The sequence below is a fragment of the Engystomops pustulosus genome, chromosome 1, assembly GCF_040894005.1.
Source record: "Engystomops pustulosus chromosome 1, aEngPut4.maternal, whole genome shotgun sequence".
NCBI lineage: Eukaryota > Metazoa > Chordata > Amphibia > Anura > Leptodactylidae > Engystomops > Engystomops pustulosus.
The window spans coordinates 231352604-231474499 of NC_092411.1; the positions used below are offsets into that span (position 1 = coordinate 231352604).

General features: G+C 42.2%; 1 protein-coding gene and 1 long non-coding RNA gene across 4 annotated transcripts; one reads left to right on the forward strand and one right to left on the reverse strand.

The window, feature by feature from the left end:
- Positions 1 to 35587: 35587 nt before the first annotated feature.
- Positions 35588 to 91719, reverse strand: GLRB (glycine receptor beta). Of its 2 annotated transcripts, none has more exons than XM_072120706.1 (10): positions 91428 to 91718; positions 76979 to 77129; positions 73112 to 73218; positions 64193 to 64260; positions 46876 to 47105; positions 44830 to 44912; positions 43806 to 43946; positions 40083 to 40235; positions 37732 to 38024; positions 35588 to 36479 (listed from the first exon to the last, which is right to left on the reverse strand). In XM_072120706.1, exons 2-10 carry the CDS (start codon positions 77098 to 77100, stop codon positions 36183 to 36185), a joined length of 1494 nt encoding a protein of 497 aa, XP_071976807.1. In that variant the 5' UTR covers positions 77101 to 77129; positions 91428 to 91718; the 3' UTR covers positions 35588 to 36182. The 2 variants fall into 2 exon arrangements, with proteins under 2 accessions (XP_071976807.1, XP_071976815.1); XM_072120714.1 differs by lacking the exon at positions 35588 to 36479 and adding an exon at positions 39344 to 39467 and having other exon boundaries at positions 37884 to 38024; positions 91428 to 91719.
- Positions 91720 to 94704: 2985 nt separating this feature from the next.
- LOC140075180 (uncharacterized) lies at positions 94705 to 121329 on the forward strand. 2 transcript variants are annotated; one of them, XR_011849362.1, is made up of 3 exons: positions 94705 to 94918; positions 120595 to 120683; positions 121244 to 121329. It is a non-coding gene; the product is annotated as an uncharacterized lncRNA (long non-coding RNA). The 2 variants fall into 2 exon arrangements; XR_011849363.1 differs by lacking the exon at positions 94705 to 94918 and adding an exon at positions 96964 to 97064.
- The last annotated feature ends 567 nt before the right edge of the window (positions 121330 to 121896 follow it).

The following is a 121896-nucleotide window of genomic DNA, read 5'->3' on the forward strand; positions in this document are numbered from 1 at the left end:
AATATCTTCATACGTACAGTGATGTACAAGCTGATGTGTATGAGACTTATGAATGTAATTTCTAATGCCGGCTCCAATGGCAAAATGGTTATCTAGTCTAGTGATGTACTGATTACTGCATAAAAAGCTTAATGAATAAAGTAAATTCCTTGTAGAGAACAAGCAAAGTCATGGATTTACATCTATGATATAAACTATAATGACTATTATTGTATGTAATGCAGTTAATTGTTGAATGAGACACAGGCTGGTCTGAAGGATGATTAAACTGGAGTTAAATGTCTGGGGATATTCACATTTTTCAATAGCATTTTCTTCTTTTTTGTCAGCCAACACAAGATATAATGGTTATCAGCACCCATTAACACATTAAAATTAAGATTCTGCATCTGGCAGCACATAGTAATGATATTTCTCAGTTTGGTATAAATGCATTATTTTCCTATCTAATCTTCCAGCTTGGTAATAAGGAAATAAAAATTGTTATCTGGTTAATACATAGACCTAGTATTTCAGGATTATAAGTACTGAGCTATTAATTTAAAGTCAGATATCTGCAACATTACTCCACCAGGGCCTGACTGCAGTTTGGGAGTAGCTGGATTCCCGAGGCCCGGAGCGGCTGGCTGTAATGCGGCCTAGCTCCAGAATTATCATGGTGGTAGCTTGGTCCACAAGAACAAGCCCGTCCACACCCATCAGGGCCAAAGGGGAGATGCACAAAGAGGGGGAGGCTGCAGTTTAGAGAAGGGATCCTTCTGGGGCACTTCCTCTCTGTGTGTGATAATGAATCTTCGGGCAGATAGTGAAGGGAAGGCCTGTGGAGTTAGCTAACTTTAGTGATCACCAGTCCACCAAGAAATAACAGATCTATATTATGTCAAGGGTATCCCTAAAACAGGGCCGTGACAATGGGTAGACAAGGGAAGGCTGCTGCCTAGGGCACCACCCTGCTATCCAAATAGAGAGGGCACAATTCTGACCAGGGCAGAAGAGGACAGAAGAGACTGCACTGTGTGGCTATACAGGGGCCGTCTCCGTCCTTGCTGCAGGCTTTAGTAATGTCCTGCACTCACTACAGTAGATGGCAGAGCAGTGTGTGAAGCCGGACACTGATCCGCAGCCAATCTGTAATACACAGAGAGACAGAGTAAAAGTACTGTGAGTGTAGAATCGGTGGCGGCCTGTATTCTGTGAGTGGGTGAGGTCTCACTGGAACAGGTCTTTCCTCTTTATTGATTTAATTCACTGGTTGCGCACTGATCACAACTTTATGTTCATGCAATGCGCTGGTCATACCACCACACATTTTTTATGTGCACTATCTATACTGATGACTTGAATAGGCATTGATTCCAACACTTTTTTCCCTGGCCCTGCCCTAAAGTTTAATCTCCCATTGGAGATAATGTTTAATATTTTTTTTTTAGAAAATATTGCACATGGAATTTAAAACTCGCTGTCGGAGAAACATGTTCTAACACCATGAGAGAAACCATCTGTTTGGGAAATATTTATATGCTTGATATCTGGGATTTATTCCCATTATCAATGCCTCTCTATCTTCCTTTGATATTCCCATATTTTCCAGTCTTCTATTTCTGCAAAACAGTGCCTTCATAAGCTCAGTCTTCTGAGGGCAACAATTTTTTTTTCTTTTATGTCAACGATTAACTTAACCGGTTAAGGACCGGGCCCTTTCCTGTTTTTTCATGTCCTTTTTTCACTCCCCACCTTCAAAAATCAACAAATTGCACTTCATAGTGATGGTATTAAATATTCCATGCCATGTACTCGGAAGCGGGAAAAAAATTCCAAATGCAGTGAAAATGGTGAAAAAACGCATTTGTGTGGGTTTGGATATTACGTCTTTCAATGAGCACCCCAAATGACATGTCTACGTTATTCTTTGGGTCGGTACGATTAAGGGGATACCAAATTTGTATAGGTTTTATAATGTTTTCATACATTTACAAAAATTAAAACCTCCTGTACAAAAATTATTTTTTTGATTTTGCCAACTTCTGGCGCAAATAACTTTTTTATACTTTGGTGTACGGAGCTGTGGGTGGTGTCATTTTTTGCAACATTTGATAATATTTTCAATGATATTATATTTAGGACTGTACGACCTTTTGATCACTTTTTATAGATTTTTTTAAAATATTTTTCAAAATGGCAAAAAAGTGCCATTTTCAACTTTGGGCGCTATTTTCCGTTACTGGGTTAAACGCATTGAAAAACCGTTATCATATTTTGATAGATCGGGCATTTTCGGACGCGTCAATACCTAATGTGTTTATGATTTTTATATTTATGTCAGTTCTAGGGAAAGGGGGGTGATTTGAAATTTTAGGTTTTTTTATTATAATTTTTTTTAAACTTTTTTTATTTTTATTTTTACTAGTTTTCAGACTCCCAAGGGTGCTTTAACCCTAGGTTGTCTGATCGATCCTATCATATACTGCCATACTACAGTATGACAGTTTTTGGGGATTTTCCTCCTCATTCATTACAATGTGCTCATTACGAGGCTACCATGGAGACGGATCGCCACTCCCTGATGACGTCACGGGGAGAGGCGAACCCAGGTAAGCTTTATCGGCAGCCATCGCTGTAATAACACCGATCGCGGGTGTTACCGGTAAGCCTTTGCTGCAATATGCCCGTGAATACACGACGGAGCCCATGGAGCCCTCTCCATGCAGTGCGACCCGCTGGCGGGCGGTCGTGAACTGGTTAAAGGGAACCTGTCACCAGGTTTTACCCCACTAAACTACTTTCCCCCTCAGGTAGGGTATGACATTTCCTTTCAAACTTCCCTCTTTTATGTAAAACTTGCTTCTTTACCTATAAAATAAATCTCATATTTCAGATCCCATGAAGCTCCTGATTCTGTGAGCTACAGAAATTGACATACAGGCAGTTAAAGAATAGGTAGGATGTGTATCTTTATCTGCGGTGCGCACTTCTAATGTCTTTAGCTTTTGGTATCTCTGGTTCTGTAGCACACAAAGCCATAAACCAATGATGATCCTTATCTTTAACATGACACAAAAAGCCTGTTTCTAGGTATTATAGAACAAAGTTTCAGGCTTTTGAAGTGACACTACCCCTGAAATTCAAGTCATATTTGCCTGACATATTTTGCATATGTAAATGGGTGAGATTACAAATAAAAGAGAGAATTTCACATATTTCACATTTCATACCCTTACTGAGATCTTCAAATGCCCGTAATGAATTGAAACATCCAAAATGTGGCTGATGAAGAATATGTTTTGCAAAATGTATCTCCAAAACTAAAGAAGCTAAGCTACAACTAGCCATACACCACATAATTCTAATCTTAAAGAAAATCTACCGTACCATCAAAATGAAGCATAAAAACAGGGTCACTTACTCTTAGATACCACTGTGACTGTGGTAATTTTCATATTTGTTATCCTTGGCCTCCTTGCTTCTAAAAATCTACTTTAAATGTATGCTAATAAGCCAGAAATGCCATGGGCATGTTACCAGGGCCCCCCCATGCAGCAGATTCACAGGATGAAGGTGCACTTCCCCCTCCCACTGTGTGCTCACTGCTGCCGAGATTACAGGAAGTGCAGGGGGAGCCTGAGACTGAGATGTGCTGGTGCAGTGTAACAACAGCTTGTGCAACCAGAGCACTGTAACTTGCCCATAACCCTTCCGACTCATTAGCATAATTTTAAAAGTTGATCTTGGAAGGAAGGAGACTAATAAGCAGACAATCTGGCCAATTCCGTACCTTAAACACGTTTAAAAATACAATTCTGGTGGTCACAACGTTCAAAAGAATCATAGAGTAGTACCAGGATGTGAACAAAATAAAGCTTAACATTCATAAAAAAAAAAAAACATTCAAAAATTGAGATACGCTAGTCTTGTCCCCATAGTTACCAGCAGAAGTGCTGTCTCTCCCTCCCGCCCACCTGATGACATGGATATTAAACCACCCACAAGGTAATAGTATAATAGGGGAAGGGTTTAGTAGGCAGCCTCAGTGATTGTATCCCTGTCACCCTTATGTCATTAACACCTCCCACTTGATGATGTAGGCACACTCTAGCCTATCATCATACTGATACAGAGATAGTGAGTGGACTATATCGGCTTTATCAGGCGCACGCATGCAGGAACACGGCACCGTCGCCAAGTGACCTGTTAGCACTTTGCTGACAGATGAGCCACTGCTCGCTTGTAACAGGGATTTAACCCATTACGGCCATGAATTAAGGTTTCTCTATGTGACTACCTGTAAACTGTTGGCATTACTATTTCAGATTTTTCCCTGATGATTCCCTGATGCATAAAACACATAGGGAAATAAAGCAACAGATACTCTGTAGCATTAGGGATTACTAGACATCAGCAGGGAGAGTATTGGAGCCGCCCTTTTTAGGGCGAGAGTTCCCTCACGGGGTGAGGGCACCGGCTGTGATTAGGGAAGGATATGTACCTATAAACGGATCCAGGGCCTACGCCAGCTCTGGGCATTCCTGGGCAAGTGTCGGGCCCAAAGCTTCTGGGGTGCCCACAAAATGCTATACATTAGGAGGGGATGTTTAGGATGATAAAGTAGGGAACAGGAAACTGTTTTATTTTCTGAATTTTTAATGCCGCCACGTGAGTCACTACAAAGGGGCCTATTGAGGCTCTGTTGACCACGGACCTACTGAAACCTTAAGCCGACCGTGATTGGATCCTCGTGCCTCCAGCCACCAGACATTCAACTGAAGATTGGTGAGACCCATCCTATTTTTATTATTATCTGTCCGGAGTGATGAATAACCGGTTGGTAAGGGTAATGTGGTAGTTTTCCTTGTCTGAGGTATAAGAGATATCAAAGGGTTATCCTACAAAAAGAAACTCTTCCAGCTTATCCACAGGGTAGTGGACACATGGACCCTGACCACTGGGATACACAGCAGTTACAAGAAAACAAAAGCATTTTCCATGTGATGCACAACCTCATGACTGACCTCTGCTCCATTCACTTTTATAATACTGCTGGATATCACCTTTTTTCAGCAGTCCTATGGAATTTAGTGGATGGTCTTGTACTTACAAGCAGTGTCGAGGGACGTCAGATCTTGTGATCTCCATTAATCTGTTGGACAGGGTATCAGTGTAATTTATGGGAAGATAACCTGAGAGTGTAAAATGACTAGTACTGAAAGAGAAGAAAAGTAACTTTTGTATTACTTCCAAAATATCAAGAGGGAGAAAGAAGTCAGGAACACCACAACTTTCTGATTTTGTCCTGACTTTTATGTATTGTGTTCACACCATTATTGTGTGGTTAACTTTTCTATCCTATTTTCTCATATCATTAAAAATAATATTTTGTTTATTTTCAGTTTCTTTAATCATTTTTTATGTTACAAAACTTTCCAGACACCACACGGTTGTGTGAATGGCCTCTTTTTGAAGGTTTTGCTTTCCTCAATTTAGAAAATGATGAAGAGAGGGAAAACAGTTCTGAGCGTACAGTACATCTGAAGCGCTGCCCTCCTGCATTCATACATGGTTGTACTTTGTACTCAGTGAGAGGCACTTCACTACAAAAAAATAGATACAGTATGTCCTGGATATGATTCTATTCACACAATTTTCAAAGCTTTATTTTGTCAATAGGATTAAGGTGTGATGGATGCTTTGTAGTCTTTGTAAAGCAGCTTTCACTGGGCTCTGACATCAGCTGTTATTTCCTATGTGTTTCCTATGTGACCATTGTTAAGTACATTTTCTAATAGATAGATTTGTTAAATGTGTTTCAAAAATGATTTGTGGTTGAGTGAATAGAGTATAGATGTCCCCACTAACCTCCAATGTACTTTATGTGTACAGATACACCAGACCATTCCGCTCTTTTCAAACTTCATCTTTAACTGCAATTGTGTTTATTGTCTACTGGGCTGAATGATTATATTCGGAAAACCCTGCCAGTTGTACGGCACTTGTAGATTGTACTTTATATGTTGTATTTTCTTTTAACCCATTGTCGGTGGGCAGCAAGGGGGGTTTGGTGAGGGCTCACAGGCTGAGCCCTCTTCATACAACCTTGTGGCATAGTAGCAAACACCTATTGCAAGTATAAGTATATGTACATTTGACTACTGTGAGAGCTTCAACCTTTCCCTAGTCTCCCTATGCTGCTCTATGCACATATACACAACTTCCTGTTTCTCTCTCCTTCAGTCGTACTAATGGCAGTGTTTTTTCTCATAGCCTGTCTCAATGACATACACAGGAAGAAGGGGGGGGGGGTTATTTCTTGAATTTTCAACAACCATTTTGAGTTCCAACCGACTATTAACCCATGACGATTAAGGGTTACTATGATGAGCTCTTCTTCAGATTCCCAATACAGTGCTTGCATGAATATTATAATGTCTGCAAAATTCTCATGGCAATGTTAATAATGTTTAATAAACCCTCTTCCAGACACTGTATGTTAACAAAGAGTGTCCACATACACATGAAAAGCCATAGAAAAGATGACTTGAGACCTATGAAACTCCAATCTAGTTTCTCCAATGAGTGTGTTTTAAGGTGGAGTTGGATGGCAAGAATGAGAGGTATTCTACATAAATAATGTTACCCAATCAGAATGTGAGATTATTTATTGCATTATTAGAAATCTTATATGCTACTAGAAATCTTACATCTGTGTAGCCTACAATAATGTGCTTAAAATAACTTAGTGTTGCAAGATTGTTATTCTTGCTATTGCATAAATAGAACCTTTTAATAAAGTGCTCCACTGTGATGATGGGCTACTGGAAGCAGGCTCTGTGACTAATGGCTACTGTAGGGGTCTCCATGTTGTTTGACACCCAGTCCCCCTTCCCACAATAAGAAGAGACTGAAGCATTCAAGCCCTGTCTTTTCCTCAGAGCCAGTGCACAGCACCAAAAAGTGAGTATAGGCTAAAGGGGAAGGCACTTGTCCACTAGGGGCAGTCATTGTGACTATTGGCTACTGGGGCAGGCATTGTGACTATTGTGAATCGTGAAGGGGGTAGCTTCATGCCATCGATAGAGGGAGTAAGCCCTGTAAGTGCCTAAGGGAGCATCAAGACTACAAGCATCTCCACCTGGAATATCTGTACCAAGTCCCTCTCCCATTGTAGAGAAGCTGCTAGGAAGCAACATGTCCTATATTGCTAGCACAAATCTGGATGCATGCCTCTCTTTCTACAGGAAATGTCTCTAAATATACCTGCATTATAGTCCATCAGCATATTTTTACATGATATTTGACAAAAAAAGCATATACCATGAGAACATACCAGTGTTACAATCCCTTTCTATCTCAATGTGATTCTCTTCCCCACACAACATAGTCCCCTGGTAAACTGTGCTTCTCTTTTGGTGGAGCTATGTGCCGGTTGTGGATAAGTCATCATTAGCTGCATTAGAGGTAACCTCCACATAAACGTGACCAGTGATATGCCATTTGTGTGGAGATAATTGTGGTCAGTAGCCAAAATTGGTTTAACCATGACCTGCCCTGAGATGGCATACAGTTAAATGACAAAATAGTTGAACCTGCAGTGCTGATTACTAGAGGACCTCCAGTGGAGTGAGTAGGTAATTAACATTCTTCAGATATATCCCCTTCAAGGGAACTTGTCATTAGGATTTGGCCCCATAAGCTGTTATTATCCTGTAATACATAACAATGTTAGAATCATAATGATGTCCTTCTTTATTCTGGGAGATCCAGCATTGCTCAGGAAAAAAATTCTACATAATGACCTATAAAGAATCACTGGATGGAGAAGATTCATGATCTCCTGACCTCTCAATTAATATCTAATAGAACTAAGTTTATCATCATAAGGTACCTTCAGAAGCTTCTACCCATACTTGTGAGGATGTACATGGACTATGGGACATCAATTAAGCCAGAAGCGGACTTCTCAACCTAAGGCTACGTTCACACACATGTGGGCCTGCCGTACCATAGCACGGTGGGCACCTGTCGGTGCTCAGGAGAGGTGGAGGTGGTGAGGGCTCCTCTCCATAGAGTTATATGGTGCACGGCACCGCAATATGGGAAAAGATAGGACATGTCCTATTGTTTCCCAGGTACGGAACGGTACTGTGGCGCATTTGTGCGCCGTGCGCCCATTGCCGACCTGTGGGGGACATATATACGGCGCCCGTATATACATCTCCCAAGGGACGTTTAAATGTAGCCTTATACCTTTCTCCCCCCATGACTCTTTACAGGTCTTCTGTATGTGTTCAAAGATCTATTTGTGCATTATGCCGAATCACCTAGAATATAGAACATCATTGTGATCCTGTTACTGTCTTTTATACAGGTTGTGGTGTGTGGTTTGGACCTAAATCCTCATGACAGGTTCCCTTTTAACTTAAGTAAACCTTCTAGCACAGTAAGATGGTCTTCATTAAAGAAACCTGGTAGGGAAAAGAGGGGCTAAGGTGCCCAAGACAGGTTCCTTCCATGCCGCCATTCTTCTATTTTTTCACTGTGCAGGCAACAACAAAATGGCTGCCACTCATTTGTGTTCAGTAAAAAAATATTTCCTCCCTGTGCACATAGATGAAAACAGGAGCGGGGCTGTGACATCACAAGAGCTTTGAATAGACAGCCCACTTGTACAGAAATCCTGTTACAGGTGACTTGCCTGCCCTGGTTCTTTCAGTTGAGCTTCCTCTGTTGGCAACATTTAAACATTATGATATAGACTTTTAATGTTTCCTTTAATGGTAAAATAAAAATGATATACACAAATAATTATAAAATTGCATAGTTTCATAGTGGATAAAGTAGGAAAAAGGCATCAGTCCATCAAGTCCATCCTGTTAATCCTATTAAGGATACGGTACAAAAAAAAACCTTACTAGGCGGATGTCAATTGGCCAAAATTATGGAAGAATTAATGTTAAATGTTAATATTAGTATGTAAATGAAAGTGTTCTTAGAAACTGTGGGGCACATATATTCATAGGTTTGCTCTAGTAATGTGTCTAGTAATTCCAGGGTTTTTTCTTTTGTGTCTGTTACGATAGATAATGTCCGCACCACAAAGACCTAATTTTTTTGACACTCATGCCCAACACTTTTCTTGCATGAATGTGGTTTCTCATTTCTGTCACTCCTTTGTTCTTCTGATGATGCACCAAATACATTATGGCCATGAGCTAAAATTTAAAATCTTAGTCCAAAAAAGCACCAAAGTCAAGCCCAAAAAAGACATAGGGGGTCATTTACTAAGGGATTTTACTAAGGGATTTTGGCGCACGCGATCGGATTGTGGTCGTAAAAAAAACCCGCCGGATTTGGAAAAGCCGGAAAAAAGTGTCGCTTCACACGCTTACCTGCACCCAGTGGAGGACGGTAAACTTCAGTGCAATCCGACAAACTTCAGCGCAGCAGCGACACCTAGTGGACATCGGGGGAACTGCCTTAGTGAATCCCGGCCGGACCCGAATCCTCCGCAGAGAACGTGCCACTGGATCGCGAATGGACCGGTTAAGTAAATCTGCCCCATTGTGCCAAATGCTGTATTAATACCGTAAATACTTGAACACGGGCCAAGTTTTTCAGTATAATTCATGTGCTGAAAAAGCCCCACTTCGTTTATACGTGAATATATTTACTTTGTGGCAGTGCAGGCAGAGGTACTTCTATGCGCACTGCCCACAAACATAGACGTGCATCTGCCAGACTGACAGAAAGATGCCGGGAAGCAAGAGGATGCTGCTACAAGTGAGGAGAATAGTGGGGACCGTTGGAGGGTAAGTAGTAGGTTTATTATTTTTAAGTGGCCTCTGGTACTGGACATTTTACCACCAAAGGGGGTCTCTGCTGTACACTTTACTCCTAAAGAGGGTCTCTGCTGGACATTTTGCTCCTAAAAGGGGGCTCTGCTGGATATTTTACCATTAAAGGGGGATCTGCTGGATATTTTATTCACTGAGGGGGATCTGCTGGATATTTTATTAAATTGCAGTGGCTGCATTTTCCACACTGGGCTTATACTCGAGTTAAGTTTTCTTAGTTTTTGTGGTAAAAGTAGAGCTCTCGGCTTATACTTGGGCTGGCTTATACTCAAGTATGCAAGGTAAATTCCCCTCTCTATTTCTCTAACTATGTATTGTTTTAATTGGTGTAATTGTCAAAATGTCAGACCTTCCACCCACTGTCTAAGAATTATCATGGAGACAATTTCATAAATTTCATAAGATTCCTCAAGCAACTCATATGTGACATTGGTAAGGAAATTACATGATTCCACTTTGCATTGAAGTTCACTTCTGAGAAATGTCTGTCATCTTCCAATGACCCATTTTTGCAGAATGTGAAGGAAAATCAAGATGTTTTTTGAATAAATAAAACTTCTAATGCTTCAACTTATGAGACAAAAACTGGCAGGGATGCAGAAGTCACCTGTGACTTCTCAGGTATTCTTCAAAAACGAAAGTAATGCGTAGGGCATACCATCCATATCATCCATATTGATACATTCCTGCTGCAACTACGGTAATAATTTCCCTCCATGTGCAGAGTGCAACATGTCACATGTCAATGTGTGATTGATATGGTTTGAAAGCTAAAAATAGTTTGCCTTTTTATCTGTGTACATGTTATATTGTGGTTTTATATTCAGAATGTCAGAAAAAAATCGTTATTTCACTGCTCTAGAACTGCAAATAAGAAAAACAGATCATCATCAGCCCTAGAATACAATGGTTTTGTATTCTTCCATATATAATATATATATTTAACACTTAATATTCACAGAAGTATAAAATCAGCTTCCTTGCTTATGAATAACATATCTTCTCCATTAATATGCATTTGCTAGTAGCTTGTTGGAAGAAGCCTGTGTTCTGCATATCTCTGGAGAAGTGAGTAAACCAATACTTCAAATGACACTTAAAAGCCTTCTTGAATACAAATGCAGTGCATGAAAGAATAAAGAGAGTAAAGAAGAAAAGTGGCAAAAAATGCATAAAAAAACTGTTTTGCACATAAATCCATGTGCAAACTGCTTGCACACATATTTATGATTGTTTGCACTTGTATTTATGAAGCATTTGCACCAGTTGTGCTGTACTGTGTCCACCGCCACACAAAACTGTGCACCCAAAGGGGCATTCCGGTGCGGATTCGCAAAGTTCCGACATAATTGTGGTGCATGCCCATGAAACCCATAAAAACTTGTGCACTACGTTTAAGCGCTATTGGCACATGCAGATTGCGCCAGATTATTAAAGATGGTGCTCTGGTCTTTAATAATCTGGCAAACTCTGGACATTAGTGCACTACATAATTGATAAATCTGGGCCATTATAGTAGTGCACGACAGCAACTGTAGCCATAGCACTGATGCCATGGAATTTGACAAAAAGTGGTGCAGGTAATGAGCAGGGGTATAACTTGAGGAGGTGCAGAGGGTACGGTCGCAACTGGGCCCAAGAGGTTTAGGGGGCCCATAAGGTGTCAATTTCCCATATGAGAAGAATAATACTATATACCATAAATTATAGTCAGGGGCCTTGCACAGACTTTGCACTGGGGCCCATCAGCTTCAAGTTATACCACTGGTAATGAACATTAGGGCTTTCTGTTAAAAATTACATTTAACATCTGTTTATTATACCAGAGTGTGCATTCCTCCATACACCGTGTTGTTGGTGGGAAAAGTAGTTCAAGCGGAGTCATACGCATAGGAGCCACCACTATGATCTTCATATGGGACACAGATTGCCTTTAAGAGGCAGCCAATTTAAAGAGGGTTTAGCTAAGAGAAGGGAGTTAGAATTACATTCTCACTTCAGCTTTGCTGCTATCTGCCAGTCTGCCACAAGTCATTAAAACTTCTATAGCCTCTCTTTATTATTATTTGCAGATAAAATAGAATACCTCTTTTGTATATTTATTATTGTCACAACCCAAGTGCTGGATTCACTACATGGAGACGGAGCCATAAGAATTTTTCTTCTTCTTGCTTTTACACAGATGCATGACTAGAAATGATTTTGACCCATAGGAAACTTTTGGCTTTGCTGCCAAAGGTTGTGGTGTGCAAATGTACCACCACCATGACAAAAGGTAACTCCTTTATTAAAATTTATTTAGTGTCCTAACTCCACACCTAGTTTGCCCATAAAGTATAGTGTATCCATAAATGAACCCCACACAGTGTAGTGTCTACATTCCTTAGGCCACCTCTTATAATGCCCCCTTTCTGTTTCCCCTCTGCTTAAAATGTTCCTCTAAGGCTACATTCACACTACAGTATGGGGGACGTATATACATCCCCCATACTGTAGTGTGAATGTAGCCTTACTGTAGATCCCTAACTTATGTCCCTCTTTCTGAAGGCTCTCCCCGTTATTTTACTGCAGCAGTGATCCCCTCTTCTTCTCTGCCGATACTGTGCTTGGCTCTGAAGGCAGCAGGTCTGATGATGTCATCACATCGAGCCAGGGCCCAATTCCTGCTCCACCATTGTAGTCTCCTCTGTCTGGAGGATGAGGATAGAGTTGGCAGCTGCTGAGCCACTACAATTGCTATGGTGGGCGTTTCCGCCAGTGTCTTACATATTTGTGACTATAGGCTGGGATTAGGAGTTGAATAAAGTGTTAAATGGTCTAAGCTGGTAAAAAAATAAAGAGACACACAAGCAAATAAAGTGCAATAAACGTGAGCCTAGCTCTGGCTATTATTGGCCAATATCTGCTCTGGCTGTAAGTGATGAACTAGTTAAATCGTGATATGATTGTTGTGTTTTCACGTATCGCTGTGATATTCTTTCTGTGGTGGATATCTGTATATAATGTGCATTGTATTTACAGAGATATGAACAAGAGGAATACTAAATGCCCATCCGAATAATTGATGTTCCCCTAGAGCCCCATGTAGTGTTAGGTTACCAAGGCAACTTCTCAATGCCACATAGATCATTAAAAATACAAAACAAATCACAAAGCAAACAGCAACTATTGCTTCTAAGTAAAGTGTAGGCATATTGGCAGATTACAGAGAAGAAAGTACAATCCTAGTCTTTAGGGTCATGGAGGTCTTACTTGGAACATACATCGCTTTACTGAAAGATTGGAATAGGTAAACATATGAAGGGAATTCAATCCAAGTCATACTATAACGTTACTAGCTGAGGAATAGCTCTGATTTATGTGTATAACGGAGCTGCAGGAACTCCATCTACTGTCATATGACCTTGGACGATAATATGTGTTCCTTTAGAACCAGAGTAAATCATGTCACCGCTTTCTTAATAACACAAAAATTTTCCTCACAGATTCTGTGTATGCTCTGTCAAATACAGATCATGGTACAGTATGGGCTCAATCTGCTGGTATTGTATTATAGACATACCACATGGAACCTTCATATAGTTATGTGTGAGAAGCTTATAGAGGCATCAGATTTCTTAGCATTTCTGAAAAAAATAATATACAGGGGTGTAATTCCAGTGGTAGCAAGCATAGCGGTTGCTATGGGGCCCACAGTGTCAAGGAAGCCCCAACATCTGACACCCTAAAGAATGGCGAATGTGCACCATTATATACATATTATGCTACAAATATGTATATAAAAGTGAAATCTTCTACACTACACAGCTGAGTTGGGAACTTAGATAATAAATGTCAGGGGAGGGGACGACAGGACTAGGGATCTCTCATCTCTAGCTTCCTGCCGTTTACTTCCCCCATTTGGTTACTGGGACAAATATGTGCCCTCAACCCCCCTGGGATAAGAAGACCGCCTAGCAAAGAGGGAAGGGGGGCCCGCTAAGCTATAGGCGGCGATTGCAGCGCAACAATAACAGCCTGCAGCAGCCCTACTTCCTGACCATCTATAGACGAAGGCTATCTATCAGCCGAAACGCGCCTAAGGGTTGCTGCTATCTTGGGCAACGATCATACATACATGTGTAAGCTTCACATATCATCCTCTGTATACTCTTTTTAGGAAATATACACTCCTTATGCTTCCCAACAGTATTATTTCACATCTGTATATGGCCACTGATGCTTATATCTGTTTACATTCATTGTTAAATGTCTTGATCTGTTGCCTGAGATGCAACTCTTGCTTGTGTCTCCTTTGGAGTGGGATCATTTTTAACCAGTGTGTTATTTTTGATTTAATAAAATTTGCATTCTTTGTTATGTTCTTCTGTAATTATTGTTGTTTTTTCATCCCTCTCTATTGAGGGTTGAACAATAGGTTTTACTTATTTATGCTTTCCAACAAACCTCATGGTATAACATTGTTGCTTTTCCCTAACTGTGCGTGTTCATTTTTGGTTAATATGGCATTTGAACCCTTAGAGGTCAAAATAGACCCTGTAGGTCGGTATGTAAACTTAATAATGTGACATACACATTAGTTAACATTTATGCACCAAATTGTCAACAATATAAGTTCTTTAACCCCTTAACGCTCTGCGTCGTAGCTCTACGGCGCAGAGGTACAGGGAGTGTATGAAGAGGGCTCACGGGCTGAGTCCTCTTCATACAAGGGTGGGGGTTCAAGTTAAACCAATCAAAAAAGATCAATAAAACAAATAATTTTACAAATGTTCAATAAATGTTATTAGTACATCACATAAAGAATCATTATTACAAAAATCGATAAGTAGCAAGATACAATGGAAACCCAATGTTAAAAACGATGTATTACCAACATGTTAGAAAAAGTATCAAAAGCAGACACAAAATAAACAGTATGGAAAAATGTAAAGGAAACTGGTTTGCTGCGACTAAGCACAAATGTAAATATGTAAAAGGAAAATCCAGGAAAACAACCAGAGTCTGATTACCATACCGTGGAGAGAGGAATACACCGTGTGGCCTCCCTCCCACGCGACTTGGATGTGCAAGCGCCAAGTGACTTCCTAAAGCTTCCTATTAAGTCAAATTCACTTAAAGGAAACCTACAACTTTAAAATGACCCTTCTGACCCACAAATACCTTAAGCTAGCTCAGGATGAGCTGATGCCGAACCATATTTTCAATTAAACCAGAAACCGCTGTATTTGTAGAAAAATGATTTTCTTGTGGTAGTAAAATCTGTCTTCGGCGCTTCTGTAAGCGTCATGCGGCGCGCACCCCGGACCCTGCTCCGCGGTCACGCTCTCGTCAGCGCCGCTCCCGTCACTAATTTTGCACTGCCCGAGAGCCGGTGACGTCACCGAGCTCTCGGGCACACTAGCGCATGCGCACCACCTCCTCCCGGCGCGTCGCGGCCGGATCCCATTGCGCATGCGTGAAGTCCCGAAGCCTCGCGATACTAGAAACTAAAATAATCTGCCTAAAATATTAATTAGTTTATCATCCAAACAGCTCCCTCTTGGGTTATATTAAATACAGCCCCCTCATTACATACATATCCCCTCACCTTCAATATATAGAGTTATAAGAAAGTTATATTCACCTCAGTCCTCACTCAGTCCCAGACAGGGCTCCCACTCTCTTGTCTTCATATGGCTCTTCTGTGCAGAGACGTTTCCTGCAGTGCACAGAGCAGCGCTTCGTAGTGACAGTACCAAGGCGCTGCCTTTCTGGTCCAGGTATCCCCGGTGCTGGTTTTAGCAGAGGTGCAACTGGAAGCTGCTGAGCTCCAATATTATACCTTTACCATTCTCGACTAATATTGACTAAAATGTATTATTTATTATAGCATGCATATGTGGGAGAAACACCTTTTGGATCAACTAAGGTTCCCGGGTCAGATGTAACTGCACCCTGTTCACCACTTCAAGTTATGTCCCTTGCCTGTAGAAAGAAATCCACAAGAACCATTGAAGAGCATCCTTGGGCATTCATCAATGACAAGCAACATATCACAGTTTCCTTTACTGAATCTTTTATTTTAAAAAAGTGATAAATATCACAGTTTAAGATGGAAAAAAACACGGCTCAATTATTGTAAAGCAGCAATTCTCCTCTTTACTGTCAGCAAAATGCCAAACCAGCTAGTAGCTGAACAGCTGAGGAAGGAGACACAGTGCGGTCGCCAAGGAAACTGTGCCTGACAACTTCAGACGCTTCAAGTATAGTTGTCAAACAGCCTGTTCCTAGAAACTAATCTTTGTGAAATCATTTAGGATTATTGCATCAGAGATAATTACCACTGAGATGGAAGAAGAATGGGCAGAGGTGGGCAGGAGGTTTGCCTGGACCTAACTGTCCTTGGTCCATTAAATCCAACCTTTAATAATTAAACAAATATTTTTTCCCCATAACCTGTGATATTTTTTCTCTCCAGAAAGGCATCCAGGCCTCTCGTGACCATGTACAAAGAATCCGCCATAACAGCCTCCTGCAGTACAGAATCCCAGTTTATGGCGTTGGTAGAACCTCCTCTCCTCTAGGCGTAGAGGATGCCCCCTTGTCCTGGTCACAGGCCTAGGTATAAAAAGTTCTTTGGAGAGATCCTTGTACTGTCCGTTCAGGTATCTGTACATTGTAATGAGGTCTCCCCTCAGTCGTCTTTTTTCTAAACTGAATAATCCCAAATTTTGTAATATGCCATTGCATACTAGTCCCCCCATTCCCCTAATAATCTTGGCCGCTGTTCTCTGCACCCTGTCCTTTTTATACACTGGTGCCCAAAACTGTACACAAAAATTCATGTGTGGTCTGACCAGTGATTTGTAAAAGGGAAAAACTATGTCCTCATCATGAGAATATATTCATATCTTGATACATCCCATAATTTAATTTGCTTTATTAGCAGCTGTATGGCTCTGGTCACTAAAATTAATTTTACCATCCACCAATACCCCCAAGTGCGTAACCATACATTAATCTACATTAAACCTCATCAGACATTTCTTCCACATCCATTCCATGTCGCCTCTGTAATGTTATACTACAGGCCTCAGTATTAATTACTTTACACAGCTTAGGATCATTTGCAAATATTGAAACTTGAGACTGTGTAAACCATCTATGAGGCCCCTAATGAAATACATTAAAAATAATTGGCCACAATACTGACCCCTGCGACTCTCCACTGGTAACATCAATCCAATCTGAAAATGTGCCATTAATGATGACCGTCTGTTTTATATCATTGAACCCATTGCTTAACCAAAGACATGCCACAGGTCTGTAGTTTTGCAGGATTGTTTTTTTTTTTGTTGAATCAATTTTATTGAACATAGCTAAATGAAAACTCACAATAAAGTAGAAAAATCTTACATTAATCGACATATAATTCACAACATATAGTAAATATATATCCAGGACAGCCACTCAACCCTCGGTGAGGTCCTAAAAGAGGGAAAATAATCTTTCCGGATGGAAAAGAGAGCAGGCACCACAACAAAAACTCAAAAGAGTGCGAAACAGTAAACCTCCTTATCCCTCCCTCTAGAGGTGCGTTACCCTCCACCTTACAAAATAGTACAAGACTTAGTTCCACAGATGGCTGGCAGGATTGTTTTTTGATCCTTTTATGTATATTTGCACCACATTTGCTATGCAACAGTCCTGTGGAATACAGTCATGGCCAAAAGTTTTGAGAATGACACAAATATTATATTTTCCTGTGATCTGTTGCCCTCTGGTTTTTATGTGTGTTTGTCAGATGTTTTATCACATACAGAAATACAAGTGCAATCATATTATGAGTAACAAAAGGTTTTATTGACAGAATGAGTTAATGCAGCAAATATTTAGAGATAACCATGGTTAACAGAAGAGAAACAATGATGCCAAGCACCAGCCTCCATTGAAAGTGTCCAGTGGTGTGATTCTTACTTAATCATAACACATTGATCTCGAGCCCTGTCCTCATCAACACCCACACCTGTGTATGGAGCAATAACTGAAACTATGTTAGCTGCTCCTTTTAAGGCAGGCCTGCAATGAAGTTGAAATGTGTTTTGGGGGAAAAAGTTAATTTTCTAGGCAAATATTCACTTTACAATTAATTGCTGTTAAGCTGATCACTCTTTATAACATTCTGGAGTATATGCAAATTCCCATTATAAATCCTGATGCAGTAGACTTTGTAAAAATTAACATTTGTATCATTCTCAAAACTTTTGGCCATGACTGTAGAAACTGACCAATTGTGACCTCAGCGGATCGGCAGGACCAGGGTGCCATGAACACGGAAGGGGCGGGCAAATATTAGCCTCTGACTCATTTGAATTTTTTTGTAAATTATATTTTATGATTATCCGGCCATTCCAGAACTTACAAAAAGCGAGGTCATCCCCTAGCCTCTTCCTGGGTGAAACTGTTGACCTTCAATACAGAATTTACATTATCCCTCATTATATCTTCCACCATGGGATTTTCCTGGGTAAAGACAGTTGAGAGAAGAAGACATTCAATAGATTGGCCCTTTCCTCATCTTCCTCCACCATGATCCCCAGGTTATTCATTGTTTTTACTCTCCGTTTTTAGTTTCTTGTCATTTATATACGTAAAAATAATTTGGGATTTATTTTTTTTACCTTGGCAATATTTCTTTCAGTCTCTATTTTAGCTGCCTTTGTCTATTTTTTAAAGAATTTATTTTTCCCTATAATCCTGTAACACCTCAACACTACCTTCTTGTTTTAGCAACTCAAACACCTTATCTTTCTCGCTTATTGCTCATCTTACATTACTAGTTTCCACATTGGATTTTTCTGGTTACTCTCATGCTTTTTCCTATATAGTATAAGTTTTTCACAGGACCTTTTTAGAATATGTATGAAAACGTCATTTTTTTTATTTGCTTTTGTTTTTGAGAACATTGGGGCACATTTACTTACCAGCTCCTATCGCGATCCCCGTTTCGGACTGTCCAACGAGGATGAAGTCCGGCACGATTCACCAAGATTGTGCGCCCGAGATCCTGCATGTGTCACTTCCCCGCTGAGGTCCGCTGGAGTTCCCCTTCTTCTTTCCGGTGTATGTGAGTGCATGTCTTGCGACACAATTTTACATGTTAAATCCCACGCATTGTCCGAATCTGTCGGATTGTCCGACCGCCCGGCCCTCGATTTGTGTCGCGTGAAAGCCTGCGCCGATGCACCAAAATACAATCGCATGTGACACAATCCCCGGCGCGAGCCCCAACAGAAATGGGGCCACAGGACCTTAGTAAATAAGCCCTATTGTCTCAGTTTATGCCATTAAAATCCTCCATTAAGTACTGAAAATGTGCCCATCTGAACTTTAGAGTGTTTATTGCCCCTCTACTTACCATCTAAGTAAAGCATAGTATAAAATCAAATATATCTCGGTCATTATTACCCAAGTTCTCCATAACCAGTAATTTTGATATTCTGTCAGGTCTATTGGTTAGGATAAGGTCCAGATGTGCCCCCATCTTGTGGGTTCCAGGAATAGTTGTGACAGGCAATTGTTTTTTATCGTTGACAAAAACATGCTTTCTTTAACCCCTTTAGGCCTATTTTGGCTTCAAGGACACAGCACCATTTTTCAAAATGTCACTATAAGTGGTTGTAACTTTAAAACGCTTTGACATATCAAGGATATTTTGAGATTTTGAGTTTTCTCGTGACATATTGTACTTCAAATTAGTTTAAAAAATTTGGATGATATCTTTTGTGTTAAGTTATGGAAAAAACGGAAATGTCAAACATTTCGAAAGATTCTCCATTTTCAGAGTTCTAAATTCTCTACTTTTGTATATACAGCTGACACCCACTGCTTCTGGTGCTGGTTCCGTTCGTGAGGCGGTACCAGAAACCCTGATCTTATGGTCTTAGTCCCTGAAAACATGCAAAATTGAAGAAATGTATATACATATATGACAGGTGAAATATATAAATGTATATGTCAGGATGGGAATATTTTTAAGCCTTTGAATAGAAGCCAGTTTTATATTAATTTAAAACGATGGTATAGATTTAATTTAATGGATACATTTAGAGAAAGAATCTTTCATACAAATATTGACGTGAAAAATTGACAAGCTTCTATAAAATTGAATTGGGGGTTCCATGGTGGATGAAAAGACGTAAAGACGGGTTAATAACTATGTTCCTGTCACTTTCTTACAGGTAACAAGTAACATTTCTGACCTTATACCATAAGGGGAGGAAAGCAAATCAGTCTGCTTCACCTGCTAATTCCCATTGCTGTCAGAGAAAGGTAATACATGAGAAAAGAGCAACTTGCTTTACTTTGCCAGTAGAATGGTTTCTTTTTCCCCAGTTACCATGGAAACACAGAAGTTGACAGCAGATAAAATTGTCTTTCCTTTAATAACGTTTAAATCAGTTAAACTTTTCTGATCTTTAACCTTTGTTTTTACATAATTAACAATATCAGAGACCCTAAGTTTATCTATACAACGTTCCTTCTATCCCTCACCTCCTACAATTGCATGTTAGCATTTACCTGTCATTTAACCCTTTGGTTCTTTATCAGATAGTGTAACTATTGCTTCTGGTTAATCTCAGGCTGTACAATATCCCCTATGAGTTGATGATTCAATATGCTTCACTATAATATTAGCTCAGCCACACTCCCCCCCCCCCCCCCACAGTGGGGCAAATTTACTTACCCGGTCCTGTCGCAATCCCCAATTTGGACGGCCCGACAAAGATGAAGCTCATGCGGCCGAGTTCGTGCATCCGTCGCTTCCCCGCCGAAATTCACCTTCTTCTTCCTGGTGCATGTAAGTGTGTGTCTTGCGACACAATTTTAACTGTTAAATCCGATGCCTAGTCCGATTTGTGCCGCGTGCAAGCCGGCGTGATGCGCCAAAATCCGATTGCGTGCACCATAATCCCCAGTTAAAAGGCGCAAAATGTAAATTGACGGGAAACAATGTAAATGTGCTCCGCGGACCCTTAGTAAATGAACCCCATTGTCTATGATTCGGCTTGCAGTCAAACCAGAGAATTTATAGCTGGAGGTGTATGGAGACTATTATGAGATGAATGCTGACTTACATTCACAGCTGCGGCCGGGCGGGCATACCACTGTGCACTGGAGAAGAGGAGAAAGTGACGCCTCAATAGAGAACAGTGGCGCACGGCCACACACACAGAAAAGATAGAGCATGCTGTATCATTTCCCATTGTACAGTGCAGAACGCCATTGCTGTCTATGTGGACGTATATGCGGTTGCAAATTTGTGGACGCATATACATCCCCCCAGACGGCGGTGTGAATGTACCATTAGACACACTAAGGCCTCATGCACACAACAGTATGGTCTTTCTGTGCTGGTTATGGGTTGTATTGCAACAGTATGGCAATGTATTGCACCGTATTTGTACCGTATCTGTATAAATACGATGGGCTGGCAGATGGCGGTACAGAAATACGGTGGAAAATAAGAAATGCTCTATATTTTTATATGGTTCACTTACGGTACAGTGCGGTACGGTGGACAATACGGCCATGTACATGGATGGCCGTATTGCCTATTGGAATGCATGGGGCCGTATTCTGGTTGTATTTATACGGTTGTGTGCATGGGATCTTAGTGTTTAGGTTTTTGCTAAATGAGGTTCAGTGTGATAAAATGTAAGGTTATGTACCAACAAAATAACAATCTAACTGCAATGCAGCTAAGGGCAGGGGTATAACTATTTCGGTTTGGCACCTTTGAAAAATTGTGGTCGGACTCCATTCACATGAATATCACAAGATGAAGGGCACATTGTTGCTTGTCTACACATTGGGGCCATGGTACACAGTAGGGGGATTTAATAAATGGAATGGGGAAGAGGATTGGGGGGTAGGGAAGGGGATGAGGGAGCTGCCTGAGACGTTGGCGGAGTCACTCAGTGACTTGCTGAAGATAGTACATGTGATTCGGCTAACCGGGCTACTTTTTAAAACTACTTTTTCTGTGAATAAGCTGACAATATAACCAAACAACAAACAACCTTATCCCCTTAACGCCAAGGCCTTTTTTTGTTTTTGTGTTTCCATTTTTTACTCCCCACCATCAAAAATCTATGAACTTTGTCATTGGTGCTCCCTCGACCCATATCGAGGATCGCGGGCTCACCCGTGATCTTTGGCCCCGCGGGCGCAGCGTGGCACGTGTTACTTGTCCTCGCTCCTGATTCCGGTCCTCGCTCCGTGTCGGCTTCAGGAAATTTAAAGGGCCAGCGCACCATTAATTGGAGCTGGCCATTTTCCCAGAAGGCTATTTAAACCTACCTCTCCCATAACACTCTACCTAATCTTTGTGCCTATGCCTTTCAGAAAGCTCCTCAGCGTTATTCCTGCGTTCCTTTGTGTTTCTGCTAAGTTCCCGTGTTCCTGTGTCCCGTGTGCCTGCGTTCTCGTTCTCATCTGCCTAGACCTCCCACTGCTGACCCCGATTGGACTTGACTTCTACTGTCTATGCCTGATAAATATGATGGGGAACCCAAGCTGTGCAGGGGCTTCATTACCCAGTCTTCCCTGCACATTGAGCTCATGCTGTCTCAATTTATTACAGAGTGATCCAAGGTGGTGTTTGTCATCAGTCTCCTCTCTGGGAAGGCTACTCCTCATTGGGACATAGACAACCCGGTCAAGGCTACTCTCACGGTCTTTCTGGCAGAATTCCGGTCTATATTCGAAGAACCTACATGGACCTCCTCTTCTGAGACTGCATTGTTGAACCTGCGCCAAGGCGACTTGACCATAGGGGAATATGCTGTCCAGTTCTGTACTCTGGCCTCAGAGCTCTCCTGGAACGACGCAGGCTTGTCTGCAACCATCAGAAAAGGTCTCTCTGCTCAAGTTAAGGACGCATTGCCCGCCAGTGTCCTGCCGTCTACCCTGAGCAGTCTGATCTCCTTGGCCACTCGGATTGACATAAGATTTTTGGAACGTACCGAGGAGTTACGTCACAAGCAAGCCCAAGTCCGTTCACGACGTCTACCTCGCCTGGCTCCTGCTTTCCAAAAGTCGCTCCAGCCCACGGCCATTCCGACTGCAGAGGTGCCTATGCAGGTGGACAGAACCAGATTCTCTTCCCAGGAGCGTACCATAAGACGTCAGGGGAACCTCTGTCTCTATTGTGCCAGCCCAGAGCACTTCATTGGGACTTGCCCTGCCTGTCCCCAATGTCTGGGAAACGCCAACAGCCTAGGGTTCTTGGGTGTAAGCAAAGCTTCTCCACGCTTGACTATTCTGGTGCTCCTCAGTGTTGGCATCTGCAACCAGCTCCTCATCCCAGCTTTCATGGACTCCGGTTCTGTGGGGAACTTTGTGGATGCTGCTCTGGTCTCCCGCCACCACATCCCTGTGGTCCTTCTCGAGAAGCTTTTGGTCATCTCCTCGGTCAGCGGACAAATCCTCTCTGATCTGGTCCGATACCGCACTGAGCCAATTTCCATGCAGGTTGGTGCTCTGCATAAGGAGAGACTTTCCTTCTTTGTGCTGCCTCGCTCTACCTCATCCCTCCTGCTGGGCCTCCCAAGGCTGCAGCTCCATGCACCAGTACTCAACTGGATGACAGGGGAAATTCTTTGTTGGGGTCCAGAGTACCAGTCCCTCTGTATGGTGGAGCCTCTACCAGTACCCGTCTTGGTCTCCTCCGTGTCTCCCAAGCCCTTGGAAGGTCTACCAATGTGTTACCGGGACTTCACTGATGTGTTCTCCAAGAGGCATGCAGAGACGTTGCTGCCTCACAGTCCCTACGACTGCCCTACTGATTTGTTGCTGGGTACCTCTCCTCCCCAAGGTCGGTTGTACCCGCTCTTTGTTCCCGAGACCTGCAAATAGGTTTCATACGGAAGTCCTCCTCTCCTGGAGGAGCAGGATTCTTTGTTACCAAGAAGGAGGGCTCCTTGCATCCTTGCATTGACTATCGCAGACTTAACAGAATCACGATTTTCTCCAAGCTAGAGCTGCGTGGGGCCTAGAACCTCATCTGGATCAGCGAGGGTGACGAATGGAAGACAGCATTTAACACCCAAGAGAGACATTTCCAATATTTTGTGATGCCATTTGGACTTAGTAATGCTCCAGCTGTCTTCCAGGAATTTGTCAATGACCTATTATGAGATTTGCTATATATGTGTGTCATGGTCTACTTGGACAACATTTTGGTCTTCTCCCTGGACCTTGAGTCCCACCAGTTTCACATGCGCTTTTACGCAAAGCTTGAGAACTGTACCAACAAAGCCTACCTTTCCTCGGTTAGCCCAAAGGTCTCCAGATGGATCCAGCCACTTCCAGAAGGACTGCAGCCATTCAGAGGTTCCTGGGCTTTGCGAACTATTACCAGCAGTTCATCCCACATTTCTATACTCTGGTCTCTCCCATCGTGGCGCCCACCAAGAAGGGCACTAATTCACGCCTCAGGCCTTTGGAGGCTGAAGAAGCCTTCTCAAAGTTTAAGTCCACCTTTGCCACAGCTCCTGTTCTCTCTAGACCCAACAGGGAGAAGCCTTTTATTCTGCTCACTCAAAAAAGGGCCTAAGGACCAAACGCCCATGTGCAGTTTCTTTTCTAAAACCTTTTCTCCCACAGAGAGGAATTACTCTATAGGGGATAGAGAACTTTTGGCCATCAAACTTGCCCTGGAAGAATGGTGATATCTTTTGGAGGGAGCTCGCCATCCAGTCTGCGTTTACACAGATCATAAGAACCTCTCTTATCTCCAGACAGCCCAATGTCTTAAACCCAGGCAAGCCCACTGGTTACTCTTCTTCTCTCGCTTTAACCTGATAATCTAAAACTTTTGACCTGCAGAGAAGAACATCAAAGTGGATGCCCTTTCTCGTGCCTCCGATGTCGTTGGAGAAGAGCCAGCTCCTCAGCATATTATCTCTCCGGAACAATTGGTTGTTGCCGCTCCGGTGGATCTTCAGCAGCTTCCCCCTGGTAAGATAATGGGGCACATTTACTTACCCGGCCCATTCGCGATCCAGCGGCGCGTTCTCTGCACAGGATTCGGGTCCGGCTGGGATTTAAGATGGTAGTTCCTCCGCCGTCCACCAGGTGGCGCTGCAGCGCCGAAAATAATCTTAACGCCCCGGAATGCACCATCCCATAGAAGGTGAAGGTGAGCGCTCCCCAAGCGACACAGTTTCGGTTTTTAAATGCGGCGGTTTTTCCGAATACGTCGGGTTTTCGTTCGGCCACGCCCCCCCGATTTCTGTCGCGCGCATGCCGGCCCCGATGCGCCACAATCCGATCACGTGCGCCAAAAACCCGGGGCAATTCATGTACAAGCGGCGCAAATCGGAAATATTCGGGTAACACGTCGGGAAAACGCGAATCGGGCCCTTAGTAAATGACCCCCAATATGTCCGACGTGCACCGAAGAAGAGGATTTTGTTTTGAGGACATTGTGGCCCTCATCTCCTGCTATTACTGGTGGCCGACTCGGTCAAGGATGTTTGGGACTTTGTGGGATCCTGCACCTCCTGTGCTCCTGCACCCGTCTGAAACTGGCTGGTCTTTTGCTTCCATTGCCGATACCCAGTTGCCCGTGGTACAGGTAGCTATGGACCTTCCATCTTCCTCGGGGAATACCGTCATCTAGGTGATGATGGACTGGTTTTCAAAGATGTCCCATTTTGTTCCCCTTCCAGTTCTTCCTTCTGCTCCATGTCTTGCCAGACTGTTCTTTCAACATATCTTCCAGCTACATGTTCTTTGTTTCCCGTTTCTGGCATTTTCTCTGCAGCCAGCTACAAGTAAAGTTGGATTTTTCCTCAGCCTACCACCCTCAATCCAACGGACAAGTAGAGAGGGTTAACCACACTCTGGAATCTTGGTCCATGATTCTTGGGTCCTTTCAAGGTCCTGAGTCGCATCAATCCGTTTTCCTACAAGTTGCGTCTTCCTCCTACCATGCGCATCCCAAACTCCTTCCATGTCTCCCTGCTCAAGCCTGTCATTATGAAACGCTTCTCCCGGCATGTACCTCCTGTAGCTGAATCCACCGACACCGATGAGGCAAAGGAGATCCTTGACATGAAGACGGTGAGGGCTCAGGTGAAGACCAGGTGCCACTTAGATTCAGGTCCCCGGTGTCAGCTAGTACCACCTCCCGCAGTGGTCCAGAGGATCCACTCATTGCGAATCCTGACAACTTTTTTTATATTTCCATGTAAAGATCTGTGTGAGGGCTTGTTTTCTGTGTAACAAAATGCACTTCATAGTGGCAGTATTTAATATTCAATTCCATGTTTTGGGAAGCGGGAAAAAATTCTAAATGCAGTGAAGCCCTGGAGCTGGAGAGGGTTCAATGAAGAGCCACAAAAATTTTAAGGGGTATGTAGGGTCTTGGTTATGAAGAACAATTAAAAAATATATGAATGGCCCATACAAAGTGGAAAGTTGTTCCAGATTAAATCAAATAAAAAGATGAGGGGACACAGGCTTAAACAAGGTTTAATCACCAGAGGCGACAGGGCTTTTTTACTATGAGAATTGTCAATCTATGGAATAGCCTGCATCAGGCGCTGGTCACAGCAGGGACAGAGGAGAGCTTCAAGAAGGGCCTGGATGCCTTTTTACATTTAAATAACATTGATGGTTATGATATAGGGTATTGTGCCCCCTATATCCCTTCCTCATCCAATCCCTTCCCTTCCTTGGTTGAACTTGATGGACATATGTCTTTTTTCAACCGTATATACTATGATAAATTGGCGGAAATATGTATTTGCACACTTTTTCCTGTGGGCTTGGGTTTTACGGCTTTCACTGTGCGCCCCAAAAGACATAGTTTATTCTTTGGGTTGGTGCGATTATGGGGATAACAATAGGTTTGATAATGTTTTCATACAGTTACAAAAATGAAAATCTCCTGTGCAAAAAAACGGCGATATGAGATTACATGTTTTACATTTTACAAAAAGTGGCACTTTCAACTTTGGGCACCATTTTCCGTTACAGTGCTAAACGCCAACATTAGATATTATATTTTAATACAGACATTTTGGGAAGCAGCAATACTTTACATGTTTATGATATTTACTGTTTATTTATATCAGTTCTAGGGAAGAGGGGGGTGAATTGAAATTTTAGGTTTTTTAAATTTTTTACTATTTAAAAACGCTAGGTTGTCTGATTGATTCTACCATACTATTACTGTCATACTACAGTTGGTATGAAACCATATACAGTCTGGCAGTATATGGGGATTTTACAAATCATTTATTACAATGTGCAAATCCCACATTGTAATAAATGGGTTAAAACAAGACACTCATGTCTTTGTGTGACAGGGGCTGTCATGATAACAGATTGCCGCTCCCCAAACATCACAGGGAGTGACAATCTAAGGCAATATGGCGGCACCCATGTGCTGCTGCCTTTTTAATGCCAGCAGCTTTGCTTGAAGCCCACTCCATTCAACCGCAGCCAATGTATGACGTACTAATAAGTCACACTTCTGTAAGGGGTTATTAACCATATGAAGACTGCCGCAAGAACCAAGTCATCAGGTTTAAAGTTTACCTTTAACCTCCATAACCACACTGGTATAACCTTAACCACCACTATAATGGAATAAAGGATACTTACAGTCATGTCTTATTGTCCACCATGAAAGATGTTAATATTGGAAGAGTATTGGGGAAGAAGTACTACTCACAGTAATGGTATGCATCCTTTACTCAACAATATGGTGTGCAAACTAATCTTGGCTGCTGGTAGTTATGCCCACAACAAGGTCGTATAAGACTACAGATAGGGATATTACATAACCCTTTCAAAAACATCTGGAATATGCAGTTTGGTGCTGGACATCAGTAATCAGTAATGCCTTAGAATTGGAGAAGGTACAAAGGAGAGTTACAAAAAATGACCAGGGGCATGGAGGATCACAGTTATGAAATTAAAATAATTTGATTTATTTAGTCTTGATTAGAGACAATGTGGCATATTTATCAGGCACCTGAAATAATTGCAAAAATGCTAGCTTATTGCTGGCACTTGTGATTAGTTTGCCCTCTCTGCCACCTTCATGCCAGTGGGGTTTGAAGGGGCGCGAGGGCACGACCGGCCGGGAGTAAGCCGGCACAGGGCGTTACTGTCCCCATGCCGGCGCACTTGCTGCTGTCGGTGACTTTCATATGTGAAAAGTTGCCGGCTGGCTGCGTCATTTTTATTAAACGCTGCATAGCCAGCTGCCCTAATACATTGTATTAGCTTGATGGTCGTGTATCCTTTATACCAACCATATAGCACTGTAAATTTCCATGCAACACCATCAATAAAAACAATATACAAGCATAGGATATACAAAAACTTCAACTATGAAAGATCTGAGAACCAACTCTTCATTACATTGATGGCAACTGCCCCGGACCTTATTAGAATGCACTGTACAGACAGAGTCAAATCTTTTGTCACATTAATAGATGATACTCTCAAATGATGACATTGAAGGTACATTACGCTAGTGCCAGGTATAGTTTTTATATAAATCGGAAGCAGAAAGTTTGGTGGTGCTGAAAATGAAGACTGACAGAGTCAATTTGATCTATTGCGTACGGATCATTATTTTACACCATATGTGGTGGATATTTGACATTGACATCTGACAATGTCCAAAAACGAACATTGTAGACTGGCATAATGGCAATATAATCTCAGCAACATGTTTTTTTCTCTGCAGGCGACATCTGAAATCATACAGTGTGCCTGTGAAAGAGAAACACAAGATGGTTATGTGAACACACTCAGAATAAGATCAGTAGCAATTAAATGTGCTGCCTCCATAATGAATCAGGAGAATAGTTACAACAGGGACATTCTGTCTGTATTGAAGCTAACACAGAAGGTTATTCTGACAAGTGTAAATGATGAAAGCCTATTGATTACTGTATTTTAACATCCCTGACATGAAATTTTCGAATAAAATTTTCAGTGAATAGAAACGGCATTATACGCAATGTACCATGCATGCATTTTGTTACGTCTGCCACCATACTGCACTGTAGATGGAGAAAAGGTGGAATCTTTCCTCGTTCTTAAGTCTGTGCGCCATGATTCCCTATGCTCGACTGGCTACGCCTGAGTAAATGACATTAAATCAGGGGTAAACAAAAAAATTATTTTCAACTTGGCCACCTTAGAAGGGCCAAACGTCATTTTATTACTGTATAAATGCATTTACTCCTTAACAGTTAAGAAAGTGGTTTAGTAGTACATTTATACAGTACAAGTATAGAAAGACCAGCGCTTCAGGAGATTATTGTATGTCGTTACTTTATTCACGTCCAATGAAAACACATAACACGGCAAGGTGCATAGGAATGCATGGCATTCTCAGGGCAGAGAAAACCTACACGTTTCGCTTAATCATGATATTAAAAACTTTTTAAAACATGGTATTAACAACTTTTTACAACAAATTAAATGTGAACGGGGCCTTTTTGGGGGTTTAATTTGTTGTAAAAAGTTGTTTGAAAAAAGCTGTGGATGGTTAATGGTGCCTTGCATTAATGCGGGAATACTTGCGACACACTCTGCTCCACGTTACATACATTATTACCATTATCTTTAGATACTTTTACGTAGCAATATATATGTACGCATCAGAGAGCAGTTGCAAGTAACCGGCTAGGACCCTCCAAGAACTGTCCTCCTATGATCAGAATCATAGGTTGTCATACATATCTAAGAAGCACATACACTTGTATAGTGCAATAATAAGATATAGCTTACTTGTTTATTCTTTCCTTGTCCCCAGGTTTTGTTTTAGTCTCTTACATGATTTTAAGATCTGGACTCATGCCGCTTTTCTCCATGAGCAGGGTTTTAGCAGTCACGTGACTTTTGTCACATGCCGTTGGTGAGCGCGGCATTTAAATGAGTCTATTGATTCTTTGTATAGGCATACCATGATTAAGCTCTTATGAGCCTCTTGCCCTGGAGTCTGTGGGGATTGTTTTTCCGTGCACTAGGAGTAAATTCAACAGATTCTACAGAGAAGTGAGCTGGACATGTGTACACTCTTTCTACATTTATACAGCATACCATTACAATCAGCCCTTTCAGGGAAACCACAAAGATGAACAAATTGTTAAATATCCTGAGAAACCAGCAAGTATAGTCACAGTACCGCCACAAAGTAGCCAATTGTCACAGTGCTGCCATAAGTAGCCAATAAATATCCTGAGAAACCAGCAAGTATAGTCACAGTACCGCCACAAAGTAGCCAATTGTCACAGTAACAGTGTCAGAGTGCTGCCATAAGTAGCCAATAGTCAGTGACCCCGAAATGTAGCCAAAAGTCACAGTGCCCTCATTCAACCAACAGTCACAATGTCCTACATTAGCCAATAGTCACAGTACCCCCAAAGTAGCTAAAAGACACAGTGCCTGCCCGAGAGTACCTGTCACAGTGTCTGCAACAGCCAATAATTACATTGCCCCACAGTAACCAGTAGTCACAGTCTTTTATGTAGCTTCCTTTACAGACAGGCCACAGAAAAGTGGGCAGTATAAGTACTGGGCAACAGAAAAGAAGCATTTTACTGTAGAAAACTAAAAACAAACAATATACTAACCTTCCCCCCTCCACCCCCCCATAAAGCAGAAGTAGTCCTCTTCTCTGTGAGGCGAGTGTACGCAGCTCAGGAGCCAGAATACCAAACTACTGCAGCACAGGGGCAGGAAGATGACACAAGGCCACTGCTTTCAGGTCTTTTGTATGCCACTCATGGTGTATATTACCTTTACCAAAGATTCTCTACAGATATTATACATTTTCTACTTCAATATACTCAGCTCATCCTGAATAAATGTCTGTTCTTTTGTTCATCTGCATCTATACTCCTCCTAAACTTTAAGTGGATATCATCTAATGACCCCCTGACCCTGCCACTGCTTATGTTGACCACTTTAAGGCCTGGCTTCTTCACTTCCTCTTTTCCGACATCCCCTCCATCATCATGGGTGACTTAGATCCCTATTGATGTAGCTCATTCTGCAACCTCCAAACTCCTCACAGTGGTCTTATACAGCCACTTACAAAGAGGTCCACACATTTGACTTAATTTTCACCTGCCTCTGTTCCCTATACAACCTGTCTAACGCTACTCTCCTCCTATCTGATCATTACGTACTTTCTTCACCACTCTGGCTTCAACAACTACCTCTCTCTTCCATATCCTCATGCAAGGGGGTAGAACCTGCTGCCACCTTCTACAACAGCACAGTTTCCACAGCCCTGGACTCTGTAGCCCCCTCCACTCTCACTAGACAACCCAGAGAACGGCGTTGGAAGTAATTCCCCTCCAAGGAAGACCTTCTGTCATACAAGATGTCTTCGCCGACAAATCTGCACTTGCATTGGCTAAACAGGATTACTTAATTAATTTTATATCTTTTGTAACTCATAACCCCAGTCAATTATTTTCCATCTTTAATTCCCTTCTACATCCCCACCAAGTCTGCTCATTTCAGCTGAGGATTTTGCCTACAGTTTAAACATAGACGGCATCAAGGAAAGTTTTAACCTTTAATTCTTGCAACCAACCCAGAATATCCCCTTCCATTCAACCAACTTCTCTTCCCTTAGTGACGAGAAAGTTTCCTCCATGCTGTCAAGCTTGCATCATACCATTTTTGCACTTGAACCAATTCCATCGAATTTCAACCTCACCACTGCTCATTCCACCTCTATCTCGTCTCTTTAACCTTTCACTATTTTTGTCAGACTTTGCATCATAAGTGGTCGCAACAGTGCAGAAATTTGTGTCACTTTGGGTATAGTGAAAGAAAGTGAAAACTCCGACAGAAAAACGTCTCAGGGCCTTTACTAAATGTGGCCCATAATCTTTCCTCCACCGAACACATCCTTCCCACCAGACCAAACTGTCACAATTCATGGCTCCTGCTTTGGAGTCATCTGTGGCTTATCCTTTGTGCCTCACATACAGGCCCATTATCCGACCTTCTTTAATCCAGAGTCTACAAAATTACTAGTCTATGCCCTCATCATCTCCCGCTTGGACTTCTGCAACAATTCGCTGTGGTCTCACAGCTATCCCTCTAATGCTCTCCAATTTATCCTTAAATCTTCTGCCCAACTAATCCATCTCTTCACTTCTCCTGTAACTCTCCTCTCTACCAGACTCTCCATTGGTTACCCATTGCACAGCGAATTTAATTTAAAATACTAACCATTACCTACAAAGCCATCTACAACCTGTCCCCTCCATATATCTCTGAACTCATCAAGCAATACCACCCCATTTCCGCTCTTCACAGGAGATTCAGTTTCACTTTATTACCGTCCTCTCTTCTCACAACTGCAAGTGCTCTCCATGGCGTGCAGCATGCACCATTCCCAGCGCCTATATCGCTCCCATACTCTACCTCTAGCCTGGTATTTGACAAAGGCCGGATAGTGGACGAAATGTCATACGCTTTTGCTGTTATTTACATTTGAAGAAATTAAAAATGCATGTCTGTACAAAAATGTGTCAGACTGGCCCCAACTTTTCAAACCTTAAAACGTAACCTATAACCCACCTGTTCAGGATCGCCTACAATGCACAATAACTGCTCTGCTCCCATACCTCATGTCTCTATCTTCACTTTCATATAGATTCTAAGCCCTCACAGGCAGGGTCTTCCCTACTTGTCTCCTGATCACTGTAGTACTGTGTTTGTATTGTATTTATTCTAGTCTTAGGCTACATTCAGACGATGTATGCCCGCCGTACCGTAGTACGGCGGGCATACATCGGCGCTGCTGAGAGCATCAGGGGATAAGCGCAACTCACCCCCACCCCTCTCCGTAGGCATATACAGCGCATGGCACCGTATGACGTAGAAAGATAAGACATGTCCTATCTATCTACGGGCTACAGAACGGTACGGTGCCGCTCGTGTGCGCTTGTACAGGGCCGTGAGCCCATAGAAGTGTATGGGGGACGTATATCAGCCGTATATATACGTCCCACATACATGTGTGTGAATGTAGCCTTAATGTAATGTATCCCTTTTTGATTGCACAGCACCATATCTATAAATAAATAATAATAATAATAATTTAATATGTATCCAGACAAGTTAACATAAATAGTGCTCCAGTGAGTATTGATCCAGGTAACTGTTATGGAATGAGCCTCCATAGTCGGCATTTCCAACGGACTCTGGCTGAATGCCTGAAAATGCAGCGATTACGTAGCCAAAAAAAAAAAAAAAAAAAAGATCCTCTCCAAATGGAAGGAGATTAATCTTGGCCTGGGATGGAAATACAATGAAAGTTGCATTATTGAATAGGCTTGGATCAGGCTGCAACAGACTAGCAAAACAACATTATACAGTAGTATGCAACAGCAGTAGACAAGCCACACCTCAGCTTGCTAAATTTCCCTAAATTAGATCAACTTTTTTTTATTCTTCATTTTTTCTGTATTCACTAGAGCAGTGGTGGCGAACCTCTGGCACGGGTGCCAGAGGTGGCACTCAGAGCCCTTTCTGTGGGCACCCAGGCCTTCATCCCAACACATAGTTTGCTAGATAGGACTCAAGGCTTTCTCCTGTGGTCCAATATATTCCAGGACGCGCCATGCTCAGCGCCATTTTAACATACATATTTGGCTGCCAGGACTGCAGGATTGTCATTGGAGCTCCTGCTCTGGGTCCCCTGATTCTTCTTCTGGGGACCCTGGAGGGAAGCTACAATCCAAATTTCTCCATCATTCTATTGTTTTGGTGAACTCAGGGCACCAATACTATTAAAACCTGTGACACAACAGGGATCAATAAGTTACTGCTTAAATGTCATGTTGACTCTTTGTGACATACAAGTGGGTTTTGGTTGTAGCTTGGGCACTCGGTCTCCAAAAGGTTCGCCATCACAGCCTTATCATTTGAACAATACACACCCATAAATAAAATCTAAATGGTCTCCGAATATTCTCTAACCTTCTAACGTTGTTCAGAATTGTTAGCACACAGTCTTATTATCACACTGCAATGAAGTAGTTACAGAACTAAGAGGTGAGAATAAGGCAGGCGGAGAGCTGAGAAATCATCTCTGCTTAGTCACACGGCTTTTAGTAAAAAATTACAACCCGTTTAGGCGTGGAGAATGTAACCCTGCTGTCATCTTGCAGGATCTCAAAGATATTCAAGCTACAATAAATTCATCATCATAAAAACATAGTAAATGCCAAATGTTTAAACCTGATCAAAAGCATCTTTCAAGACTAGAAATACTGCATGAGGCCATTTCTATTATAAAATCTATGACTGTGATTGGTCTTACTAATTGACAACTAGAGGGCGCTGATGTACCATGTGGAGAAACAAAAGTGACCTGTAATACCAGAAACCATGGAGCAGACCTCACAGACATCAAAATACATCGAAATGTATAGTACAAAGGCAAATATAATGTAGAATGCATTCATGGTCAAAAATACATGCATATATCCTGCCCTTATTACACAATATCTAAGTATTTCTAGACAATTGGCAGCAAAGCAAAAAGATTATATTTTGTATATTGGTCTATCATTTAATGCAATGTAAAGGAAATAAAAATACAGGGATGTGGAGGATCCAGCTGCCTGCACATAGTAATTTAAAAAAGCAGCACAGGAAGACTTACCTGACCGAAGTATGAAAATTCTGATGTTTTCAAACATAATTTTCATATAAAAGGATGTGAAATTTCCTTCTAGGGCTTTGCACATATCAGTGTCATGTGCACTAGATCGGACTACGAGTAACTTGACTTAAAAGCCTTTGGCAACACAAGCTTGCATTTTACAAAATTTTTACTTGATTTTTAAGAAACATTTTATACTACAAGCATTATGTGAGCCCTCCCCACCCTGTACGAGGTGTCATTTCGAGCATGCAGTGAAAGCCGTAAAACGGTATCTACAAGAAAATGTTGCAAGTGTGTTTTGGAATTTCCTCCCAGCTTCCCAGTTACCGGCATGGAATATGAAATGGCGTCAGTACAAATTGTTAGGCAGAAAATCCTGCTCTGTATAGAAACATTTAAAAAAAAAAAAAAAAAAGTTAGATTTTTAAAGATGAGGAATGAAAAATGAAAATGTTCAGGTCCTCAAAGGGTTAAATTAAAGAGCTGCAAGATTAAGAAGGGTCTATGGTCTATGAAGTGGCCCCTGCTCTTGCTGAGCAGTAGGATAAATTAGGAGCCTCTGAACTTCTACTTGCAGCCTGACATTGGTAATTGAGCACCGCTTACCCTGCCAATGTCCATAAAATGTGATTGCCCATGCTGCAAAGACAGGCCCTATCTTATGTGGTAAGGGCAGTTGGCATGTTCCCAGCATGGTGCATGCGCCGAAAACATGCCAAATGTAAAGCAATAGGGCAGTTAGTGAGCTGCAGGTTGTGTGGCTAGATCAAGGCCAAAGCTGGTGATGAGTGAAGACTAGCTGGTAAATCTGCCCTAAGCAGGAGAGTTTGCTTCTTAACTCATATATTATATGTACATACGCACATACATACATACATACACACACACACACACACACATGAACATTACACCACAATTTTTTTCTGCGCAACACAGGGTGGTCTGATCAAAGATGTTTCACTGTAAATATATATGTGTAAGTGTTATATTTGCCACCTTTAAAATACACATCAGCTGAGACCCATTTAATTTACAGTTTTTAATAGATATTTTTCTTTACACATTAACTTTCAGCTTACGCAAAGGATACAGCGCAGTTTCTTAAATAGATAATTTTACAAAAAAATAGTCTTTGATTATTTATCTTACACCTTCGGAGGAGCCTTATAATCTATTTAATTATGAAGTCAGTATATTTATATATATATGATGAACTGTACATGTCTGGACGTGGTGCAATCCAAGCTCAAATATAAGGATTGATCTCACTACGTACATTGATCTATGGACTGGATAAGGCTTTAACGTGCATAAATCTCTTTAGAAAGCATCTCATAACTTTTCAGATTAAAACAGTAGAGGCCTGGGGTAGGGGGGATTATGTATGCATTACTCATAACTGTGTTTATAGCAGAATCCTTACACTTATATACATCATTTTAAGCACGGACATTGCAGAGTCATGCTTCCATGTACAAAAAGAAAAGCCAATTTTCATTACAACTGCATGGCATCTACAATGTGAGGTATTGCTTTGCAAATGTAGACAAGATCACAGGTTAGCTTTAAAGAGTGTGAGAGTAATGGCGGCTTGTTCTGTGATGTGAGAAATCGAGTCATCATAAATATACCAGCCAATATATGACATTGAAGAACAAGAAGCAGAAAGGAAACAGCGCCCTGGAGTAAAGGTCAATCCGCTTGGCTTCAGATGGAATGACCGGCTTGGGAGGAGGCGGCTTTTTGTTGTTCTTTGCTTGAGATTTTCCCAGCCCGTTGTTGACTTCAATTGGTTTTCCATAACAATCGTAATTGGACAATTCGAAATCTCTGGGCAAGCTTCCAACAATGCTAAAGTCGTTGGATCTCAGATCTGATTTGGAGGTGCAGACTTTTTTGCATCTCGTTTCTCCAACCTGGGAATAATAAATAGCAAGCTAAATTATTGATCTGACAAAGGTTGAAACAAACATCAAATAGCAAAGTGAGTGTATAAAAGGAAGAGAGAGTGAATTTTCTGAGATGCCTCTGCACGCTGACATTATACAGCGGCGGCTGGGAAAAACGTGACTAACAACCTTAAAGCTCCATGGAATACACAGTATACAAAATATCAGCCAAATACAAAGTAAAAATGTCATCTGAAAGTAACCTCCGAGCAAAGGGGATACTAAATATTCTATAGAACCAACTAAACCCTTGAAATGCACAAGGAACAAAAACACACTGACAAAATGAAGCCTTCTCATAGATCCAGGCACTGTGACTGTGGTACGGTAATCTTCTTGTTATCCATAATCCCCTTCCTTCTAAAATGAACTTTCATAATTATGTTAATGAGCCAGGGGTGTTCTCAGAAATCCTCTATGCTGCAGCTTCACGGTCTGTTAGAAGGTCTTCCCCTCTCCTCACTCAGCACTTTCCCCTCCGTCGGCCTGCTGTGATCTCACACAGAATCATACTCAATCTGCAGGTGAAACTGAGCAGATTGCACACAGTGTCCTATATACAGTATTGTATATGTATTGCTTTTTGCATGTAACAGGTTATATAACAGAATGAGCTGAGAAGCTTGTACACATGAGTGTTATAAAACGGAGGAGCTGAGCAGAATATACATAGTATACTACAGGCAGTCCCCGGGTTACATACAAGATGGGGTCTGTAGGTTTGTTCTTAAGTTGAATTTGTATGTAAGTCGGAACTGTATACTTTATCATTGTAATCCCAGCCAGAACTTTTTGGTCTCTGTGACAATTGGATTTTAAAAATGTTGGATTGTCATAAGAATCAGGATTAACACTGAAGCTTCATTACAGACACCTGTGATAACTGTTACAGCTGTTTATTGTAGCCTAAGACTAAAGTACAATAAATTACCAATATCCAGAGGTCCGTTTGTAACTAGGGGTCGTATGTAAGTCGAGTGTTCTTAAGTAGGGGACCGCCTGTATTTGCATTTAGTATGCTATAGAACAAGAGGAGCTGGGCAGGCGAGATACAGTTTGTTAGGAAAGTAATTCAGTATATCTTGAATTTTATCCATCTTCTTATCTTCACTTAGGATGCAGCTATTTTTGGATCAGCACTACATCTGACATGTATCTGCAAATTACGCTACATATTTGGAAATGGTCACATCATACGTCATTTTAAGACGGTACATACTTGCAAGGTGCTGATATGAACTGGTGTTCCAGTCCCATTCACAGTATTCTTTTTGGCAGCATTGGGCCCCTTTCCTTCTGCTTGTTCAGTCTTCGCAATTTTGGCTTTCTCTGCTTCGACCCTCTTTGGGCTGTTCAGGAAGACTTGGACCACAGCATACTCAACCAGGGAAGCAAAGCCAAAGAGAAGACAAGTAATAAGCCACACATCAATGGCTTTCACATAGGACACCTTCGGAAGTTCTTGTGCCAGGGTAGTACACTCTGACGCCAAGCTCAGAACTGAAAATATACCTGAAAATTAAACAAAAATGGGTACAGCACATATTTATCATTTATGTAATTATGATATTTTCTGTATCCATTAATAATATACCTTATAGCTTTCCACTGTATTTTCTGTTTTGAAGTATGCAGGAAAGCAGATTACTTAAAGGGGTGTTCCACTTTGAGCAAAGAACTGATATTGTTTGTGTAATGAAAAGTTAGATGATTTGCAAATATTTCTGTATCAATCCCTCAGAATTTCCTAGATCTCTGCTTGCTGTCCTATCCTATGGATATAATCCAGTCCATGGTCATGTGATGTCACACAGGTGCACAGTTTGTTAGTATGACAGAGAGAAAACAGATCTGTGTGTTATAACAAGCAGTGCACCTGTGTGACATCACATGACTGGTGAACAAGTAAAAAATGAATCTTTCTGTTCAATGACATCAAGCGGAGATCTAACAACTGTGACAAATTGATAGAAAATGTATAAAGGAAAATTGTATAAAAACTTTTATTACACAAACAATATCAACCTTTTTAAGAATGTGAAAACATAAACACTCCTTAAATGGTCAAAAACTTTTTAAAAATTTTTACATAAAATAAAACAAATAGCGTCAAATATATTTTATTAATGTAAAGTGCTTCTTCTACTCATTTTGCTTCTTTTATGCCCTCTCCTTCCTGATAGAATGAGTTTCTCTTGGAAATATCTGCTAAATTCTATCTTGCTAGCAAGCAACGATGAAAATGTTACAAAAACATGATAAATGATTAATGGGGTCATGATTAAGGAATCTTTACGAAACGTGTAGACCGTGAGCTGTGGCTGTGTGTTTTCTATGCCTTGTTTATCATGGATTTTAAAAGAATGAAATGAAGAAATCATCATGTTTTTATGAAAATTCTGGATTGTTTTGTGAGCTGGATTTCACCTGTTTTTCTATATGTGGACAAATTTAATCCATGCTCCAATCTACCAGGACCAACTGCATAGCCCTCAGGTGAGCCGACTCTTCCTTCTGTATGTATTCTTACAAAAACAAATCCGAAGATAATGGGGAAGATTCATTATGCCTTCTCCACCAGGTTTCTAGCAGTGAAGGCATGCGAATCTTCCCCTCCCCACTAGTTTTACTTTTCCCCCTAGAGGACGGAGGGTGGACCAGAGCGTAAATGCCCACCACATTTATTATAGCAAAGAACTCCGCCAGTCCAGACCTAGTCTATAGGTCAGAACTGGTGGAGTGAGTCAGGGTATAAAACGCCAGTTTCAATGAATTCCCCTGAATATATAGACGCTAAAAAGAGTAGTGGTAAGCAGGAATACAAATCTTACACTTAGATGCCAGTCCTAAATGATGGAAGATGGTCAAAGGATGATTTCCCTGGCACACTGATGTCCCGCATGTTAAGAACGTATGTCAGACACAAACATGGGAAGGTTTTATATATGGAATGATCTGAGAATGAAAAACACATCAGCAAAAAAATAATAAAATAAATGACATTGTATATGTATTCATTTATATAATGCACCATTTGTAGTATTAGTAAGAATCAAGAAGAATATTCTACACCACACATGTCAACTACAAGGCCCATGGGCTAAATCCAGTCCGTCATTTCATTTAATGTGGTCCGCAAGGTCTGTAGCATGTAAAAAAACTTCATTCACCGCCACAACAGTCATGTCTGGATCTTTATCCCACAACATTTGGGAGTTTAACATCTGGAATTGTTATCTCTGATCTTGGAAGCCCATAGCAGGTGTCTTCTGCAGACCAAGGAAGATCCCTGTGGTGTAGAAGACACAACTTCTGCTTCTACCGTGGATAGATGTTATTTTACTTCTTTCTGCTGCTAGAGCCAATTCTTGTTCATGTATGTATGCTTCTAGTTACATACATGCAGTAGGAGATTATATTCATGCATACTGTTATTGTATCATGGAGTTCATAAAGCAATATAAACACAGTCTATAACCAATTGACTACATGCAAAATACTTTATCATTATGTTTAAGGACATACAGATAAGAAATGACAATTTTGATGCAGTTTATTAGTGGTACTTACCTAGAGGGACTCTGGCAGCACTAGCATCAGGATTGATCCAGAAAGAAAGCCAAGAAAGTACAACTATAAGCAGGGTAGGCGCATACACACCCATCATATAGAATCCAACCTGTCTTCTCAAAGTGAAGATGACCTCTACACAGGTGTAGTAGCCTGTAAGACAAAATTTTATCATGTTAATTAGAACATTCTAAATTCCTTTCAAGTTTTATTATAATAATTATAATTAACAATCGTGAACAATGTGTTATTTTCATAGCTATAGTTTGATAAAATCCCATTTTCCTTGTGAATGAAATCTAATCTTATAGAAGCAGTAACCTGACAAAATCCCAGTTGCTGGATGAGGGAACAATACATGGCACCTCATCACCAAGAAGTTAAATCCAGCATCGTAAACAAATGATGAATTTTGGCAACAAAGAGCCATAATGTTGCCAGTGTAGCACTGCTGCTTTAGCCTTTTCTCTATAGCTTCTCTAAATTTAGGCAAACTTTGAATAATAATTGCTGATAAAGTGTTTGTGGTTTTGCTCTTTTAATATGAAATAACACATACGGTAATCCAAAATAAAATAAGGCAGAGATTAAAATTGTCTTAATGTTTTGAGTCCACTGCTCACAGTCAGAACCGTGTGCTAAATTAGGGCATTAACCCTCTTTTATGTTAAAACCTGTCCTTTTTTACCTAATAAAAAATATTCTCTAAAGTCATGTGCAAATGAGCTGAGAAAAGCATGAGATGAGTCATTTTAGCGAGATAAGTCACCCTGAAATGCTGTAGGGGGGGCGTCACTTCAGATGGCCATAAATTTGGCTATTAAGTACCTAAAGCAATTCCTTTTGATATCATATTAAATATAAGAATCTCATATTTCCAACATGTGGTTCTGTGAGCTACAGAAAGGGAGATACGAGCAGTTAAAGGGATGTATGGTAATGTGAAGATAAAAAATCCAATACCCGACTTCTTCTTTAACCGTCTATATCTCCAGTTTATACAGTGGAGAAAAAACTATTTAGTCAGCCACCAAGTTGTGTTTTTAGCAAACAGCTAACATTTCTGCTTTGGTTTCATCTGACCATATGACATTCTCCCAATACTCTTCAAATGCTCTCTAGCAGACTTCAGACGGCCTGTCTGGTACTGCAGGATCCGGGTCACTGACGGTGGGTGTAGTGTGTAACTGACTGTAACCTTTGTTAAGTTTCCCAGCTTTCTGAAGGTCAATCACTAGGTCCACGTGTGGTTCTAGTAATTTTTTTCTCACCGAGGTGAGATCTTGTGTGGAGCCCCTGATTGAGGGAGAATATCAGTGGTCTTGTATGTCTTCCATTTTCTAATTATTGCTTCCACAGTTGATTTATTAACACCAAGCTTCTTGACTATTGCAGCTTCAGTCTTCTCAGCCTGGTGCAGGTCTAAAATTTTGTTTCTGGTGTCCTATGACAGCTCTTTGGTCTTCACCATAGTGGAGTTTGGAGTGTGACTGTTTGAGGTTGAGGACAGGTATCTTCTATACAGATAACAAGTTCAGATAGGAGCCATTACTACAGGTAATGAGAGGAGGACAGAGGAGGCTCCTAAAGACAATGTTACTGGTCTGTGTGAAAACTTGCTTGTTTGTAGGTGACCAATCTCTTATTTTCCACCATAATTTGAAAATAAATTCTTTGAAAATCAGTGTTTTTCTGGATTTGTTTTCACATTTTGTCTCTCATAGTTTAGGTCTACCTATGATGTCAATTATAGGCCTCTCTCATCTTTTAAAGTGTGAGAACTTGCACAATTGGTGACTAAATCCTTCCCCCCCCCCAACTGTAACTGACAGAACTACAACCCTGATGTGATTTGAATGAGGAGATTCATATTGTCACGGGTGCTCCTGCAACCTTCCGCTCTGGTCACAGGCGTACCCGTGTGCCAGCATTGCCACGGTCTCACTCACCTGTCCGCGGTCCAGTGCTGGCTACCGCGATCCGTCGGGGACGCGCACAGGCCACCTTCTCGAGATTTAAAGGGACAGCGCACCACTACTTGGCGCTGGCCACCTGCAAATCTAATAGATATCCAGCCTAATGCCGCCGCCAGATCTTTGTGCCTCAGGGAAAGCTTGTCCCTTATGTCCCTCGTTACCATCCCTGACAAAGCTCCTTTGCTGCCTACCCTGACTTTCTGTCTCAACCTCCTGCCTGATGACACTGTATCTCACCTTGGCCACCACCACGGACAAAGTGGTAGCACCACACCGCAGCAAGTCCAACCCACTTTGCAGCGAAACCTGTGTGTCATCGTCCGCGGTGGTACAGCAGGTCCACTACCCCTGAATCCTGACACATATTTAGTATGATTCTAAAATTATAGATATCATAATGGCCAGGATAACTCCACTTCCAGTCTCTAAAGGTGACTCCTCACAGGCAAAAGTGACTGCATAGGATTTTGGGGGTGATTTATTTTTTTTAAAAAAATACTGATTATTATACAGAATAAGTCTTGGTGGACTTTTTGGAAAAGTTTGCTTGAGAGAATTGGACATGCTTTACCAACTTACTTTAAAACGGTTATCCATGTGCAGTAACTGCCCCTTTTATTTCTATAATGTATTAATAGGACTAACCTTTTGTGACACAAAAATCTATTTTTTTTGACTGTACAGCTTTTTTTTTTTTAACTTTCGGTAGATGCCGTACAACAGCACCTGCTGCTTGAGATCAATGTTCAGGTTTCTAGAGATCATACAGCGAGGCTGGAAGCACAGCATTTTCGTGCAGTGTTCCTTTTACTTGTCTTTGAGATGAGAGATCCATATTGAGGTGACACTAGGTAAGGCAGCATCTCAATGTCTGCACATAGACACATTAAACTGTAATAAGTGGCAGAAATAGCAAGTAGTCATGAAAATATGTGTGATTAAGGTCCCGCTAATGATATCTGGATACCGATAAATCTGGTTGTAGCTGGGGGAAATCATTATGGTGAATATTTCATGAGGGGAATATTTAATAAGTGCAATTTAGGAGGATGTGAACAGAAGGTGGCCCTGATATCCGGTACATTATAATAATTTTGGCAAATTGTTTATCTCCTGTAACAGAAGATGGGTATAAGAGTTTACACCAGGGATTGACAACCTTCAGCAATGCTGCGGAACTACAGTAGCCATGATATTCTACTAATACATTGTATAGAGAACGTGATCCTTGTAGGAGAAAGAGCTGAGGCATCTAATGTAAGAATACACTTTCATCTTGCCAAGCCAGATACACATGAAAAATACTCACAATAAAGCTAAAAATGTGGTCTGGATTTATCAGCTGGTGCAGGTCCCGAGTCTGCAATGACCTCTTGGAGTTGCTGCAGTTTCTCCGGTAACCACACAGATCGCAGACGCAGGACTGGGTCTCCGACTGTCACAGACAGGCAGAGACCCTAGAGAGAAGGTGCAATTGTTTACCGCTTCTGCCTTCTCCTTTCCTCGCTGCTAAAGTTGCGCTATGTAGTGAATAGAGGAGGTGGCTAATAAGACAACAAAACCTCATCCAGGAGCGATATAGAGAAGGGGGTAAGCAGCTCGGGCTACAGCCATCTAATTTTGGACCACTGCAAACGTTAAATAATTTCTGGAAATTAATATTATAAACCTTCAGATGTTTGGGGTTATTCTGGACAGTAAACTAGTTTCTGTGAGTGGAGAAATATCCTGAACTCAGATTACTCACCAGTGCCCTTGTAGTATTTTGTACAATTGCCATATTCAATATCTTCTGTTTTTATATCAAACTGAGGCAAAGCAATCTTCTCCATCTGAACCGGGTCTCCTGACTGCCAAATAAACCGCAAATCATCCGTCGTGTATCCAACTAAACAACAAGGGAAAATAAGTGAGAGGAATTAACACCTTTGGCAGCTTTCTCCAATCCACAATAAATGTATTCCCAGATATAATTGTTAATTGCAAATATGAAATATAAGAAAGCAAATCAATACTTTAAAATTATTATTTTATTGCATAAAAAAACGAGAATGTCCCCATAGCTAAAAGAAACCAGTCACCTAAGCCTTACTGTGCGACTCATGTCCACAGATTCTCTATAAAAGGGAACCGGTCATCAAGATCGGGCACAATAAACCTTACTCACCCTCCCCCACGGTGCCTTTGTTGAAAACTTCAGTGCAGGTGTCCAAGCTTAGATCTGCCTCCTCCCACCAGTTAAATTGTTCCCCAAACTTTTTCTATGTTGGCCCCGCCCACTGGCATGTGGCTCTGCCCAAAATCACTAGGCCATGTCCTTTGGTGGCGTGCATGAAATGGTGAAAAGATTTCCCACAAGGTCACGGCTAAATTCCCCATGCAATGAGAGGAACAGCATTCTGGCAAGAACGGAAAGTGTTTTTTTCTCTGCTCAGCTGGAGAAGAGGCATAGAGCTGTCAGTCAAAAGAAGGAGGCGGGTTCACTGGAAGCCTAGGAGAAAGTGCGACTCTTCTCTTCAGAGGTTGACTCATGACTACTCATTTTCAGATCAGAAGAATTGCTGTAATTAATGTACAGTGCCTCAGTGGGACATCATTTTAGGTGATATTGAGAGGCCTAAACTCTTTACCAGCAGGTCTAACTGGTGTGAGAGGTAAAATTCTTGTGACTGGTCTTCTTTAAAGGGAATAATGACATAAATTTAATGCAAGAAAATGTCAAATGTCTAAATGTCATTTGTAGGTCAAAAGGAAACATTTTTGGTACGTACAGCTCTCCAGCTGCATCTTGCAACGCTGAGTATCCATAGGGAATAACGTTAGGTCCAAGGGACAAGACAACGTTATGGACAACCTGGTTTAAGATAGAAAGTTTGATATTAGTATAAAAAGATATAAAAGTATATTAAAAAGATGTACACATCTCCGGATCATGATTCCGAATTTTTTACCAAACTACAAAACTTTTTCAAATATAAATTCACTTGATAATTGGAAAGGGACCCACTACTGGGACTCCTGTTATCCAAAAAAAGGAATTAGCGCCCTGCCACTCTATTCACTATCTGAGTGCTGGAGATCTCTGACACTCCCATCGAACAGAATGAAGCCCCACCCATTACTGATAACAGGATCCCTGTTCTCGTTATAGGTAAGGGTCCCAGCAGTCAGACCCTCAAAGATCACTTGTGATTCTCTATCCAGTGGATAGGGGATAGCTTATAGACCTGGGAAAACCTCTATAAAGAGAACCTTCATTAATTGTTTGGTTGGTGGTGAAAGGCCATCTTTAAACGTTTTGAAAAAAGAAAAAAAAAAAACATTTAAATCCAACTGCACTCTAGAAAACTTCAAAATTGCAATACTGAAGGTTGTTGGCATACATTTATATAAAGTATACATTACATACATATTTAATTAACCCCTTCCCGCCGCGGCCCTTTTTTGATTTTGCGTTTTCATTTTTCACTCCCCACATTCAAAAATCTGTAACTTTTTTATTTTTTCATGTACAGAGCTGTGTGATGGCTTATTTTCTATCTTGTATACTACTGGGAGCAGGCTGTATACTGCAAGGGGGGCAGGCTGTATACTGCAAGGGGGGCAGGCTGTATACTGCAAGGGGGGCAGGCTGTATACTGCAAGGGGGGCAGGCTGTATACTGCAAGGGGGGCAGGCTGTATACTGCAAGGGGGGCAGGCTGTATACTGCAAGGGGGGCAGGCTGTATACTGCAAGGGGGGCAGGCTGTATACTGCAAGGGGGGCAGGCTGTATACTGCAAGGGGGGCAGGCTGTATTCTACTGGGGGCCGGCTGTATACTACTGGGGGCAGGCTGTATACTACATGGGGGCAGGCTGTATACTACATGGGGGCTGGCTGTATACTACATGGGGGCTGGCTGTATACTACATGGGGGCTGGTTGGCGCTATACTACATGGGGGCTGGTTGGCGCTATACTACATGGGGGCTGGTTGGCGCTATACTACATGGGGGCTGGTTGGCGCTATACTACATGGGGGCTGGTTGGCGCTATACTACATGGGGGCTGGTTGGCGCTATACTACATGGGGGCTGGTTGGCGCTATACTACATGGGGGCTGGTTGGCGCTATACTACATGGGGGCTGGTTGGCGCTATACTACATGGGGGCTGGTTGGCGCTATACTACATGGGGGCTGGTTGGCGCTATACTACATGGTGGCTGGCTGGCTGTATACTACACCCTCGGCTTATGCTCGAGTCAATAGGTTTTTCCAGTTTTCGGTGGTAAAATTAGGGGTCTGGGCTTATACTCGGGTCGGCTTATACTCGAGTATATATATAACAAAATATTTAGATGAACTCTTGTTATTGACCAAATACTTATTTTCCACCATAATTTTCAAATTCTTTAAAAATCAGACAATGTGATTACCTGCATTTGTTTTCACATTTGTCTCTCATACTTTTTTATGTCAATTACAGTCCTCTGTCATCTTTTTAAAGTGAGAGGACTTGCACAACTGGTGCACTATAATCCCCTTTTCTTATATGGATAGAGGATTACTTAAATTTGAAAAGGATTCTGGTCATTTTGGTATTTAATGTAGGGTTCAATTCATATTTACACTGCATTTTAGCAAATGATCAATCTCTTCCATTAGCCTAGGCTACACATTTGCCAGAATAGGGACAGAGTTGCGTTTCAGCTTATATTTGACTGCACAATCTTTCATTGCCGTCATGGTAGGACTTCCCAAGCTACAAAAACTTTCCACATATAAATACATCTACATTACAAAAAAAGGAGGATTATAAACCTGTAGGAAACTTACCTCATGCTAAGAAGGACATCTCCGTCCCGAAAGATAAATAAGAGGATGTTTTCTTGGGTGACATCATGAAAATTGGCATTCTTTTCATTTGCAAAAAATAAATCAGGCTTCCATAGACACTTGAACATGGTTGGATCTACTGTGAGTGCGTCCGAGCCTCTGAAATCACTGGGAAGTTTTAGTCGGGGATCATTCCATCGTTGCCTTAGAAAGATATTGACTCTGTAGTCCTGAAAAAAAATAAACAGGATTTGTAGATTTAGTAAATGTGGTAGGAAACACTGTTTGGTGGACATCATCATCATTATCTAATCATCATGATGGATTTATTACGGTTACCTAGCCACACCTGGTAAAATACATAACCATTACATCTCAAGAAGTAGCTTTTCCATTTGTATGTCTTTTTGAAGTAGACCGTTCTTTCCAGTATACTTAGAGAATATCCAAAATAATTCTGCTCAGTGATGACATGTAAAAAGAGAGTTAGTGGTTGGTGTAGGACACAACTGTTGCAATGAAACATAAAAGCCAGAGTTTTCATTCATGCACAAACTAATCCTGGATCTTGTGTCCGTTATATCCAAAAAATGTAAATATTGAACAAATATACCAATGGCGATAAAAGTTTAATAATTTCCCCACCCAGGTAAAACTAGTGTTGGTTCCTAAGCACTTTCCCTTTATCGTTTACCACGTTTTTCTTGGGTTTTCCACTTGAATCAGGAGAACATAAATGTTTATGGTCATCATAAAGTGTTGTGTGGTATATATGTACATTTTGCAAATTAACCCAATTACCGTATATACTCGAGTATAAGCCGACCCAAGTACAACCCGAGGCCCCTAATTTTACCACAAAAACCTGGGAAAACCTATTGACTCGAGTATAAGACGAGGGTGGGAAATGCATTGGTCACAGCCTCCCCATTTATATAGCCTGCCGAACCCTGCCCCATATAGCCAGAACCTGCCCTCCATTATATAGCCTGCCAGCCCATATCCCTCAGTATATAGCCAGCAACGGGAGAAGCCGGAAAGGTTTTTTATGCATTTATATACCAGCAAATAAACCTGAACATTTACCAACGTTGCGTCTCTTGATGTTTTTCTGTGAACTTTCTACAAAATTGAAACAATGAATATTGCAGATGATAATAGTGAACTTTGTAATATAGATTGTATAAATCTCACTGTCTGATGAGAGATAAAGGAGACTGATAAAATGTCTAATGATGCAACTCATTACAGACAGCCCCCAAGTAGTTTATTCTCCCCACAGAGCTGAATCATCAAGGGAAATATTCTATAGGTATGGAAAGTGTAAATCATTAGCCTTCTTATCTATCTATAGTGGATGGACCTCAGAAAGCTTTCAGATGCACTGCTCACTACAGGAGAAAGAATCAGAAAAATGTCTAAGAGCTTTAATTAATGACGTATATTACAAAAAGTTTTATCACCTGCTTTAGTCAGGTCTTCAAATGTTTAGTTACTCTTTAACTCTTTACAGTACATCCCTGAATAGTCTTCACTCATTGCATAGCAGAATCATGAAGTGAAATTTGTAAAATTTTAAATATGTCAGTCCTCCACTGGTGACTTCAGCACAACATGGGTGTAAGTACATGTTGGATTAGTAGCAGGACTTATCATTGCAATGTCACACTGAGTGTACAGTTCAAGGAATAGAAATGGATCCAGGAAATCTTATATGAAGAGTATTAAACTAATTAGAGTTTAATTAATAATCAGTAGCTCTTCTATCCATGAACCAAGTCGTGTTCATAGCCAGTCATGAATTACCTCATTAGCTCTGCTAAGATCCACTCTACAACTCGCCACCTCAGAGAAGATAATTACATGTTTAACTTGTATTATCAGCATCATATTTTAAGGACTGCAAAATGTAACGCCAAGATTAGTATTCTTGATTGCCGTGCATCTTGTAAAAACCTTTATCTATGCCAGACATCTTATGCTTGTGTTGCCACCTTGTAATTTTTTTTATATTAAAAACACATAAACATCTGCTGGGAGGCATGAATTCAGCTCAATGGGGCTTACTTACTAAGGGTCCCACAGATCACACTTTTGTCGGCTTTTAGAAATTTTCGGGATTTCCGGCGCTGTGACAGCTATTTAGAAGGTGATTGTGTTACACCTATTTAGAAGGTGATTGAGGGAAGCGATACATGCAGGAAAACGGGCGCACGATCTTTGTGAATCGCGGCAAAGCACAGTGGGGATCGCGACAGGACCGGGTAAGTAAATGTGCCCCAATAACTTTCCTCCTTCAGAGATTGGCTGGGCACCTTCTCCTAATGTTTCATGTGGTGTTGAGGAAGATGGAAGTCAATTGCAGTGGGGAGCGGTAGATTACGGACCCCCAAGTTGGTATGCTTGGCTTACTTTTCCTAAATCTACTGAAATTTAGGGAGTCTAAATCATCTCACCAGTGACATTTCAGGTGTAAAAACAAGCAAAAATGTAAAGATTGTAAAACCCAATAGACTGGGAATATTGTTTCTTTTCCAAGGTATATAAACATTGGTCTAAGATACAGTATCCGCCCCTCTATCACATTTGACTTTACCTGGGCCTAGTTTTGTATTGAATAATTGCTATAATACATGATATTATTTTAATCAGTCTATACCCTTATACTCACATCAATGATGATGATCTGAATAAGGAAGGTCATCAGGATATTTTAATTTACTGTAAAACAACAATTTAAAATTATGCTGACCCCTTGCCAACAGAGTCCCTTTAAATTTTTATGCTTTTGCTAATGATCCCCTCCACCTAAAAGCCAGAATCTTTTTATTTTTTAGTTTATATAGAAGTATGAAAAATTGTTTTCCTCATATCCAATTGTTATTACCAGTGGCACCATTTAAAGGGAACCTGTCACCAGGGACCTCATTTTTCACTAAAGCCCATGACACCTGCAGTGCACATATGCCTTACTGCTTTTTCTAAGCATTCGCATTACAATACAATTGTGTGTTATAGCTTACCTTGCATCCTGACAAAATCCTGGGGTAGTCACAGGGGCTGGACTTTGGTTTGGATGCATTTCAAAAAACAACATGTGACCTGTTTGAGCTGCAGACCGTCTCCATGTTTGTGCTCCTGTCCCTCCCCCACTGATTTCAGGCTGACCAGGCTGTGACCTCTGAGAAGGAGCAGGAGGTGGAGCTAGACATGAGCACAAAGGTGGGGGCCAAGCTCTGAGGAGTGAGTAACACAGACAAGTCACATGTTGTTTTTTGAAATGCATGCAAACCATAGTCCAGCCCCTGTGACTACCCCAGGATTTTGTCAGGGAGCAAGGTAAGTTATAACACACAATTATATTGTAATGCAAATGCTTAGAAAAGGCAGAAAGGCAGATTTGCACTGCTGGTGTGAAGGGCTTCTGCAACCTGTCTTTAGTGAAAATGAGGTCCCTGGTGACAGGTTCCCTTTAATATTTAATGCAGTGTACTGGGAAGCTGGAAAAAAATTCCAAATACAAAGAAACTGCCGAAAATGCATTTGTGCCATTTTTTTTATTTGCTCTGTTTTAATGGATTTCACTGTGTTGTCTATATAACTCTCCCCCTTTATTCTCTGGGCGAGTGTGAGATACCACAAGGTAATCATCTAAATATACACTCAGCGGCCACTTTATTAGGTACACCTGTCCAACTGCTCGTTAACACTTAATTTCTAATCAGCCAATCACATGGCGGCAACTCAGTGCATTTAGGCATGTAGACATGGTCAAGACAATCTCCTGCAGTTCAAACCGAGCATCAGTATGGGGAAGAAAGGTGATTTGAGTGCCTTTGAACGTGGCATGGTTGTTGGTGCCAGAAGGGCTGGTCTGAGTATTTCAGAAACTGCTGATCTACTGGGATTTTCACGCACAACCATCTCTAGGGTTTACAGAGAATGGTCCGAAAAAGAAAAAACATCCAGTGAGCGGCAGTTCTGTGGGCGGAAATGCCTTGTTGATGCCAGAGGTCAGAGAAGAATGGGCAGACTGGTTCGAGCTGATAGAAAGGCAACAGTGACTCAAATCGCCACCCGTTACAACCAAGGTAGGCAGAAGAGCATCTCTGAACGCACAGTACGTCGAACTTTGAGGCAGATGGGCTATAGCAGCAGAAGACCACACCGGGTGCCACTACTTTCAGCTAAGACCAGGAAACTGAGAATACAATTTGCACAAGCTCATCGAAATTGGACAGTAGAAGATTGGAAAAACGTTGCCTGGTCTGATGAGTCTCGATTTCTGCTGCGACATTCGGATGGTAGGGTCAGAATTTGGCGTCAACAACATGAAAGCATGGATCCATCCTGCCTTGTATCAACGGTTCAGGCTGGTGGTGGTGGTGTCACAGCCTACCTAAGTATTGTTGCTGACCATGTCCATCCCTTTATGACCACAATGTACCCAACATCTGATGGCTACTTTCAGCAGGATAATGCGCCATGTCATAAAGCTGGAATCATCTCAGACTGGTTTCTTGAACATGACAATGAGTTCACTGTACTCAAATGGCCTCCACAGTCACCAGATCTCAATCCAATAGAGCATCTTTGGGATGTGGTGGAACGGGAGATTCGCATCATGAATGTGCAGCCGACAAATCTGCGGCAACTGTGTGATGCCATCATGTCAATATGGACCAAAATCTGAGGAATGCTTCCAGCACCTTGTTGAATCTATGCCATGAAGAATTGAGGCAGTTCTGAAGGCAAAAGGGCGTCCAACCCGTTACTAGCATGGTGTACCTAATAAAGTGGCCGGTGAGTGTATACAGGCAGTCCCCAGGTTACATACAAGATATATATCAATGATTTTTTTGTGACTTTTTATACAATAAAACTTTACAACTTTATTGATCTGGGTGAAAATTGATTTGTATATAACAGCCATGGCATTTGCAGACAAAATCAACAAGGGCATAGGGATTTGTTTTATCAAATATCAAGCGCAAGAAGTTCCTAAAAAAAAGTTCAAATTGTTTTTAGAAGAAAAGACTTTTGTTAACGTACACTCCAGCTCCTAATCTGTCAGTATTGTCACATATGCTTATTTTCTGATCTCGGGTCAGGTGGTTCAGGCGGAGAGCAGTGTTCTCTGTATGAATATGGAGAGGCGCCTCTCTTGCTAGACATCACTAGTGATCTCATTGGCATGCTGATTTTGCCTTGAGCTTTATGCACAACCTTTTTTCAGTTTCTTTAGATCCTTAGATCTTACATTCCCACCCATCATAAAATAATAAGGAAGGCAAGTTGGCAGTCACTGAATCATAGAATATTTTTAACATTTTGCAGCAAATGTTGAAGGATATTAAATTCCTCAAGAAGAATAGGCGGGACATGGCCTTACCGTACACCTTTTCACAATTACTGGTCCAGCTTTAGGCCATCATCAATAAGAACTCACTGAAATGTCAAAATTTAGGGTTTTTTTTTATCCTTGACATCCCCATCATGCATTCCTACAAGTGGAATTCCTGCACTTCAATACAGATGCTCTTACATGGTATATGGAGCCCGTTACCGCTTTACTGTACAGAGAACATCTGTGGTTGTACACTGCCCGCTGGTTAGGGGGAAGTGCCACTTTGGAATCTCATGTCATCTTGGGGTTATATGGGTATTATGATAATGATGTATTGTGGCATAACAATGTTGACAGTGCTTTGGAGGTTTTATATATTCTTTTTATTGTCTGCTTAGCGAAGTGTATAATTATTGCTTATATTGGGGTTTGCATAGTTATTTATTGTTTGGGTGGGGTCTCTACCACTATAGTTTTACAGGTATAGGGTCAGTATTAAAAGGGGTTTCCCACAAGTGAAAATTCTTACATCTGAATCCCCTAGTGATGTTATATAATAATATGTTAACACAATAAAGATCATTTAACCCCTTACTTTACAGTTTTACTCAGGTTATTGCTGTTTTAGCTCCTATCACTCCCTAGGCTGGTCAGTGTGGGCAGGGCCTCAAAGCAGATAAATTACTGTATCTAGTTCTGTGGGGTGGCAATGTGGTTACTTTGTTGGCCTACTGGTTTAAATACACTTTCATCTGGCTTCCGTGCTAACACACTGACACACAGAGAGAGATGAGACAGATCAGAGATGCACGATACCATTTACACATATCACTCATTTTCTTGTAGTTTGTAGCCTCCCTCTCTCTCTCCTCACAATCTCCTGGCAGGAAGTAATTAGAGTCTCTGAGCTCCATGCAGGGGGCGTGGCTACACACAATTAGCAGAAACAGAAATCTCATGCATTCTGCAAATACAAATCCAAGATGGCGGGCCGACCCAAAGTCAGAGGTTACGGGGTCGTGTCTAGAGGCAACTGAAATTGTGTACACCAGAACTGATAGAGACAGGCTTATATCTATGAAATGCTACATTTTTGTTAATAACAGTGAATTAGAGAATGTGTTTTTTTGTTTTGCCGAATACATATAAGAAACTTGTCTTCGTGGGAATACCCCTTTAATAATTTTTACCTGAGGTCAGTATACTTTTGTCTTGTCCAGGGTTGGTATTATCATTGGATTTATATTATTATACCAAAAAGGAAAAGGAGAGATGTATATCATTATGTATAATATTTTTTATAAATTACCGTAAATGCTATTATTAATTTTACTATATTCTGGATGTTGTGATAACTGGTGTGGGGGCTGTATTATTTATTGGTTGACATTGCTGAAGAGCTATTTGGGCTGCAGATTGAATTTGGCCATTGCTACTGGCGAGTTATTTTGTACTTCTCTATAGTATACTATAATAGTGGCGTTTTGTGCTGCGCTGCATTATTTATTATTTCTAGGGTTTTAGGTTGAATTCCTATTGCAGTAAATACTGGTATGGCCCCTTGAAGTTGAATGATACGATAAAGATAAAGGTTATGCACCTCAGACCTGGAGAGACTTGGCACTTGACATTTACCGAAATACTCACTTAGAAGATGGCTGGAAACACCAATGTAGGATAAGTCTAACACCAATAGACTTGATAAGTCTATTGAAGCATCAAATATATTCTGCTCTGCATAAATTAAACGATGCCTCACTAACGTTTGCCCGGGGGCACTTTACCCTGATATCTTCTCCAAATATCTCATGCCGATGTGCCTGAAGGAACAGGCTGTCAGATAGATTAGCAAATATGTTTGCATAGTAGAGACTGCATGCTGTAAAGCGGAAAACAGGATGAGGCTTCATGTAACGTTTCTCCCTCGACAATGCTCTCTACATATTTCCAATAGCTACTTCAGATTACTCCCTTTATCAGACACAGCAAATGTTCTATCCACTTGACCAACTGATTATAGTGCAGGTTACTATTTATAGCACCTTTCCCTGCCAGGACACGTAATGTTGGTAATATCCATTCCGTGACTCAGTACGTATAACAAGGTGATAATTTACTTTAGCTACACCTCGACGGAACCACACATTTTGCGTGCCTTATTAAACAGTACAGAGAATTTCAGAATATCGCACCACAAGACATCTGCATTTTATGTGAATGGTATTTATCAAGCTAATCCGCAAGGATCAGAAGCTGGCAACCGTCATGTACAAAAGTCAGCAACAGTGTGTTAAATATAGAAAAGAAGCTGAAAAATTAAAAATAAATCAGCTGCAAAGCCAAATAGCTGACAGCAAATGGCAAGCGGAGAGGTTTAGTTGAATGCTGAACTTAGTATTCTTCTTTAAAATGAGTCAAGAAACTGCGGATGGCTCTAGTTAGTGGCGCTGAGTGATGCTCCATGTAGGTTGCTCAGCCAAGAAAAAGGAAATATTAAGTATAAAGAATGTGCGGTTTAGAGCACAACCCAATCGGGGGAAAAGGGGAATCAAGATCAAAAGGTCTCCTTGTGAGTACTTGCTTTATGCCATCGCCACTGTTTTGATTGGACATAAATGTGAACTTGTGCACCGAGTTAATATCGTGTTCCAAATACTCTATTAGAGGTCTTCAGATTACTGACATCAGTCAAATGCAGTTTTTTTTTCCTTAAAGTCACTCAAAGGTAAAGCTAAATCAATTACACATTGTTCTAGTTACTTCATGCAAGCAGATTAGCTATAGCGCAAGTGAAGAATAAAAACATTTACCACCTACATTCCTCTGCCATCACAATTCATTTCTTCATTTCGAAAAAGCTGGCCCATAACTCCACAGCCGCTTCTCACTGTATCCCAAAATGTCCTTAAAATCCATCTGCTTACGGTTCTTCTGCTTTATTTTTAGATTTATGTAAAAGCTTAAAGGGGTTGTGCCATTAAGTATATTTATCTCCTATACAGCATAGGGAATAAATATAAGATTGTAAGGGGTCACGGTTTTTGCTACACTGACTTCTATAGGATTTAAAGGGGTTTGCCCATGAAAGAAAGTTTTTAATCCCCTAGTGATGTTTACACAATAAAGATCACCTTTAATCCCCTTACTCTAGTCAGTTTTATTGCTGTTTTAGCTCCTATAACTCAGTGATGCTCAGTGTAATATTCCAGAGTGTGAGCGGGAACTTTCTAAGCAGACACTTCATGTTTCCTCTGCGCTATGAGATGCTGTGTGCTGATAATGTGCTTAGATTATCGGGCTACGGGGTTTATGGAAAAAGAGATGAGAGATGATAAGATGATAAGATCCATGAGAAGAATATAAAACACAATCTCAGCTCTGCTATATCCCAGCTATAACACACAAAGTCAGTTATACGATATCTCAGCTTTATGGCTAGATCTCACACAGAGTCACAAAGCAGCCAAAAATCTATATTAACATTAATCAAACTCTAATACATAATAGAACCAGACAGCAATTAGGGGTAATAGAGGATATAAAACATAACCTTTAATTAATAATTATGTAAAACCGCATCCGAGTTGATGCAAAAATTCGTAATATTAAAAACACCTATACGAAATCATACATAGTGCGGAAATGTGCAATCAAAAAGTCTTAATCGTCCACTGGAAAGGAAAATGTCACCACCTGCATTTAAAGGTAACTTTGTCACCACCTGCATTTAAAGGCAACCATATCCTACCGTGATTCAGACATCTTTGGTGATGATGGGCTGGGTAGACAGGGGCATATGGACCTATACTGTCCCTATAGACCCCCTCAAAACTCCTGCCCTAACAAGGGCAGTCCACAGCTGTCCTTAATATAAAGTATGCATGCCCCCTGTATTGCGCCACAGAGTCAGCTCTGACATACCTCCTTCCCCTGCTATAAATTTTCTTATGGTCTTATCTGTAGTTTGTAGAGCAAGTTTCCTCACACTGCAACTTGCCAGCAGGAAGTGCCTGTGTCTGATTTGGTGTTGTAATGCAGGGGCAGAGAGCACTGCAGTGTGCAGACATGAGACGCTATTCATGACAAGAATCCGAACATAGTTAGAAGATTTATGATCGGATCCCGGGGCAACCAAAATCCTAAACACCAGGACTGATAGAGATGGGTTGGAATTATATCTGTGAAATGCTGCACTTTTGTTGATAACATTAAATTAGACAATTAATTTGTTATTTTGTTATTCTGAGTATATTTATGAATCTTGGGGCAGATTTATCAGAAGTGTCAGAGCAGAACCGTTCTAGTTGCCCATGGAAACCAATCAGATCTCAGCTTTAGTTTTATAAACATTGGTGGAAAAATGAAAGCTGAGCTCTGATTAAGTGTCTTGATCATGGCAACCAGACACAAATGAGAAATCTCCCCCGTTGTCTTCATGGGAATACCCCTTTAAAGGAAATCTACCACATTGGAAAAAAAAAAAAAAAACGCTAAACTAAATCAAGCTTAACTTTTTCCAGCTGCCTGCACATTAATGCAGGGTCATGTGCTGATGAAAAACTTTTGTGGTCTGCAAAAAATATCATTTTATATTGTGCCAATTATCACACAGGGCACTCAGACCTTCTGCCTGCTTCTAAATATGCACGCCTCCTGCATGCTGTGTATTATACCCACACCCTCCCATTCAGCAGTTCCCAAGAGCCGGTGACGTCTCAAAAAATGTTGTACATAAGCAATTGGCACATGGGAAGCAGAGGGCTGCACTGTTCAATCCAGAACGGCAGTTCGATAGAGGTGCCGACCACGCATACGCAAGAGTGCTTAATGGGAGGATGTGGGTAAACTACACAGCACGCAGGAGGCGTGCATAATTAGAAACAGGCAGAGTGCCAGAGCGCCCCTTGTTTATTTTTTCTTTATTTGCCCTAATAATATTATACAAGACGCCATCCTCTAGTTTTTTTTTTTTTTTTTAAGTACCCTGTGTGATATGCACAGGAGTGTCCAGCATTAATTTGTATAATTTAAAAAGCTATATTTTTGCAGACCACAAAAGGTTTTATGGATAATGAACATAAAATCCTGCATCTGTGTGCAGGCAGATAAAAAGAGGTGTGCCTGGTTTAACTAGTGATTTTCAAAGTGCTAAATTTCCTTTACAGAAGACCAGTCACCCAAATTTTACCACCCTGACTAACAATGCCTGCTGATAAAGGGTTACACGTTCTCCCCACATCACCTAAAATTTGCTGTTAGTGAGGCTCTGTACCTTAATTACAGATGTTTTTCTGATATGTTGCATACATGGCTGATATTGGCACATATTTTTCATCAGCAAAATGAAGCAACTTTATTGTGAGGGAATCCGCCAAAATTATAGTCAAAACTGCTTAATAAAAAGAAAAACCCCACACAAACACCACTTTTACCTGACATATATGTCTTGTTTTGGTGCTAAAGTTCCGAGATCATTGCAGCCAATCACTGCAAAGACTTCATACTGTATGTGTCACCATTAACTAGTGACACGGGCTGCAGTTGAATCCCCCTCTCCCCACGCTGCTGGCAGGGAGCCAGATAATGTGAACTAAACTTATTTAAACTGCTGAAATGATTTAGAATGCTGACAAAGATATGTTATTTAGGCTGGCAGGTTAGCTTTAAAGGAGTTGGCCCATTAAAGAAAGTTTGCAAATTTTAACCCTCCAGTGATGTTTACACCATAAGCATCATTTTTAACCCCTTACTTTACAATTTTGCTTAGTTTTCAAAAATAGAGAAAAATATCTTCACTATGACCGGAGCTCCAAAAATTCTTCTTCTCCCTCTTATTCATCTTAAAACATCGATAAACAGCATCAATCTTCAGTTTCTCCTGCTGAAAGTATGTCACCATTCAGACTAGCACCATCGCACTCTCATTCTCCTCCTTTAATTGTATTGTAACTGGAAGAAAATATGCAGGCAGATGGTGTGGTACGTTCCAACAAGGTTAAAATTTATTCCAATTCATCACACTCACAAAAATCCAAATTCACATAACGGGACGCTAGCTTTCTATCCGCCCGGCCCAGGGTTTTGCCAGCAAGGCTTCTTCCGGGGCGTTGCTAGCGTCTCAAACATCCGTCCCTTCTTTTATACATATTCCTAATCTACTACACATAAAACTTTATTTTCAACAAACATTGTTTTGTATACATTTCAAACCCCTATAAAATCAGTTTACACACAAGACTAATAATATAAAATGATTAATATTCCATTAGGTTTCTCATCAGCAATGTTTTCACATTTCCCATATAATTCCATATTAGATACAATGATATGGAATAATATGGAATTATATGGGAAATGTGAAAAGATTGCTGATGAGAAACCTAATGGAATATTAATCATTTTATATTATTAGTCTTCTGTGTAAACTGATTTTATAGGGGCTTGAAATGTATACAAAACAATGTTAGTTGAAAATAAAGTTTTATGTGTAGTAGATTAGGAATATGTATAAAAGAAGGGACGGATGTTTGAGACGCTAGCAACGCCCCGGAAGAAGCCTTGCCGGCGAAACCCTGGGCCGGGCGGATAGAGAGCTAGCTTCCCGTTATGTGAATTTGTGATACGCGCATTTTTAATGGCTTTTTGTGAGTATGATGAATTGGAATACATTTTAACCTTATTGGAACGTACCACACCATCTGCCTGCATATTTTCTTCCAGTTACAATACAATTAAAGGAGGAGAACGAGAGTGCGATGGTGCTAGTCTGAATGGTGACATACTTTCAGCAGGAGAAACTGAAGATTGATGCTGTTCATCGATGTTTTAAGATAGAATAAGAGGGAGAAGAAGAATTTTTGGAGCTCCGGTCATAGTGAAAATATTTTTCTCTATTTTTGTGGACTTTTTCAAAGACTGTGTGGACTGGTCTTATACCGCGAGTAGCTCCTTAAGGGGCAAACTGTGCACCACAAACAACTAGTTTTATTGCGGTTTTAGCTCCTATCACTCAGTGATGGTCAGTGTAAGATTCAAGAGTGTGGACGGGGACTCTCTAAGCAGACACATTTTGATCCATCTGTGCTGCCAATCTGGGTACAGGGTCCAAGCTTATCTACACTTTCATTTAGCTTCTAAACTTTCACTAATATCTGATACATAGAAAAAGAGATGAGACAGATCAGAAATAAGAGATGATGAGATCCAAAAGATATATATAACACAATGACACTAAACTGCTAACTCAGCTATATCACACACAGCCAGCCCTGCTGTACCTCCTTCCCCTGATATAAAGATCTAATCTACCTTGTATCTTGCAGATTTACTTGCCTCACCCTGCTGTTTGCAGGCAGGAAATGTGAGTCTGTGTGTGATGTCTTCTAGGAATGCAGGGTGCGATGCAGAGATACTACAGTGTGAGACAGGAAAATCTATTCATGAGAAGAATCTCTCCTGCCCGACCCTTAAAGGAAATCTACCACCAGGATCAAGGATTGTAAACCAAGTATACTTACATACTGGTGTGTGCCCTCTCTAGCAGGTTCTGCTCTTCTTTTAGCTTCTTATGCTCTTGTTTTTCCCCAAAAAAAAGGCTTTCAAAATTATGCATATGAACTGAGGGGCTCTGGGCTCCATAGCTGTTAATTTAGCCTGCCTCTCCTCAGTCTCATTTGCATAATTTTAAAAGCCTTTTTACGTAAAAACAAGGCCATATGAGGCTAAAATAACAGCAGATCCTGCCAGAGTGAGCACATACCAGCATGTACGTGTGATTGCTTTACAATCCTTCCTCCTGGTGGTAGATTCCCTTTTAAGTCAGAAGATTAACAGTCGCATCCTGGGGCAGCCGAAATTATATACACAAGGACTGATAAAGACAGGTTGGACTTATATCTATGAAATGCTGCATTTTTGTTAATAACAGAGAATTAGAGAATGTGTAATTTTGTGATCCTAAGGATATTTAAGAATCCTGTCTTCGTGAGAATACCCCTTAAGGAAAAAAAAAAAATATATATATACTTACCTTTCACATTCAGCCACTTTACCGTGAGTTGCTGCTAGGTATCTCTATGTATAGAGAGTCCTGATCATATCCGCATGTCTGTTGCAGCCTTAGTTTCAGGCAGAAGAAGGCGCGCCTCTGTGATTGGGGTGGCACCACACGTCTCTGTATACAAACAGAGACTTGGCAGTGCCAGGTGGCTCCGCGGGAGAAAGAGAGTGTTTAATAATATCTCTCTCCCTCTTTCTTATATACACACATATATACACATTAGCTAAACACAATGCATTTTATCCTATGCATATGCACAATTTATAAAAAGAAGTAGATATGTATAAAAACATTCATTTATTCCACAAGGCAGCTTTATGTATACACATGGTAACATTTTCATTGCTGCAGAGCCACCACTTTTATTGTTGGTAGACCATAATCATCAGCAAAGGTTTAACCATCTGCCATGTGCTATATAATGAGTATTTGCTATGGGTGAGAAATGGCAAATCTGTCCTTGATGTCAACCGTAAACTTCAACCTGCTTGCAATATCATTTCTGGCATCTTTATCACACAGCATCTGCTTTAGATGGTACCCTGTCCTCTGTGAGCACATCAAGTCACATTTATAACAAGCCTGACAGGACAGAGTCACAGATTAAAAGCTTAGTTTAAAGGGCACCTACCACCACAAATCTACCTATAAAGGTAGATTGGGTGGTAGGTGGATCAATGGGACGTGAGGAGAGCCCTTTTAAGGGCTAATCCTCACGTCCCTGCACTTTTTTAATAACTTTAATTTGGTATTTATTCAAATTTACTTATGCGGCTACCGGGGCGTGGAGTAGCCGCATATGAGATTACATGAGGCGGCTACTCCACGCCCCGGTAGCCATTTTACCCCTCCTACTCACCCATCTTCGGCGCGCAGCTCCGCGTAGCTGCGCGCCCTCGTCCGGCGATCCTGCCGTCTGCGCATGCGCAGAAGAGCAGGCCCGCGCCTGCGTGGTCACAACTCCGAAACCGGAGCGGGCCTGCTCTTCTGCGCATGCGCAGACGGCAGGATCGCCGGACGAGGGCGCGCAGCTACACGGAGCTGCGCGCCGAAGATGGGTGAGTAGGAGTGGTAAAATGGCTACCGGGGCGTGGAGTAGCCGCCTCGTGTAATCTCATATGCGGCTACTCCACGCCCCGGTAGCCGCATAAGTAAATTTGAATAAATACCAAATTAAAGTTATTAAAAAAGTGCAGGGACGTGAGGATTAGCCCTTAAAAGGGCTCTCCTCACGTCCCATTGATCCACCTACCACCCAATCTACCTTTATAGGTAGATTTGTGGTGGTAGGTTCCCTTTAAGGTTACTGTACATTCAATTCTCAGTTTTCCCTCCTTTTGAAGGATACGCTGGGAGGATTCCCAAAGTATTGTATTGTTACAAGAGAGGGCAGCAGCGTATCCCACTATATGCTCATACAGAGTTAGACGTTGTCTGCTTTGGCTCCTCCTTCATGAAAGTGTAAGGAGAAGCAAACATCAGAAGCATTGAGTGATCTGCTGGCAGGAGTTTCCCGAGTGATGAAAATGTCCATATTTGGACATGGACATCCCTGCAGAAAGCAGACACAGCGGAGCCTGGGGATGGATGCCATACAGTTGCATTTTCTTTTGTAAAATGATCACTTAGCAAAGGCAAAACATTCCTAACATAGTTCACATTGGAAACACAAAATAACACAGTTTGCCAATTTCTTGTGAATTATTGAAAAACAAAGTTAAAAAACTATAATGTATATGTAGCACACTTTTGTACACACTTGTGCTTTAGTTAATGGGAGCTGACAAGCATTAATGTTAATTACCCGAAGATCAATGTGTGTAAACAACTTATCATTCACTTCGAGGGAGAAGTTATTAGCGCTGGGGGGGGGGAGGATGCAAGCTATGGCCCGACTGCACGAGATTCACATCTTCCTGTGCAGTGCAGGTAGAGTTGGGTCTATGTGTGCAGGTATGTGTGCAGGCATGGTACATGGACCCGTCTCTGCCAGACTGTCACACTTGGAGCAAAAAGGGAAGAGAGCGTTAGAGGATATATATTTTTTTTATTATGGGGCTGCTGCATGAGGCATTTCATTAAATGGGGGAGGGTGCTGGGCATTTCATTAGTGAGGATAGGCTGCATGGGGCATTTCATTAGTGAGGATAGGCTGCATGGGGCATTTCATTAATAAGATATAAAAAAACAGTTTAAAAATATTAAAAACCTCCGCATTTCTGAGGAAAGAAATAAAGGTACACCACACCACACCACTCCGCTTGAATCCCAATCAGGGAATATAATAAAGTCAAGTGACAAATCTGCAAAGGCATCTTGCCCTCGAGGAATAGCAACATGAGTTACAATTCTTGTCACTTTTTTTGCAGTTTGTTTCTTGTATTTCACTTTTTAGCCTTATTTAGCTTTCATATACTTATGTGCACTTAGTTTATATAATATTTTTCTGCAGTTTTTGTCTTATGGCTTTATAACGCACCTGGATGAGGATTTAAGTAAAGTTTTGAGGTGTAAAAGACTGTCTTTTGAGGTATATTACTACTGTATATACTGGAGTATGAGCTGACCTGAGTATAAGCAAAGGTACCTAATTTTACCACCAAAAACTAGGAAAGCCTATTGACTCTAGTATAGGCCTAGGGTGGGAAATACATTGGTCACAGCTTCCAGTCAGTATAAAGCTGACCAGCGCCTGTATATAGCCAGACAGCCCCATGTAGTATCCAGCCACCCCCCTATAGCAGTGATGGCGAACCTTTTGGTGACAGAGTGCCCAAATTACAACAAAAATCCACTTATTTACTGTGAAGTGCCAACATGGCATTTTAAGCAGTAACTTATTGCTACCTGTTCTTCCAATCTTTCAATCGTATCGGCCGCCTGAGGAAACCAATACAATTGAAAAAAAGAAGGGAAAATTCAGACTCAGACATTGTAGCTTCTCTCCATGGTCTCTTAGTAGAAGAAGAATGGTGGGTCCAGCAGGAGGACCTCCAGAGATATTGCAGTTCAGTCAACACCTTCTCAATTTTCAGACAGCTCCAAACAGCTTTAAAATAGCATTGAGAGCAGCATCTCTTGCCTGGGACTGCAGGAAGATTTGGTGAACTCTGTCCTGGGGCGATGTCTGAGTACCCACAGAAATGGCTCTGAGTGCCACCTCTGGCACCTGTGCCATAGGTTCGCTACCACTGCCCTATAGTATATAGCCAGCCATCCCCCTATTGTATATAGCTAGCCAGCCAGCCCCATGTAGTATACAGCCAGTCCCATGTAGTACATATCAAGCCATCCCCTTATAGTATACTGCCAGCCACTCCCCTATAGTATATAGCTAGCCAACCAGCCCCCTATAGTAAATAGACAGCCAGCCCTGTGTAGTGTATAGGCTTCCAGCCAGCCCCCTTTAGTGTATAGACTGCCAGCCCCCAGTATGGCCAGCACATAAAAATAAATAAATAGAGTACTCACCAGTCCGACACCGCAGGCAGCTCCTCTTCCATCTTCATGTGCGCAGGTGGCAACTCCAGGTCCGTGACAGCCTTGTGCGCATGGCCAGTGCACAATTGTGATGTCAGCTGCTGGAGTGTCGGAATGGTGAGTACTCCGTTTATTTTTTTTAATATACCCAAGTATAACCCGAGTGGGGAGTTTTCAGCACAAAAATTGTGCTGTAAAACTCAGCTTATACTCGAATATATATGGTAATCTAACTAACAAAGAATGTCTGCAGGATTTTTTAAAACTATTTTTATACTGATTTTATTAGGTTCCTCTTTAATAGATCAATAGAAGACTGTTCTCATCTTGAGTGTCTACGAATAAATAATTCTACTGCCCCTCTAAAAGTAAAATCGAAGTAAAGAGATGAAGACATAAGTAAAGATCTGCTCATTGCACTGCACACTTACCATGGTGGTTTCTTGAATAGATCCAAAACTGTTAATAAATATGTTGACCACAACATCCACTGGAATACCTACAAGTACAGAAAAGCTTTAATAAATTACACAATAAATAAAAGGGAGAAATATAACATGCACAAAACCCAAATATGATTATTTCAATCTTTATTGCCAAGTGTGTGTGTGTGTGTAGAATATATGAAGCATATCTAGGATTTTTCCTTTATAGCAGGATGATCACACCGACTTAGTTAACACATGCGTTTGGCAGGTTCCGTTACGCAATCCGTTATTAATAGCGGCAAGAATAGTAAAGTAGCCCGTGTCTATTTCTGCTGTTAATAACTGATACAAAACAGGAGGTAATGGAAGGTACCCTAAAGTCTATGGGGAATGGAATGTAAACTTAAAGACAGATTGTAAAAGCCCATGACACCTGCAGTGCAAAAATGCCTCTGCCTTTTCTAAGTATTTGAATTACAATATAATTGTGTGTTATAACTTACTCTTGCATCCTGACAAAATCCTGGGGTAGTCACAGGGGCTGGGCTTTGGTTTGTATGTATTGTAAAAAAAAACAAAAAAAAAACATGTGACTTGTCTGAGCTCCAGGCTGCCTCCATCTTTGTGCTCATGTACAGCTCTGCCCCCCCCCCAATGATATCAGCTGAGCAGGCTGTGAGCTCTGTGAAGGAGCAGGAGGAGATGTACAGGAGCACAAAGGTGGGGTCCAAGATAAGTCACATGTTGTTTTTTGACATGCATCCAGCCTCTGTGACTACCCTAAGATTTTGTCAGGGCGCAAGGTAAGTTATAACACACAATTATATTGTAATGCAAATGCTTATAAAAGGCAAAAAGGCAGATTTGCACTGCAGTGAAATCTGTAAAATCCAAGCCCACAAGAATACGTCACAAATGCATTTCTTTTTTATCAATTTCACTGCATTTGAAATTTTTTTCCCTGCTTCCCAGTACAAGGAATGGAATATAAAATACCACCATTTTGAAGTGTAATTTGTTACGCAGAAAATAAGCCATAACACAGCTCTGTACATGGAAAATTTAAAAAAGTTATAGATTTTTGAAGGTAGGGAATGAAAACGCAAAAACGAAAAAGGGCTGCGGCGTTAAGGGGTTAAAGAACCGGGCATACCTTTTGTTTTTAATTCCTGTGGAGAAAAGAAATTAGGACTCTCTGATTTTAGACATGAATCAAATAAAACAATTCTACTGTATCCCTGATTACTTATTACAAGCAAATAAGATTGTCTGTTTTGTAGGAAATCTAGTTATTTTGAGTAGTATGAAGCATTTGCGGTGAATACAGTTATTTTATGCAAATGGTGTGCAAGGACTTTGGGCTCTGGTTGTTACATGTCCCTGAGGCCTATGCAACAAACCCCTGCAACACTGTTGGTGCATTTGCATAAAGTTACTCATTTTATATTAAAGGGGTATTTCGGGAATATGAACATTTGATACAAAACCCATAATGCTATAAATAAATGAATACAACAAAACTCAATGTCATTAATCACAAAATGGAGATTAAATTGCTTGCTTTTACTATTTAATTATTTTTATGAGCTTTCTAAAGTAGGAAGAAGGAATATGGCTGACACAGGATAGTACAACTCCCATGAGCCCTCAGTTTTCAGCTACAGCCCCCCCCCCCTGCAACCAGTGATGATCTAACAGACTATCCTGCTCTGTTACCACAATAATTACAAGTAATAAACTACACGTTTCTCTCACGTACTATATTTCTGTGTGTAATTGCCCTCATTGTACATTACCTCAGCCCCACTGAGATGATGTCTCACCACAACACTTCCTTTCCTGAATGTCTGTACCATGCACCAGCGCGTGATAAATCCCTAAATGAGTACAACTTGCTGTTTGCTAATTGCCTCCATGTACATCATCATCTAGTCCCCTCCATGTAACATCACTACCCTCCAACAAACAGTACCATGTAAAAAACACACTATACTCCCCGAAAAGGTTCTGACTGCCATTTTCTATGGCAACTTTCTTCACAAACAGCACCACACTAAAGTGTGGAAAACTTAATGTACCTGTGGTGCAATACCATGCATTACCTGTTTATGGACGGAAGCAGCCATGCATTTCAAAGACAACATTTTCAAATCCACCTACAAGCAAAGTTCAGGTCGGCCAGTTACAAACAAGCTGTCCCGATTCATATGAATGCCCTCAGGGCTCTGGCCTCAGTGCCCTTAGCTGATGTCACAACCAGGAAGTTCCACCCACTTTAGGAAAAGCCGAATATGATTTTATAAGAAGGGATGATAGACATACCAGGCTATTATCTATGACTTGGTATAAGGCTAGGAAGAAGTCAGCAACATCATACAGGTATCATTGGAATTTGTCAAAGGTTCTCTCAAGCTAGGTGAAAACTATTTTTTGTCAGTAACTTTATAGTTATGCTTTAAGTCTGAGTTCACACTTTTGTACGTTATTCAAGTTAATACTTTTCAGCAATTATGTTTTATTCTGTTATACAGTGCTGCTCTGAGTAAGTAAATGAGAAATTATCATAGAAGTCATATAAGTGCCAGTAAAAGTGTTCTCAACCTTTACAAGCATTTTGCTGCTTGAACTAATATTATTTACTTAAGGGGTATTCTCACGAATAGAAGTTAGACCCTACCCACGGGATAGCGCCTAACTTGCGGATCAGTGGAGGTCTCAGTGATGAAAAAGAGAGGTCTGATGGGGTCCCATGTACCTCCGTCGGACCCCTCGTCACTCTGTCAGAGTAATCCTGTCGATAGGGCCTAACTTCTGTTCCCAGGAAAAACCCCTTTAAGAAAAAATTATTTTCCTTCCTAAAATGTAAAAAACCACCTTGATATTTTGATGTTGATATTTGGCTGGGAAACATACGAGACCTACAGTAAACTGGCATAAACCAGTGGTTTTCTGTGTATAAAGATGAAAAGGCTTAGGTAGAAAATGGTATGATTCAAAAAAAAATATATATTTCTTTTACTGTAGTTTCCACAGCAACGCAGATCTGTGCTAGAACATTATTGTCAGTGGATTTAAGCCCACGCAATAACATCAAGTACACTGGCAGAGCAAATACATTGTACTTCTGTGTAATTTACCACATACCTGGGTCCTTCATAGCCCCCTAAGGTGTGCCGGCAAGATCGCAGAAAAACTTCAACTACAATTCTCAAACAATTAACATAAGGCAGGTCCCTGTGTATTTGTATGGAGTCATGGAGGGAATGGCACAGGGCTGTCCTGTAAGGTCACCCCCTGTGCAGCTTCCACAGGCTCTGGGATCTGGCAAACATCCATTGCTGGGGAGTAGCGCAAGCGCTTGTTCTGTAACAATGTATTACTACAGAAATAACTTGCTAACCATACAAGACATAGCCAAGCAGAATTTTCCAGAGCGGGTAATGTACGGTCTCCTTCATGGCTTATACAGACACATCTATTCACCCACACAGACACTTGTATCAAATACTGCTGATAACTCCTTTCACTTTTCATCCAAGTGAATTCCTTTAAAGGGAACTCATCACCAGGTTTTACCCTACCAAACTACTGAAATCTCCTTTCCATAAATCACCCCTTTTATGTGAAATCCCATGCATTTACCTATTAAAAAAAAAAAAAATTCTCCCAAAGTCAAATATGACTCTTCTTATCCCATTTTCACATGAGAGAGATCAAGTTTATTGGCTGCAGGGGGAGAGTCCCTTATCTAAAGTGCCTAGAAACAAACTTATTGGTGCAAATTTACTTACCTGGTCCTGTCGCGATCCCTGTTTCGGATGGTCCAATGAAGATGAAGTCTGGGGGCGATTCACGAAGCTCGTGCACCCGAGTTCCTGCATCCGTCGCTTGCCTGCAGAGGTCCGCCAGAGTCCACCTTCTTCTTCCCGATGCTTGTAAGTGCGTGTTTTGCGACACAATTCAAAATGTTAAATCCCGCGCGTAGTCCTACTACGTCGGGTTGTCCGCTGGCCACGCCCCCCCAATCACCGGCGCAATGCAGCGCAAAATGGAAATAGTCAGGAAACCCGACGAAAATGCGCTCCGTGATCCCTTAGTAAATGAGCCCCATTATGTCATATTAAATCTCTCAGATCGCCTCAAGCTTATGTGAACTACAAAACTGTACATACACACAGGAACTGGATCTGTATCTGCAGCTCACATTTCCAAATATCTTTTAAGCTGTCTGCATCTCTGATTCTGTAGCTCTCAAAGGCATACATTTGTCATCTGATAACTTAAATCCGAATGTTTAATATGACACCAGGAGCATGTGTCTAGGTGCGATACAACCAAAGATAGGGGCTTCTGACAACCGCTGCAAACACTTGACTCATCTCATGTGAAAACGAGGTAAGAAGAGTCATATTTGCCTGAATTTCACATAAAAATCTCACTAAACAAAAAAAAAAAAAAAATAGATATGACCGGAAGGCATAAAAAGCACTGTATAAGATGTTGATTTTACAGTATTTGTGAGTGATCTGGAAGCTTATAAACTCCCTTTAACTAATATCAAACAAAGGTCAGACCCATCTGTAGATCATATTCCAATTTTGGTCAGATTAAAAGGGAATACATCAGCAGTTTTGACCATAATAAACTGAAGACAGTAAGAGCTGTGTATAGAGCTGTGTGACCACACCGTTGTGTGTGTAGGAAGAAGGGCTATGAGAAATGAACTTTTTTATCCAGGTTTGCAGCTCCTGCAAGTGCTCTGGGTGGATCTTTGAGTCTGAAGAGCTGCTTTTTGCAACAACCTGTTCCACAGCCCCCACCCCCTCTACCCTGAGGGGAGGGGCTGTAGTAATTACTGTAGTCATTTTTCAACCAAAAACCTGAGGCAGAGGGTAGGGGCTGTGAAGCAGCAGAGAGCAGAAAGCTCTTCAGGCTGGAAGATCAGAAGCAGAGCTGGATTAGAAATTCACTTTTCACAGTCCTGCAACTACTAACAACATACACAAAGTAATGGTTACACTGATCTAATGGGATGGTATCTAGTAACTGCTCTAAAGTGCTGCTTCATACAGCACACATGTTCTAAAATTTACAAATCAACAAAAAGTAAAAAAAAAACTGATTTAAGATTATAATGCTGTAAGAGTGTTGTATATTAATGGCTAGACACAGGGGTACAGGGGCGCATTACATACACATGGCCACCTGCACTAACATTTCTGATACTTGGAATGCTACACTAGAAACAATAGGCATCACAGATTGCTTTTACTGGGTCACTAACCATTTACTACAAAGCATCTGCCACCTAAATCTTCCCAATGCACTAAGATGCTACATTATAGGTCACCTGAAGCTTTAAAGGGGGATTTCCATTTCAGCAAATAAATGATATTTTTTTTTTCTATAAAGAAAAGTTATAAAAATTACCAATATACTTTCTGTATAAATTACTCATGGTTTTCTAGATCTCTGCTTGCTGTTTATCTATAGAAAGCTACATTGTTTACTTCCAGTAGATAGAAATCTGACCGTGGTCACACAGATGCACAGCTCATTATATCACACAACTCTGATTACTCTCTATGATATAACGAGCCTTCTATAGAATAACAGCAAGCAGAGATCTAGGAAACCATGAGAGATTGATACAGGAAGTGTAATGGAAAAACGTATAATTTTCCATCATGCATACAATAACATCAATTGCTGATATGAGCATACTCCTTTAAGTCCTTGTTTCTGTGTGTTATATACTGTCTCTATGTAAATTTGTTTTGGTGACTAAACAAAAATATCTAAAAATCTGCTAGTAAAGGTTACGTACAAGACTGAAGATGAGAAACATGGGAAATTGCCTGCCAATCCCGGACCTGAAGAAGCTTATAGGAGGATAGGGCAGATCAGACTAGTACAGGTTTAACCACTTCCTAACCGGTTTGGTTTAGCCCTGTATGACATAGTAATCATAGTAATGCCAAGAGCCCTGAATTTTCCATCAATGTAACCGAATGAGTGCTTGTTTTTAGTAGGACAAACTTAACATTTATTAACTCATGAGGAGGACTTTATATTATTTTGTAGTCCTCCCCAAATCACCTAAAATTATCTGCCATGGAAGTGCTGTTCCTTAACCCATTGTGAAATACATGTACGTCATAATGCCGATAGTCCGTTGCCATTGCAGCCTGGAGTCTGACCCCAAAAATTAAATCACCCTAAAGCAGTGATGGCGAACCTTTTAGAGACCGGGTGCCCAAACTACAACCAAAACACACTTATTTATTGCAAAGTGCCAGCACGGCAATTTAAGTAGTAATTTATTGCTACCTGCTCTTCCACAACTTTCAATCATATTGGCCTCTTGACGACAACAAAACAGTTGAAAGAAGAAGGCCAAATTTTTACTAATGTTATAGCATCTCCCCCTGTACAGGAAGAAATGTGGGGCCTAGAGGAGCTCTAAAGATAATCCTCCCTTTCCCATGTGTTCTACCTCTTCCTGCAGTCCCAAGCAATCAAAAATGTGTTGCTTTAAAATAGAACTGAGAGCAGCATCTCTTGAGTCGACTGGGACTGCAGGATGATTCATTGAGTTCTATGTTGATGGCTTGGGTGCCCAAAAAGAGGGCTCCGAGTGCCACCTCTGGCACCCGTGCCATAGGTTCGCCATCACTGCCCTAAAGGGTTTTAAAAGTAGTATAAAAAAATAAAATTATATATATAAAAAAAATAAAATCATAAACATGTTAGATTTCGCCACATCCCAAAAGTCCTGATCTATTATTAATATATAAAAATGGTTACTTACGGTGAACCATGTAATGGAAAATGGCACCCAAATGTTTGAAATGCCACTTTGACATTATGCAACCCATAAAATCTTTTACAAATTGAATAAAATGGTGGTACAGTTCACAAAATGGTCATCAGGTCCAGCAAAAAATGTCACCTTACACAACTACGTTAGCTGAGTTATATATAAGACATTGAAGTGATAATTGGGCAAAATGAAGACAAAGGGTTTTCATTTTTTAATCTATTAAAACATAATAAATCCTACGTATAAGAAGCTCCTTACCCCAGATTTAGTCTTCCAAAAAGGAAAAATATATTCCTTTTTGAAAAATACACTCATCACTGCTACACACACACACACACACACACACACACACACACACACACACACACCTGCTATAAACACATAAGGAACACACTGGGCACTAGTATACACACACACACACTCACAACCCCTCCCCCCTCTCACTTCTCCTCTTCTTACTCTATCCCAGCACTGCATGTCCCCATTTTTGGCAGTATCAGGACATTGAGTGATGTAGGAAGCATGTGATCAAATGATTCTGACATCACCACAGGTCCTGTAGGCAGCGAGTATCCATGTGGGGACACATGTGGGGAGAGGGGGGAGGGTCCTCTCTGGAAGATTGGGTGCAGCGCTATGTCAACGCATCACCCAATCTCCATTACAGCAGTCAGGAGGGTCTGGCAGTGCTGGATCCTCCTGACCCTCGGTCTATAAGATGCAGGTACTTTTTAGCAAGTTTTCTTAAAATACATTATATATATCTATCAAAACAAAAGAATAAAGCAGTCATTTGGTGCACACAGTGAAAGACTGTGTCCACAAGAAAATTAATTTTTTTAATCCTAACTTCTTTATTATTTTGTATAATAGTAGGAAGGGTTATTTATACAATTTGTACTGGTTAATAATACTTGTAAATATGCTGTAAATATGTTGTGCAACGTACTGGGAAACAAACAAAAAAATTAAATAAGGTCACACTTTTTGTTTTCCACTTTTCCAGTATTGACTGTGTGATTATAATGAAAAGTGAACTCTATGTTATAGGTCTGTATGATCATGGTGACCGCCAAATTATTACAATTTATATTAGAACTTTTTTTAAAGGACACCTGTCATCAGGTCTCTGTCACTATTTCTGTCACCACTACCTGTTGGAGCAGCTCACAAGGATTCCATCCCAGCCTTTATCTAGTCAATTCATACATTAATCATTATAAAATCATCTTTTCTTTATTATGTAAATGAGGCTGGTCACATGGTCAGAGGCAGTGATGTCACCCCTGTAACCCCCCCCCTTCCCTCCTGCTCATGTCTGTGTGTAATGTATAGTAAAGCATTGCTAGTGTGTGCTTTACCTGCTGACATGCTCTCCCTCCTAATACACATGTGTGAGACACAGACATCAGCTGCACAAGTACCTGACATGTTCTGCTATAACATGGATGCCTGGAGCGGTTGTACCTTTCCTATACACACACAGGCTGCAGTGGGCGCAAGCAGCAGGAAGCACATAGAGGAGACATTATACCTCACATCATTATACAGGCTGTCAGTCAAGCACTGGGGGGAGTGGCTGTGCCTCCCACTCATGAATAAGCTGGACAGCTTGAATATGATAATGACTCATTGGACATTTCACAGGTCATTTGCATACAGCTTTAGGACCTGATTGCTTAAGTTTACAGGCATGTAGAGGGACAATGGAGGGATAGAGGCAATGCTCTCTAATGGCAGTTTATGAAAATATATTTAGTTTCGGGGGTTAGATTGCCTGACGGCTTCTCTTTAAATATAAGTGCAGAGCTATGTAAGAAGTCTTTATTTGCAGGACTTAATGTTTTTATTTTAACATTAATGTATTGAATGTATTGGGGAACATAAAATACAGGGGGAAAACATTAATTTGGTTATTAATCCCCCCTTCCCATTAAGCATTAGGCTAAATTCTCATCTCTGTTAGGCTGCTCTCATATGCAGCATTTGAATTATCTGACCTCTAAAATGGTACAACACATTTCCTTATCTCTTTTTGTCTTGTACCACAAACTTACTGCTCTAGAGCTTAATATTTTTATATACAAAATGGAACAAACCTTTGAAGTTTGGCCTTATTCTCGGGTCATAGCTGACCAACAGTCTGTTTAATATGTTGCTAGTGGAGTTTACAGGAACTCTTGCAAGATCTTCTGCAGATTGCTGGCTGTAAGGAAAGAAATGAATTGCATATTAAAGGGTTTGCCCATGAAAGAAAATTCTCATATTTTAATTATAGGGATATTTACACAATATCGATAATATTTAACCCCTTACTTTACAATTTTACTAAGTTTTATTATTGTTGTTTTTGCTTCTATTACTCAATGATAACTCATTGTAAGATTCAGCAGAGTGTGGGTGAGGACTCTCTAAGCAGACACTTAATGTTTCCTCTGTGCTATGAGATGCTGTGTACTGACAATGTGATTAGATTATCAAAGTACAGGGTTTAGCTACACTTTCATTTAGCATCTGAAAATTCTAATTATATCTGACACATAGAAAAAGAGAGACAAGATAAACCAGAGTCATGCGATGTATTTAGACATTTGCCTCGCTGAGCAGATAAGCCATACCTTGTAAGGACGCATCAGAATATGCCCAAGTGTCCTTACAACCTATGGCACAAAACATGATGCGAAGCCAGCTCAAGAGGCCTGCTCATCACTGCTAACCTTCTACACAACATTTTATTTCATTTTAAAGGGAACCTATCACACATTTTCAAAGGACAGGTTCCTACGGCCTTTTTAATACAGGCAGTTCTTAAGTTGAATTTGTATGCAAGTCGAAACTGTATATTTTATAATTGTAGATCCAGTTGAAAAAAATTTTGGCCCGAGTGACAATTGGAGTTTAAACATTTTTTTGCTGTAATGGGACCAAGGATTATCACTAAAGCTTCATTGCAGACACTTTACAGCTGATCATTGCAGTCTGGGACTATAGTAAAGTATCCAGAGAGCTTCACCAGAGGTCAGAGGGGTCTGTCTGTAACTATGGGTTGTCTGTAATTTGGGTGTCCTTAAGTAGGGGACTGCCTGTACCAATTCCCATTCTGCTTTTATAAATTAAAGGACATCCCATACAGGTAACAAGCAAACTAATAAGAACAGTGTTTTTTATTAGTTATACCTCTTCCCGAATTCCTGAGAAAATAACTGGAATAAAAATATGTAAAGGAGGCACTCCAGCCCTGTGAGCTCTTCACAGACAGCCGTCTGTCTGCCAATCTCGTGCATGCGCGAGAACACCATTCCTTGCGCAGCCACACTGTAGGCTGCTGGCTGCACAAGGAATGGTGATCTGAGATTTGCTGATGTCGCCGGCTATCTGTAAAGAGCGGGTGGGGTGTAATGTCTTTTAATTTTAATGGTTTCACTCACTTTTAAAAGTATATAAAAGTACACCTGGATCCCTCCCAGCAAACTGCATCAAGTCATGGGAGCATCCAAGTCCTTATGTGGTCATCATCATCATCTCCACTCTGCTCTGATAGCTACCCCCCCCCCCCTTTCCTGAATTCTGCAGATGTAAGCAGACAGAGATTTGGAGAACATGGTCAGCTCACCAATCCAAAGGTATGGCTCTTAGAAACCAGGATATATTAGATAAGTCCTTGGCCCTTGGCCACACTGCTAGGATAAATCTATCAGATACATCATTGGCAAAGGGTAAATGGGTGAGATGTGCAGGAGATTGAGAGGCTGCCAATACTGAGGGGATGAGTAGGGAAGAGCGGAAGGTTATACTGAAGGAATGAGGAGCTGGGAGGATGTTTTACATAGGAGATAATGAGCTGATAATGTGGGAGAGGGTAAACTGCGGCGATAGGGAGCTGTCGAGGGGCAATTAGTAGATATGGTGGATGTGAACATAGCAGAGAGGTGTGTGTATGATCATGAGGGAATTTTTAACAGGTGTCAAATATATATTATTTGAGGTCCAAATCTGTGGTGCACCTTATAGTGTGAAAAATATGCTACATTCTCCACAAATGAAATGGGAAGAATCTTATGAAGTATTCTGTGCTGAAGTCTTAATCTTGGTATAATCTGAGCTGGAAATATATTCAAGTACAATTGTCATATTTAGGGAGACTGAGTTCCTAGCCAATTAGTTTCCTAAGCTCTAATTAGATTTGCATGCTCCAAAGACGCTGCCAAACCACTGATCCATGGAAAGATAGTCACCTGCAGGTAATTTCTTCATGCACAGCAGGTTTCTTGTAGAAAGCAAACATGACTGCTTCTAGAGACTTGGCACAAGCACAGGGGAACCACAGAGCTGCATTGTTGCAGGACAAGCCTGAACTGTGCACCAAGAAAGGACAGTTCCTTAAGAATCAATACACGCTCCGAGGCATTGTTCAGCAAAGCACTAGGAAAAATAGTGCTGTACCGCTAAAGACATTGACAGAAAAAAACATTTTAATTACACGTCTTTCATGCTTGTCCATTTATTCTGCTCCTGGCACTGGATCAGCATGAAGTGTTGCTGTGCAGCAGGGAAGCACCAGCCCAATACACGTGTTGTTATAGGAAGAAACAGAACAAGAGAGGGAAGACACTCATTTTACACTAGGTGGAACTGAAAGGTGCTTTAGGAGAAAGCCTTCAACTTATCCATATAATCACACAATCCAGGGGTATTGTCTAGCTGTTTTTTTAAGAGAAGGACACGCAGAAGCACTAAATGCAATACTTTTAAATGGATCAGTGCCCACCACAGTTATTCAGCTCGTTCCTGACACGTGACTTTTAATTAAGGAGAAGGGTTGGGCCAGGTGTATGGAGTAGGCTCACAGGCTGAGCCCTCTTCATACAATGGGGTTATTCGCTGCATGTTGCAGCAAACACCCACCAGTAACACCCCCAGTCCGTGCTGGCAAAGATTGCAGGTGTTAATTATTTGAATGCCACCGAAGAAGCTACCGGATTAAAATTAAGCCTTTTTTTTAACACAAGGTTTTAATTTTTATAACATCTACTAATACCTACTAAAACCTTTATAAATTTGGCATCTGCTTGAACATACCAAACCAAAGAATAAAGGAGAGGTGTCATTTGGAGCGCACATTGAACACTGTAAAAACGCAGCCCACAAAAAAATGGAAAACATTTTTTTTTTTTGGTCAATTTCACCATGTTAGGAATTTTTATCCCCTTCCCAGTACATGGCACAGAATATAAAATAATGACACTAGGAAGTACAATTTGTTACGCAGGAAGCAGGCCTTCATGTAGTTCTGTACATGTAAAAAATGCACTCGGTGATGATCATGAACAACAGAAGCAAAACGGTCATGAAAAACAGAAAAAAAACATTCGTTCTTCAAAACCGATAATCGGTATGTTTATCTGCATGCCTTAGGTTGCGTTGTGCATGGTGCGTTTGAATTGCATGTCCCAAATGGAGATGTGGAACAGGCGATCAGGAACAAGCACTAGGTGTAACATGCAACACGGAATGCTCGATCCTACTTGCATATGTTTCAATGGAAACACATGAATGCAAACTGCTGCGTTTGAATAACATTTCAAAATGCAATACAAATGCACCATGTGAACAAAAACCTAACTAATGCAACCTAGACCATGGCTACCTAAAGGGGATTCTGACCCCTACTACAACAAAACTTCATAGTGAAAGATTTACAATCAGTGGGACTGTCAGAGGTAGTAATGCTAAGGATCAGCTCTTCTTTAACCTTCCTATGCCCTTGTTTTTAAGAAAAAATCCTTGATCCCGGCGGTATTTGCACAGAAACGGTCTCAGTGTAGCATAGTGTCCTTTATAAGTTGGTAAAGCTGAGACAGGACAAGGTGTAACTTTATTGAAGTTTTCATTCACTATTTTTCACACATTCCACCTTCAGATCAAGTCAGTCATTCAAAATGTATGGCCATTAATAATAGACTTACGATGGGCAGAGATACTGCTTCTTCTTCCCCTTTCCTTTCTTTGAGGACTTCTCTTTAGAGTGCACTCCATCCAACCATAACGAAAATACGAGAAAAGCCAGAATCCCCAGTATGAACTTCATCGCGATACATTAACTTCACAGCAACAGACCTGGAAAATAAAGCTGCTTGTTATTTTATGTTCATAAAATAGTAAAAAAAAAGACAAGAAATTTACCAGATAGTCTGTTGTGTTACTTTTAAGGATGGCACTGTGGTCAAAATCTAGATACATAAATTACCAACTCAAAGTTTAAAGGGAACATGTCACCGGGAATGTCAGGATTAGCTGGTGACAGGTCCCCTATGCCAATTAAAAAAAAAGCTTTTGTCAGCATTCTGAATTATTTCAGTAGTTTATAATAGTTTATTTTACATTACCTGGCTCCCTGCCAGCAGCGTTCTGGGAAAGGGGCAGCTGCAGTCTGTGTGTTCTGGTCAGTATACAGGAAACACACAGATGGAGTAGTGTAGTAGAATATGCTTTTTCATCCTGCCTGCTGCTATAAAAATGTTTGCCGCATAATCAATGACCCATAGAGGAATCTTCTGCTCAACAGTTTGGGTGTTGTGATGTAAAAGCCCAAATATGAACGATGAGCTCTCCTCCTCCCACTTACAAGGAGGAGAGGTGGACATATACTACTATATAAGCACACAGCGAGATACTTTACAGCCCTCCATTGTAGGAATAGGTCAGTATTACTTACCCTAATTTTCACACTATAAGGCGCACCTTTATAAGGATGAATGACCAGCAGATGGCAGACCTGGGCACAGCTCAAGGCAGCTGTTGTCTGTAAGTGCGGTTCATATATATTTCTTACAGCAGAGGGTAAAAACCAAATGTGAACTCAGTCTCACACTGTTTTGGTAGTAAAAAGACTTAAAGGGATTCTGTCACCAGATTTTACCCCATTGAACTACTGAGCCCCTCAAGTATTGTATGAAATGCCCATTCTAGAATTCCCTCATTTGGGTGACATCTCATCCATATAAGTCTTTAACAGTCTGTATCTTAGATTCTGTAGCTCACAAAACCACCTTCTGATTTTAATGTTTTTTTCTGTTATTCTAAATGGAGAGTGTAACGGACAGACCAGACTCGAGTGTGAACTGAGCCGTAGAATGTAAATGGGCTTTTAAATCTGAACCTGAAACATACATCGCTGATACAAGGCACGGTACAGAACATACAATGTTATAGTAAGATCTTATAGCTAGCGAGTTAATAAAAATGAACAAAAGAGGGACAACAGAATTATTGCCGCCATGTCCTGAGTGAATAAACAAACCATATAGTTTAGGATTACGTCTTCAAGTTACATAAATAGTTCAAGGGAACATTGCTTGACCATTCACTTCTTTCAGGCATAAAAGAAGAACTTTTTCTTTTTTTAAAGTAGAAATTGAAATAGTTATGAGAGCGGTAACCGCTGTATAACCTTCACAGCTTATTATCGGAATATATGAAAAGTGAGTGGTTTTTCCACTGACTGCACTTTGCTAATGTATATTTCATTATGGGCAGATATAATTTTTCAGAGGCTTGTGAATAAGAAAGCTGTAAAGGGCCCTATATGATGCAGAAGAACATGGTGTGATTGCGGGAGATTTATCAGGGCTTGGACGCCAGTTGTCTGGGTGGTGGAGTGGTCCTATAGCCTATGCCCGTTCAGACACAGGATATAGCGCAGTTATACACCAGGCTGCAGCCTTATTATATATCCCATACGGAGGAGAGGCAGTTTTCTTCATACATGATAATCCCCCCAAATCATTTACAGCTTAAATGATCTAATATGTGTGTACATTGCCTGTTATTTTCCTGATCTCTTCTCGCTGGTCATGTGATGGACACAAACGGCGTGTTTGACCACAGCACAGTCATCAGAGCGCAGTCTTGTAATGAGCCATGAATCCGTGTGACATCAAGTGACCGTGGACTGGATTTTATCCGCGGATGTAAGCAAGGAATGACAGCAAGCAGAGGATAGGAAAACCATGAGGAAATTGTGCCACACAGAAAATTATAACTTTCTCAATATGAATAATAATATTTGAAAAACGAAAAATAATTCAATAACATTAACTTAAAGCTGATTTTTTTTGGATGGTGAAGTTAAGCTGTGGTTCTTTCTTACTGCTAACAGAGAGCAAACTACAATTAGATCCACCAGTAAGGCTGGGAACAAGTCACTTTATATACAAATAGACAGAATACCAGTAGTACAAGAAAAACAATGTGGTGTGTATCGGACAACCAACACTACTACTCGTACAGCATCCAGCAATTACCTTGGTGTCTTAGGATCTTACACACACCCCTCCAATCAGGAGTGGGCACCTCACACTCACTATAGCCTGACCGCTTGCTGGTAATGGCACATAGGCAGGGCTGTCTGCCGCTGGCCGGAGCCGCCTGAGGTATCTGGCAGTGCCAGTGCGGTGTATGATAAATGTCCGCCCAAGGTGATATGATACATAGACACAGCTGACACTTTATGAATCATTAACTAATAGGCAAAACAATCTAAATGGCAAAAGTGAACCAGACAAACCCCTGGGTTTGCTTTTTTTGATAAAAACTTGATACAGTAAATGCACATGAAAGTCATCTTGATGAGATTGCACTGGTATAATACAGACTGTTGTAAATTAAGACTATGGGGCAAAATTATCATACGCTGCCCCTGCCCTCTAGCACAATGTTCCCCAATCTTTTTGTATCTGGGGACCGGCTGCAGCCAAAATTTTTTTTACCAAGGACCGGGCAGGGTAACCCTCTTACCATGGTCCCTGGAAAATTATTGTATGCCCTGCAAATATTTAACCCCAACCCTGCAGCTGCCCTCTTTTCTGTAGCGCCCTTTAAATGTCTTGATATGAAGAAGGCTACAGAAAAGGGGACATTATAATATCCCTTTTCTTATAGCAACCTCCACACATCTTTAATGTCCCCTTGTCTTTGGGCTTTTTACTGAGGAAAAAAATAAACATACCATGTATATGTATATATAAGAGTGTAAACAGAGATACTGTATATACTCTAGTATAAACCGAGCAGAGTATAAGCCGAGACCCCTAATTTTAACACAAAAAAAACTGGAAAAACCTATTGACCCGAGTATAAGAAATGCACTGGTCACGGTGTCCCCAGTATATAGCCAGCCCCCTGTCAATGTCCGGATACACTCCAAGAGCACGGTGTCGTCTATATTGAAGGTGAGCCGCTGAACATTTTATAATATATATGCACAGCACATAGCCTAGGACTTGGAGGTACAGCACATATACACACGTAAAAATAAAATTACATTTCTATGAAAATGAACAAATGAAAAAAGGCAGACATTGCTTTTCAACCATGCCTTAACACAATTGAAAAAAAAAAGTAACAGGCCTGGACAGAAATGATGCTTCCCTTTACTTAAAGCAAATCTACCACCAGGATGAAGGATTGTAAACCAAGCACTCTGACATACTGGTGCCTTCAAACCATAGCTTTTCAAACCAGGGCATGAGGAGCTAAAAGAAGAAAGATCGTGCCAGAGCGGACACACACCAGTATGTTTGTGTGCTTGGTTTACAATCCTTGATCCTGGTGGTAGGTGTCCTTTAATATTTTGTTGCACAACCTTTGGAGACAATCACTGTGATCACACAATTTTTGTGACTTTATGAGACTTCTGCACCTCTCAGCAGGTATTCGGCCACTTCTAATGAGCAAACTGCTCCAGTTCCAAAGATACTAAGTAGGATTTAGGTCAGAGATTATAGAAGGCCACTTCTGAATAATCCAATGTTTTCCTCTTCGCTGTTATTGGACGTTTTACCTGTGCGTTTTGGGTCATTATCATGTTGCAAGATCCATAACCTACAACTGAGACCAAGCTTTTTAACATTGGGCAGCACATTTCTCTCTAGAATCCCTTGATAGTCTTGAGATTTCATTGTACCCTGTGCAAGATGCACTAAAGCAGCCCCAGAACATTACAGAGCCTCCTCCATGTTTCACAGTAGGGACAGTGTTCTTTTCAAAATATGCTTCAATTTTCATCTGTAATTATAGAGCTGATGTATAGGACATTGTCCCAGAAGCTTTGTGGCTTGTCAATATGTAGTGTTGCAAATTCCAGTCTTGCTTTTTATGATTTGATGTCAACAATGTTGTCCTCCTTGGTCGTCTCCCATTAAGTCCACTGTGGTTCAAACAATGACGGATGACACGATGTGACACTGATGCTTCTTGAGCTTCAAGTTTAATCTCTTTAGAAGTATTTCTGGGCACTTGTTACCAACTATTATTCATCTCTTTGATTTGCCATTGATTTTCCTGCTGTTGGTCTATATATTTTTTTCCTCAGCTCTTTCCTCCGCTTCTTCCTGCCTTGCATTTGTTCATTTTCATAGAAATGTAATTTATTTTTTTACTTTTGTTATATTAAAGTTATTTCTGTGACCATTGTGGGTTTTTATTTCATTAAAACGAGGGGCACCAGCAATTTTGTCAACATGTATAAATAAAGACCATTGGAGATCATCGGAGCACTCTCTCGAAAATACTATGCAAAAGGTGGGCACTACAGGTGTACAAAATAGTCTGAAAGTCCTTGGGTGGTCCTTTCTAGCTCTTTGTAGTGCAGCACTGAGCAAATTCCTACCAATACAATGCAGCAGATAGAGAGCTTATTATGGAAATATTATTTGCCCAAATGAAAATGTACAGGCTACCCCTACTTAAGAATACCCGGCTTACAGACGATCCCTAGTTACAAACAAACCTCTGGATGTTGGCAAGTTACGGTACTTTAGCCTTGGGCTACAATAAACAGCTGTAACAGTTATCACAGGTGTCTGCAATGAAGCTTTATTGTTAATCCTGGTTCTTATGACAACCCAACATTTTTAACATCCAATTGTCAAAGACCCAAAAAATTTGTGCGGGGTTACAATTATAAAATATACAGTTCCGACTTACATACAAATTCAACTTAAGAACAAACCTCCAAAACCTATTTTGGACATAACCTGGGGACTGCCTGTACTTTCCACCACACTTTGCTGCTGAGCAGGTGGACATAAGGTGCCACATGTTACAAACTGGTATGAGCAGGGGACATGATCCTGGCATGTTGATATACAGCAGACACGAGAATATCTAATATACAAATCACAAACCGCCTGCCTACAATGTCCAGTATTTCATGTAAAAGAAAACTCTTGGCTCTGTACAGAAAAGCGGGTCATCTTAGAGGCAGATGTGCTTGCTTAGCGGAGTGTGGTGGAGCTCCGTCATTCAGAGATGTCAGCTCGCCAATACACATCACCAACAAGTCAAAGGCCCGATCAATAAGAAAAAGCAGTGGTAATTGTGTGTGCAGGGACATGGAAGTCACAGTACAACACTACACATGTATAATGGTCAGTACTATACTCTTAGCCATTAGTAAGCCCCATACTTGTTACTAAGACCTTCATCTTTACTGTCTGGAGGAATGAGGGGCGACAGTGAGGGTCACAGAGTGGAGGCAAACCATCACTTACCCAGATTAGAAATTGCACTCACTCACTGACAGTGAGTAACATGAAGTGGCTTGTCATGGTGATTTATTCTCTTTAACATAAGGGATGATGTTTCTCCATATACAGAATTCCAAGTAGGTGTATAGATTCTTCTAAGCATGAAATGAAATGTATGCAAATTAGCAAGCTTTTCGGAAAAAAATAACTGACTAAAGTATTAGAGGGTAGTTACCTAACAACTCAATGTGTGACCCATTAAAGGAAATCTACCTTTTAAAAAACTAAAAAACATGTAAAGATATTCACCTCTGCGCCTCTTGATGTTGACAAACCTGAATCACCTAAAAAAAAAACCTTTAAATTAGCATCTCCGAGCCTGGGGACAAGATGTCCGGCTCTATGGGATGATAATTACACACGCCCTCACCAGCATGGGAGAGGGAGGCGACATCACATGAGACACATCTTGTCCCAGCACTCCGGGCTGCTAATTATAAAAGCTTCTTTTTTAGGTGATCCCAGCGAGTCAAGCTTAGCAAAGAACACCACAGGGATCAACATCAAGATAAGAATAGGTCTATATCTGTACATGTTCTTTACTTTTTAAAATTGTAGATTTCCTTAAATCAAGGTTTTGCATACAGTGCTAGTCACACCTGCGTTTGGACTTCCAACGTTAAAATCTACTAATCAAAATCAGGCATGATAAACCTTAGGGCTCATTCAGACGGCCAGGTGGTCGACCAAGTATAATCCTAATCCATGGTGGATGGGAATCACATTTACAATATTTTTAACACCAATAGTCGCACGGCTTGCGGCCAAAAATACCCTTTATCCACCAGGGTTATTGTTAAAAAATAACTTATTACTTTTATTTTAGAAACAACCTCAGTAGAACATATTAAAAGTATGCAAACAGACGGTGTACGGGAATGGATAGATTGGTTGGAGCTGGGAAGTTGGAAGGTACAGCAGTATAATAGTGATAAAATCTAATAGGGGGAATGATCAGTTCCCCCTAGAGGCTAGAAGCAGCTGTACTGAGCAGACAATAGTAAATTGTTGATGAAAACCTCCTAGCTATTGCCAACGTAATATATCCCTTACTGTTAGGGTCCCTAGCGAGGTACTCATTTTACACCTCCCTGTATAGGTATTTAGAGTGCAACACTTCCCTACAATCTGTCTGTTGCTAATTAAAACACACACATGCTGCTCAACCAAGTCCACCCAACATGTTTCGCCAGTAACGGCGTCATCAGGGGTTTAGGGCCGACTGCAACAAGGTGAGCATCCTTCCCAATCTTATATAAACTACTAATCCACCACTCATCAAATAAGGCCCCTATGAGGGCGTATTTCTGGTCTCAAGCCGTGCGACTATTGGTGTTAATAGACATCGGATCCATCAGACTTTCATTTCTATTATTATAGTGATGAAAGATAATAGTGTAGGTCCAAATGCAGGTGTGAACTGGTCCTTAAAAAGGAAGTCTACCATCATTATCCTGCATGAAGAACCAGGGACACTTACTCATACAGTGGGTATGGAACGTATTCAGACCCATGCTTTGTTTCATTGCAGCCAATTGTTAAGATCAAAAATGTTCTTTTTTTGGCTCATCAATATACAGTCTGCACTCAGAAATAACAACAAAAAGTTCAATCTTCGTCTCATCAGACCAGAGAATCTGATTTCTCATAGTCTGGGAGTTGTTCCGGTGGTTTTTCGCAAACTGTATGTGGAGCTGAGGATAGACTTCTGTTGGCACACTGCCATATAGCCTTGACTGGTGAAGGGCTGCAGTGGTAGTTGACTGTGTTCTTCTTTACTTCTGTCACCAAAGATCTTCTATCACGACTGCCAGGTCAAGGAAGACTTGTGGTCATCCATACAAGGATTATGGAGGTCAATGTGCTCTTAAGTACCTTGAGTGTTGCAGACATTCTTTTGTAACCTTGTCCAGGTGCCATGCCACAATTTTGTCTTTGAGCTCCTTGGGCAGTTTGTTAGATCTCATGATTCTCATGTGCTCTGACATGCACTGTGAGCGGTGAGGTCTTATATAGACAGATGTGTGCCTTTCCTTATAAAGTCCAATCACTTTAATTTAACAAAGATGGACTCCAATGAGGGGGGAATCACAGGGTGCGGTCACAGGTTGCAGTTAAAACTCCATGGCAATCAGTTTTGAGGTGGTTTTAGGTGCAGTTTTGTTAAAGACATTGGGGGAGATTTACCATCAAGTTTCTGAGGTAAAACTGTTCTAGTTGCCCATGGAAACCATTTAGAGTTCAGCTTTAATTTTATAAACAGCTGTGGGAAAATGAAAGCTGAGCTCTGATTGGTTGCCATGGGCAATTAGAAAAGTTCTGCTCTAAGAGACTTATGATAAATCTCCCCCATTAACTGAACGGGTGAATTTAATTAAATGTCTTTCATCTGTGAAATTAACAAAACTACACCTAAAACCACCTCAAAACTAAGTGTGATGCAGTTTTAGAGTTAGACACGAGTGTCACAGAAAAGAGTCTGAACACTTATGACCATGTAATATTTAAGTTTTTCCTTGTTTAATAAATATGCATATACATTTTTTTTTCTGTCAAGATGGGGTGCAGAGTGTACATTAATGAGCAAAAACTTTTTTTTTCCCCAATTGACAATTGGCAATGAAACAAAGAGAGAAATATTTAAAAAGGTCTGAATACTTCCTGTACCCACTGTAAACCAGGTAGCGCGTGTGTGGTAATCTTATTATATTTGTTATCCATGGCCTTCTTCCTTCTAAAATTAACTTTTGTAACTATACTAAAGACTCTGAAAGGATAATGAGGCAATTCTCAGCAACCCTAAGTGCCATAGCTTCACATGCTGTTACAATGGGCAGAACAGGCTTCCCTCCCCCTGCACTTCCTGCTGCTGCTAGATTACACAGGCAGAGGGAAGAAGCAGGGGAGGGCGGGACATGCTCTGTAAATTTTATGGTAGATTCCCAGGTTCCTGATATTGATAACCTATCCATTAGAATACATACTGATGGGGGGTCTGACATTGAGTACTCCTTCGGATCAGCTTATAAAGCAGATTTGCTGAACTAATAAATTTGGACAGAGTAAGAAATCTAGCATCAATCTGATAATTACCATATATATTCGAGTATAAGCTGAAACGAGGTCCCCAATTTTACCACCAAAAACTGGGAAAACCTATTGGCTCGAGTATATGCCTAGAATGGGAAATGCATTGGTCACATCTTCCCATTATATAGCCAGCCAGCCCCTTGTAGTATACAGCCAGCCAGCAACCTTTAGAAGCCAGCCAGCCCCCAGTTTACATATTCAAGTTTGGGTGGTCCCGATGTTCGGCATGGCTCCCTGATGCTCAGCGCGGCTCCTCTTCTGTCTTCTCCACGATGCTCCGGTCCCTGCGGCTCCTCTTCTGTCTGCTGTAACAGCCGTCCGAGACGCGGTTCTGATACAGCTGCTGATGGCGTCATAGCATGCGCTGGCCGGTGCATGGCCGCCTCTCTGCCAGCTGTTACAGCACATAGAAGGCAGAAGAGGAGCAACGAGGATCGGAGAATCACAAAGAAGACAGAAGAGGAGCCGCACAGAGCATCGGGGGCACCGGAAGGCGAGTATGTACTAAAGGTTTTTTTATTGACTCGTGCATAAGCCGAGGTGAGGGTTTTCAGCACATGTTTTTGTGCTGAAAAACTGGGCTTCTACACGAATATATATGGTACTTGTGGAGCCTTTAAGCCTCTACAACCCACTCAATAAATCGTGTTGTATTGTAGTATTTGTGCAGTACCTCTGAACAGGCCTTGGTAGGCACTGCTGTGGTAAAGGGGTAACATGTGGCTGCTGCATTGTCTTCTATTGAAGGAAGAAACTTCATTTTTTCCAGGATATTTCCGTCCTGTATGAGATTTTCTATTTGCCCACCTTGGACGAAACATTTTCCAGTTCATTTACTCCCTCATTCAGAAACTGCCAAAGGTTAAAAGGGAAATCTGGTTTCAAAGCTTGCTAACCCCATTGCGTCGTATTTTTTTGTTCGAAAATCTATAACTTTTTCATTTTTCTATGTACAAAGTTGTGCGAGGGCTTATTTTCTGTGTAACACATGTAACTAAATTCCAAAAGTGGTGACACATTTGCGTCACTTTCATGTGGGCTCCAATTTATATGTCTACTTTGTTCAGAACGATCATGGTGATATCAAAATGTATATACCGTATATACTCGTGTATAAGCTGAGTTTTTCAGCACAAAAAATGTGCTGAAGAACTTCACTTCGGCTTATACACGTCAATAAAAAAAATAAAAACAGTAATACTCACCATCCGGTGTCCAGATCTTCAGTGCGGGTCCCGATCTTCACCGCGAGGCTCCCGATCCTCGGCGCGGTACCAGGCGGCGGCGGGTCCTCTTCTCTCTTCTGTAGCCGGCAGATCGCGTCCATGTGATCTCCCGGCGGGCGCACAATAAGATGCAGCGGTGTCCTAGTGCGCGCCCGCCGGGAGATCACATGGACGTGATCTGCCGGCTACAGAAGAGAAGAGGAGCCACCGTCGCCGCCTGGTACCGCGCCGAGGATCGGGAGCCTCGCGGTGAAGATCGGGACACCGGATGGTGAGTATTACGTTTTTTATTTTTTTTTATTCGCTTGGCAGGGGGCAGGCTGTATACTCTATGGGGGCAGGCTGTATACTCTATGGGGGCAGGCTGTATACTACATTGGGACTGGCTGTATACTACACGGAGACTGGCTATATACTACACCCTCGGCTTATACTCGAGTCAATAGGTTTCCCCAGTTTTTGGTGGTAAAATGAGGGGTCTCGGCTTATACTCGGGTCGGCTTATACTCGAATATATACGGTAGGTTTTTTTTGTGTTTTAATATTTTTTTTAAATCAAACAATGTGTATGAAAAGAAGGTTTCATTTTGGCAATCTTCTGAATCTAATAACTTCGCATTTTGAGAATTGTGCGACCTTTTGATAACTTTTTATTAAAGATTGGACATTTTGGGATACCTAACATGTTTCTGATTTCTACTGTTTATTTAGTTTAATATCAGTTCCAGGAAAGAGGGGCGGCGATTTGAATTTTTAGTTTTTTTAAATAATTTTTTTAGACCCCCTAGCACACTTTAAACCTGGATGGTCTGCTAATTCCTACCAATATAATGCTGTATTACAATGTGCGTCTTTTAAATGCCACTGGCGGCATTAGCGGTGTTAGCTGCAGCACGGGTGGGGGGGTGAGTATGCTAAAATATTCTGGCACCATCCAATCAGCGTCGGATGGTGTCAGCTAAGAGACTCAGCTAAGGGTGAGTGCGAGCAGCCGCTTGTCCCTGGCAGCACACGGAATACAGCGTGATCTTGCGAGATCACATTGTGTTCCGTGTGCTGCCAGGGACAAGCGGCTGCGCGCACTCGGCACTGCAGACACATGATGCCGGGAGCGCGCAGCCGCTGCTCAGCGTGCCCTCACCCTTAGCTGACACCATCCGACGCTGATTGGATGGTGTCAGAAGATTTTAGCATACTCACACCCCCCCACCCGTGCTGCAGCTCCTCCTTTCTGACGACACAGACCTCGGAATCGTCAGATCACGGGGGGCATATCCGGGGTGCCCCAGAATCATGATACTAGCGCCTACATGCCGGTATGTTCAGTTTGGGAAGTCTGGGGTGGTGACAGGTCCTCTTTAAGGAGTTAAAAGAGGTCAGTAGAGGCAAAACTTTCCCTACTTTTGCATACTTTTCATGCTGCAAACCTTTGCAGAGTTCACTGTGTTTGTAGGAAATGTATTTTTATATTCCCAAGAATCCCGCAGTGGAGAATTAATGGCTGTACGTCTCCTACAAGATGGCCTTAAACGTCAAAGTCTTCGTAAGGAGAGCTTTTATTTCCTGACAGAGGGCCAGGCGCCAGAGCGCAGAGGGCCAGGCGCCAGAGCGCAGAGGGCCAGGCGGCAGAGCGCAGAGGGCCAGGCGGCAGAGCGCAGAGGGCCAGGCGCCAGAGCGCAGAGGGCCAGGCGCCAGAGCGCAGAGGGCCACGCGCCAGAGCGCAGAGGGCCACGCGCCAGAGCGCAGAGGGCCACGCGCCAGAGCGCAGAGGGCCACGCGCCAGAGCGCAGAGGGCCACGCGCCAGAGCGCAGAGGGCCACGCGCCAGGCGGCAGAGCGCAGAGGGCCACGCGCCAGGCGGCAGAGCGCAGAGGGCCACGCGCCAGGCGGCAGAGCGCAGAGGGCCACGCGCCAGAGCGCAGAGGGCCACGCGCCAGAGCGCCACGCGGCAGAGGGCCACGCGCCAGAGCGCCACGCGCCAGAGCGCAGAGGGCCAGGCGCCAGAGGGCCACGCGCCAGGGCGCAGAAGGCTACGCGCCAGACTACAGAAGGCTACACGCCAGACTACAGAAGGCTACACGCCAGGCTACAGAAGGCTACACGCCAGGCTACAGAAGGCTACACGCCAGGTAGGCTGAATAGTCAGCAGAATAGTTTACTACTGCCCACATCTGGCCAGTAGATGCAGACTGTGGTAACACTTATATAATATGTATAACACTTATATTATAGAAATCTACTATATTATAGAACTCAAAAATCACAATAATGAGAGTAACCTAGGATTTGTTTATGTAATTCCCTCATATACAAGCCCAGGAGAACTTACAATGAATTGTATCCATGCCATTAAAAGGTACCTTTCATCCCCAGGGAATTTCCGTAAATCACATTGATTTCCAGTCATTCTTAATTCTTTACAGTATTTCTGCAGCAATAAATTCTAAAGAAACCTCACTTATGGCCCTCTGTTATAAAAAATAAAAAAATGCTCTTGGTGTAGAGTGCACCTGGAGAAATATGGTACAGTATAGGGTCCAGTATAGGGTCCTGTGTAGGGTACATGTGCAGACATGACAGCACAGCATAGGCCTGTGCACAAAAATGACGGTTGTACAGTACAGGGTTTGCCTCCCAACGCATGGAATAGTTTTTGGCCCTGTGAAGAGATAACTATAGAAAATATGGTCCTTTTATAAGGAGGAGATGATGGTACTGCATGAGGTGCCTCTGACAGTAAAGTAGAGATCAGTGGGCAGACATGAGGGTCCCTTGTGTGGACATGGTGGTATAGCATTGTCCCTGTGATGGTAGAGTACAGGACATGATGGTACAGTATAGGACACCTCTGAGGGAAATGAATACTAGCATAGGGCCTGTATGAAGACACGATTGTACAATCTATGGCCCCTCTGATGTTATGGCATAGGGCCCCTGTATGGAGATGATGGTACAGTATTGGGCCTCTCTAACAGTACAGTATAGGGCCCCTGTGTGCAGCTGATGGTACATGAAAGGGCCCCTGTGTGGAGATGGTACAGTATAGGGCCCTCTAACAGTACAGTATAGGGCCCCTGTGTGCAGCTGATGGTACATTATAGGGCCCCTGTGTGGAGATGGTACAGTATGGGCCCTCTAACAGTACAGTATAGGGCCCCTGTGTGGAGATGATGGTACAGTAAAGGGCCCTATGATGGTATGGGCCCCTGTGTAGAGATGAAGGTACAGTATAGAGCCCCTCTGATGGTATAGTACAGGGCCCCTGTGTGGAGATGAAGGTACAGTATTGGACCCCTCTAACAGTACAGTATAGTGCAGTGATGGCGAACCTTTTAGAGACGGAGTGCCCAAACTACAACCAAGACCTACTTATTTATCACAAAGTGCAAACACAGAAATTTAATTTGAGATTTTTACTCCCTTCTCTGTCACAGCTTTCATTGATACCAGCCCCTGAGGACACCAATAAAGCATAACATAGAAGAAATTTGGATGATCATTGTAGCTTTGCTCCAGGGTCCCATAAACAGGAAGAATTGTCAGGGCCGGAGCAGGAGTTACAATGATAATCCAGATCTGTCCACACATTCCCAATCCTCCAGTAGTCCCATAGCTCTGTGCACAGCAAGTCCTGGGGTATCTGGGACTGCAAGAAGGTACCTGGAGTCATCTCTGGTGATGGCCTGAGTGCCCACTGAAAGGGCTCTGAGTGCCACCTCTGGCACCAGTGCCATATTTTAGCCACCACTGGTATAGGGCTTCTGTGTGGACTGATGGTACAGTATAGGGCCCCTGTGTGGAGATGATGGTACAGTATAGGCCCCCCCTAACAGTACAGTATAGGGCCCCTGTGTGGAGATGGTACAGTATTGGGGCCCCTCTGATGGTACTGTATAAGGCCCATGTGAGGAGATGATGGTACAGTATTGGGGCCCCTCTGATGGTACTGTATAAGGCCCATGTGAGGAGATGATGGTACAGTATTGGGGCCCCTCTGATGGTACTGTATAAGGCCCATGTGAGGAGATGATGGTACAGTATTGGGCCCCTCTCATGGTATGGTATAGGGCCCCTATGTGAAGATGAAGGTATAGTATAGGCCCCTCTATCAGTACATAATAGTACCCCACTGCAGACGCCTCGGTACAGTATAACCACTCTCAGCATACACATCGGCTGGTATCTGCAGTTATCCCATACATATCTCAGCTATGCACAGCTACCACGTCCTGTATACTGATGGGGGAGGAAACATTGTGTGACCCCCAGAACCCATACATCACATTTTCCAACAATCCAGCAGTGTATACATGCACTACAACTCCCAGCACTCCTTGCGGCACATTTTCAGATCCAGAAAACTTTATGGAGCTCCGTGGCCCTGACAACATCCTCCGGGCTCCGTCCCTGTCATCTGCATCTTGCAGCTATGAGCCCGGCCAGACTCATTAATAGCTACCGCAACCCAGACCCGAGGCGTCCCCTCCCGGCACAGCAGAAAGCGGCACTCACCCCGGGGCTCTCACGCTGCTCGTCTTCAGATGCGGCCGGCAGCCGAACCAACATCCATTTTCTAAGGTGCAAAACGTCAAGGTCCCCTCAGATGTGCATCATGATGGAGGAGGAGGAGGGCTCTGCGGGCGGGGGCTCTCTCTATATTATGCTATAGTCTCTATAGGAGATGTGCCGCTGCCTTATTGATGAGGAGGCAGAGCCGCGCTCGCTGCATCTGTGCGGAGCATAAGATGGAGGAGGCAGCGCCGTGCACCTGCAGCCCGAGCCGCGGCGGAGCTGTCAATCATGGGGCGCACGGCCCCGCCCCCTACTAGGAGGAGGAGGAGGGGAGGAGCTCTGCTGTGGTACAGCTCCTCCATCCATAGTACATGGCGCGCTCCCTCATGCACATACACCAGTATTTCTTTGGCTGCCGGGACCCGGTTGTGAGCCGCGTCCTATCCCTGCAATATTATCGTATTGTTATGTGAGAGGAGCCCACACACCATGACCACAGGTCTATAGTCACGTGTATGCGGCCTAATATCCTTACATTGGGGGCTGCATAGTTGCCATTATGTGCTGACCAGCATTACTGCAGTACAATGTATCATTCTGTGCAGTGTAAGAGCCCATTTGGACCAAGTCCACTGTCCCTCATGTCTATATTCCCAGGATAGAGGAGTGGATAATGGGGCCCATGTGTATATTTCATGTCTACTGTCCCTCATGTCTATATTCCCAGGATAGAGGGGCAAATAATGGGGCCCATGTGTATATTTCATGTCTACTGTCCCTCAGGTCTATACTCCCAGGATAGAGGGGCAAATAATGGGGCCCATGTGTATATATCATGTCTACTGTCCCTCATGTCTATACTCCCAGGATAGAGGAGCAGATAATGGGGCCCATGTATATATTTCATGACTACTGTCCCTCATGTCTATATTCCCAGGATAGAGGAGCAGATAATGGGGCCCATGTATATATTTCATGTCTACTGTCCCTCATGTCTATATTCCCAGGATAGAGGAGCAGATAATGGGGCCCATGTATATATTTCATGACTACTGTCCCTCATGTCTATATTCCCAGGATAGAGGAACGGATAATGGGGCCCATGTATATATTTCATGTCTACTGTCCCTCATGTCTATATTCCCAGGATAGAGGAGCAGATAATGGGGCCCATGTGTATATTTCATGTCTACTGTCCCTCATGTCTATATTCCCAGAATAGAGGGGCAAATAATGGGGCCCATGTGTATATTTCATGTCTACTGTCCCTCAGGTCTATACTCCCAGGATAGAGGGGCAAATAATGGGGCCCATGTGTATATTTCATGTCTACTGTCCCTCAGGTCTATATTCCCAGGATAGAGGGGCGGATAATGGGGCCCATGTATATATTTCATGTCTACTGTCCCTCATGTCTATATTCCCAGGATAGAGGGGCGGATAATGGGGCCCATGTGTATATTTCATGTCTACTGTCCCTCATGTCTATACTCCCAGGATAGAGGGGCAAATAATGGGGCCCATGTGTATATTTCATGTCTACTGTCCCTCATGTCTATATTCCCAGGACAGAGGAGCAGATAATGGGGCCCATGTATATATTTCATGTCTACTGAGCCTCATGTCTATATTCCCAGGATAGAGGAGCAGATAATGGGGCCCATGTATATATTTCATGTCTACTGTCCCTCATGTCTATATTCCCAGGAAAGAGGTGCAAATAATGGGGCCCATGTGTATATTTCATGTCTACTGTCCCTCATGTCTATATTCCCAGGATAGAGGAGCAGATAATGGGGCCCATGTATATATTTCATGTCTACTGAGCCTCATGTCTATATTCCCAGGATAGAGGAACGGATAATGGGGCCCATGTATATATTTCATGTCTACTATCCCTCATGTCTATATTCCCAGGATAGAGGAGCAGATAATGGGGCCCATGTGTATATATCATGTCTACTGTCCCTCAGGTCTATATTCCCAGGATAGAGGAGCGGATAATGGGGCCCATGTATATATTTCATGTCTACTGAGCCTCATGTCTATATTCCCAGGATAGAGGAGCAGATAATGGGGCCCATGTATATATTTCATGTCTACTGTCCCTCATGTCTATATTCCCAGGATAGAGGAGCAGATAATGGGGTCCATGTGTATATTTCATGTCTACTGTCCCTCATGTCTATACTCCCAGGATAGAGGAGCAGATAATGGGGCCCATGTATATATTTCATGTCTACTGAGCCTCATGTCTATATTCCCAGGATAGAGGAGCAGATAATGGGGCCCATGTGTATATATCATGTCTACTGTCCCTCAGGTCTATATTCCCAAGATAGAGGGGCGGATAATGGGGCCCATGTATATATTTCATGTCTACTGAGCCTCATGTCTATATTCCCAGGATAGAGGAGCAGATAATGGGGCCAATGTATATATTTCATGTCTACTGTCCCTCATGTCTATATTCCCAGGATAGAGGAGCAGATAATGGGGCCCATGTGTATATTTCATGTCTACTGTCCCTCATGTCTATACTCCCAGGATAGAGGGGCCAATAATGGGGCCCATGTACCTTTGTGCTCCTGGTTATTTTTTCTGCTGGTCAGATGTGTCTTCGGAGTTTTTCCTTTTTAATACACCTATGTTAAGGACTTTGGTGACTTTGCAAACATCAGGTTTGGATTTTTTAATGGTGACAACTCGGGGAACACTGCAGAAAACTAGACCATGCCGAACTTTGAAGGGAGGTTGTTTAAGGTGCAAAAAAAGACGCAAAAGTGCACATGCGGCAATTTTTCCTGAATTGTCCCGGGTTTTTGGCGCACGCGAACGGATTGTGGCACATCCGCGCCGGCATGCACGCGCCGGAAACCGGGGGCGTGGCTGAACGAAAACCTGACGGATTCGTAAAACAGCCGCATTTAAAAAAAAAAAAAAGAATAGGATCGTGAACTCCGGCAGCGACACCTGGTGGACGTCGGGGGAACTTATTTTTTACAGAAATGCGGATATGCAAATATATAATAAATTAATCTTAGGAAACGAACACACCGGGATGGGGAGGTATATAAGGTCAACTACCATCCGGTAATCTGATGGTAGATTTCCTTTAAGAGAGCCTAAAATTGACAATAACTTCAGTATTCATTGCAGAATGGATCAAACATTGCCACTGTAATAGAAGCCATGAGACTATAGTCCAGTGATGGCGAACCTTTTAGAGACTGAGTGCCCAAACTACAACTCAAAACCCTGCTTATTTATCGCGAGGTGCCACCAAAAATCAAAGCAGTAACTTATTGCTCGCTTTTCAACAACTTTCAATCATATTGGCCTCCTGAGGACAGCAACACAGTAGAAAGATGGAAAATTTTCATCAGTTTTCCTCTGTACACAGAGAATCGTGGGGCCAGCAGGAGGTCCTCCAAAAATAATTCGACTCTGTCTACTCATCTCTCCCTCTTTCTACAGTCCCAAGTAGAAAAGTAAGTATCAAAATATGTGTGAAAGCAGCATCTTTTATGTTTCTAGGAACTGGAGGAAGTTTTGTCTGGTGTGCTGGGGCGATGGCCTGGGTGCCCACAAAAAGGGCTCTGAGTGCCGCCTCTGGCACCCGTGCCATAGGTTCGCCACCACTGCTATAGTCTGCACAGTTCTATTCTCGTAAAATTGAATGGTTGACTGATACTGAAGATTAAAGGGGCAGATATCAGCAGCATTATACAGCAGTCACCGATTGCGGCAGGTAAAGAGGTATTCCCAGGAATATGAACATCTGATACAAACCCATGATGCTATAAATAAATGAATATAACAAAACTCAATATCATTAGTCACAAAATGGAGCTTAAATAGTTTTATTTTATGATTCACAAAATTTTATGTCCTATCTAAAGTATGAGTTATCACCAAGATGGCCGTCACTGGAAACAACAAGTCCCATGATCCTTTAGGTCTCAGTAACTCCTCCTCCCTCTTGTGCTCTGTTCCCAGTGATGATCTGACAGGTTTTCTTGCTCTGTTACCATAGTAATGATGTGTAACTGCCATCACAACAACACTGGCCATACTGGATGCACTGCAACCAACCCACTACAGCCAAACATAGTGGTGATCATATGACCTGCCCAGGCAGGTGCAGGCATGTGATGTGGACATGTCACCAGCGACCATCTTCTGTCCTGTGTCTGCTCCAAGCGGAGGAAATCAACTGATTCACTGATTAAAGGGCCAGTAGCATTTTCATTTTCCATTACATTGTATGGCCACAGCATTTTTATGCTAAGGGGAGCAACATTTTAAATAACAACTAATTACATATAATCTTATATTTTAAGGACCCATTTGTATATGAATTATGCTTATTCCTGGAATACCCCTTTATAGGGAACCTAGCACCACGAATCTACTATCTTTTTAAAATCTTTATTGCCCTAATATGTAAATATTGTAAAGAGGCTACTGGGGTGTGGAGTAGCCGGACATGAGGCAACACGTCGCGGCTACTGCACGCCCAGTAGCCTCTATGTTTCTCCTACCCTGACATCGGCAGCACACAGCTCCTTGTAGTTGCGTGCCCTCGTCCGAGAAGCTGGAGTTTTGCACATGTGAGGAGTTCATGCGAGCTACGACGAGCTGCGCGCCGAAGATGTATTTGGGGGCATGGGCTGGCTGCCTCTATACTGGAGAGCATGTGGTGGGAGTCAGGGGGCTGACTAGCTGTATACTAGATGGCATTGGCTGGCAATATAATGGGAGCAGGGTCTGTCTATATACTAGTGGGGCATGGGCTGGCTATATACTGGCTGTGACCAATGCATTTCCCACCCTAGGCTCATACTCGAGTCAATAGGTTTTCTCAGTTAAAACTTCATCACAGACGCCAGACAGGATCTGGTGTAAAATTCCGCTTTGCTTGACATAAACTGTGTGGGGGTAGGGTGAGGGGGTTTGAATATCAAGACTAATGCCAGCTGTTGATAAATTCCCCTCAATATATACTGAGGCTGTGCACACATTATTTTTTTAAATGCAATATAAATGTTTAAAGGAGTATTCACATCTAGGCATATACATTTAATTTATCTGCCATATACATACATTTCTTCAACTGAAGATGGCTGTCTTTGGATACAACCATTGCTAGCAGTGGCCAGGGGTGACTATGTTGCATCCATTACATCAGGATTACTGTGGTATATGCAATAACTCCCTGACATTTCATATACAAAACAATTTTTTTCTTTGCACAATCCCTTCAGTAGCGGTGGTTGTATCCAAGGGCAGCTATCCTTTGTTTCTAAGGGACCATATGGCTACATTTATCAGAAATTATCTTACCAGAGGCACTTTTTTTCAATAACACGCAATTGAAGAAATGTATGTTTATATGAATTAAATTAAATGTGAATGCTCAGAAGAGACTACACCTTTAGTGCAGATAAAACATGTTGGGCAGGATATATTAGTTGATAATGTAGTAGGGCTCATCATAAAATAAAGGCCTGAGCACTCTGTACTATAGAATAAATCTGATGAAACAACTGAAAGTACAGAGGCAGATGTAAACTTAGCCTTATGAATGTCAGCTCTGGTGTGTGAAGATATTCCAGAGGTATCTAAACATGAGAAGTAAGTTATGTGAAACTTTTCCAGAGAGATGTGCATGCCCTTTGTGATGGTTATCCCTGATGACACACAAATCTTTTTAATATACTTCCAAAAAATCAGCACAATGTACCTGAGGGATCCAATGCAAAGGTTGATGGAAGATTTCACAGTCCAAATAGTTTGACAATAAATCGCAGTGCTTCATAAACTCTTATGGGGAGAATTCCCCTTGTTGGCAGTTCGGCTCCCATATTCACTTAGAGGCTCCAGTCTGTTAGTAAGTTTGTGCACAAACTCTGCCATTTTGGACCTCTAGGTCAGGTCTGAACTGGTGGAGTTTTTTGCTATAGTCTCTGCTGTTTTTCCAGTGGAAATCTGGTGGGCCGTGGTGTGCACCCCGCTTCCCACCCGACATGCTCAAAGTGTTGTGGGGGTCGGGGAAACAGGAAAACTGCCGGGTAGGGGAAGATTTATCTTCAGGAGTGGCAGAGAAGGCATTCGTAGCAACTTTAATAGGCAATCATAGGGGTAGATTAATACCTTTGCAGAGGAACAATGGACCAGGAAGTATTCACTTGGTCAGGATGTTCTTGTAGTGTCATAAATTCGACATAATCTTTACTCAATTAAGAGAGCATAATCTGAACTTGCCCCATACCATTTATAACGCCCCCGCCTTTGGTGATGCTCAGTCTGAATCGCAGAGAAGGCAGAATAAAGAGAATGGGTGTCCCTCCACTGAGATTACAGCGCCAGCCACTTGTGTAAAATATAAAATCAATCTTTATTACAGTATCAAATTATTAAAAATGCTGGTAAACCATGTTTTTCTTTACATAAAGATAAAAATATATAACAATTTTCTATTTCCTTTTCAAATGTTCCCAATAATTGCCTTCACTTGTCTTTCATTTTGCTCACTGGCACATATCCACAGATCCTCCAGATAAGAATAGCCCACCGTTCAGACCGGCACGAATGTGGTTTGGTTCCTCCTATTGCCTCCAGCGTTCACCACAGCGGACCACTAGAAGAAACATGTAGACCTATTTTATTAAATTATCACTTGCAAGACATTTTACATGATTGGTATGCGTGTTCCTTCTAGTGGTCCGCTGTGGTGAACGCTGGAGGCAATAGGAGGAACCAAACCGCATTCGTGCCGGTCTGTACGGTGGGCTATTCTTATCTGTGGATATGTGCCAGTGAGCAAAATGAAAGATAAGTGAAGGCAATTATTGTGAAAAGGAAATAGAATAACAAAGAACATTTGGAGCTCCGGTCAGATAAGAAAATTGTTATATATTTTTATCTTTATGGATTTTTAACATTGGGACTTCTGGATCAGTCTTGGACTGTTGTTTAGCTCTATGAGATTGTAAGGTGAAAAGTGCAGCACGATATCAAAAAAGCATGTTTTTCTTTAGTTGCATCTTCCCTCCAATTCATAACATATGCGATTGTGTCACGGCCACCGGTGCCCCTGCGACCCATATCCTGGGTCGCAGGGGCACCCGTGTGCCTTACTGTGCCCATCTCCTAGGGTGCGCATGCATGCGTCTGCCCCTTCCTGTGTCCTCTGCCGGATCTTTGTGTCTAGTGCCTCAGAGAAAGCAGTTCCATTCGTTCTTCTGTTTCCCCAGTTCCGTTATTGACTCCAATCCCATGATGCCTGTCCTGACCTACCGCTACGTCCTTGACTCCGATCCTGTGCTGCCTGTCTCTACCTACTGCCTGTCCCAACCACAAGTTTGCCTGACGATTTTGTACTACACCTTGGCCGGCATCGGGGATAAAGTCCCACCTGTGGAAAGACCTGGTGGTACCACACCGGAACAAGTCCAACCTGCTTTACGATGGGCTCTGGTGAAACCCGGGTACCACTTAGACTCCGATCCCAGGTGTCAGCTTACGTCATCATCTGCGGTGGTCCAGTGGATCCACTACCACCGATCCTGACAGATTGTAACTGAAGAATTCCCTGTACAGGTTTAAAATTCTACCAGCATTTTTAATACATTGATACTGTAATAAACAAGAATGATTTTATATTACAAGAGTGGTTGGTGCGGTTACCTAAACAGAAGGACACCCTTTCTCCTTAAAAAAAATACTTTTAAAATGTAGCTATTAAGTCCACAACTTAAATGTCACTTTAATTGTTAGGTGTAGGAACCCTTACAGAGAATATTGTTTCTTGTTAATGAATATAAAGATTTATTGTTGAAGATTACATGCAAAATCTATTATACGTTAGTTCTTTCTAGATTTTTATAGTGTTGTATGGAAAGATATAGTGTGCATTTATTTGCCTATGATTATAGTGAAACATAATTAAAAATAGCCCATAAATAAGACTAAAGCACTCGAAGCGTTACTTCACTTTGGAAGAGCTGTAATAATTTTTAGTAGAAGTCATATATACAAATCCCCAAAAGTCTAAATAAAGTGTTAGAGCTTTACATGGTTATATATGATATTACTGTTATTTAAATAATACGCATGTGCTCAGTTTATCATTTAAAGGGATGCCTTACTAATGATGAAAGCAAAAAGATGTCCAGAAAATAATCTCATATAGTCTTAACATATGGGTAAAGTCTCAAGAAACTGAAAAACAAGATATGGATTTCAGAAACTCTAAAATGATGGTCTCGAATAAAGGTGGTGTTAACGACTGTACAAGCATCATAGACACTTGTACAGGCAAGTTTGCAACTTCATAAAGGCAGTGTGGATAACTCTGCATTGAAATCATCTTCTGTTTGCCAGGTCACGAGCTGCAGCCTCTTTATGTCCCTTTACTGCTGCAGCTCCCAGCCTGATGTAAAGTCATGTGACCGCTGCGCCGTCATTCAGTGTCACACAGTGCCATTAGCACAATCGGGCTGATAGTCCGATCCTTTACTGTGTCATGGGGAAAACATCATCATACTGAGCGCTAAGGGGGTGAGAATTATGGAGGGAAGATTCAATGTTAATCCACTCTGCATGTATGTGTATAAAGATCACTGATAGTAGTAAAATAGTGCAAAATGTAAAAAAAAATGTGTTTAATTACCCCTTAAAAGGGTTATCCCATGAAAGAAAGTAATAAGATTTTAACCCCCTAGTGATGTTCACACTATAAACATCATTTTTACCCCCTTACTTTACTCAGTTGTATAGCTGTTTTAGCTCCCGTAACTCAGTGATGGTCAATGTAAAATTACACAGTGTGGCGAGAGACTCTCTGAGTAGATACAATGGGGCACATTTACTTACCTGTCCGCTGTAGTTACTCGAAAGTGCATTGTCCGAAGATCATACACTGTGCTGTGATTCACTTAGATCATGCACCCAATATCTTGCCAACTTTGCTTCCCCGCTAAGGTCCGACAGAATTCACCTTCTTGTTCCTGCTGTATGTAAGTGCATTGCCTTGCGACACAATTTGAAAGTTAAATTCTGTGCTCAGTCCAAATTTGTCACATCGTCCGACGGCTATAACACATACACATAGTCAGCTCTGCTACATGCCTCCTTCTCCTGATGTAAAGATCTTATCTTGCCTGTAGTTTGTAGATTTACTCTCCTCACACTGCTGTTTGCTGGCAGGAAATATGAGAGTCTATGGGGCACATTTACTGTCCTGCCCGACCCTAAGTGAAATTTTTTGCACTTATTTATTAAAAATGGAAATTATGTGAATTTTTTTTAAAAAATGGCAATTTATGCTGACATAATTTTAATGTGTTAATTTATTTTTATTAGGATGTTAGGAGGCTTACAGTTTGAATAGTGATTTTCCCACTTTTTAAGTAAGTTCTATTTATTAGAAATTCCTCACAAATTGCCCGATTTTTAAACCTGCACCCCTCAAACTATTCAAAACAGCCCCTGGTAAGCCTGTTAACCCTTTAAGCATCTCAAAAGAATTAAAACGGAGTTTCTATTTGGAATTTTTACATTTTAACAATAAAATGATTAATTACACATCTCAGATTTTGTTGTGAAGTTTCTTACGATTAGGGTAATACCCCAGGTGTGAATGTAAACTACTTACAGGGGCCCACAGCAGAGCGCAGAACAGAAGGAGCCATTGACCTTTTATCGGGCAGATTGTGATGATGTTGTTTTGAGGTTCCATTAAACATTTGAAAAGTTTCTAAACTACGAGAACAGTGAACCCCCCATAAATAATCCAATTGTGAAAATAACACAAAAACAGGTGTTTTATAGAATGTATTTAAATTGCCTGTGTAAGTGAAAATCTTTTTCTAAAAACCTTTCTTTGGCCCATAAACGCACCCATAGTGTCACGGGTGCTCCCGCGATCCCTGTCACGGATCGCGGGCGCATCCGTGCTCCTTCACGTGCCCCCGCTGCTGCCCGGTGTCTCTTACCTCTCCCGGCTCCTGCTCTCCCTCGGACTGCCGTGCGCGCGCGCCCCCGCCTCCTAGGGCGCGCGCGCGGCTCCGGCCGAAAATTTAAAGGGCCAGCGCACCGCTAATTGGTGCACTGGCTGCCTCTTCCTGTGTTCCTTGCCGGATCTTTGTGCCTCATAGCCTTAGAGAAAGCTTCCAAGCGAGTATTCCTGCGTTCCTGTGTTTCCCTGCGTTCCTGTGTATTCCTGTGTGTTCCCGCTCCTGAGTCCTGTGTTACCTGAGTTCCTCCGTGTTGCTGTGTTCCGTGTGCCTGTGTTCCTGTTTCCACCTGCCTGGACCTCCCGTTGCTGACCCCGGACTTGGACCTGACGTTGCATCTCTGCCGCCTGCCCTGACCCTGTGCCTGGACCCGACTACGAGTTGTCATCCGCTAAGGTACCTCGACCTCGGCTGCCACCGCGGGCTAGTCACACCTGGGAACGACCTAGTGGTATCCTGCCGCAGCAAGTCCAACCCGCTTTGCGGCGGGCTCTGGTGAATACCAGGTGCCGCTAGGCTGCGGTTCCGGGTGTTGGCTAGTTACATCTCCCGCGGTGGTCCAGAGGATCCACTGATCCTAACAGTAAGATCCGGCCATGGATCCCGCCGAGGCTCCTTCTCCCAGTCAGCCTGATCTCGCCACCATCGTGATCCACCAGTCCCGGCAGATTGCAGCACAGCGGAATCAGCTTGAGCAAGTCACCGCCATGCTACAACAACTACTTGCTACCCAACATCAGCAACAGTCTCCAGAAGCTGCCGCTGCGACCCCTGCTACCCCGGCTTATCTTCCTGCTGCTGAACCCAGGCTACGCCTCTCTTTGCCCGGCAAGTATGACGGGGATCCCAAGATGTGCAGGGGCTTCATAACCCAGTGCTCCTTGCACATAGAACTCATGCCGTCGCAATTTGCCACAGAGCGGTCCAAGGTGGCATTTGTCCTCAGCCTTCTTTCCGGGAGAGCCCTGGCCTGGGCTACTCCGCTTTGGGACAGAGATGACCCGGTTGTGTCTAGCCTCACAGCGTTTCTGTCAGAGTTCCGGTCAGTTTTCGAGGAACCAGCACGAGTCTCTTCTGCGGAGTCTGCATTGTTGAACTTGCGTCAGGGCAACTCATCGGTGGGAGAGTACGCAGTTCAATTCCGCACCCTGGCTTCTGAACTTGCTTGGAATGATGCAGCCCTCATCGCTACATTTAAGAAAGGGCTCTCTGCGCAGGTCAAGGACGCACTGGCAGCTCGGGATCTTCCATCTACTCTGAGTGACCTCATCACCTTGGCCACTCGAATTGATGTTCGGTTTAAGGAACGAGCTGAGGAACTACGCTCCGAGTATCCCCAAGGCCGTGTTAGACGCATTCCTCGCCTGGCGCCAGTCTTCCAAAGGCCGCTCCAGGTCCCGCCTGAATCTTCTGTTGAGGAACCCATGCAGGTTGACCGAACACGGCTCACTCTACAAGAGCGTTCCAGACGACGTCAGGAGAACTTGTGCATGTATTGTGCCAGCCCACAGCACTTCGTCGGGACTTGCCCTGTACGTCCCCAGCGCCCGGGAAACGCCAGCACCTAGGCTTCTCCGGAGAAGCGTCCCTAGGTGTGAATAAAGCTTCTCCACGCTTGATTCTCCCTGTACTCCTCAGCATTGGCACCGGTACTCCGGTCCAGGTTTCCGCTTTCCTGGATTCGGGCTCCACAGCGAACTTTGTAGATGCTGCACTGGTCGCCCTGCATCACTTCCCGGTGGTTCGTCTTGAGAAGCCCTTGTCCATTGCCTCAGTCAGTGGCCAGATTCTCTCCGTGCCTATCTGGTTTCGTACTGAACCCCTGCTCCTTCAAGTTGGTGCATTGCATAAAGAGAGACTCTCCTTTTTTGTGCTGCCACAGTGCACTTCCACTCTCCTGCTGGGTCTCCCCTGGTTGCAGCATCATGCCCCTGTTCTGGACTGGTCTTCTGGGGAGATTCTCCGTTGGGGTCCGGATTGCCCCTCACGCTGCATGACGGTTCCACAGCCGCTTCCTGTCAGGACTGCTACCTTGTCTCCCAAGCTTCTGGAGGGACTTCCAGCTCCGTACCGGGACTTTGCAGACGTGTTTTCTAAAAAACAAGCCGAGATCCTTCCTCCACATCGTCCCTATGATTGCCCCATTGATCTGCTGCCTGGATCTTCTCCACCACGGGGTCGGGTGTATCCGCTCTCGGTTCCTGAGACTGCCGCTATGTCGGAATATGTTAAGGAAAATCTGCAAAGAGGTTTCATCCGCAAATCCTCCTCGCCAGCTGGCGCTGGTTTCTTTTTTGTCACTAAAAAGGATGGCTCTCTCCGCCCCTGTATAGACTATCGCGGTCTTAACAAGGTCACCGTTAAGAACCGCTATCCTCTGCCGCTTATCACGGAGCTATTTGATCGTCTGCGGGGTGCAAGAATTTTTTCCAAATTGGATCTTCGAGGGGCCTACAACCTCATCCGCATCAGGAAGGGTGACGAGTGGAAGACCGCCTTTAACACCCGTGATGGGCATTTTGAATATCTAGTTATGCCCTTCGGACTTTGTAATGCGCCAGCCGTTTTCCAGGACTTTGTAAATGATATTTTTCGGGACTTATTGTACAGTTGTGTCGTGGTGTACCTGGACGACATCCTTGTGTATTCTGCCAATCTGGAGTCCCACCAGTCTCATGTACGGGAGGTTCTCAGCCGCCTCAGGACAAACCACCTCTATGCCAAGTTGGAGAAGTGCCACTTTCATCAGAGGAGCCTTCCATTCCTCGGCTACATAATTTCTGATAGGGGTTTGCAGATGGATCCTGCCAAGTTATCTGCGGTCCTTCAGTGGCCACGCCCAGTGGGACTGCGAGCTATACAAAGATTTCTGGGCTTTGCTAATTATTATAGGCAATTTATCCCACACTTCTCATCTTTGGTCGCGCCGATGGTGGCGCTTACGAAAAAGGGTGCTAATCCCCGTGTCTGGCCACCAGCAGCAGAAGAAGCCTTCACGAAATTAAAAACTGCTTTTTCCTCCGCTTCAGTCCTTACCCGACCGGATACTGAAAAGCCGTTCCTGGTGGAGGTTGATGCCTCCTCCGTGGGTGCTGGGGCAGTCCTTACCCAGAAGGGTCCCAGGGGACGAACACTCACTTGTGGTTTCTTCTCCAAAACTTTCTCCTCCGCGGAGAGAAATTATTCCATTGGAGATCGGGAGCTTCTAGCCATCAAGCTGGCTTTGGAAGAGTGGCGTCATCTGCTGGAGGGAGCCCGATTTCCAGTCAGCATTTTCACGGACCACAAAAACCTTCAGTACCTTCAGACGGCTCAGCGTTTGAATCCACGTCAAGCCCGGTGGTCCCTCTTCTTTTCTCGCTTTGACTTCCGAATCCATTTTCGCCCTGCAGAGAAAAACATCAAGGCTGACGCCTTGTCCCGTGCTTCTGATGTTATGGGGGAGGACTCTGCTCCGAGGCATGTTGTTCCTCCAGAGAGACTTGTGCTTGCCGCGCCGGTGGACCTCCGGCAGCTGCCTCCCGGCAAGACTTATGTGCGACCTGGTCTCCGAAAGAGGATTCTGACCTGGGGACATTCTTCTCGTGTGGCTGGGCACCCTGGGGTGCAGCGCTCTGTGGCCTTAATTTCCAGATTCTACTGGTGGCCTGATTTGGTCAAGGACGTCCGGGATTTTGTGGGTTCCTGTGCCTCTTGTGCCCGCAACAAGCCTTCACGACTCAAGCCTGCTGGTCTTCTGTTGCCGTTACCCGTGCCTACCAGCCCATGGTCTCATGTGGCTATGGACTTTGTTACGGATTTACCGCCATCTTCTGGAAACACCGTTATCTGGGTGGTGACTGACCGCTTTTCGAAGATGTCTCACTTTGTCCCTCTACCAGGTTTGCCTTCTGCTCCACGTCTCGCCAGCCTCTTCTTCCAGCATACTTTCCGGCTTCATGGTCTCCCTCAGCACATCGTCTCGGATCGAGGAGTTCAGTTTGTGTCCAAATTCTGGAGATCTTTGTGCAACCAGTTGCAGGTGAACTTGGACTTCTCTTCTGCCTATCACCCACAGACTAACGGCCAAGTGGAGAGGGTGAATCAGACTTTAGGTTGCTATCTCCGCCATTTCGTCTCTGCCCGTCAGGACGACTGGGCATCTCTTCTACCATGGGCGGAGTTCTCCTACAATTCCCTGGACTCCACTTCTGCCGGTTCTGCTCCCTTTTTTATTAACTATGGACTGCATCCTCGGCCTCCTCTTCCGTTACCTACGTCTGCAGATGTTCCTGCTGTGGAGGACCTGGTACGTGATCTGAAAGCCATCTGGGAGCAAGTCCACACCTCATTGCTCCGAGCTACAGCCCAGACCAAGCGTCAAGCAGACAAAAGACGCCGACCATTCCCTGTTTTAGCTCCTGGTGACAAGGTTTGGCTGTCCGCCAAGTATGTTCGGCTGAAGATCCCGAGCTATAAATTGGGACCTCGGTTCTTGGGCCCATTCGAAATTCTCGGCCGCATCAACCCGGTGGCTTACAAGTTGCGTCTGCCTCCCTGCATGCGCATTCCTAATTCTTTCCATGTCTCTCTCCTTAAGCCAGTCATCTTCAACCGCTTCAACCGACAAATTACTCCTCCTCCGGTACCACAAGCTGATTCCACCGATGTCTTCGAGGTGAAAGAGATCCTGGATACTAAGACTGTGAGAGGTAGACGGTTGTTTCTGGTAGACTGGAAAGGATTTGGTCCTGAGGAGAGATCCTGGGAGCCAGAGGATAACATCCTGGACAAGAGCCTGCTCCAACGTTTTCTCAGGCCCAAGAAGAGAGGGAGGCCGAAGGGGGGGGGGTACTGTCACGGGTGCTCCCGCGATCCCTGTCACGGATCGCGGGCGCATCCGTGCTCCTTCACGTGCCCCCGCTGCTGCCCGGTGTCTCTTACCTCTCCCGGCTCCTGCTCTCCCTCGGACTGCCGTGCGCGTGCGTCCCCGCCTCCTAGGGCGCGCGCGCGGCTCCGGCCGAAAATGTAAAGGGCCAGCGCACCGCTAATTGGTGCACTGGCTGAACACCTCACCTTTAAGAATCTGCCTCTTCCTGTGTTCCTTGCCGGATCTTTGTGCCTCATAGCCTTAGAGAAAGCTTCCAAGCGAGTATTCCTGCATTCCTGTGTTTCCCTGCGTTCCTGTGTATTCCTGTGTGTTCCCGCTCCTGAGTCCTGTGTTACCTGAGTTCCTCCGTGTTGCTGTGTTCCGTGTGCCTGTGTTCCCGTTTCCACCTGCCTGGACCTCCCGTTGCTGACCCCGGACTTGGACCTGACGTTGCATCTCTGCCGCCTGCTCTGACCCTGTGCCTGGACCCGACTACGAGTTGTCATCCGCTAAGGTACCTCGACCTCGGCTGCCACCGTGGGCTAGTCACACCTGGGAACGACCTAGTGGTATCCTGCCGCAGCAAGTCCAACCCGCTTTGCGGCGGGCTCTGGTGAATACCAGGTGCCGCTAGGCTCCGGCTCCGGGTGTTGGCTAGTTACATCTCCCGCGGTGGTCCAGAGGATCCACTGATCCTAACACATAGTTTGTTATCTAGTTTCTCTATATTACAGTAATATCCCACGCATGATCACAAACTGCTATAGGGGTGCTAGCTCGTAAGAGAAATAGCATCTATTGGTGTCTTCAGGTGCTATGTCCCATTGGCTGAGCCCCTAAGGTAGTAGCAGTTAAAATCTCCAAAGAGTGGGCTTATTTTAAAACTAGACCCCTCAAGGATTGCAGTAACACTATATTTGGGCATGCAATATTCTGTTGTTTAACCTTTATAAACTTTGGTGGCGGTAGTGTAAAAAATTAATTCTGTATTTGATTTTTATGGGTTTTTTTTGCATAGATAACATGTTACTTGTTCTATGGGTCCGTACGATTACGTCGATATCCCATTTATATAGCTTTTTCATGTTTGGCTTGTTCTACAGAATAAAAACTCATTCTGTATGAGTACAGTATCGTGGATGGGTAAAAGTTAATTTTTGATCAGTTTTTATGGTGTTATATATTTGATTGGATGTCCAAAAATCATAATTTTTGCTGTGTTTTTTTTAAAGGCATTCGCCATGTGGCTTCTTGTGGTATTTTATTTTATTGTACAGGTTGTTTCTGACGTGGCGTTACCCTATATGTGCTATTAGTTTGGTGATTTTCACTTTTTATTGTGCTTCAGAGTTTTACAGTGTATGGGGCATTTAGGGGACTTTTATAGTGTATTAAATTTTACTGTATCATATCATAGTAAATAAGGCTGGAAAAAGACTCAATTCCAACCTTTAAGAATTAAACATAAGCTGTGATAGTTTTGCTCTCCAGAAAGACATCCAGGCCTCTCTTGAACATGTACATAGAGTCCACCATAACAACCTCCTACGGCAGAGAGTTCCATAGTCTCACTGCTCTTACAGTAAAGAACCTCTATCTATGGCGATGCTAGAATCGCCTCTCCTCTCGGTGTAGAGGATGTCCCCAGTCTATGGTGATGGTAGAATCGCCTCTCCTCTAGGCGTAGAGGATGTCCCCTTGTCCTGGTCACAGGCCTAGGTATAAAAAGATCTTTGGAGAGATCCTTGTACTATCCGTTCAGGTATTTGTACATCGTAATGAGGTCTTCATTTTTCTTCTACACTGAATAGTCCCAAATTTTGTAATCTGTCATTGTATTCTAGTCCCCCCATTCCCGAATAATCTTGGTTGCTCTCCTCTGCACCCGTTCCAGTTCTAATATGTCCTTTTTATACACTGGTGCCCAAAAGTGTACAATATTCCATGTGTGACCTGACCAGTGATTTGTATAAGGGCAAAACTATGTCTTTATCAAGAGAATCTATTCCTATCTGGATACATCTCATAATTTTATTTGCTTTATTAGCAGCCGCCTGGAAGTTTACAGTCCACCAATACCCCAAGTCTTTTTCAGCTCCAGTTTTACCAAGTAACTGACCATTTAGTGTCAGGTTCGCTAGGGAGAATGCTGGAACTTCTGGTTCTTCTGCTGGTGCCAGCAGCGTTCTCCAACCCCCGGCGCATATCCGCGCAAACTCCACCTCTCATCCCGGGCAGCAGCTGCTAAGATCTCGCGCTGTCTAGGAGTTGTGTTCGGAACTGCTGGGACTTGTGGTACCTCTGCATGGTGCCTGGTTGTTCTGCACCTTGAGGGGTTAATTCCCAGAAGCTGTCCAGCTCCTATCAGGTTCTGGAGGTGGACTTCTGGCTGCATAAATTGCAGCTTCACTAGTCACCTGTGCCAGTGTTTAAAATCCCTTCATCACTCGCTTGCTGCATTAGGTTGTATTGCTCTGTATCTGTATCTGTGTTGTTGTGACCTCGGCTAGTTTTTTACATTGACTCTTTGCTTACTGATTTTGCTCTTGACGTACTCTCTCGTTGTGACTTCGGCTAGTTTACCACTCTTTTGTGTTTTATGTTTGTCAGTCTGTTTGTGTTTCCCTTCCCACACTTATCCAGTGTATTTCGAGTCTTCAAGTAGTCGCCCCACGGTTTAGTGTGGGGGGGCTATAGGAAGGGACAGAGGTTGGGACAAGCTCAGGGCACACTATCCCCTGTCTTCTGTGTTACCCAACCCTAACATTTAGAACATAATTATACCTTTTGATTCCATAGCCTGAGTGTATAACTTTACATTTATCTACATTAAATCTCATCAACCATTTCTCTGCCTACTTTTCAAGCTTCCACAAATCCCTCTGTAATGCTAAACTATCAACCTCAGTATTACATACTTTGACTGGGAGGCGCAGTCATTGAGCTAGTTTGCCATAGCTAATGATGTCACCATGAGGTCTACTCGGGGTTATATTTGAAATATTTGTGGTCATACATATAAACATGTAACTAGACAAACAAACAAGGAAGGATGGTCAACAAGTCAGGTCACAACAGAGATAGCAACAAGGGAAAGAGTCACAAAGGCAGAAGAACTGACAGAATAGTAGTCAAGATCTAAATACCAGAAATTCGGCAAGCAGCGTCTCTCTCACAAGCAAAGCTAAAACTGGCACTGGACTGAATGGTGGACCAGAGCAGACTGTAGGAGGATAAGGGTGTAGTTCAGTCAACTCCAATTAAGCCAGGAAGTACACACAGGCAAATAATCTGAAATTAATAAACAAAGTCAGCGTCCCCTCAGACACCACAACTGAGAATGACGCTGGCTTCGATGTTACATGCATATATTGTTGATATTTATGCTAAAATATTAATAACTATTATGATTTCCTGAAGCAATACCAAGCAGAATCGGTAAGCAATTTCGCATTGTTATGCACTGGGTAATGGCATTCAATTAAAGAGACAGAGATTTACAAGTTTAATAAAAATACAAAAGCTCCTTCATGTTTATTAGGAAGTAGGTCTCAAATATCCTTTTAGTGCAACAAATGCATAACCAACCAAGTTATGGTATACATTTTTTCTTCTGTAATTGAAATAAATGAAATTGTATTTTTGTAACAAAACAAAAAAAGCATGCTATTATGAGACTGGATAGATATTATAGAGGACCTGTCACCCTAATAATCTATTAAGGAGCTGCTTACTAAAGTAAGAAGATCCTAAGCCCTACCCCAGTAATCTTAGTGTTAAATTGCTAGCTTTATCTGAACCTTCCGATAAAGCAAGTAAACACTGCCGTGCATAGCGCTATGAACGCCGGACCAAGCTTACAGCGGTCTGGCATATTCATGAAGGGGCAGCCGAGGTGCTCCTCTCTCCTCTGCTTCTTCCCCTCCCACACCATAGGCCGGTGGTGACTGCCAGGCTTCAAGCGGTAGTCCCCACCTCCTTGCACCACCCTACTACTGAGGGCTACATAGTGCAATGTTTGCTAGAATTATCCGAAGGTTCCGATAAAGCTAGCAATTCAACACTGGTATAACTGGGGCAGGGCTAGGAAGCTGCTTACGTTAGTAAGCAGCTCCTAGATAGATTATTGGGGTGACAGGTCCTCTTTTAAGATGACCTTCATCATAGTCACAACTATATATTTTGGTCTTATGTTTTAACAGCTATTCTTCTTTACTGCATGACAGAATACAGTGCGCTGCGCCTTAGAACCTCATGCCGCTATATCTTTATGTATTATTTCAAACAGCCTCAACGGTTTCAACATTGCTTGAAAAAGACGTGTAGGTCGGAAAGTTTCATCATATCACTGATGAAAAAAATTAAGTACTATTGGATTGATCTTCTTTTGGAGTGCTGCTAGCCTTTCTTTGTTATTGTTAAAACAATTTTTAGAATTTTTTATGTTCCCATTAGAGAAAACCTACCACTACCATACACTAAGTGATGTATTCTTTTTGGTCGATAACCTTCTAATAAGCCCTACACTGCTTTTACCTGAACTTTTAACCATAACGTACTACCGTGTTTCCCCGATTATAAGAAACCCCCAAAAGTAGGACGTAGCAGGGGTGTAAGGGGGGACTTCTAATGTAAGACGTACCCTGAAAGCTAGACGTACCAGTACCTGCAGGACCATGAACAGCAGGGGGGAGCCGGGAGCGGAGGGGAGATTAGTAGTGCTGCTGGCGGCAGTCTGATGTCGGCCGGCGGGGGGCGGGAGCATTATCGGATCACATTAACCTATTAATGTAGGAGAATTCTTACTACAAGTACAAACAGTAATGCAATATACTGTACCTCCACCGCCTGGCTTCAGCATCAGTGCATCTCCCACCAATGGATAGTTGGGACCCACTCCTGGGATTGGTCTTATTATCCTCCATTTCCCAAAATAACGGTAGTCAGTAAAGAAAAGGGCAGTAGAGAAGAGTAGGATGGTCAGCAGCACAACTGCTGCAGTAACCCAGACCAGCAGATGCACCTCTCCCCGCAGCAGCTCCATGGGAGGATTACAGTCTTATGTGTATGATGATGGTGGTAGTGAACGTGTCTGCTTGTGTATATATGATCCCTACTTCCTCTCTTTTGCTTCCCTGTTGTACACACAGCCAGTCTGATGTCGGCCGGCAGGGGCGGGAGCATTATGCAGGTTCCGGGAGCGGAGGGGGGATTGGTGGCTGCTGGCGGCATTCTGATGTCGGCCGGCGGGGGCGGGAGCACGATGCAGGTTCCGGCAGCGGAGGGGTGGAATCAGAGGTACAGTACTGTTTGTGGGGGGCGGGTTGAAACCAGTCAAAGGGTGGGCGGGAGCTTGATGCCGGCATGTGCAGCGTGTGATTGGACCAGCGGCTCCTTCACGAGGAAGAAGAAGCCACACCTCTACCCAGCACTGCAGAGGAATTGATCCCATCGCCATTACGGTTCCAGGTACTGTAACCCTATGGGAGATGTGTGGGATACTGTATGGTGCTGTAACCCTATGGGAGATTTGTGGGATACTGTATGGTGCTGTAACCCTATGGGAGATTTGTGGGATACTGTATGGTGCTGTAACCCTATGGGAGATGTGTGGGATACTGTATGGTGCTGTAACCCTATGGGAGATGTGTGGGTTACTGTATGGTACTGTAACCCTATGGGAGATGTGTGGGATACTGTATGGGGCTGTAACCCTATGGAAGGCTGTGTGGGATACTGTATGGGGCTGTAACCCTATGGAAGGCTGTGTGGGATACTGTATGGAGCTATAACCCTATGGAAGGCTGTGTGGGATACTGTATGGGGCTACAACCCTATGGAAGGCTGTGTGGGATACTGTATGAGCTACAACCCTATGGGAGACAGTGATACGGAACCATAAGCAGTGCTTATACCATACGCTACGGTATATTTTTGCCCCTAGACATGAGCGCTTCCGGTTCCAGTGGTAAAAGGAAGAGCTACACCGTGGAGTATAAAAAAGCGATTGTCAAAGAATCTTGGGGTAAAAATGTAGTGGAGTTCTGCAAGGAGAAAATGTTGGATCACCGACTGGTCCAAAAATGGCTTTCAGAATACACTAAACTGAGTGAAAAAGTGGTCAGCGGAATGGCTAAAAATCGCAAGATTGGATGTGGTCGGCAACCAATGTATACAGAGCTGGAAAGCCTGGTCTCCGAGTGGGTTGCAGACAGGAGAGCAAAGATATTGGTGGTGACCAGGGCTCAAATTCGGGAATATGCCCTTGCAGTGGCACCACAGTTTGACATTTCCCCTGACCAATTCAAGGCATCACAGCACTGGGTGGATAACTTTCTTGAACGCAATGACCTGTCTTTGAGAAGATCCACAACCCTCTTTAGGCTGGAAGATGCAGAGATTGTTAAACGTGCACAAGCTTACAAGAAGTTTGTGGATGACATTGACTTCTCTAAATACAGTCTTTGCAACATGATCGCCATGGATGAAACTGCCGTGTTCATGGGCCAAGCAGCTCAAACCACCATTAATCAACGAGGTGCCTCCTCAGTGTACGTTCCCTCCCCCGCTTATGAAAGTGCATGTGTCACCTGCATGTTGGCGATTCGTCTGGATGGCACTAAAGTAACCCAGCTACTCATTGCAATGGGCAAGAAGGAGAAGATTGAGCGGGTTTCTTGCATTTATGTGCTGGAAACTGAAAAAGCCTGGGCCACACAAGCTGTTATAAGGAAGTGGCTTGATTTAATGCTGCCGCTTGTTATGCGAGGGAACACAAGAGGGATGCTGATCTGGGATGCAGCTAGCACACACCGCGCCAAAAACATGAAAAATTCCTTTGTGAGTGGAGAATCAACCAAATCATGATTCCTGCAGGGATGACGGCTTATCTCCAGACTCTGGATATCGCCATTAACAAGCCGTACATGGACTATCTGCGTGCGGAAATCAATGACTAAATTGAAAACCGAATGGAGAGAAATGTACATGGGAACTTTGTGAAGCCCAGACTGCCAGAGATTGTGAACTGGGTGAAGAATTCATGGGATAAGATCACTGACACCTACCTTGCAAATGCACTGCGAGCTGGCTACCTGGACAAGACCTGCCCATTTCAGGACAGTGCCGTTGCTACCCATGAGAAATATGGGCCAATAATTCAGCAGGAAATGGAGTCCCGAGGGTCCCAAGAAAATCCACAGGAACCTCAGAGTGTGGATGTTTATGATGATGTTCCTGAAGATGATGACATGGTTGTCATGGAATAAATCTGTTTTATCTTCCAGTATAACATATTCAGACTGTTCATTCTTACCGTTTTTCAAACCCTCATGATACAATTGTAACAAGACATTCTTGACACTTGCTTTTACCGTATAATACTTACTGTTCAGGTTGTTAAGAAATGTTAATTTTATGGTTGAAACAAAAATCAACATTTTTTTCCAATATAAGACATACCCTGAAAGTAAGACATAGTGGGACTTTTGAGGGTAAAAAGAATGTAAGACACTCTTACTTTCGGGGAAACACAGTAACTAAAAACTTTATGCAGATTAACTTCAGAGACTATTGGAGCGTAGAGTACCCTGGACGCTCAGCTGGAGAGAGCACTTGAGGATCTCCATGTACCAAGACAATAGTCACTATGAATAAAGTCATCCCCACTCATCCCAGGTTCTTTTGTAGGTACTGTATATTTGGAATTATATTGTATTGTATCAGGGATACATCAGTATGCTAAAACATTTACAGGGGAGCCGGTTCTTGCATTTTACTGGTCTGTTGAGAGGGCCTAACTCGACAGTACTTCTCAATCCATTATGTTATCATATCAGCAGAAGTCAGTGGGGCTTATATACTAAGGGTTCCGCGACACATGCAGGTTATCGGGCACATGATGTAAGTAAATCGCGGCAGACTGCAGAATCGTTGGACACTCCGGATCGGGCAACATGCAGGACCAGGTAAGTAAATGTGCCCCGGTATGTTAACAAAGTTATGCCTGTAGAGTTTACTGTGGCACATTGTCATTGAGCATTTGAATAACATTTTGCAATCTAATTCAAATGCAACGGGGAGGGGCGTGGGCCAATCGCATATTATTTTTACAGTAATGGTTTGCATTAAGGAGTGAGCACCACCTGTGCCGCATGCAGACAATGGTGTTTGTTACTGACCATATGTATTTCATTCACCTGTTTCAGGTTTTCTGGCAGCAGTTGGAGTTCTAAAATTTGGAATGATGACTGGATTTTTGGTTAAATCTATTGGTTAAATCTTATTCAATGCTACTGCCCAATCTCTAATTCGTTCTCTTCATTCTCGAGTTTTTGCAGGTTGGTCTATGATGTCTTATAACGCTTCTTTGGCATTAGTCATTGTTTTGGGCCTGACATCCTGTTCTTGGATTCCTGTAGGTGTTTATGTTGAAAATTGACTAGACCTATAATAATTGCTCTGGAACTATTTCCCACTTAGATCCATCGCTGCTGCAAGTGGGCATGGAGTGGTGTGAAGGCAGTACACCCAGTGCGGTGTTAGACAGGTGCCCTGCACATTTGCTGCAACAAGCGAATTATCAAGCTGAACAGCCGACAATTAGTAGTGCACAATACTTCCCAAGGACCATGGACAAATTGGGGCACATTTACTAAGAAAGACGGAAACTACACTAAAAGTGCTCTGCCCGTGTATAATGCTGGGTGCGACAGCTTCATTAAGAACGTGTGCCAGAAATCATGAATCTGTCGCTTCCCTGCACTGGCAAAACAGATTACATTTTTTGTGGTGCACCTTTAACATAGAGCGTGCAACAGACTTTGCATGTTATGTACGGCACTCGGTCAGACTGCGCGCCAGAATGCCCCCCAATTTGTATTGCATGGAGGCTAGCGCACCTGCACCACGAAAGGGTCGTGTGCGACACAATAGCGGCGCAGATACATCTTAAATACCTATGCAAGCCATTTACACCTAAAAGAATGTGCAAAGTCCACCAGAAAACAGGTGCAAAGCCCTTAGTAAATGTGCTCCATTGCATCCAATGCAGAACTGTTCTAGTCGCTCATGGCAACTAATCAATGCTCAGCTTTCATTTTACGTTCAGCTGTTTATAAAATAATATAAAATAAATGATTTTCTTGTGCAACTAGAACTGCTCTGCTCTTAGACTCATCTGATAACTCTACCCCCAAGAGCATTCACTAATTACCTCCTTGCCTTTCAACACGAATAGCATCTACTCATCCCCTCCCATGCACTTACTCAGCTTTGACACTACTGCTGAAGGCATGATCAAAGTAATCCATCAGGGTCTGTCTTGAGGTTCGGGGTTCACCTGTTGACTCACCCGAAGATGTAGAGTGGTACATTTGTCATTTACAGATCTGTCAGCAGTCATTCTCTTTTTAGTTTAACTGGGTCACTGTCCTCACATCAACTCCAACAGCATTGACAGCACTGGATCATATTTGATATTTTTTTCGTATATATGATGCTCAGTCAGCCTAACTTCTAAACAACACTTCATAATGGCATTATACCTATAGCACCAGATTTGAGATTTTTTATGAACTCCTATGAAACTTAGGTTGTAAGGTACAGGTCAGATTCTATTATAATACACGTCACTCCAACATGTGGAATACGAGAAGTTGGTGCTCCATTAGAGTAACCAGCAATATAAAACTTGGCACTCTAAAATGCAGATAAGTAAAGCAAGTTCTATTATTGAAACACCAATGGCATCCCTCGATCATTACATAATGTTTCGGTCGATAAGACCTTCCTCAGAAACAGATGGCTGGGGGAAATAAAGCATGAAAGAAAGACGCCAGCCCATGCATATGGAAGTCATCATTCATGAGGTAACCGTACACTGTCCGCCCAGGAATCACGTTTCTGAGGAAGGTCTTATCGACCAAAATGTTATGTAATGATTGTGGATTGCGATTCAGTGTTTCTATAAAAGAACTTGCTTTACTTATCTGCATTTTGGAGTGCCGAGCAAGGTTCAGGTCAGACTGTGGTGTTCGACATGTACGTAATGTTTTGTATTAGCATACCCTTTTTAATGGGACACACTTTTAGATTGTTCTAGATGTTTTTGTCTATGTCCCTTTTTTATGGTCTAATATATGTCCCAAAAGAGTGCAGCGTACGTTTGCCATGGCCTTATGAAAGACCCAAATATTTCAAGCGGCTTATGGCGCAGTCACACGCAGTGCTTGCATTGCATTTAGAAATTCAATGTAAGCACACAGCCCAATCGCATATTCCTTTCCAATGAAACACATGTGATTGGTAACCAGCACCAGGTGACTTGCATTGTTTAAATGGAAACGTATATACGATCAGCCTAGTCCCGTCCCCATGCGCTTTCATTGCGTTTCTAATATAGATCTAATATACATCTTTGAATTATTTTCAATTATAAATTATTTCTACCCCTATTTCTAGAAATGGTTAATAATGTCTCATGTTTTAAACCGCATAAGATTCCTGTTCATTCAATGGCTGTTTATGGGGGGTTAAAGGGGTTGGCCACTTTTCAATAAATCTCTTCCATTAGACGGGTCTCTGCATGTATATGTACCTGTGTCTTTTCCTCCTGTGAGAGCTTCAGCCTTCCCTTGTTATCCACATGGTGCACTTTGCATCTCTGCACAACTTCCCGTTTTTCACTCATTCAGTCCTAATGGCAGTCTCCAGTGTGTTTTCTTTTTCTCTGACATACACAGGGAGGGGGAGCAGGATGAGTTATCATCGCCTGCTGCAGGTCCCTCCTATTTATCAGTGCAGAGACATAGTAACAGAGTACACAGAGAGTCTGCATGCAGCTCTAAAAGAAGCATCAGGGATGATGAATCAATTGTTGAAAATTTAAGGAATATTATTAACCCCCTCCCGACGCGGGTCCTAGTGTATGCAGAGGGCTCCAAAGCCGGTAAGTCTTTGCTTCGTATTGCAGCAAAGGCTTACCGGTAACACCCATGATCAGTGCTAGTACCGATCGCGGGTGTTTTCCAGTCAATCGCCACCAGCAATGCCATGACCCGAAGACCCGAGGCTGTCTCATATTAACCCATTCATTTCAATGTGCTAATTGCACATTGTAATGAATGAGGAGGAAAATCCCCATATACTGGCGTACTGTAAAAAAATTATAATAAAAAAACCCTAAAAATTCAAATAACCCCCTTTCCCTAGAACTGATATAAATATTAATAAACAGTAAAAATCATAAATACATTAGGTATCGGCGTGTCCGAAAATGCCTGATCTATCAAAATATAATAACGTTTTTTCTCTGCGTTTAACCCTGCAACTGAAAATAGCACCCAATATCAAAAATGGCACTTTTTTGCCATTTTGAAAAATAAAAAAAATCAATAAAAAGTGATCAAGAGGTCGCTAAGTCCTAAAAATGATAGCAATGAACATCATCAAAAAATGACACCACCCACAGCCCCGTACACCTAAGTATGAAAAAGTTATTGGTGCCAGAAGATAGCAAAATAAAAAAATATATTTTTGTATGGGAGGTTTTAATTTTTGTAAATGTATGAAAACATCATAAAACCTCTCCTCATGCACTCTTCCTCTCCTCCTCCACAATCGTGCGTCCAGGCCAGGCCCCCCCCACATATGCCAGTACAAGCCACGATAAACCCACCAGAGAGAATATCTGCACTGGTAATAATTTTAATCTTTATCTATGTTGTGTTATCATATTCCATAGTGCTTTACAAATCATGAGATACATATACAAATATAAAAAAAATTACAGAGTTAGGCTACATTCACACACATGCATGGGGGACGTATATACGGCCGACGTATATACGGCCGATATACGTCCCCCATACACTTCTATGGGCTCAGAACCCTGTACGGGAGCGGTACGGTGCAGCTGCAGCACACGTGCGGCACAGTACCGCTCCGTAGCCCGGGAAAAGATAGGACATGTCCTATCTTTACCCGTGATACGGCGCCTTGCGCTGTATCTTCCTATGGAGAGGGGCGGGGGTGAGCTGCGCTCATCCCCTGCTTCTCTCCGCGGCGCCGATGTACATCGTGTGAATGTAGACTAAAAACAGTGTCATATGGAAACAATAGGAGTGAGGACCCTACTCCCAAGAGCTTACAGTCTGACCAGTTATGACAGGTAGTCATTACACAATGCAATGACATCAGTATCTATACTCATGATTCATCGGAGTAACGAAGAGTTAATAGGGCAATTGTCCTTCTCAACAAAAACAAAATATTAAACATGGCCTAAATTATTTATTTATTAACCTAAATAGTTATTTCAAACAATTTGCAGAGAGGCAATGTAATGACACATTGTATTATACACTACCATATATTTTAGTTTGCGCTGCTCTTGCTGAGTTGTATCTTCTAATAATATCAGTGGGAGACAATGCCCACTGCTTTCCTTTGTACTGAAGATAAAGAATCCCTGTTGTTAGTGTAATTTTCCTTGCTGTGTAGATGCTCATTATATTTAAACAATATTTATAGTGCTTCTTGGAGGTGTCGTGCTCATAACAAGACAACCTTTTCACGCTTTTTCTTAGGGCAAATGATTCCATTTTACTGCTGAAGGAAAAATACTGGAGGAAATGTAGCTCAAATACAGAAAGGGTAGGAGGGCTAACGAAATTCAGGGGTGCTCTACAAGGTTATTTTAACATTGTCAGATGTGGCCAGTATATTAGATAAGGGAAACGAATATGCAAATAAGTTTCCCTCTAGCTCCACCTTTTGAAAGGCTGCTCTCTATCAGTCATTACCAGACTTTCAAGAAGCTTTGGGGCATGTATTTTTTCTGTAGTTTTGCATTGAAGGAAAGTGTTTTTCTGGGTTAAAGGCCATCATTATGATCATTATGTTCTGAGGAGACTCCCTTTGGAGGTGGGTAGGTGCATAGTCACCAAAGAATTGTGAGAATCAGACTCTATGCTTTCTGTTTTCTACAAAAGGGAACTTTTAATGCATTTTTCCGTTACCAGATATCTTAGTGGGCCTTGTATAGCCTATGAAACGCTCCACATTTCCCAAGGTGGTCTGCAAATGCAATTATATATTGTTCTCTTAAGTCAGCCAGAACCAGGAGTGGTTCCTGAACATGGAAGGGGAGAGTTTTCCCCATTCCAGGCTTTGGGTTACAAATACAGATGCAAAATGGTTACCAAATACTGAGAATAGGAAAGTAGTATAGTGACTTCTGGATCTAGTAAACTAGTAGTGGGGCTTTTCGTGCTTGTCGTGCACTGACAATGGGCACCTGAGTAAGATTTCATGAGTCAGATCTGATGAATAATGTCATTGATATTTACCTGAAACCAGAGGCAGTGTCCTCTTTAATGGCCATTTTTACTGTTGACTACTCTTATTCCTTTTAATGGAAAGGTTGTTACATTTTATTTATTTTGTTGTACTTCAGAATATCTGTAAAGGTCAAAAAATATTATCTGTTATTTGATACCCATGGTTAGACCTAAATAATCAATGGTCTTCAGCCGCCAGGTCCTACATGGCCCCTGTGTAAAAATATTGAATAAAAGTACCGTAGTCCTATGTACAACCGACAAGTGAGGAAGACATTAGTATCATCAACTCTTCTGCTTCATTCACATCTATAAATGTTCCCTATTCTTTCCACAGGATCGTAATGTTGGAAATAGTCCTATGAAAGTTTTGTAACTTACTATTGGCATAAACAAGTATGAGTCCTTTACTGATCACTGGGTGCCGAGTGCAAGTATACATGTTCCAATCACTTATAAATTATTCAATGAAAGTACAGGCGGTCCCCTACTTAAGGACACTTGACTTACACACGACCCCTAGTTAAAGACGGACACCTCTGCCCACTGTGACCTCTGGTGAAGCTCTCTGGATGCTTTACTATAGTCCCAGATTGCAGTAATCAGCTTTAAGGTTTCTATTATGAAGCTTTATTGATAATCCTTGGTCCCATTACAGCAAAAAGTGTTAAAACACCAATTGTTACTGGAGCAAAAATAAATTTTTGTCTGGATCTACAATTCTAACATATACAGATTCGACATACATACAAATTCAACTTAAGAACAAACCTATGGACCTATCTTGTATGTAACCCGGGGACTGCCTGTAGTTGCCTATTGATTGTTTTAATTGTGTGTTCATTTTTAATAAATGGATTAAGTTGATGTATTATTAGATTTAAAAGCCACTGAATAACTTCAGACCCCCTACAATGTTGAGTAATGTGTAATAATTGTCTTTTGATTAATTGCAGCTAAAAGAAATTGCCTGCGTGGCTAGATGGATTTGGTTATTATAAGAAGAACATTGATGTGTGATGTGTTTCTCTGCAGTGATGTACTAGTAAGTTTATATGCCTATCTTTACTTGCATCAGATTCTATAACATCTGTCATTTCTGGCAGTTTATGTGACATTGTTATTGATAAACTGTGCAAATAAACCTGTGTGAAGAAGATGTAAGTTTTGATGAATTACCAGGTATGACGAGGAAATATGCTGCAGAAAATGTCTGCGGCAGAAATCCATGTTATGCTTTTGAATAGGGTTTTTAAGAATTCTACATATATGCTGAAGATCTATGTTTACATGTATGAAAAAGATTGCAGCTATATAAATATTCTGCATGAAGAATGCCAAGTTTGGCTAGTAAGTTTGAAGTTTTTATATGCAATTTATTAAGATTAGCAAAATCCTTTGACAGTAGTTGTGCTCAGACTCTGCTACTCTCAAATTGAGGCGGATTTGCCTTTATTGTTTCTTATAATGCCTCATTCAGTAAAGGCAATGGCTTAGTGAGAAAGGGTCATAGCTTGTGTGGTATAAGAGAGACTTAAAAAAATAGCTATTATGTGACCAAATTATTAGAAAAAAATTGACAAAAAGTGTTATTCCCTCGCAAAGGAAAACAGCACTCGAATTGCCAAATAGACAACTAAATAGTCCCCAAAATGGTAGCATTGAAAATGTCCGCTCGTCCAGCAAAAATGACACCGTACACAGGTCTGTATATCTTTATATTTATGTATATTTATATATTTCATATAAAGTATGAAAAAGCTCTAAACGTCCGTATAGGGAAAAATGAAGAATTTTTCTTTTTTTGTACATATATTTTCAAAATCTATTCAAACATATTTCCATTTGCTATCCCTGTGATTGTACCAACCCAAAGAATACATGAGAGGTGTCATTTGGAGTGCACAGGGAAATCCATAAAAACTGTGTACACAAAAATTAGCACAAATTATGTGCAGGAAGAGGACTGTTTCTGTCTGCTTCATGGGTCCACCCTTAAAAAAATGGCCAATAGTGGCCAAAGTGTAACAAGAAAGAATCAGCATAGTCAGGAACATAGCCATTATCAATACACCAGAAGAACAAGCGAATAGCATTATGAGCACAGACAGAAAGCTGTTTGACCAGCACGGGAAGATGGTGCACATGGGTTTCAAATTTGAGTGGTCCAGGTGAGGGGGCAGGCTCTGAAGGTGTGCGGGCCTTGACCAGCGTGCCAGAAGTAGAGTAAATAGAGTGCTGTTCAGACTGCCGACTGA

Excerpts from the sequence above, each read along its gene's own strand:
- GLRB (XM_072120706.1), bottom strand. The coding sequence starts at position 77,100 with ATGAAGTTCATACTGGGGATTCTGGCTTTTCTCGTATTTTCGTTATGG. Across the intron at positions 44,913-46,875 it reads GATGTCCTTCTTAGCATGAG|GTTGTCCATAACGTTGTCTT; the intron begins GTAAGTTTCCTA and ends ATCTTAAACCAG. Across the intron at positions 38,025-40,082 it reads TGCTGCCAGAGTCCCTCTAG|GTATATTTTCAGTTCTGAGC; the intron begins GTAAGTACCACT and ends TTTAATTTTCAG.